This window comes from Rana temporaria, chromosome 8 (genome assembly GCF_905171775.1).
Source record: "Rana temporaria chromosome 8, aRanTem1.1, whole genome shotgun sequence".
In the NCBI taxonomy this organism is placed as follows: domain Eukaryota; kingdom Metazoa; phylum Chordata; class Amphibia; order Anura; family Ranidae; genus Rana; species Rana temporaria.
Window position 1 is genome coordinate 91,620,169 of NC_053496.1, and position 144,179 is coordinate 91,764,347.

A 144,179-nucleotide genomic window follows, 5' to 3' on the forward strand; every position below is an offset into this window, starting at 1 on the left:
TGTGTGTACAGTGGGACTTTAAAGTAAATATACCTCCAATCATTATAACCACAGAAACGTATAAAAAATATTACGGGGGGCGTGGCCAAGCCGGCAAGGAAGATGGACGCCTAAGTGCAGCTCTCCTGCCACCTCAGAGAAGCACACTGGAATTAGCGGCACTTAACAGCCTTAACGGTTTCCAAAAACCACCTCACAAGCCCAGCGCAACTACCCTCCACACATCCTGAGTAGCGCCAGACCGCAAACCGTCACCGCCCGAAACCGCCGGTAAACAGCGCTCCGGACCGGGGGAAACGCCTCAGGAAACACCGCGGCTTGGGCCTAGTCGCGGAGCGGAGGACGGCGGTCATACTGGACCTTGCTTAAACAGCTCCGGGCGGCTCCACAGACTCCCCCTAGCTCTCTTACGCCTCACCAGCACCCGGAACGGCAACAGAGGGACCCGAGGACGCCGCCACAGATTTTCTCTCCAGGTACCAGACACCTGAAAGGCCGCAAATCCGGCCAGCAGCCAGAGTCAGCGGCCATATTGGCCCTCACAGGGGTGACTTCTCCCACACAATACTTGCTCCTCCAGACTCCCCACCGTTCCCTCATCCAGTGGAACGGATACCTGGTAATTAAGGGGCCCTAGTAACTTTATCAGCACTCGGAACATACTGCAGATAGGGCTAGGGACTCATATAGGCCCTCAGGTCGGTGGCCATATTGATTCACCCACAGAGAACCCAATATTTACTATACCGCTCCCCCTCCCTGCTAATACTCAACACTTCTGCAGTCCATTGTCAGGATACCCACAACTTAACCATTCCTAACTGCCCCAAGGGAAAGAACTGCCTGTCATAAAAAGTAAAACTGCCTGACAGACTGGATAACATGGGGACTGCCTCCCGTGGTTCCTCAGGCTCTCGGTCCCGTTCCCCACGAGGACACACCGGGCCACAAAACCAAAATACTCCAGAAGTTTTTCGCACGCCCCGAGGAAACATGGCGCAGACACGCCGGGGCTCCCCTCAAGACCTAATACATAACACCGCACAGGACCAAGCGGATATAGTGCTTAGTGCATCAGATGCAGTGCCTCCACTGCCACCGGGTAGAGGCCAGGGTGATTTGGAGCCCACTACAGGTTCACACCTCAGTATTACAGATCTGAAAGCGGTGGCAGCAGATATCAAAGACACCCTATCGGCGGCCATTGCTGAGCTCCGCATTGACCTGCGCTCACTATCTGATAGGGTCACTCGCACCGAACAGACACTGGATGAACATGATACAGTTCTCCAGAAATCAACAAGAAAAATCGACGACCACACCCTCCAGCTGAGGGAAGTGAACCGTCAACTGGAAGATCTGGACAATAGGGCCGTCGCCGAAATTTGCGTGTGAGAGGGCTACCCGAATCAGTCGAAGGAGAACAAATCCAAAATGAAATTACTGCCCTGTTTAACTCCATACTAGAGAAACCTCGGCAGACAGCCATTAATTTCGAACGGATCCATCGCGCTCTTCGTCCCCGGGGAAAAGACACGGATCCCCCTAGAGATATAATTTGTTGCCTAATTGACTTTAAGCTAAAAGAAGAAATACTGCGCCGAGCAAGGGGTCAAAGGCTCTATTGCGGAGAGACCACAGTTCAATTGTATCAAGACCTCTCAGGAATAACTCTTCAACACAGACGTGACCTCAAGCCACTTCTGGAAGCCTTAATATCGAGAGGAATTAGATATAAGTGGAAATTCCCTTTCTGCCTAGCTGCATCCCACCAAGGCCGCAACGCCTCTTTAAGAGTGCCGGAAGATCTGCCCAAGTTTTGTGAAACGCTCGGCTTACCACCAATTTCTGTACCAGATTGGTATGCACCATACCGCCGCTCGGTAGGCAGATGGGGCAAACCGCCTGAAACACCTATGGAGACCCAAACGACAAATTTTCGAAGGAGAAGATCCCCGTCCACCCCAAGACATCCCCAAGGCTCACGTGGAGCAAGAAGGGACCAAGACCAGTTGACCCCCCCGGATGCCCGTAGGGCCAGGATCGACAACTGAGAATAAGTGAAGTAACGTTTCTCCCCAACACTTTCTGAGGTCAGAACACCCAACTTTTGGACCTTCGTCAACTGAAGAGACTAGTCAAGAGAGGTCTACGCGATACTCATCAGACGACACCCCAATCGAAGACACAAGCTTTCGATGGGAGTATAACAGACCTCTATTGGAATGGCTGTGCCACAAAGACTGCCTCAGAGACTTGACGTTCCATACAGATAAGTTTTAATAAGGTTACACACGGTTCATAGTATAGATAAAGGGTATTTAGTAGATGTATTTAACATTATACAGGGCAAACAATGTCTTCCCTTATGGGGGAGGAAGGACACCCCGAGTTGTTAACCTAACAGGGAGGAGGAAGGTCTGTCAGTCCTGAAAAGATATCAAGGTGGCTGGATATACATACCCATTTAGGTGTTGAGTAAGGGTACACATTATTTATGCCCCTCGGAAAGATGGACTCATTCTGAGAGACCCCTCAAAACAACATACCGAATCCCGGCTTGTTTGCAAAGTAATACTTAATTTTGTTGCACACAGTGCTACTCGAATTTATACTCGCAATCTCTGCCTTCTCTCAGCATGACTCTATTCTGGGGTGGCATGGACATGTCTGAATTTTTGTTATCTCCAATCGCAGATCAGGTTTCGAAACCATATTTAAGTATTTTAATATTTCAGTATTGTTTCATTCCATTGTCTTGGTATTGGTCAACCCCACAACGGTGGTGCACCTGTGCTTCTAGGCTCCCTTGGGAGGGTGGGAGCGGGGTGCTCACCGTACTAATCCGATTAATCTGTATATATAGGAAGTGGGTGAAGTACATTTCACCACTTAATCGGTTACTGTAAGTATAAGGGGTTGGAGACCCTCCATTAGACTTCTGTGTAACACTACGGTTCCCTCTGATACCTCTTGGGTTCCCCCCATCCTGCCCAGATCCTTCCTAGTGTTTTACCCCCCCCCCATCAAGGACCCTCTACAATACAAAATGACTACAACCTTGAACCCTTCATTTACGGATAGGACGGGAAGACCCTTAGATCGGATCAAATTGTACTCACTAAACACTCGCGGCCTGAATACCCCTGAAAAGCGATCACGCCTATTGTATACATTATGGAAGGAAAAAATTCACATTGCACTTCTACAAGAAACGCACTTCCGATCTGACGGAATTCCAAAACTTACCGATAAAAATTTCCCCTTGGTATATCACGCCCCTAACAATACAGCGAAATCTAAGGGAGTGTCGATCCTGATTTCACGGCGTTGTCCCTTTCAGGTCGAAGAAACTCTACGAGACCCAAATGGCAGGTTCATTTTTATCCGCGGATCTCTACACAACTTAACATACACAATCGCTAACATATACGCGCCAAACACGAAACAGGTAGCCTTTTTCCGTTCTGTAACATACCAATTGACGGCCTTCCAAAGAGGTACACTTATCTTAGGCGGAGACTTCAATGTCCCATTGCAGCCAATTCTAGATACGTCCAATGGATCTTCATGCATTAAATTTAATGCCCTAAGGACAATCAAATCTTGCCTAATCACATTGTCCCTTCACGACGCTTGGCGTACCCTATACCCCAATGTAAAAGACTTCACATATTACTCCCCCTTACACAAGAAGTACTCAAGGATTGACCATTTCTTTATATCACAGGCCGACCTTACAGCTCTGGTGGATGCAACCATAGACCCCATGCTATTATCCGACCACCACCCAATAACTATCACACTTTCAATCCCCTCTCATCGGGCTAGATCACCCATCTGGAGACTGGATGACTCCATCCTGTTAGACAAGTCCAACATTACGAGCATCTCGAAGGTCTTATCTGACTACTTCCGAGAAAACACAATAGAAGACTCCCCCTCTCCACTGGTGTGGGCTGCACACAAATGTGTGGTTCGAGGATCGTTTATCTCCATAATGGCTAAAAGGGCTAGAGCACGCAAAGCACGGATTGTTGAGTTGTCTGACAGGATCAAAGCCTTGGAACTTACACACAAACGTACGTTAGCATCCCAGGTACAAGAAGATTTAGTGAAAGCAAGAGAGGAACTTCTTGGGGAGATTAGGAAAAGGCTTATACGTAAATATACCCTAACTAACAAACTGTTCTACGAACATGGTAATAAAGTCGGGCAAACTTTTGGCCGCCGCCCTACAAAAGAAAAAAGCCTCTTATACCATTAATACTATTACAACAGCAACCGGTAATTCCATTGTAACCAATAATGAAATTGCTGAACAGTTCTTAAAATATCTATCTGGCCTATACAATCTACAACCACCAACACCATCACTTACAACCCGGGCCCGGATGGCTTACCGGTCAGCTATTACAAGGCCTTCACCGACCTACTACTACCAAACTTTTTAACAACTTTTAATGACGTCATTGACTCCCCATCCTACAACAAAGACCTCCTGGAGGCGCATATTTCTCTAATCCCCAAGCCAGGTAAAGATACCACCCACGTTCCCAACTATCGCCCAATCTCACTACTAAATGTGGACATTAAACTATACGCCAAAATAATAGCCAACCGTCTTATTCCACTGATCCCCAGTCTAATCTCAACAGAGCAGGTGGGGTTTGTCCCAGGTAGAGAAGCCAGGGACAGCACCACCAAAGCTCTCAACATACACCATTGGCTAACAACCTCTAATAAAGCCGGATTCTTTTTATCCCTAGATGCTGAGAAGGCATTCGATAGAGTGGCCTGGGATTACATGACAGCGGTGCTGTATAGAATTGGTTTACCGGTCCGTCTTGTCCAAATGATCCTGATGCTATACTCTGCTCCATCGGCGCGGATCAGAGTTAACGGCCACCTATCGGATGCCTTCTCCATAGCCAATGGAACTCGTCAGGGTTGCCCTCTTTCCCCCCTCATTTTCATCCTTTTAATGGAACCCCTCCTCAGAAGATTGCAGGCCAACGCCGCTATTAGGGGGATTGAGATCCGGGGGAAACAATATAAGATTGCCGCATATGCGGATGATGTTCTGATGTTCCTCTCTGACCCAATCACCTCGATTCCTAACCTCCTTTTAGATTTCAAATTATGTAACTCATTATCTAATCTCCAAATACATTTTGATAAATCAACAGCGCTAAACGTCACCCTGCCGACCACAACAATAGACTTATGTAAAAAAAATGTTCCCTTTAAATGGGAAACAGAACATATCACATACTTAATTATCAAAGTCCCGAAAAACCTAAATAAACTGTTCGAACTCAACTTTCTGCCTGCCTTGATGTCCATTAAGACAGACATGTCGGACTGGAATAAGGGCAAAATTTTGTGGTTTGGCAGGGCAGCAGTACTTAAAATGAATGTCCTCCCACGGATTTTGTACCTTCTTCAAGCAATCCCAATTAGGCTCCCACAGACCTTCTTTAACACATTTAAGAGGCACTGCAGAAATTTTCTTTGGGCAGGTAAAGCTCCGAGACTAAGCTGGGCCAAATTGATCCAACCAAAGTGCAGCGGCGGCATGGGCATCCCTGACATATCCACTTACCACAAAGCCTGCCTTCTCACGAGACTTGTTGACTGGCACCTCCATGGGTCTAACAAAGAGTGGGTCGAATTGGAAAATGCATACCTTAAATTTCCCATCTCCCATTTACCCTGGATAAAACCTGGTTCAATACCCAAAAACTGCATAGAACATCCATTAATCGGGCCCACGATATTAAATTTTAAAGCGGCATGTAAAACCCTCAAAATAAACCCCTCTCCTGGTCCATTGACGCCTCTATCGCTTAGCCCAGACTTTCCTCCGAACGTAACCTTTACTCACCCAGTACCGGATCCGACTCTTCAGACACTCCGAGCACACCATTTTTACCAAAGTGGCAAGTTTTTAGCATATCCGGACCTAGTCACCAAGCTTCCGCACATCTCCATTTCAGTTTTTAAATACCTTCAATTTAAACACTTCTTTAGCTCTACCCGGTCAAAATCGTCGTGGTGTAGAGATCTGTCACCCCTAGAGCAGATATGTGCTTCCAAGGTACCCATGCGCCATCTAATCTCGATTTTATACTCCTTGCTCTCCCAGGATAAAATTCTTATCACTAACACCCGAACTGCCTGGGATACCGACCTTACCCTACGCTTATCTGACGAGGACTGGAAACTTACCTGGGAATATACACATAAAGGCTCTATTAGTGTAACAGCACAAGAAAATAGATACAAAATATGCACTAGATGGTATCGGACACCTGACAAGCTTCATAAAATTTTCCCGACAGTGTCCTCAAATTGCTGGAGATGTGAGGGAGCAGAGGGCTCATTCCTACATATTTGGTGGGAGTGCCCCTCATTGACACAATTCTGGAAAACGGTACACGAGCGCATAGTCCAGGTCACCACCCTGCCAATAGCTTTCTCCCCGGAACAATTCTTACTACATCATTCTCCCATAACAAAATCAAAATATCAACATTCTCTGGCGCTCCATCTAGTGAACGCGGCCACACAGTGTATCCCTCTGTACTGGAGATCCAAAACCCCCCCGACAATTGATGACTGGCTGAAAAGGGTAAACAAAACAGAAGAAATGGAAAGATTAATACATCAAGCTAAAGATTCACATGAAAAATACAGACACACATGGGCAAATTGGTTGCATTACATAGATTCCCTTGCACAACTAGCGGTCCCCAGTCCTACAGATCCTTTATCGACACCGGGAAGGGGAGACGTCGGTTGACCAGAATTCTCACCCCCCTCTTAGCCATTGTTCCCCCCCCACCACTTCCCTATATTGTCCTCCCAAGAGCAGAAAGGAACCATTGAGTTAGGTACAAAGTAGCACTAGGCAAATGTGTGCTGATATTTTTGAGAAAGAAACCTTCTTACTAAGAGATATATTCCCCTACATGTCACCCACAGATTGTTCCCTTTACGGGGTGGGTGGGATGGGGGGAGCCACTTCTCACTTTCTGAAGTGTTATCTGATTGAGGATGTTTTGTCGTATTTTTACTGTTCTTTCATAAGGTTTATAGGTCAGTCACTTTAATTCCTACGTCTTCTTTTTTCTAAAACGTGTAACAATGTTTTCACTGCGGGGGTTCTATTCTGTTGTCCCTAAATTGAATAAGCTTGTTTATGACATATTACATATTCACCACTTTATGTACTGTTTTAATATGAACAATTCTGTATTGCATAAATACTCAATAAGATTAATACATCAAGCTAAAGATTCACATGAAAAATACAGACACACATGGGCAAATTGGTTGCATTACATAGATTCCCTTGCACAATTAGCGGTCCCCAGTCCTACAGATCCTTTAACGACACCGGGAAGGGGAGACGTCGGTTGACCGGAATTCTCACCCCTCTCTTAGCCATTGTTCCCCCCCCACCACTTCCCTATATTGTCCTCCCAAGAGCAGAAAGGAACCATTGAGTTAGGTACAAAGTAGCACTAGGCAAATGTGTGCTGATATTTTTGAGAAAGAAACCTTCTTACTAAGAGATATATTCCCCTACTTGTCACCCACAGATTGTTCCCTTTACGGGGTGGGTGGGATGGGGGGAGCCACTTCTCACTCTCTGAAGTGTTATCTGATTGAGGATGTTTTGTCTTATTTTTACTGTTCTTTCATAAGGTTTATAGGACAGTCACCTTAATTCCTACGCCTTCTTTTTTCTAAAACGTGTATCAATGTTTTCACTGCGGGGGTTCTATTCTGTTGTCCCTAAATTGAATAAGCTTGTTTATGACATATTACATATTCATATTCACCACTTTATGTACTGTTTTAATATGAACAATTCTGTATTGCATAAATACTCAATAAAAATTTTCCTTTAAAAAAAAAAAAAAATATTACAGTTTTATTTGCATATTTTAAAACATGTCACATAAGGATACACGATGTCTGATTAGACACCACTTTTACCACAACAGGTAGTGGAAAGACATGAATATAAAATACTCATAGACCATATACCGTAGGTCGATGTGTTTTGCAGAATGACGCGCTTTCTCAGGACCTTGGATCTCACACAGATAGAACAATCACTAAAAAAATATTAGAAAATACATGTCAGATTACTACAAATGTGACAGTAAATATCTTTCAAAACATCAGTGAGACATATCATACATACACAATAACATATACACAATAATTAAAAAAAACTATACCCATCCCCAAGGAAGAGAAACTCTTCATAATACTTTTATATACACAAAATCAATTATATTTAGTTTAGAGAAAAGAGGCAAAACTAATGGCATCATTAAGCCCTGGAAATGTCATGGCCCGGAGGTTAAAAATCTATCTAGCTTCTACTTGTAGGATTTTATTATCAAAATTATCCTTCCACCCCACTTTGGAAGATGTACCCTGGCCAGTGTCTGAAATTGCAAAGAGTCAGTTTTGTGTTTTTTTTATTTGGTATAAGTAGCAAAGTGTGTGGGAAAAGGCTTGTCTATGAGACCACATCGAGTGTCAAACATGTGGTCTTTGCTGTGTCTCCAAAAATGACACTAAGTTTTCACCACCTAATAGCACCCACAACCACATGTGAGTAAATAAATGACACCTACAGTGTCACAATTTACAAAATGTGTCGCTTTCAAAACTTTACCCCATTATATTAAATCAGGCACAGATATTACATAACAACAATAAGGGCAGGATCCACACTTAAAGATGCCAAATGGGAGTGTGCCACATGGATCTTTACCCCTATTTTTGGAGAAGTGACTGGCTACCAATGAGTCTCTAAGGGATTGGTTCCTTCTAAAAATAATCAGAGGCTCAGGATCAACAAATAAATTAATTATTGGATCGTCCTAAAGGAGATGCCAGTGAGTATTTAAAACAGGGGTCTCAAACTGGTGGCCCTCCAGCTGTTGTGAGACTACAAGTCCCATCTTGCCTCTGCCTGTGGGAGTCATGATTGTAACTGTCAGCCTTGCAATGCCTCATGGGACGTGTAGTTTCGCAACAGCTGGATGGCCACCAGTTTGAGATCCCTGGTTTAAAATCTTCCTGAGTTCCTTAATTGGATTGTTAAATTTTGTAATTGGGCAGATGCTTCCCTGGACTGGCCCTTTGTCACCCTGAAAAAGTTATAAATTCTGGGATTCATCTTTAATTCGTTGTATGATTTTTTTTTTTTGGTCACCATTATACGCTTATTGCTAGAGGTGAGAGACTAGTCGGAGGATTCTGCATTTATTCATTATTTTTCACTCCTGTATCCATCATCCCCATTGGAATACCCCAAAGGAATAAACTTTGGGACATCCACATATTCAGATAGCCATCCACTTCATAGGACTGTTTGTCTACACTCATTATAAGTGGACTCTTTTCATGCAATTTTATTGATGTTTTCATGCACAAGCACTTTACATATGGTTATTTATTGCTCACCCATTTATATTAATTTATCTGATAGTTATCCTTTGTGAACCATCTATTAGGGCGGTTTTTAGCCCTGTACACACGATCGGTTTGTCCGATGAAAACAGGCAGATGGCCTGTTTTCATCGGACAAACCGATCGTGTGTGGGCCCCATTGGTTTGTTTTCCATCAGTGAAAAAAATAGAACATGTTTTTAATTCTTCCTATGGATAAAAAAACAATAGAAAAAAACGATCGTCTGTGTGGAAGTCCATCGGTCAAAAATCCACGCATGCTCAGAATCAAGTCGACGCATGCTCGGAAGCATTGAACTTAATTTTTCTCAGCATGTCGTAGTGTTTTATGTCACCGCATTTTGTCACGGTCGGATTTTTGACTAATAGTGTGTAGGTAAGACTGATGAAAGTCAGCTTCATCGGATATCCGACGAAAAAATCCATCGGATTAGATTCCATCAGATATCTCATCGTGTGTACAAGGCTTCAGAGTGTTGTTTTCTTTAGCGCAAGATCACTTCTGTCTTTATTTCATATTTTGTGTACAGTGAACACTTTAAGATTTTGCAGCGTTGATATTTCATCTCACTCGCACTTTATTGACCCTCCTCCTTTACTCACAGTAGCGCAAAAGACATTTTCACTTATACAAATGAAAATTGTCAGGTGTTCTAATCCCTCTCCAATCCATCCAAACCTAAAAAAAAAAGAATGTTGGCTTTAGTTATACTTTGATATGACTAATGATAGATATTACTATAATTCCAGTCTGCATCCTACTCTCGTGGCTCATAGCACTCTTTCTGCCTCTACATAAAGCAAAGTAAGCTTGTGCTAAACCACACGTACTCTTGTGTAGAAATACAAAGGATATGTTATGTGCAAATAAAATGAAAGTTTAATTTTCACTTCTCCTATTCAAAAAGTTATTTGAAAGCTGAATCATTCTAACAAGAACATGCAAACTTTAATCTCCTCATTAAAATCAAATTTGTGTCAGGCAGCTGACATACAATCCAATAGTATACAGTGTATAACGCACTTGATCCTATTCAAAGCCTATTCATCTTCTGGGCAAGGATGGCTGGTGTTTTTTTTTTGGGGGGGGCAGCAAACAACCCCCCCCCCAGGCCTCCTGTTAAGCAGAACTAGCACAGCTGCCACCAACCCCCCCCCCACAGCGCAACACAGCATTAACACCCCCCCACACACCACCACCCACTGTCCTTACCCTGGATGCGGGTGGTGAGAGCAGCGTTTGGAGCAGATGCGGCCATCTTCCAGCTTTGCAGGTTCGGGGAAAAGCTGCTTTGGTGTCCTCTTCTGGGTCCAATAGGATCACATGATGTTTTAGCCAATCGGGAAACGGGTTTCATACCTGCTTCCCGATTGGCTGGAAGGAGGATCAGTGTTGCAACAGTGAATTTTCATTTGCTGTTGCAACACACCTGGGTGGGCTCCAAATGCATCCTCTGCGACCCGAGCCCACCCTATTTTGAAGCCTATTAGAGCCTCTAATCACTTGCTTCATAAAAAACCCTGGCCGCTGTAATTCATGTGCCAGGTGCCCTGAAAGGGGCCAGACACATGAATAGGGGGCAGCGGTGGTGGTTGTGGATACATTTATGTTATGCATGCATGAGTCTATCAACTGCATATAGACTAATGGACGGGTCACCACTACTTCTAATGGATGGACCACCACTGCTTCGGGGCACAATTGACATTAATACATACAAAAGAGTCAGTGCTCCTGATTTTCGCATTCTTCCTCCTGAAGAAAATAGCAGGTCTTACCCACTCAGTCAGTTTTGCATGCATACAAATATCTCAAAACCAAAGTTTACTTTTTGGAATCAATCTCAACGTAAAGTTGAAGGAAAGGAAATAATCAACTTTGATAAATGTGCAGACACACTGTGAGTTAAGTCCAACAAGGTGCATGCCACTTCATGGACTTATCGCTTTATTGTAGACCTGACAGGTTTATGACGCTTCCAGTGGATAGCTGGTTGTGAGACTGGCTTCTGTAGAAAAGACAGCTGTAAGAACAGGCAGAAAGTCAGCCGGTTCCCGCTGACACGGCCAATTACAGCTGATTTTCAGCCTGTGTGTACAACGCTTAACTCATAGTATGCCTTGATATTTATCAAAGTGTCTGGGTTCCTGGAATTTAGCTTTAATTCTACTCCTACTGTGCTCCTCTCTGTTATGCCGCATACACACGACACAACCATTTTTCACAATGTTTTTCTCTACGTGATTCCTCTCAAGCCTGCCTTGCATACACACGATCGTGATAAAAAATGCTTGAGAAAAGCGCGGTGATGTACAACACGTACGACGGCACTATAAAGGGGAAGTTACATTCGAATGGTGCCACCTTTTGGGCTGATAATGCTAATTTCCCGTCTCATAACTTGCTTCTGAGCATGCACATTTTCTTCCCTGTCGTTAAAGCATACACACGACCGTTTTTTTATGACAAGAAAAACTACGACATCAATTTTTAACGCCCATTTTTCTCATCGAGAAAAATGCTCTGGAGCCTACACACGATCGTTTTTAACGACCAATTAAAAAAATTGCATTTTTCTCGTCGTGAAAAACGGTCGTTTGTATGGGGCATAAGGCAAACTTGCTGTAGCACATGTTATATGACACCCCATGTTACAGTAAATTTGCCTAACAGACAAGACTCCAGTAAGAGGAGAGTTAGGTTGAGACTAATTCCAGAAAGTAAATTTGTATTTTAAATATTTGTATGCATTCAAGACTGAGTGGGTGAGACCTGCTATTATCTCCAGGAGGGAGAAATGGTGATTCAGGAGCACTGTTTCTTTTGTATATATTAATAGCAGATATAAGATATTTATAAAATTATCCTGGAAAGGCGTGCCATTTTAAAGTAAATTAAATGTTCACAAAAGCACAAAAATATAGGAAAACGTTACATTATATGTCAATATTAAATCTGAACTTCAGCCTTACCTTCGATTTTGCACAGTTGTAAGGAGTCCTCTTCTGTACTTAAATTGCTTACTCAGATTTTACTCCACGCTGTGAGCTAGAACAAGACGACTGATGTGCTTTCAAATCCAGTGAAGTCCTAGGTTCCAGCTTGTTAATAAACAATCTTTTTTCTTGGTAGAATTTAGGACTACCATCTAAATGATATGCAACCAATTGTAATCCATGGCTCATATGGTCCTATGATGAGAAATACATTGTTTATGTAAGGGTGCTACCATGTAGTAAGTTGGAAGCTTAAGTTGAGGGGCTATTGCGTCTTGCCCTGCCACCTTATGTATAATTTTTTTTTAGAAATGTTTGCCTCATCCCCAAACACAAGTTTCAGTAGGAGTAGAAAGAAGAATGAGGTGAGTAGATCAGCTAGTAGCATATTCAGAGCCATTGTAATAAAGGGGTAAATGGGCATCAGCCTAGGGTATGAGAGACACACTTGGGTCAACTGATTGCGCACAATGGCATGTACAGATTTTACATTTTTACAAAAAATTTGTTCACCAACTCTCTGTTATGTGATGGACTTTTGGAAGAAACATATTATTCTATCAAGGATGGATGGAAAAAGCTGAAAACCCCATATACATTTAAACAAACAACTTAATTGTATTTCAATTCTAATTATGCTGTAATGTTTTGAGATAAAATTAAGGGAAATTACATCATCATTAGGAGTGTAGAGATGTTATTTGTGTTATATGTGGTTTTCTGTATCTTGATTGTGGTTTCCGCACCAAGTGACTTCAGTGAGTTCATTGGGGTCTACAGGTGCGAAAAGAAGGAACTTTTCAAAGGTTTTCAAAACTGCAGAGAAACCCATAATTGCCAGGTCTGAACATTGTGTGGTATCCTATTCAATCAAATGAATTCAAATTGGTAATGTATTGATAGATGGTGTGGCCCAAGTATTCTGCTGGTTCATACCATTGAGAGAAAAAAATGTAAAAAGTCCTGCTTTTCTACACTCTATAAATTCACAGAGCACCAACTTCTAGAACCCCTATCCACAAAAAGCCTCTAAAAAGCATATGGTATTCCCTTCTAAATCTGATTTCTTACTTTTATGGCAATTGCTTCTGCAGCTCATACTCAGTCCAGAGGATAAAAACAGGGGCATTACAGCAATACATAATACTGCATGAGACATAGTTTGTTTTGGTGTCATTTATTTTGAATGGTGCCCTAACACACCTAGGCAGCACAATGCAGCAGAATAAACTTGTATTTTAATACCCTTTAAAACAGAGAGGTGAACCATCTGTATGTTGCGGTAAGTTGCATAGTAGAAAATTATGCATATCTGTTAATTGTGTGATGTGGTGCTTTGCGGTGCACTGGAAACCCATTCAAAATTATTGATTTGCCCTAACTTAAGACATGGCAGTATATTTATAAAAAATATGCATAGCTGTTCATCTATCAAAACTGTATATTTACGTAATTGTAAATTAAAGCTTTGCAAATGGAGGAAATGTATATATATCACAATTTGACCACTAGCTGGCGCTATCATAGGAAATATGAAAGAAAAAAGGTTCGGCACTTATGCTTAAAACTTCAAATTCAGTGTAATGCCACACTTTATATAAAGTTATATAGCATATAAAATCATAAAGCATGTAGAAAAAGTTCTGAAATGTGAAAAAAAGTGCTCTGTGCTCTCTTCCTTCCAGGAGTGGCTGATTGTGACACACCAATGCACTCACCGCCATTAATGTGACCCCTTGGTTAAGGAACCCTATTTCTGACATTAGTTGTTTACAAGGTAAAATTACTTGGAACCCCCAAACATTATATATATTATTTAGCAGAGATCCTAGAAAATAAAATGGAGATCATTGCAATACTTTATGTCACACTGTATTTGCGTAGCTGTCTTACAAACGCAATTTTTTGGGGAAAAAAATACATGTAAACATCCCTTGTAATAGAAAATAAAATGGAGATCATTGCAATACTTTATGTCACACTGTATTTGCGTAGCTGTCTTACAAACGCAATTTTTTGGGGAAAAAAATACATGTAAACATCCCTTGTAATAGAAAATAAAATGGAGATCATTGCAATACTTTATGTCACACTGTATTTGCGTAGCTGTCTTACAAACGCAATTTTTTGGGGAAAAAAAATACATGTAAACATCCCTTGTAATAGAAAATAAAATGGAGATCATTGCAATACTTTATGTCACGCTGTATTTGCGTAGCTGTCTTACAAACGCAATTTTTTTGGAAAAAAATACATGTAAACATCCCTTGTAATAGAAATAGAAATAAGCAAGACAGGGCCTCTTTAATGTAAGATCTGGGGTCATAAAGACCTCAGACCTCACATTTACACTTAAAAGCAATAAAAAAAACAAATACATTTAATTTTATGTTTCCACATAAAAAAATGGAGCCTTTAAACCCGGAAGGCAGAAGTGACGTTTGACGTCGCTCCAGTCCTCCAAGGACATAGAGTCCAGTGGGGGCCATCTTGCCCTCACTCGACTTCCTGCCCATCACTCTACCGGATCAGATCATTTCCGCCGCTGCTGATCTCTCCAGTAAGCGGCGGAAACTACCAGGAAGCGAGGGGGGGGGAGATGTCACCTCTCCCGCTGCCCATAAAAGTGATCCGGTGGCGAGTCCACCACTGGGACAACTTTTATGTGAAAGCTGCTGCCATAGCCCCGGTACTTAACGTCAAAGTAGCAACGTTGAGGAGGTGCGTGCTGACGTCACCGCACTGTCTCGTTGAGGAGGACGGGAGCTTTGTATCATAGCCGGCCAGCTATGGAATTTTTATGCAAGATTTTATCTTCTGTTTGTAAGTGTAACTTTTTTTACTTTATTAAAACCAGTTCAGACTTTACTATGCTATGGTCTGTCGTATCCTCTTTTTGGACTGATATGGTCTGTCGTATCCTCTTTTTGGACTGATATGGTCTGTCGTATCCTCTTTTTGGACTGATATGGTCTGTCGTATCCTCTTTTTGGACTGATATGAATCAATACCCTCGGGACATACGAAACATATAGTTTTCTGCCGGGAGTCTTTATCCATCTATCAACTAGTTCCATGCCTGTCTCCAGTTGAAGATTTCTTGTCTAAGAGATATCTGCATTGTTGGTTTGTCATCTGGTAAGGAGGCCCTCTGTGTGGTGGTGATGCACTCATTTGTGATTCATCCACTGGGTGTTTTTCTATGCATTGTTTGGTTTGTACACTGTAAGTGCAATGTCTATATTTTACATTCAATTGATTTGACAGTATCACGCTATGGTATGTGTATTTTTTCCTTTTTGGGTTGAATACTAATCACTATCTGTGAAGTCAACGATAACCTGTGCTAGGAAACCTCTAATAACTATACTGGAGTTTTGTGTCATCTTGCAAATTAAAGGCCTGGGCTGGGTTAAAGCCACCTGCTCATTTGACTTACTATCTGGTAAGCAGGTTTTGGTGCACTTCTCTATTAAATATTCACGGGGTGTATATCATACTTGTTTCCACCCGTGCAAATATTGGATTAATTACATATATATATTTGGACTGTAATTAGCGCAATTTCTCTTTTTCATTTTTATTTGTGCCATATCTCACATTAATTGCTGCTTTTGGACTGGTTCATCCATTTAATTTAATTGCAACTCATACTGATCTGCGCAGTTTTTTACCCTTTATAAATTGTAAGCCCTCGTACACACGGACTCACTGTCCGCTGAAATCGGTCCGCCGGACCGTTTTCAGCGGACATGTGCACCCGGAGATTTCTGTCTGATGGTTGTACACACCATCAGACAGAAATCCGCGCGTACACGATACAAGGTGACGTGGCCGCGCCGTCGCCGCGCCGATTACGCGGCGACGTGCGCGGCCCTGGAAGGTCAATGCTTCCACTCATGCATCAAATCACTTTGACGCATGCGAGGGATGGCGGCCGGGCGGACATGTACGGTGAGTCTGTACAGACGCTCGAACATGTCCGACAGAAAGGCTTCCAGCGGACATGTTTCTTAGCATGCTAAGAAACATTTGTCCGCTGGAAAACGGTCGGCTGGACAAATGTCCGCTGGAAACCTGTCCGGTCGGCCGTACACACGACCGAACATGTCTGCTGAAACTGGTCCGCGGACCAGTTTCATCAGACATGTTCGGTCGTGTGTACGGGGCCTTACATATACCCAGTGAATTTAACAGCCTCAGATGATAAACAGAGATGAAACAAATCCTCCTACCTAGGTTTTACTTGTATATCTGCTGTCTTCTCTTCCCTACACACCTTCAAAAAGGGAGATTGTGTTGCTGATTGGAGGAAAGGAACACTCCCCCTTCACACAGCAGAATAACTGTGTTCTGAATACACAAGCTTAATTCTAAACTCTCCTTCCCCCTCCTTCCCAACACAAATTTACCTCATGTGTCAGGAAAACTTCTCAGAAGAGACTCATATTGATAACAGAGGAACAAAGCACCAGAAAGAAACAGCACTCAGAGCTTTGGAGAGAGATAAGCAATCACTACATATATACTGTATGTGCTTTGCTCAGATTCCATGACTGAGGTTTACAACCACTTTAAGCAACAAAACAGGCATAGATCTGTCACTGATATCTATATACACAGTCCGTCTACATGTCCGGCCGGGCCTCCTCCTCACTGACAGCAGCTTGCGTATAGCCATTTCATGGAAATTCCAAATGCTAAACATGTAGATCCTTGTATATTCACATATACTTTACCACACTTGTAGACAGCCCCCGAACCACCGCTGTCTATGTGATCACTTGCTTGTCGGTCTTCCCGTGGTGCAATTTTAGCGACTGCAAGTGTACAGCAGCACAACTATCTTTCAGGCTCCCAGGTTCCCATCACCAGGGCATTGTGTAGATGGCATCACGTGAAATTAATGACGTCAACACGTTTCACTAGGTTGTTTTTGTGCACTTTTTTTACTTGTGTGATTTCCTCTAATGCTGGGGTTTAGTCTTTTTGTAATTTTGTAATTCTTTGATACATAATTTTTTAGGTATCTAAATAAATGTTTGTATAGACCCAACCACGACTTTATTCATTAATTACTTCATTAAAGTATCCACTGTTAACCCAGGTGACTTTATTACAGGGGTTCCTTCTATTATATTTGTCTTTTGATTATAGTGACAACACCTAACAGGTGAGTGGATGTTTGGGTTATAACCACTTTAACCAGGTAAGCCCCGGACCAATATGCAGCCTAAAGACCCAAGGTGTTTTTACAGTTCGGGACTGCGTCGCTTTAACAGACAATTGCGCGGTCGTGCGACGTGGCTCCCAAACAAAATTGGCGTCCTTTTTTCCCCACAAATAGAGCTTTCTTTTGGTGGTATTTGATCACATCTGCGTTTTTTAGTTTTTGCGCTATAAACAAAAATAGAGCGACAATTTTGAAAAAAATGCAATATTTTTTACTTTTTGCTGTAATAAATATCCCCCAAAAACATATATAAAAACATTTTTTTTCCTCAGTTTAGGCCGATACGTATTCTTCTACCTATTTTTAGTAAAAAAAATCGCAATAAGCGTTTATCGATTGGTTTGCGCAAAATTTATAGCGTTTACAAAATAGGGGATAGTTTTATTGCATTTTTATTAATTTTTTTTTTTTTACTACTAATGGCGGCGATCAGCAATTTTTTTCGTGACTGCGACATTATGGCGGACACTTCGGACAATTTTGACACATTTTTGGGACCATTGTCATTTTCACAGCAAAAAATGCATTTAAATTGCATTCTTTATTGTGAAAATGACAGTTGCAGTTTGGGAGTTAACCACAGGTGGCACTGTAGGAGTTAGGGTGCACCTAGTGTGTGTTTACAACTGTAGGGGGGTGTGGCTGTAGGAATGACATCATCGATTGTGTCTCCCTATAAAGGGGATGACACGATCGATGCGCCGCCATAGTGAAGCACGGGGAAGCCGTGTTTACATACGGCTCTCCCCGTTCTTCAGCTCCGGGGAGCGATCGCGACGGAGCGGCTATAAACAAATAGCCGCGCCGTGGTCCCGGATCGCTCCCCGAGCGGACCCGACCTCCGCATGTAGCGGGGGGGGGGGGGGTCCCGATCGGACCCCCCACCCGCTAATAGGCAAGGACGTACATGTACGCCCATGTGCCTGTACGTGCCATATTGTGGACGTATATGTACATGCGGGGGTCGGTAACTGGATAAGAAGATTCTTATGCCTTATGTATTTGTAAAGAATTCAGACTAATGAATTCAAGCATAGAGCCTGACAGGCCAGGAAGGGGGGGGCAGGCACCCCCCTCCTAACCATACTAGGCCACATGCCCTCAACATGGGGGGTAACCAAACACATTTTAGGAACACATTTAACCCTTTGATCGCCCCTGATGTTAACCCCTTCCCAGCTAGTGTCATTAGTACAGTGACAGTGTATATTTTTAGCATTGCTCGCTGTATTGGTGAGTGAGTGAGTAACTTGTATAGCGCAACAAATGCGAACTTAATCGCCTCAAGGTGTCACTGGCCCCTAAAAAAAGTGTTACTTAGTGTCCGATTTGTCAGCCACAATGTCACAGTCCTACTACAAGTCGCTGATCACCGCAATTACCAGTAAAAAAAAAACTATTACATAAGAATATTCCACAGTTTGTAGATGCTATAACTTTTGCTCAAAAAAAAAATCAATATATGCTTATTGGGATTTTTTTTAACAGAAATAAATAACAGAATATATTGACCTTAATTTATGAAGAAATGTGATTTTTTTTCAAATGTTATTGGATATGTTTTATAGCAGAAAATAAAAAATATTGTTTGTTTTTTCCAAAATTGTCTGTCTTTTTTTGTTTTTAGTGCAAAAAATAGAAACCAATCAAGTACCACCAAAAGAAAGCTTTGCTTGTGGGGGAAAAATTACATACATTTTATTTGGGTACAGCATCGCAGGACCGCGCAATTGTCATTTAAAGTAACGCAGTGTCAGATCGCAAAAAAATGACCTGGTCATGAAGGTGGGTAAACCTTCCGGAGCTGAAGTGGTTAAAAGAACCTTAATACAGATTACATCAGATTTTCATTGTTGACTCATCCTAATAATGTGGTTATGTCTTGTGAATATGCATACATTCAGAAATGCTTATTTTTGGTAAAATAGAGAAAGCAAAAAAAAAAATCTAAATCCAGCATATGTAATATTATTTACCGTAACTGTTTACTAATGTACTAAATAACTAATATTTCGATTACTGTTCAAAGACTATGCAAATGTATCTTTCCCAATACTTTAAGAGGAACTGACAAAACATCAGGATGTGAAGTCAGAACCTGTGTAAATGCAATTAGGGGAGGACACTGATGTAACTGAAGTTACAGTTAAAAGCTAGTGTACAAGCCAGTGTGTGCCAAGCCAGGAGCTACATTCAGTTCGCAGTGTGACACTGGCAGGATGCCTTCTTACACAGTCACTGTAACCACAGGCAGCCAATGGTTTGCTGGCACAGATGATTACATTTATATCACTCTTGTTGGATCAAAAGGCTGCAGTGAGAAGAACTTATTGGACAAACCTTTCTACAATGATTTTGAAAGAGGGGCGGTAAGATTATAAATGATTTTATTAACTTATCTCCTGTGCAGCAAAAAAAAAATGTCAAATGGTATATAGCATTGCATACTATTTAGATATTTCATACACGCTTATTGCAACACTTTCCCTTCAGCAATCAGTCTTGTTTTTACATAAAGTATTAAGGGAAATATAAACAGAGTGTGTATTTAGTTTGTAGCTGATTTTATCTTTTTATCTTACCTTTTATCTTTATTTATTATCTTCCTTTGTTTTTAATATGTTGTAGCATTTTCTATTCATATCTTATTCCATTCCATGTAACAGTTGCTACAATTTAAATATGCTACATTTGACAAATGAACTATTGCTACAGTAGTACAGTGGGTTGTAAGCATAATTCCTTTCCGGAAGCATGCTTGTAATCCAAAGCACTTGTATATCAAAGCAAATTTTTCCATAAGAAATAATGGAAACTCAAATGATTCGTTCCACAACCATTTAGTCATAAGTCCTTTAGTTTATAGTACATATAAAAAGATTATAGCAATCTGACCATGTTGTGTAACTATAAAATGTCCATTCACCATTGGAAGCCTCCACAAGAGGATTAGAAGCAAAATCCAGCAGGAGCTACAGAGTATTAAAGAGAAGAGAGGCGCCTCCAAGTGTAGCAATATGTTGCTAGATATTGTACCTTCATTAAATGTAACTATATTGCTACACTAATGCTGCGTACACACGATCAGGCTTTTGCCCGACCAAAAGCACATTGGAATTCCATTGGAGTAAAATAGAACATGTTCTATATTTAAACTCCGATGGAATTTATTGGAATTCTGATGGAATTTCTCCGATGGGGCATACACACGGTCGGAATTTCCTATCGAAAAAGTCAGTCAGACTTTTTCCATCGGAAATTCCGATCGTGTGTACACGGCATTAGAGTCTCTTTTATACTCAGTTGTGACATGACGCTACTTGTATATCAAGACAACGCTTGTATATCAAGTCAAATTATATGAATACATTTTGCTTGTCTTGCAAAACGTTCTCAAACCAAGTTACTCTCAAACCAAGGTTTTACTGTAGTAATAATATAATAATAATCATCATCATCTTCATGTTGGACAGACAGTCCAAAAATATTCTTTTTCTCAATGGCTAAACTGTATCACCAGGTGGATGTACACTGGAATATGCTGATTCTTAGATTTTAGAAGGATGGTTGACAGGGTTGCCAACCTCAAACAGAATTTTTTACTGACAAAACATGGACAATTTACTGGCGGAGCACATTTTTTCCTGGCAACCTGAGAAATTACTGAACTCCTATTGAAAACTAACACAATAAATATTTGAAAAGTATAAAGGTGATATGAAAACACTGACTATACCTATAACAAAGTAATTTGCTTGATTTACACTTGAAAAGTGAACACAGCATGAAATTATCAGCCACTGATATTTACTGGCAGTTGTAAAAAAATCACATATTTTTACAAACCGTCAGCAAATTTACTGGCAGTTGGCAACCCCGATGGTTGGTCATATAGGCACAATCTGATCATTCTGTCTGTCCAGAAACACTTTTGTTGTCAGTCATCTCTAAATCTGGCTTATCACTGGGCTGAGGAAAAAGGTTTGCAATTAAAATACTTCACTCCAAGAATGACCAGCTGGTTAAAGTTTACAGCTCATATAGACAGAAGGTTGTCATCTGATATTAGATTGAACTAAATTGGTCATATTGGATGCAGGGCTGGTGCAAGGATTTTTGACACCCTAGGCGAAACCTCATTTTTCCGCCCCACCCTTGGCTCCACTACTGACTCCACTCCCATTGCCCTGGCTATGTATACCCCACCTTTTTAACCACTTCCCGACGGACTATATACGGCCGCAGGGTGGTTCTACTTCTCTGGGGCGCCGTCATTTGACGTCCTCCCCTTTGCTTGTTTCCCGAGCACGCAGCGGGGGAACTTCTGTGCTGGCCGTGTCCCTTGGACACACCCAATCACAGATTGCCGTGAACGGCCAATCGGAGTGGCCGTTTGCTAGGCGATCTGTGCGGCCAATGAGAGATGATCTCATATATTTACATATGAGATCATTTCTCATTCCCGGCTCTCGCAGACAGCGGTGCTGTCAGGGAGAGAGGAGACTGATCTGTGTCTCTTGTACATAGAGACACAGATCGGTCACCCCCCCCAGTCACCCCCCTCCACCACAGTTAGAACACTATATAGGGTACACATTTAACCCCTTCCTCACCCCCTAGTGTTAACCCCTTCCCTGCCAGTCACATTTATACAGTAATTAGTGCATATTTATAGCACTGGTTGCAGTATAAATGTGAATGGTGCCAAAAGTGTCCGATGTGTCCGCCATAATGTCGCAGTCGCAATAAAAATCGCAGATCGCCGCCATTACTAGTAAAAAAAAATAATAAAAAATAATAATTCTGTCCCTTATTTTGTAGGCGCTATAACTTTTGCGATTTTTTTTTTTTTTTTTTTTTTTACTAAAAATATGTAGAATACGTATCGGCCTAGACTGAGGATAAAAAAAAAATTGAAAAAAAATTGAGCTATTTATTAAAGCAACAAGTAACACATTTTTTTTTTTTTCAAAATTGTCGCTCTATTTTTGTTTATAGCGCAAAAAATAAAAACCGCAGAGCTGATCAAATAGCACCAAAAGAAAGCTCTAATTTGTGGGGAAAAAAGGACGTCAATTTTGTTTGGGAGTCACGTTGCACGACCGCGCAATTGTCAGTTAAAGCGACGCAGTGCCGAATCGCAAAAAGTCCTCTGGGCAGGAAGGGGGTTTAAGTGCCCAGTAAGGAAGTGACTGCTACTATTTCGCATGCAACACTTTGGTAGACTAGCTAATTGTGGAAAGTCTCACCTGTGCCAATCAAATAGTCTGACCTGTGCCCATCAACTAGTCTGACCTGTGTCCATCAACTAGTCTCACCTGTGCCCATCAAATACAGTCTCACCTGTGCCCATCAAATACAGTCTCACCTGTGCCCATCAAATACAGCCTCACCTGTGCCCATTAATGCCGCTTCACCTGTGCCCAAACGCAGTCTCACCTGTGCCCATTAATGCCGCTTCACCTGTGCCCAAACGCAGTCTTACCTGTGCCCATTAATGCTGCTTCACCTGTGTCCAAACGCAGTCTCACCTGTGCCCATTAATGCCGCTTCATCTGTGCCCATCAAATAGTTTCACCTGTGCCCATCAAATACAGTCTCAGCTGTGCCCATCAATGCCCCTTCACCACTGCCAATCAATGCAGCCTCACGGGGGGGGGGGGGGGGCATTGGTACATACTTGGCACTTTGGCAGATCAGTCATCAGTGAATATAAATACATATAATACACACAAGAGATTTGCCAATTGCATTCCAATAACAATATATACACAATCTTGTGATTATCTAAGAAAGGCAACAGTTTTTACTGAATACACATCAGGTGATGGTCTTGCTCTCAGAAAACTTGTATCCCACGTGAGTGCTTGATGTCTGCCTGTTCCTTGCTCACACCAATCCTAAATTCTGCTGTATATGCCTGTACCTGCCTCTGTCCGTGCCTCTTCTAGGCTCCAGCAGGCCCCAAGCCTGGAGAGCCACTACCAGACGCCATGCTACAAGATTGTCCCAGGATTTACTCCCCTCCACTCCAGTGTGACACAGCCAGTCCAGGAGAGCGTCCTGGGGGGGAGAGGGGGGGTAGACTCTGGACACACACACATGTCAGAGCAGAGAGCAGAGAGGGGAGGGGGGGCTGGACACAGTACACTGTCAGAATGATCTCCGTTCTGAGTCAGAGGCTCAGAGTGCAGAGCGAAGAGCCGGCTGGGTGAATCCACTGCGAAAATGTCAGAGGTGGAGAGCGGCAGGGGAGGTGTTCTGCACAGTGGACACACACGATGTCAGAGTGGAGATCGGGAGTGGGGGGTGGGGGCGCTGCCCTGCTTCACACATGCCAGAGGCTCAGAGGAGTCAGAGCGGCTGCCTGGTGCATAGTATTATTGGAACTGCAAGCTCTGTCTACAGTGGCCGGGTGCTCTAGGCGGCAGTGCGCTCCAAGCGGCTGCCTAGTCCGCCTAGTGGTAGCGCCGGCCCTGATTGGATGGACATCACGTCTATGGCCAGCTTTATCTAGGACACTAAGTATTTTTCTGTAGTGGTAATTTCTGTTTGGAGGTACAATGATAATCTAATTATATAATTTTCTCCAAACTAAGTCTGTCAGAACAGTCAACTGCAGTCAAGCACAAATCACCAAAAATCATGCATAAGAGCAAGTGGCATGCCCTTGATCCACATTTTTATGAATTGGGTGCAGAGTTGCAATGAATGCTGCAAACCCACACTTACATATATGCAATAAATCCCTTGGGTAACATCAGGTAATCTCTCTAGTGAGATCTTTCAAGAAAAATTATCTGCTGTGATGCCTGTCAATTTAACCGGTTAAGACCTGGACCAATATGCAGTTTAAGGACCTTGCCCCTTTTTGCGATTTGGCACTGCGTCGCTTTAACTGACAATTGCGCGGTCGTGCGATGTGGCTCCCAAACAAAATTGGTGTCCTTTTTTTTCCCACAAATAGAGCTTTCTTTTGGTGGTATTTGATCACCTCTGCGGTTTTTATTTTTTGCGCTATAAGCAAAAATAGAGAGACAATTTTGAAAAAAATGCAATATTTTTTACTTTTTGCTATAATAAATATCCCCAAAAAAGATATAATTTTTTTTTCCTCAGTTTAGGCCGATACGTATTCTTCTACCTATTTTTGGTAAAAAAAAAAAACGCAAAAAGCGTTTATCGATTGGTTTGCGCAAAATTTATAGCGTTTACAAAATAGGGAATAGTTTTATGGCATTTTTTTTAATAATTTTTTTTTTACTACTAATGGCGGCGATCAGCGTTTTTTTTTCGTGACTGCGACATTATGACGGACACATCAGACACTTTTGACACATTTTTGGGACCATTGTCATTTTCACAGCGAAAAGTGCTATAAAAATGCACTGATTACTGTGGAAATGACAATGGCAGTGAAGGGGTTAACCACTAGGGGGCGCTGTAGGGGTTAAGTGTGACCTCATGTGTGTTTCTAACTGTAGGGGGCGGGGCTGGACATGGGAACAGACGATCACTGACATTGCCACAGAGAAGAACAGGGAATGTTTGTTTACACTCACCTCTCCCCGTTCTTCAGCTCCTGTGACCCGATCGCAGGACACCCGTGGTGATCAGGTCCACAGTCCCGCGGGCGCGGTCACGGAGCTTCGGACCGGGTCGCGAGTGCGCCGGCGAGCTTGCGACCTACGGCTGGGCTCTTAAAGGGGACGTATATATACGTCCATGTGCCCAACCGTGCCATTCTGCCAACGTATATCGTCATGCGGCGGTCCTTAAGTGGTTAAGCCCCACTTGCAGCTTCTGTAACCTAAGGTACTATTGCAGTAAGCTTCTGAGTACTTCAATTAAAACCACAGTCATTTTCTGATTGCTCTAACAGAACTGAACAAAGTTCTCAAAGGTGATAATAACTTTTAGCATGCAAGAAAGAGCCTAATAAGTGTTGAGTATTCATCTAACTTTGTGCATCTATCTTTGAAAGTCTGTGCACATCCATCGATATGGATCACATTTGTGACCTCTCATTTGTTTGTGTTCTTCTACTAGCATGTCTAGTTATAATTATCTTTCATGGCCACGCAATCTAAGTTTTTTCTTCTATTGTCTATTATTGAACTTCTGCACTAATAATAAAAGATATTAGACTCTGAGTTTATTAACCTTTATGAGTTCACTCATCCTGGGTACTTATGTATTTGTTTAATGTTATAAGCACCAGTTGCTGAAATGCATATAAATTACATCAAGATTAGGGATGAGCTTCGTATTCGAGTCAAACTCATGTTCGACTCGAACATCGTATGTTCGATCTTTCGTCGAAATACAAAAAAAATGGGTCGTTTGCGCCAAATTCGAGTTACGTTTCACAGACCATAATTCACTGCGGCATTGCTGGCTGATGATTGGCCAAGCATGCACTATGACCCGCATGCTTGGCCAATCACAGCTTGCAAAAAAAACTGAGAGCCATAGTTGGCTAAAGCCAGGGTGGCTTTGGCCAATTATGGCTCAGGGGGTTTAGTACACGCCCCACTCTATAAAAGGCCGCCTGCAGGTCGGCCTTGTGTAGTGTGTTGCGGTGGTTAAGAGAGGACAGAGAGAGTGTCATTTTTTGCAGGTAGATAGAGCAGGCAGGCAAGCTAGTCAGTTAATGTTACAGTGTGTAGAGGATATATATACATCCCAGGTGTTGTACATTTATTTATACACTGTATAGTTTAGCTAGATCAGTTCTTACTAATTTACTGGCAGGCAGGTGATTGTGCTAGCTGCAGTATTCTTACGTGGTTTATTGCCTGTGTCCTCTGTAGTTTGCACCTAAAGCTACTTGGTGTGTACTGGCCGTGTCCTCTGTAGTTTGCACCTAAAGCTACTTGGTGTGTACTGGCCGTGTGCTCTGTAGTTTGCACCTAAAGATTCAGGAGCAGTGATTTTAATGATGCTTAAATAAAAATAAAAAAACTATGAAAAATTCCTTTAAATATTGTACCTGCTGGGTGTCTATAGTATGCCTGTGAAAACGTCATTGAGAACCCGGCTCTTGCCCAAAGGGAACACGTATCAATGGAAATAAAACTTTTTTTCCATTGATACATGTTCCCTGGGGCAAGACCCGGGTTCTCAAAGATGTTTAGTATGAACCAAACCCTTTCTATAGAAAAAAAAGGGGGGGGGTAATACACTTGTGAAAAAGATCCTTGCTTAAGAGGATCAATATGGATATTAATCAGTACAATTATTAATCAAAATAAATCGGTATAGAAAAAAATGTGCAAAACCAGTCCATTACATAACATGTAAGGAAAAAAATATACTTGAAATATAAAAATTAAAAATAAATATAAGAATGAAAATAAAAGCAGTCCAAAATAGTGAAAGAAGCGATGAATCCAAAGTGTGACTTTAGACAGATCCACAGTACGGTGAATGATGACAGACGGGAAACCACCACCTACGGGTAACACTGACTCTTACCAGAAGGACAGTATAAACCAGCAATAAGGATAAAGCTTTTAATTCCTCAGCAGGAATGGGTTTGAGCATCCATCCACCCTCAGTTAGCGCCACAGCAATAAAAGCCAATAAGCAAACGATGCAGAGTTCCAGAGTATGCAAAAAGAATCAAAAGAAGCTCATAGCGTATCACTGTATAAACGATTTAATCAATAAAAGGAAGATTGCGCACTTACATCAATCTGTATAAATAGAAGCATAAAAACAGCCGGCCGGTCTGCATGGTGAAGCGTGTGCCCGAGACTTCTGGGTCCTCACATGTGCAACGCGGTGACGTCAGAGCGCCGCCTTCCGACGTTTCGTCTCAACAGGGACTTGTTCACGGGGTAAGGAGACGCTCCGAGTCACTGCATAATGTAACAAAAAGGGGAGGGGCTAACCTCGAGATGGAACCAATGCTAGCCACTCAGCCTCCATCTTAACTCCTGGAAACACGCAACAAATACTTATAGCAAGTCACCAAGGAGTAAGGGAAAAAAACAAAACAGAGAAAAAAACTTAATATTAAACTACACATCGCTGAACTGTCAGGCTTAGCTTATCTCGGCACGGCATCTTTGAAAGCAGCCGGCGAGAGTAAAGCCAGAAAGGGAACAAAGGAGACACAGCAAAACCTCGGTCCACCAGTAGTTATCGTACAGCGAAGCATTGATAAGTAAAACATTATGATCTTTAAACTTATCAAAAATAAAAAATATATAATTAAAAAAGGCTACAAAAAATGTGGCTGACTGGGCCCATCTCGGGTCATTAGCAATCATATACCAGCATTATAACAAAGACGTTTTTGACAATAACAATAATCACAAGAATTGAACCGGAAAACCTAATTTGTCAAAGAAGCATTGATAATACAATATTAACAGTATATAAAAAAAGCTCATGAATCTATCTCTGCTTCAACAAAGACAGAAATAAAAAAGGTGTAAAAGGATCTACCTAGACATATAAAATCAAATCAAATCTTATGTGACACAGACCCATTATGAATTATCTAAAAAGCAATTCAGGTCTACCTCAATGTTCAGCCCAAAGGGGGTGTAACATTTCATTTTATGTATCCAGGACATCTCGGTCCTAGAAATACTTTTTACCAAATCGCTCCCCCTCCAATGTGCAGTGAACTTATCGATCCCCAAAAAGACAGTATCTTTAGGGTTTCTGTCATGGGCAATCAAATAGTGCTTAGAGACCGAATGTTCTGTAAAGCCACTTTTTATGTTTTATATATGCTCATTCAACCGCACATGGAGGGGGCGTTTGGTCCTGCCCACGTACTGGAGCCCACAAGGACACATTAACATGTATATGACCCCCACTGTGGAACATGTTATAAACGGCTTGATCGTAAATCTCTTACGAGTGCAGCTAGAACTAAGATCGACAGTTCTTCTACCCGTGTGGACATTCAGACTACAACTCTGACATCTACCACACTTGTAGAATCCCGTCAAACCTGATAAAAACATGGAAGGAATCTTTGGAGGATTCAGTACATTGGGGGCCAATTTGTCCTTTAAAGAAGGAAGACCTCTAAAGACCACCTGTGGTCTATCTGGTAGTAATCCATTAAGGACAGTGTCGCTTTTCAAAATGTGCCAATGTTTGGACATGATATGTTTGATATTAGCATGTTGGCACGAAAAGTCTGTAATAAAAGGAGATCTAAATTTAGCAGAATTGTTACGGGGCTTGTCTTCAAGCAAGACCCCCCTATCTAGACAGGTGACTTGATCTAAAGAGCTGGACAGGTATTCCGGATCGTATCCCTTAGCAAGAAAACGTTTTGTCAAAATATCTGCTTGTTTGACAAAAGAGGCTTGTTTTGTGCAATTTCTCTTCAACCGAAGGTATTGACTCTTCGGTATAGAGTCAAGCCAAGGAGAGTGGTGACAGCTATCTTTTGAAATGTAAGCATTTCTATCGGTTGATTTGAAATGTGTGGCTGTCTCAAAACCATCCCCATCAACCGAGATGACCAGATCCAGAAAACTGATTTGTGTCTGGCTGGCCTCGTGACTCAAAAAAATCCCACGTTCATTCGTATACAGTATATCAATGAAGTGCGACAAGTCACTTTCGATACCATCCAATAGGAGGAGGATGTCGTCGATGTATCTGACCCACAGCAAAATCTGGGGCCTAGACTGAACACAGACGACATCCTCCTCCCATAGGGCCATGAATAGATTAGCGAGGCTGGGAGCATATTTAGCTCCCATAGCCACGCCGCGATTCTGTTGGTAAAATTTGCCGTTGTGCCAAAAAAAGTTATGAGTGGCCGCGAACTCTAACAGTTCCATAATGAAGGAAATTTGCATTTTGTCCAAACCACTATCCTTATTCAGATAGTAGGAAACTGCATGTAGGCCTAAATCATGTGGTATGATGGTGTACAGCGAGGTGACATCCGCTGTCACCAACCACACCCCCGGAGGGGGCTTTACCTTAGAGAGAGTGTTAATCACCTCTTTGGTATCCTTAATAAAGGACGGAATTTTCTTAACCAAAGGCTGAAGGAAAAAATCTATATACTTGCCCACCCGGGACGTGATGGAATCTATCCCACTTATAATGGGACGTCCTGGGGGGCAAGTCAGATTCTTATGCACCTTCGGCAAATAGTACATGATTGGAGTTCTAGGGGCCTTTGGAACCAAGAAGGTTTTTTTCTTTTTCATTTAGAATTTTCTCGCGAAAGCCTTTATTCACAATCCTTGACAGAGCCTTTTTATATTTGGCACCCGGATCCAATGGGAGAGGGATATAGGTCTCACTATCCCAAGAATCCGCTGCATTTCTTGCATATAGTCACTTTTATTAAGAACTACAATTCCTCCCCCCTTATCCGCCGGGCGGATTACGACATCTTTATTCTTACACAAAGACTCAATTCCCTCTTCTATTTTCTGTTTACAGTCACTTAATTTTGTGATTAAGTCAAATCGGGAAGTATTAATCCACAGACATAGATACAAGCACTATAACTTAGTTATTGCTGTGTTCTCCTTGATCATACTAGATAATAAGCTTTACATTTCTATAAGATTTATTATATTGTGTTTGTACAGATTGAGCATTTATACTCTATTTGAAAACACTTGTATGTATTATGCACTCTAAATATTGTTGTTCTCTCTGTAATCTTTATATACTAATTCATCTTAATAAATCCTACCACAGATGCTGACCTGCCACCATTATGGTCTCATGCCTTCATTACCATCTCCTGCCACAATTGCTGGCATGTGGCACACGTACCCCTAGTGCAGGTGATCAGACTCTATAGCTGGCTTGTTTTTTCACCTATGCAGCCCCCTTTCCCAACAAATAAGCAGGCCTACCAGTACTCGGTTGCCCCCAGGTCTTATACACAATGCTATAGTGCCTGGCTACCACGCCAGGCAGGTGTGAACCGAGCAGAGCAAACAGTTAATTGCGATTGGCAGATAGGCAGAGTGCTCAGGTTCAAGGCAGGCTGAGTTATGAGCATATTCAATATCCGATCTGAGGTTGTCAACTAGCAGGCGGTGCAGACAAACAGGATGCTTGGAGCAATGTTAAATTCTATCACAAGCATGAGACTGTAGGCTTTGCTGGCCTAAATCAGGTTTGGTCTCCACTCAGAGACTGGCAACATCAATCACCTTGCAGATGGACAGGCAGACAGACAAATCCAGGATGCTGGAATGAGGCCAGCATCTGTCAAGAAGCAGGATTGCTGCACTTTTCTAACAACCTGCCATCATTACCATGTCCAGCTACTGCTGTGGACCTGCCAGAATTAGCAGCTAACGTTTCAGCCGTTGCTCTGCAACTCTCAAATTTCAGATTTTTTATAATGCAGGGTCATTGCTGAATGTTTTCAGTTTTTTTTGTGCTGCTCTAGCAATGTCAGAGTGCAGGGGCATTTATGTGGTGCATCTCAATGTTTGTGGAGTATTATGCTGTTCTGGCAATTTCATGGTGCCATACCTAATGTTTACACAATAAGCAGGTTGGAAATAGCCAGTTAGGTGAGGTCCCAGACAGGATGGTAAGAGTTAATACTTTCAGGGTTCTTTGTGTTTGGCGGGTTTTCCTCTGGGCGTGCCCAACTGATCCTGTAATATAAAAGAGAGACAGTGGTCCGGTGCAGCAGTTCCCCTAGCAGAGAGACCCCAAGCACAGAGGGGGTTCTTCCTGAAGACACTAGCTGCTGGAGTATTCCACTGATGGACTCTGTGTTGTACATTGACTCAACCTTTCCAGGTATGCTGGGGCAGCACATAGTCTGGGTTTGGGTTAGGAAAGTAGAAAAAAAATTATGTCTCCACATGTTGGACTTTATAATGCCTTTTGTACTTTTTCAAGTAAAGTTTTGAACCCTTGTCCTCACCTGGTCTGAAGTTTACTAAAAGGGGTGTAATGTAAGTAAGTGACACCATCCCATGGTTCAGGTCACTTAGGTACTTTAGGGTATAAAGACACCAGTGCAAGATTGGTACAATGTGAAGACACAATCATTACCTAGGGTAACAGAAGGTTATCAAGTAGCCCATTGAAAGCATGGTGGAATGGCCTCCAGCAGTGAGGGAGATGTTGTTGGCACTCCTTCTGTCAACAGTTTGTCTCCCATAGCCATGGGAGCGGATCTGCGCCACAGAGGTTCCCACCTTGTACAGAGGTACAGAAACTCAAAAGTTAAGTGAAGTGCACGCACAGAGTCTGCGCCAGGTGCATGGCGGGGCCCGTTCTGCTACTGGGAGTGGAATACGCTGGACAGGTGGATGTGGAAAAAGCTCAGCATGTCCCTTCTAAATGCAAGTTACAAAGAAGGTGAACATTGTCATGGGGACCTCAGAGTTAACTGGAGAACTGGAGAGTTATGGTGCAAGTGTTTATGGTGTACATTCATCGCTAAGAGTAAAGGCCTGCCTTAAGGTCATGTATTCCACCATGGCAGCCTCAGTCTTGTAACAGGGCATTGATGGAAACAGCACAAGAGTAAAGGTACCCCATGTGTAGAGCAGAGTTACCATGATACAGGTGCATGTGCGGGAATCAAATAACGGTTTGATGCAGCGTGTTTTTCAAAGTAGTGCAAGCACTACTTTCTTGCATGGTCCAGTACATTTTTCAGACCATTTAAATGAATGGGCTGTCAAAACGCACTGCACGGGAATGCGATCCTGCGAGTGAATTGGCCCTAAATGTGATTTTTACCTTGAAACTTGTCTTAACTTTCTACAATAAACTGCAGGAGGGAAAAAGTGCTTAAAGACTGGAGTCTGGTTAATATTTTGCTGACTTGTTTTTAGTTAAAAAATACATTCTAATGTCAATGGTTTATTTCAAGCTAGCTGTTTTCCCTCCTGTTCACATTGTAGACAAATAATTGTTTTATTACTGTGTAGTAAGTCAGTACAATATTTAGCTTGTTTCATTGTAATTACTATGTCAGGATAAATAAATACCTAATGTTTCCCTGTTCAAATGCGGACTACTAGAAAGGCTTACATAATATGCAGCATGTCTCTGTAATATTTCTGCTTGTATCTCTGACATAATCCACTGTAATTTTTATATCTGGAATGGATCAAAAATGCCTCATATTTACAAGGAGAGGTATAGCTCTTCTCTCTTATGGATCACAGAAGTGCAATTCGTTTTTCAGCAGAGAGCGGGTTGAAGTCTGCTTTCTGCTGACGTCACAGGAATCAGTCCAGGCACTGGGTCATCCTGACAATGGAAGTCTGGATCCGCCAGGTGCCCGGACTGACACCCCACTCAGCCTCTCAGCGAACCACTAAGAGTCTGAGCCAGCTGCCCCCCCCACAGCTCATCACTCCAGTAAGCGAGGAGGAGGCAGAGCTGTCAGAACAGTGTGATCGGTGGTGTTCAATTGTTCAGTTCTCAGCAGGGCCGGTGCTAGACTATTTTGCGCCCTAGGCGAGACCAGCTACTTGCGCCCCCCCCCCCAAATTTTTTTTTAAATAAAACTTCTATACCGCTAAAATATAATTTCTATACCTATAGAAAGGGCGCAAAACAGTCTAGCACTGGCCCTGTCTATACCCCCCTGTGATGTTTGTTGACCCTCATTGAACTGCCGTACACAGCGAGCATAGTTGCCAACAATTCATTTTTTTTAGAGAGAGAACTGGGTGACAGCAGGGGACAGGGCGACAGCAGAGGACTGGGTGACAGTATGGCGGAGGACTGGGTGACAGCAGGGCTGAGGACTGGGTGACAGCAGGGCTGAGGACTGGGTGACAGCAGGGCTGAGGACTGGGTGACAGCAGGGCTGAGGACTGGGTGACAGCAGGGCTGAGGACTGGGTGACAGCAGGGCAGAGGACTGACAGTATGGCTGAGGACTGGGTGACAGCAGGGCTGAGGACTGGGTGACAGCAGGGCAGAGGACTGGGTGACAGCAGGGCAGAGGACTGGGTGACAGAAGGGCAGAGGACTGGGTGACAGAAGGGCAGAGGACTGGGTGACAGCAGGGCAGAGGACTGGGTGACAGAAGGGCAGAGGACTGGGTGACAGCAGGGCAGAGTACTGGGTGACAGCAGGGGACAGGGCGACAGCAGAGGCCTGGGTGACAGTATGGCGGAGGACTGGGTGACAGCAGGGCTGAGGACTGGGTGACAGCAGGGCTGAGGACTGGGTGACAGCAGGGCTGAGGACTGGGTGACAGCAGGGCAGAGGACTGGGTGACAGCAGGGCTGAGGACTGGGTGACAGCAGGGCTGAGGACTGGGTGACAGCAGGGCAGAGGACTGACAGTATGGCTGAGGACTGGGTGACAGCAGGGCTGAGGACTGGGTGACAGCAGGGCAGAGGACTGGGTGACAGCAGGGCAGAGGACTGGGTGACAGAAGGGCAGAGGACTGGGTGACAGAAGGGCAGAGGACTGGGTGACAGCAGGGCAGAGGACTGGGTGACAGAAGGGCAGAGGACTGGGTGACAGAAGGGCAGAGGACTGGGTGACAGCAGGGCAGAGTACTGGGTGACAGAAGGGCAGAGGACTGGGTGACAGCAGGGCAGAGTACTGGGTGACAGCAGGGCAGAGAACTGGGTGACAGTAGGGCAGAGGACTGGGTGACAGCAGGGCAGAGGACTGGGTGACAGCAGGGCAGAGTACTGGGTGACAGCAGGGCATAGGACTGGGTGACAGAAGGGCAGAGGACTGGGTGACAGCATGGCTGAGGACTGGGTGACAGAAGGGCAGAGGAGAGGACTGGGTGACAGCATGGCTGAGGACTGGGTGACAGCATGGCTTAGGACTGGGTGACAGCAGGGCTGAGGACTGGGTGACAGCAGGGCTGAGGACTGGGTGACAGCAGGGCTGAGGACTGGGTGACAGAAGGGCAGAGGACTGGGTGACAGAAGGGCAGAGGACTGGGTGACAGCAGGGCAGAGGACTGGGTGACAGAAGGGCAGAGGAGAGGACTGGGTGACAGCAGGGGACAGGGCGACAGCAGGGGACAGGGCGACAGCAGAGGGCTGGGTGACAGCATGGCTGAGGACTGGGTGACAGCAGGGCTGAGGACTGGGTGACAGTAGGGCAGAGGACTGGGTGACAGCATGGCTGAGGACTGGGTGACAGCATGGCTGAGGACTGGGTGACAGCAGGGCTGAGGACTGGGTGACAGAAGGGCAGAGGACTGGGTGACAGCATGGCTGAGGACTGGGTGACAGCAGGGCTGAGGACTGGGTGACAGTAGGGCAGAGGACTGGGTGACAGCATGGCTGAGGATTGGGTGACAGCAGGGCTGAGGACTGGGTGACAGTAGGGCAGAGGACTGGGTGACAGTAGGGCAGAGGACTGGGTGACAGTAGGGCAGAGGACTGGGTGACAGCAGGGCTGAGGACTGGGTGACAGCAGGGCACAGGACTGGGTGACAGCATGGCTGAGGACTGGGTGACAGCAGGGCTGAGGACTGGGTGACAGTAGGGCAGAGGACTGGGTGACAGCATGGCTGAGGATTGGGTGACAGCAGGGCTGAGGACTGGGTGACAGTAGGGCAGAGGACTGGGTGACAGTAGGGCAGAGGACTGGGTGACAGTAGGGCAGAGGACTGGGTGACAGCAGGGCTGAGGACTGGGTGACAGCATGGCTGAGGACTGGGTGACAGCATGGCTGAGGACTGGGTGACAGCAGGGCTGAGGACTGGGTGACAGAAGGGCAGAGGACTGGGTGACAGCATGGCTGAGGACTGGGTGACAGCAGGGCTGAGGACTGGGTGACAGTAGGGCAGAGGACTGGGTGACAGCATGGCTGAGGATTGGGTGACAGCAGGGCTGAGGACTGGGTGACAGTAGGGCAGAGGACTGGGTGACAGTAGGGCAGAGGACTGGGTGACAGTAGGGCAGAGGACTGGGTGACAGCAGGGCTGAGGACTGGGTGACAGCAGGGCACAGGACTGGGTGACAGTAGGGCAGAGGACTGGGTGACAGCATGGCTGAGGACTGGGTGACAGCAGGGCACAGGACTGGGTGACAGCATGGCTGAGGACTGGGTGACAGCATGGCTGAGGACTGGGTGACAGCATGGCTGAGGACTGGGTGACAGCAGGGCACAGGACTGGGTGACAGTAGGGCAGAGGACTGGGTGACAGCAGGGCTGAGGACTGGGTGACAGCAGGGCTGAGGACTGGGTGACAGCATGGCTGAGGACTGGGTGACAGCAGGGCACAGGACTGGGTGACAGCATGGCTGAGGACTGGGTGACAGCATGGCTGAGGACTGGGTGACAGCATGGCTGAGGACTGGGTGAAAACAAAACAGCATTTTTAGAACCTTTTTTTTTTTTTACCTGCTGCTCTGCCCAGAAAGACCTGCTATCATTCCTGAGGCCGCCCATTCCGCTCTCCGTCCCCCAGTGAAAGGCGGGATCATCTCTTGGCTGGCCACACCCCCTCACAAGTCCCGACCATGAAGGGGGCGGCCCAGCTCCTCGGCATCAGATCCCTGAACCGCCAAACAACTCTGCCGCTGTGGGAGCCGGGAGAGGGAGCTGTCAGTGTGCTGCACGTGGATGTGATAGTTTAATCCCCGCGCCTCTGCACTATCCCTGGCAGCAGACATTCCCTCTCCTCCGGAACTCCAGTATACACTCCCGAAGACACACCGCACAGGGACAGCAGCTCCAGAGGTTACATCCAGCGGTGATGAGTAGGTGACAGGCCAGGGCTGCGCCCTAGGCGGCAGTGCGCTCTAGGCGGCTGCTTAATCCGCCTAGTGGTAGCGCCGGCCCTGGTTCTCAGTGTTAGAGGCACCGGGGGACAGTTGCATCATCAGACCGATGCTGCTTCCACCTAGGTAAGTATAATTGGGGGGGAGAAAGAAATCCTTCACTTCTCTTTTATTTACACGATTGTCAAAAAAACAGGAAAATCTGTAAGAAAAGGGGTTATCAAATGTTTTCTTGGTTAAAATATTCTTTCATGTCAGCATTTTCCTTTTTTCTTTATACATGGACAAGATACAGATCAATTTGGTTCACTTCCACTTGAGAATCAACACCTTAAAAAAAAAAAAAAAATTTAAATTGAGCACACTATCTCAACTATAAAGGTACAGACATAGGCCCGGATTCACAGACATCGGCGCATATTTATGCCGCCGTAGCGTATCTCATATACGCTACGCCGACGTAGTGCAGAAAGGCAAGCACCGAATTCATAAAGCACTTGCCACCAAAACTGTGCTGGGTTTCTTAGGCGTAAGTCGTCGTAAGTGGAAGTGGGCGTGAGCCATGCAAATGAGGCGTGACCCCATGCAAATGATGGGCGGAGCACCATAAAGATACGAATACCGAACGGCGCATGCTCAGAATCACGGAACTACTCCCTAAGATACGCCGGATCACTGCCTACGACGTGAACGTAACCTACGCCTAGTCATATTCACGTACAACGTAAACGACAAAAGATACGACGGCATGTGTTCCCTGGTCCATACCTTTGCATGGGTTGCACCTCATATATGGGGAATAACTTTACGCCGGACATACGACTTACGCAAACCGTGTATATTATGCGCCGGGCGCAAGTTCGATCGTGAATCGACGTATTTCCCTCATTTGCATATTTGAATCGAAAATCAATGGGAGCACCACATGCGTCCAGCGTAAATATGCGCCCACGATACGTCGGCGTAGGCAAGTTACGTTGGTCGGAGGAAGTCTATTTTTAGGCGTATCTTGGTTTTTGGTTCGACGCATAGATACGACGGCGCACATTTGTATTAACGACGGCGTATCTGGAGATACTTCGGCGTAAGTGCTTTGTAAATCCGGGCCATAGATGACAGTCTCCAAGTCCAATCTAATGTGTATCAGGAAGCAGTGGATATTAATAGCTGAGACTTGCCAGGGTAAGCAATTGCCTGATAAGACAGAACTAGAGGTGCCACCTCTATGGCTGTAAGCATGCAGGAATAGACTCACACTGAATAACATTTCCATTCCATTCCTGCTACTTCTAGGTTTCTGCACACAAAAGCCCCAAAAAGTTTTAGAGTTTCCAAAAACCTATAACTTCCAGTGCTTAGATGCAAAATTATAAATGTTGCAAGTCTCTACTTCGCCCCTACAGAATCCAACCACATCAATTACTTAGGAAAGTCCAAATGAGGGAAACTTCATCATGATGTCACAGGGAACGTCATAGGTCTGTGTGTCGTGCCTTCATAGGCAATCTCCTACTGGTTTTCGCTTGGGGACTTTGTTGAACCCCTTTTCACAGCAGGGTTTATTTACTAAGGGAATAGAGCATGTTCACTTTGCATATCAGATGTTAGACATAATGAAAATGGTGAACCTAAGGCAAAATTCACTTAGCAAAGAACACTGAATCAGATTTTTGCCCACACATGATTAGTTAATTGAAATCAGCACAACTTCGCCTCATTCACCAAGCTAAATGAAAGCTTACGTTCCCAAGTAAACATGCTCTATTCCTTTAGTTAATCAACCCCACTGAGTGGATTTGTTCCCCAAGCAGAGAAAATCCATGCTTCATCGCAAACAAGCAACTTATGCAGATCAGCCCAATTTTCTACAACTTACAGTTCAAGCCCGCCAATTCCCTCATTACTACTATTAACTCTTCTGCAAATATGAATTACCTTTTTTTATTTCTAATTAGAAATTAAAAGTTTAATAGGTGAATGCCTATGGACTCTAATTTCACCTACCTCCAACATTTAACTTAGTACTTTTAAGTGAGGCTCATATTAAAAAATAACATTAAATACAGCATATTAAAATGGATGCTTTTTTTATACGTGTGCAAAAAAAGAGAAGTCAAACCCCAGACCCTCTTTCCTCTTTTTATGCACTTCTATAGTAATACCATGTGGTCAAAGAGGTTATATCTCTTACAGTGATATTACACAAACATATCCTGCATTAACAACATCTAATGAGACTAATCTAGTTGCAAAATCATCCAGCTTTATCTTTTAGTTCACTTCCCTTAGCCAAATTTAAATTTTGCTGTACACTTTGCTATCTGTCAATGTCGCAAAAAAAAAATTCGGAAAAAGAATCATTCGCATTTTTATATTATTCCTTTTAAACACAGTAATTATCTTGTTAATATTGATAGATTTATTGACAGAACACAATCATGTTGTGTTTATTACTTCTCTTTTTATTAACAAATAAATACAAAATAAAAATGGCAAGGTGGTTTTATAGGGCTAGGCTTGACAATATGTATGACAACAACAATTCATTACCTTATTTTATTACATCTAATACAGTTGGAATATCCTCCTACTTTACATGGTATCTGCATTTTAGAATCATAATACCAGCTAGGGGTCATCTATATTTACTTGTGCAATGAATACTGAAAAATGTTATCTATTTATTTGAAATTCTGATGGGAGAAAACCACTGTGTCTTCTAATAAAAGGAAGTTGACAGTCCATCAGAAAAATTGATAAAATGCACTCAGAAGCATACTTGTCAGAAACCATGAATCAGACCGAGACAGAAGTACAGTTAATCACACTTGTTTAATAATAAAAAATAAAAAGATAAACAGAGTAAGCATAGTCAAAACAAAGCCAGAATTCAGGAACCGGATTGGATAATCAGCCAAGCCAAATGTCAGAGAGCCAGAGATATATGTAGTAGAATAACAAGCGGGATCAGGAGCCAGAGGGGATGTCAGCCGAGCATAGTCTTCAACAGGAACGCAGGAGAAAGTCTCTGTGATGTTGACCAAGGCGAAGGCAGAAAGCAAGTGAACTGGAAGGCTTAAGTAGGCAGGACTGACAAGCCAGATCATCAACAGCTCAGAGAAGGAAGGGCTGAGCCCAGCCCTGACAATGCTGTTCTTACTTACATTTGTATAAGAATTTCTGATAAGAACTGTACATTTTCCCAGCTGTGTGGCAGAGCTGAAGATCTTATAGATGCATTAGAAGAAGTGACAGTCTTGTTAAAGTAAGCTGTTGGATTATCAGAAGTCATGTATGGGCCATGTTGTCAAAGCAAACCATCGCTGACCTCCTTCTGTACATTCTAAAGGCGTGGCCATTATATTGACCTTCTGACACTGACTTTGAGTCAGGACAAGGGCACAGGACAAGTATGCACATCAGGAACGTAAGAGTAAAGTCATCTGACAGAGAAATAAGAAAGCCAGCATAAACTCCATGCAATTGGCATTTGCAGATTAAGAAATCAGAAATTCCAGCCCCATATTTCTCTCAGAAAAAGTTTTCTTTATAGATTACTAACCTAAAAAATTGCATTTGATAAAAAAAGATAATATAGCAATAATAGCATACAATATGAATGGCTAGCATAGACAATGACATACATTTAGCTTTTAGATTCCATTTAAAGTGGAACTTTACCCATAAAAAAAATTTCTTCAGCAAGGAACATACATTCCACATTATTAATTATGATATCAAAATTTGTGTGTGCTATAAATTGCCTCCAGCATTGTTCATGTTTCTTTTTGCTGAAGCCTAGAGCCCCTGAGCAGCAGTAAATCTTGAGGCTGCCAGCAGATCAGCTTCTACAATTTTGGCACAGTGCTGAAAAATAGAGCGCAACTGAGCATGTGTAGAGCAGGGTGAGGCAGTGTATTACAGTATAGGCACTTATTTTAAATGTATTATATAGCTATACCTGCAAAAGGAGCCAGCCTAAAGTGATCTAGCAGGACTTAAAGTGTTACTAAACGCAGAACCCTGCATTCACTATATCTGGTCTCCCACAGAACATGGAAATGCAATTATATTAGTAAATATAAACTACTAAATGCCTTTTCTCAAAAGCAGTATATAACAGTCTTGTGACTTCTATAAAGCTTGTAGGAGGAGTTTTCACTCTACTCCTAATGTCCTATGAGGCTACAGTACCTCCGACCCTCTGTCTGGACAGTGCTGATTGGTCCTGGGCAAACACATGCAACCTCCCAGAAAAAAAAATCCTCTAGCAAAACACACAACTGAGCATGTGCAGAATGACTCCAAAGGCTCTGTCTTTTTAGGAGATGGTTAGGGGACAGTGGAAGAATGGGGTGATCAGAGGAGACAGGATCAAACAGCCTTTTTACATAATGCAGAAGATTAACCCCTTAAATTCCACAGTGATTATAACAAGCATGATTTACTACATCTACAGACTGATTTTACTGTTGTGGGTTTAGTAACACTTTAATTTTCTGACTAAAGTCCCACTTTAAATAGATTTGTTGTTAGTTCTACATGAGAGTTATTTCAGACTTCCATCAAAATTCATTTGCCATGTAACCAGAAAACATAGTGTGCCAGGCTTGTGATTTCTGGTGACAAGTATTGTATAATAATAATAGTAATAACAGTTGAAACAATATCATTTAGTAACATACTGTACATGGGTACATTGTTTTAGCCACTCTAACACGCTGCCATGTGATCAAGAAAGCAGCTTCTGCTGACAATACACTGATCTGCAAAGAGAAGAACAATGACAAATTCAGTAATACATTTCTTTTGTAAGAAAACTTCTTTGGTAAATTCTGAGGATAAATGTCTCCACGGTACCTACAGCTACAAAGGTATATATACTGTACGTACTTAAATGTGCTTGCCACTGGTTCACATGAAGCTTCAGTGAAGGTCGCCATGGTTTTACAACATCGCTGGTCAACTGTGCTGACAAATGGACTAGGTCACCACTACACCAGGCTACACTAGATTGCACATTTATGTTTTCTATTTAAAAAAATTAACTTTGCAAAAGTAAAAGCTGACCATTCATACTTTTAACAAACATCCTCTTTACAATTTTTTGTTCCTCAAAATACAGATACAAGAAGTATAATATGCTGCAGCTAAGTAAAATAGACAAAAAGGTAGAAGCAAGGTTGTTCTCTTTTCATCGAAAGAGTGTTGCGGGACAGATATACTGTTTTAAGGATGGTTTCACTTCCTGCCTAGGCTTCCTTCAAAAACTGTTTGTATTGACTTCTTTCCATCTGAGTTTAGTGGTTTATGTAACATAACAAGATAATCCATTGTCCAGGACAGGGGTGCCCAACCAGTGGCCCGGGGGCCACATGTGGCCCACGGAGCCCTCTGATGTGGCCCGCGACCTCCTCCTATAGGATGGAATAGAATAGAAAAATGTGTATATCCAAGAATTTGAATCCTGACAGATAAAGTCTGTGTTGGAGAGGGTAGCAGATCTTCACACACTTTAGGCAGCACTCAGGGAGACAAGCGATCTCTAATGGGAACAGAAAAACAAACAAGGCTCCTCTAAGTGCAGAAATATAAAACTTTTAATATCCCCTAAAGGGGTTAAAAACACTTACAAGATGGTGGATGAAACAGGCATGTTGCAGGTAGGTGTGTCCAGAAGATGTTCCAGTGGCAGGGCAGTCCCAGTCTGATGATAAAGCTTCCAGGGAAGTCCACAGGATAACAGCCAATTTGTGCTGTGAGTGTTTAGAGAACACAATGGTGATGGAGCCTGGGGATGATGTCAGAGGAAGCGAGACAAAAAACCAGCATGGAACACAACCAGGAAGAGGGCAGGAAGTGTGTCATAGAGTCTATGACACACTTCCTGCCCTCTTCCTGGTTGTGTTCCATGCTGGTTTTTTGTCCCGCTTCCTCTGTCTATGACACACTTCCTGCCCTCTTCCTGGTTGTGTTCCATGCTGGTTTTTTGTCCCGCTTCCTCTGACATCATCCCCAGGCTCCATCACCATTGTGTTCTCTAAACACTCACAGCACAAATTGGCTGTTATCCTGTGGACTTCCCTGGAAGCTTTATCATCAGACTGGGACTGCCCTGCCACTGGAACATCTTCTGGACACACTTACCTGCTACATGCCTGTTTCATCCACCATCTTGTAAGTGTTTTTAACCCCTTTAGGGGATATTAAAAGTTTTATATTTCTGCACTTAGAGGCGCCTTGTTTGTTTTTCTGATGGACTAAAATAGAATACTGTTATTAAAGGTAAGTTTATTACTAAAATCACAGGGGAGCTGCGGTGGCTCAACGCAATTGGCACTGCGCTGACAAGCCATTCACCTCTGCAGCTAGAGGTTCGGATCCCGGTCTCAGCTACATGTGAATTGAGTTTGGTGGTCTCAGCCCGGCTCCCGGTGGGTGTGCTATGCGAGGTAAACTTGCGCTTAGTACGCCCACCCCCCTCCCGCAAAAACCACCACACTTACACGCACTCGAAATTGGGTTAACATGCACGCACTTTGACCACGCAGTCTCTAAAAAGAGAGGCGAAGGACTAACGGGCTGGTTGAGCGGGCTAGATCCTCTCACTCCCTTATAGGGAGTCCCTCTGCCCCATTGGGCTTCAAAGCGGAGCAGGTAGGACGGGCTGTGTGGGAGGACCCCCTCACACACCCACCATTGCCACCCGGGGCATGGAGAAAGGTGGCAGATTGCCTCTGGGGGAGGCCTGCCTACTCCCAAATCCTGCAGTCTGGCTCCTCTCTCGAGTACATGCACAAGATACACTTAATAAAAAAAAAAAAAAAAATTACTAAAATCACAGTGTATATATGGGTATATCTGTTCTGCATTGGTTACTGGCTGCTTTCAAACTGATCTGCAGGTGCAGAGCAGTTTACCTGCGGGTTACCTGCACTGAGCCATAGACTTCTATTACCTTCGGGTTTGGTGTGCTTTCTGAAAGTGCACCACACCTACAGGATATAATAGAAGTCTATGGCAAAGTGCATCTAACCTGCAGGAAAGCCATAGGGGAACTGTGCTGCACCGCAGTGTGGGTAAACAACAGTGCATCAGTGTGAAAGCAGATTTAGGCCCCTTTCACACGGTCACTCCGACCTCTATTCACCTCTAAGGCGTGGCAGATGTGAATGGACTTGTGTCCGCTTACAAATGCCTACCTACAATCTGATCCGCTTAAAAAAAAGAGTAGAGTTGGCACTATAGAGTAGAGTGGGCTGCCATCCACCTGCTTTGCTCATTGTGGCCCGCCTTAAGTCGCTTAAGTGGTCCTCGCTCTTCAAAAGGTTGGACACTCCTGGTCTAGGAACTCAAAAGTAAACATGAGCTGATGCACATACTGTAAGGATTTAATTTTAATTGATATGAATAGCAGATTGTAGGTCAGCACCAACAAATTACAGTATGCAAGACACTTTTTCACAACGTAATGATTTTGGATGATCAGGTTCTTCAGTAAACAATGTATTTTCTTGTGCACAAAATGCATTACAACACCTTTTGTATGCACACAGGCTAAATGATGCCAGAAATAAAATACTGTGTAGATCATAACATATGGCACAATCCTTGTACCCAAAAAGCGTGAGTCTAACAGACACATCTAAACCTCAGTACAATCATTTGTAGTAAAAAAAAAAAGAAAACCTCTTTCATTACATGTGTTTTTCTGTGCACAGAACTTAATTAACATTGAATACTTAGAAAACAGTAACAGTTGTACAATATAGTAATAAAGGGTAACTTCACTTTTGGAGAAAATCATTCCCCCTCTGGGTGATCAATGTACATTGCAGGGACAATTTAAACTTTTTTTGCAGATTACTACCTTTTATTTTGAAGAAATAGCTGCTTGCCTGTGTCCATGTGCGGAGTGAATTTGTATGGGAGTGGTTTTATAATTATCAATCAGCTGCTGCACCTGTAGGGTTCTAATGAGGAAAGTTGCAGGGTCTGTATCCCTTCAGGTGTGAATTTCCTTCTTAAAGTATTGCATCAAAAATTACATTTTTGTTGCAGGTGATGCCCCAAATCTGATTTGTATCTTAGTGCAGACTTCTGGGAAAATAACTAAGCCAATCACACAAGCAAGAAATTACATTTCTGGGGGGTGTTCTGTACACTTTACAGAACACCTCCAGGTAGCCATATTCCATTGCATTTTACAGAAAATTACAGAGCTGCAGATTGAAAAGGAAATGTCATTTTTAATAAATAATAATAATATTACAATATGACTTGTGTCGCAATTGTATATGCTGTATTTTTTATTTTATTTTTTTCTTGCAATTTTTTTCCACCACAAACGTGGAGTTACCTGTTAGGAGTGCAAGAGTTGGAAGTATGTTATTTATAGCCCAGCATCCAGAGAGCAGGGATCAGGAGTGTGTAATGCACATAGTGCAGGGTTCAACAGTGTGTAGTGCAAAGAACATAGGAGTCAGGAGAGTGTAATGTACAGGTCAGGCGACAGAGTACATAAAAAAAACATTAAAATTATATATAAATTGACATAAATTGAATCATATGAAGGTAAATCAATCTTAATGTTTGTAGTGAACCAGTGACCAGTGAAATCACATACAATCCATCATGAAGTGATGTAGTCCATAAATAAATAAATTCCAAAAACTAGAATATTTAGGCTCTAAATCTCCAAGTGAAAAATAAATTTCACAGCATCCAGAAACGTGGGGATAGAAAAGAACCTCCACCTTGATATCACACTGCCTCTTACCAGCAGTAAATGATCTCTTATTACAGGATATCACAATCGCATTTAATACTGATAATCTCGACACAAATCTCCACCAGGGAAAACGTTATTGGAATGCTTGCATCGTTCAGTGTATCATTGCAAGATGTGCCATAAAAAAAAAGCAAAACTCGCATAGCGTAAAATCCTGGGTACATTTATTCAATCAAATAAAAATGCGCACTTACATCAAAATCCAACACTGTGAGCATAAAAGACAATAGAGACGGCCGGCTCCTCTACCTACCCGTATCTTCCGGGTCTGGCTTGTGATGCAGTGACGTCAAAACGTCGCTTACCCAACGTTTCGTCTTAATGGGGACGTGGTCAAGGGAGAGACAACCATTCCAATAACGTTTTCCCTGGAGGAGATTCGTGTGGAGATTATCAATATTACATGTGATTGTGATCTCCTGTAATAAGAGATCATTTACAGCTGGTAAGAGGCAGTGTGATATCAAGGTGGAGGTTCTTTTCTATCCCCACGTTTTTGGATGCTGTGAATATTTATTTTTCACTTGGAGATTTAGAGCCTGAATATTCTATTTTTTGGACTTTATTTATTTATGGACTATACCACTTCATGATGGATTGTATGTGATTTCACTGGTCACTGGTTCACTACACACATTAAGATTGATTTACCTTCATATGATTCAATTTATGTCAATTTATATACAAATGTAATAATTTATTGACACTTTACTTATAAAATCACCTTATCAGTACTTATTTACTTTTTCACTAGTGCAGCTTTTTTTCTTATTACTTATCTTGTTTAGTGTTGTATAACACATATAGTTGCCTGCTTGATACCAATTGAATGAGCGCAATAGTTTTTCCATCATTACCTACATAAAATAATCACCTCCCTACCCAAGCCACCAAAATGTTCCCCAGGACAAATAGCCTCACTTACTAGTACAGAGTTCCTCCCCCTAGTACAGATCTCCCACCCCCTACAAATTCCTTCCCTCAATACAGATCACCTACCCAGTACAGATCTCTCCCCCAGTACAAATCTTTCCTCGAATACAGATCGTCTTCCCCCAGTACAGATTCCTTCCCCCAATACAAATCTCCTGCCCCAATACAGATTCCTCCAATACATATCTCCACCCAGTACAGATCTCTCCCTCTGTCCAGTATAGATTTCCCCATTACAGATCTCCTGCCCTGTACAACTCTCCCCGAAACTCTTTCACTGTTTGCTCTGAACTGGTACTGTTTGTCTGTGAGATCTAACAGGCAGCAGGAGTGCAAGGTAAAGTACTTTGGGTGTGCTACTGCTTTCAGCGATAGCTCCTGCACCAAGGATGCTTTGGGGCAAGAGAGGGGGAGTTGGACACCCTTAATCCCCCCCTTATCTGTGCTCTTGCTGGTTTATGTGATTGTAATTATGTATGGGCAAATATATGCTAGTTTTAGAAAGCTTTCAGAAAATAATATACTTAGTTTTCAAAGTAGAACTCCAGCTAAAATGTTTCTTCTAGTTTTACAAAGGAAAGGGTTAGCAACATTGTCAGGAGATTTTATTCCATTGGTGCCTTCAACAGGCTGAAGTTCAACTTAAAAACATAAATTAGCATTATAAATGTTTTGCATTATTTTTTTTTATTTTTTTTTAGTTGCTTTTTACCGCATTGCCCACATAGGTACTTGGTTCTCTTCCCTTAAGAGACCTTTACGTTCCCTCTTATACGAAAGAGGGGGACACCACTTCCAGTTTCATAGAACTATTTATGTGTAATTTTCTAAGTTGCTGTGTCACTCCCCCCTTTCCCCCTGTCGCACCGTACCCCAATGCACCAAGTCTATTGGACAATGCAGACCCGTTTGCTCATTTAAAAGATTGTCAGTTGGTGTTTTATGGTTAGATTTTATCACATCCTGAGAGCACCTTAGCAGTATCTTAACGTGTCTTTACTTCCATATGAATGAATAGCAGCCAATTTACTTGAGTAAGACCAGACCTTTAACAACTTTTTACAGCGTTAACATCATTTTCACAACCTCCTTGTCTTTTCCCTCTGGAGATATTTTATACTTTACCTCCACGTATCTCACTTCCTCTGAGTACTTTTGGGGAGGAAAGAAAAAAAAAACTGAAAGGTAAGAGCCAACCTTATCTCCTGTGATGGTGGGTGTGTGGGTGTAGATTACCGTCCTTCCATGCGATCCAAGCCGATACAGACCTCCTGCTGCATGCTCCACTCCCCTCCTCTCCCATCCGTCTCCAGTTCTTTAACTGCTGTGAGCTCCGAAGCGGTCATACAGCATGTTGTGGTACGAGCTGTGCCGATCCATGCAGCGATCCGTTCCCACCGATACACCGCAGTGCTGCTCAAAAGATTGCCTCCAGAAGGCGGTGTGCAGTGTGCGGCATACGGCTGGGGGCTGTCGTCTCCGTTCTCATCTAGCGTGGTCCATCCTCATCCCCGGCAATCTCCCTGCTGTTTACTCCCCCCACCTGCGAGCGCGCTGCCTCCTCACGTGCACGTGCACGCCATCGGTCAATGTTTTGCATTATATAACTGACATCCTGTCCAGTACTTTGGCAGTGAAAACTCCTGCTTGTACTTTTGTGCTTCCTTTTTCTTAATTTGACTGATAACATGGTAATGATAAAACAAAGTTAGAATAATAAGGTCACATAAATGTTATTTATGTCATTCCCTCTACACCAATATAAATGTTTCATGTAGTTATAAAATTACACACCATTCCACTCGCTAACCCAGCTAACAGTATTTGCTCTTTCTCTCATGTCACAACTCACAATCAATCCGTAAATTGCAGCTGTGAAGCTATATGTAAAAGTCCACCTGATCAACTTGACTTTCCCTTCCTTCATCCTTTTTTCCGAACTAATCGAAAAGATAAGGATGATATCCAGGTAGGTGAAACATAGAGACATTTGAAGGTAAAAATATCTTTCAACAGCCTCTTTGCACAGAGGATAGCAAGACTAATAGTATAGGCCACCTTACGTTGTTAAGTGGTGAACAATATTACCTACTTATTCGACACATATAGCTCTATCTGTCTATCTGTCTAGCTGTCTGTCTATCTATCTGAGACATCTCTAATCTGTCTTTTTTTTTGTAAGAAAGTTTTCTATTAATCCGGTGAATGTTGTTACCTTTAGGTAGATTCCTATGATGTCACTGTATCAGAAGATCTCGGAGATATTCAGCTAATAAAAATCGAGAAACATAAATACTGGTATACAGATAACTGGTACTGTCGTCACATTACAGTAAAGACTCCAGCGGGAGACTACTTGGAGTTCCCTTGCTACAGGTGGCTCAGCAATGAAAAAGAACTGGATCTTCGTGAAGGAACAGGTTAGTATTAGCTGGGCTTTAGAATTCAGAATTTTATTAGAATAATATATTAAACAGAAACGCCAAGCCAAATCAATTTTAAGAAAAGTAAAAAAAAATATAATTTGCTCCACAATTACCAAGACAGTAGGCCCAGCAGAAAACATGCAGCTTGTGGAACTTGAATACAAAAGTTGTAAAGGACTCTAAATCTTTTCTTCAAACAGTGTGCATGTTTTAGTTATTTTCTTAGATTCACAGGTGAGATCACTAGTGTTGCTCTCAACGCAGCTTAATAATTAATTAATAAGTAGTACTATACCCTCCAACTTTTTTCCATTATTTTACTCTTATCGTCCCCATTCTTTGTTTTTAGTAGATTTTTGGGTTCCTCCCTGCCCCCAAGCCCAGACCGCTGTGTGGCAATTTCCCAAACTTCTGTCTAGGTAAGCCCAAACCCTGAGGACTAAGTGAGGGTAAGAGAGCTTGGACAAAGAAGACAGAGGAAGAGGGGGAACAGTGGGGTGCGTAGCTGCTCTAGGCTTAGGAGATAGTTGTGCCATTTTAAGACAGGGGTTTGAGAAGAGGCATTTTGATAGCAGTAGTGAACAACAACCATGGACCTGGGAGAAAATGTACACAGCAAACATGTTAAGTGCTGAGATCTGAAACACTTTACTGTGCAGTTTTAAGAACACTTTAATGCAGCTGTGTCACTATCTAGTCTCAGGAAGCCATGTCACCCTATAAAAAGGATCCCTAACAGACCACTTGCCTTCAAGATACTGCTGCTGATCCACCAATATGTTGTCCCTTTATTAGTAAAGCTCTTCAGTATTTCGACCCATGGGAAGTCTCAAGCCTCGTACACACGACCGAGTTTCTCGGCAAAAACCAGCAAGAAACTTGCTGGGAGATATTTTTCCTCGACAGCCTAACAAGGAATTTGACGAGGAAAACAATGTGTTTCGCCCGTCGAGTTCCTTGGTCGTGTGTACGAGGCTTCAGGGCTATTTTTACTTCCTCCTCAAGCTGCTGCCAAAACTGCATATGATTTTTTTTTTAATGATATAATTTAACAATGTTATTTACAAGAGAGTAACATTTCTAGGATGTCAATGTCCAACAACTGCTTTCAAGAAGATAAAATAACACTGAAATAAAAATTATTTGAGCTTCCCTAAATCCTCAATGCCCATATTAGCAACCTTCGCCAGGAGAATTAGTCATTTTGCTGATAGAATAAAAATTAGCCCTGCTCAGGTAGTGGCTGCAGGTTCGTATCTAGCTGCAGGTATTCTAAAGTTTTACAGTAGGCAGGGGCTGCATTGAAGTGTGTTTTCACTTCTGCAATCAAATTGGGATAACACCTACTTAAAGCGGGAGTTCACCCGAAATTTTTTTTTTTAACATTAGATTGATGCTCATTTTGTCAAGGGGAATCAGGTGTTTTTTTTTAAATCGAAGCAGTACTTACCGTTTTAGAGATAGATCTTCTCCGCCGCTTCCGGGTATGGTCTTCGGGACTGGGCGTTCCTATTTGATAGACAGGCTTCCGACAGGCTTGCGACGGTCGCATACATCGCGTCACGATGAGCCGAAAGAAGCCGAACGTCGGTGCGGCTCTATACGCCGCCTGCGCACCGACGTTCGGCTACTTTCGGAAAATCGTGACGCGATGTATGCGACCGTCAGATGCCTGTCGGAAGTCTGTCAATCAAATAGGAACACCCAGTCCCGCAGCCCATACCCGGAAGCCGCGGAGAAGATCGCTCTCTAAAACGGTAAGTACTGCTTCGATTTTAAAAAAAAACACCCGATTCATCTTGACAAAATGAGCATCAATCTAATGTTAAAAATTAACATTTCGGATGAACCTCCACTTTAATGCTAAGAACGATGCTGGAGAGGTAATGTTTACCATAATTAACTCTTTATTTTTACATCAAGTTTCAATTTAGTTTTAATCATAGTTTTTTGACTAAAATGCCATTTTAGTCGTATTTTAGTCAATTTAATTGATTTAGTTTTAGTCGTATTTTAGTCGACTAAAATCTCCAGTGCATTTTAGTAAATTAAAATCAAATGGGTTTAGTTAAATTGTAATGCAATTATATTATATACTCCTGAAGCAAAAATCTCTAGTGAATTTTAGTAAATTAAAATCAAATGGGTTTAGTTCAATTGTAATGCAATTATATTATGAACTCCTGAAGCAAAAATCTAATAACATATTATTATTTATGCTACTAGGATTCGAACATGCACTACAGACACAGATTTAGCCGTTGTGATATATAACATCTTGAATATATTACCAACATTAAATATTAAGAGCTTTTTTCTTAATCTTTTTTTTTTTTTCAGCTGCTTAGTAGATGCCCCCTACTTATTCTTATGTGGTAGTGTAGTGATAATTTTGACGTCAAATTTCGATTTAGTTTTAGTCACAGTCTTTTAACTAAAAAGTCATTTTAGTCAGCTGTTAGTCTGAATTGTTTTAGTCATATTTTAATTGACTAAAATAGTGTTAATTTCTTTGACTAAAATATTTTGCCGGCTTGGGTTCTGCTTTGTATGTTAATACACATTGTTCTCAAGTTGTCCCTCTTTATTGCACTTTCAAATTGTTGAAAGTAGGCTGCAGTCTGCCTAAAGGCCTGTTCCAAAGCAAAAACTAGAACGGTAAGTATTTTAGGTACACTGTGTGAATAGGAACACAGAAACAACATATAGAGGGTTTCCCAAATTTGACTGCAAAAATGGAACTGCACCGAAGACTGCTGGTGCAACAAACCCAAACCATTAAACTTACACAAAAAAAGCAACATACCATGAACAATTAGCAGATGGATGACCACTCATCCATTCCAAATAACATGACACACAATTAAACAAGTGTTGACATGTTTCACGCCAATGGGCCCTTAATCATAACCAACTTGACGTTCCACTCGTTAACAAAAATCCTAATATCATTTTGACAATTCTGAATTGTGATATTTTCTTGGACAATCTAAAATGTTACAGTGTGGGCAACTTCTGAACTCATCTCTAGCCAAACCCACCCTACTGCCAGCTTCTTACCCTAGCTGAAGGCCAAGAATGATCAAGCCCTCAGCTCACTGGAGTACAATAAGAGCACAGGTTATGAGTTTGACTAGAGATGAGTTTGAAGAAAGCCCAAATTCAACTCAAGCAGTCTAGGCAGCCCATTGGCTAACAGATGCATCATGGGAGATTACTGCCACCAGGCTCCCATCCCTTATTTTCAGCTCTCCTGGCTAAAATCAAACAACATTTCATAAACCTCAGTATCCACTGGCATTCTTCAGTCTAGTTTTTACCCTGATGTTTGCGCTAATGAAATGCATTTATACGCCACAAGAAAGGGGTTGTCTCCATTTATAAATAAAAAAGCAGAAAGTTATGCTTTCAGGCACCACTTATCTGCATACTTTCCTCTCCTGTAGGTGCCAATCCTTCCTGCACCAAAAGACATCAGCAAATGTTTGAGATATATATAATAGATTGCAGTCAGGATCCTTAGACCTATTACTATGCTATTTATATTTATTTTACTACTGAATCTTAATTTCTAATTCTAAACGAGCACGAAAAAGCTAGAAACAGAAAATTTTGAGTGTAAATATTCTAAAAACTTTGAGCCAGATCCACAAAAGGGATACGACGGCGTTGGCTTGTTGCGGGTTAATTTGGAGCATGCGCACTGGGATACCCCCACGGGTGGCGCATGTGCCGTTAAAAAAAAAAAGGCATTTACGTGGGGTCAAGACGTATTGACATAAAACACGCCCACAACTTAGTGATTTGAATTGTGCGCCCTTACGCCGACACATTTACACTACGCCGCCGTAACTTACGGCGCAAATTTTTTGTGGATATGGAAAATACGCTGTAAGTTACGGCGGCGTAGTGTATCTGAGATACGCTACGCCGGACATAAGAATGCGCCGCGCTATGTGGATCTGGCCCATCCTGTCTAGTGGATTTCCAGTGACACAAGGAACACACCTTGCATAGATCCACAGGTCCTGACAGCAAACTCTAATAACATTATTTGCATTTTTTTTATTTTTTGTAAATACAGAAAAAAATACTATATTTCCCATGTAATCCTTTTCAGTCCACTAAAACTAACAACTAAAATGTATACCATTTTTCCCCAACAGCAAAACTGGTCGCACATGATGTGACACAGATCCACAAAAAACACAGGAGGAAAGAACTGGAAGACAGGCAGAAACAATACAGGTAGTTGTTAAATATTTTACTTTTCCATTAAAATAGAAAGGTGAGGCTGAAACAACTTAAAGGGAATGTCAGCTCATACCATGGAGGAAGGCATACAAAAATGCACAGTTATGATATGATTTTCTTGTAATTAGTTCAGTTGTAGATTGAGAAATCAGAGGAAAATGTGCACAATAAAGGATGTCTTGTTAAAGCCTAAGTACAAATTTCGGGTGCTATAATAAACAAGTTGAACAAGAGAGCTAAAGTCATAATTCTTGGCCGTATTAAGTGGCACTCACCATGTTTATGAGCATTACCAACATTTCTCAAAGATACAATTGGAGAAAATACCACACTCACCCGCTCTCCACTTCAGTGTTGGGCCTCTGTTTCAGCTCGTGGCCACTGGTGCCTTCACCAATCAGAGCCTGGCTGCTGCCTGGCTGCTTCCTAAAAGTGCTAACGCATGAGTTGAGACTGCCTCCTATGCTCCTGCCTCCTGTACACCCTAGTGCCTTAGTATCTCTTGTTATCTCCAGTGCCCATTGTGGTCCCTCTGCACCTCTGTGACTCCTAATGTCTCACACTTTCTTGTTTTTAAATATCCCTGTGTATTCCAAGCTCTCCAGTGGGCCTGGCTCCAAGCATGCTCTGTGAACCCTGTGCACCTCTTTGAATTATTCAGTATCATTTGACCCTTGTTTCTTGCTTTCTCCCTTTATTTCTGCATGCCAAGCACCCCAGTACTTTTAGGGACCTTTTCCAGTGTACTCGTGATTCCACCACCCCATTGCTCCCATAGCCTTTAACTTGTGTTCCTGAATTTCCAGCACTTCTGTGTTTTCCCGATCCCAGCATTTCCCTGCTCCTGGAGACGCTCACTCCTGTGTTCTTGTGCTTCCTGATCAGTAGCTGCCCGTTCAAGTGAATCAGAGGGCTGCAACCTGTGCTACTATTAGCAGGGTGATCTGGTGAATAGGTTTGTTAGACAGGGCCAATTCAGTTGTTTTGCAGTCTGGTCAGTAGGTGTGCTAGGAAATCTTCTGTTTGTGTGTAATGTGCATTGCCCTTCCATGTACACCGTGCTACAAAGGCCAGTTATAGATTGGGGGGGTTTGCCACTTTTTTTTTACAGTTGGACAAATTGGGTGCAGGGACATACCCAATCTACCTATCCTTATATGTGCTTCTACTATGTAAGCTCCGAAAATTTAGAGTTAGGACCACAGTATAGATAGAGGTCCCTTGGTGTGGGCACGATGGATTATGCATATATTTGCAAATGTGTGCAAACAAAACCCTCTGTTTATAACATAAACTCTTAGACAGGGCCAATTCAGTTGTTTTGCAGGCTGGCCGGTAAGTGTGCTGGGAAATCTTTTGTTTGTATGCAATGTTCTGGTGAATAATAAGTAATGTAAAGTTAACAAATATCCTTGAAGCTATAATAATAGTCCTGCTGGTAAAATGGTAACATGGTGTACAATCACATTTACTCTCAGATTGCCTCTGGCTTTTCTCCTCACACATGCACATTATGTCTTAGAGCATGTCTCTGTGCAATGTCACCAGACATAGTTGGATTTTACCCTTGCCCATTACGTTTGGAGGGTGTTCCTGGGGTGTGTCGGTGCATTAGTTTTTTCCTTGGGTTCATTCCCATAGCTCCCGGTATAGACCTGCTTCGCAGATCCTGACTTGCCACACTGCTTATTTAGAACAATTTATACATACTTTTATACATACTCTATGCGTTTTCTCCTGATGAGTGGCAACTGGCCACAAAACGCGTTGAGCCTATTCAATGTCATCATGTTCCCAACACATAGCTTGACCTCAACTGTCATTCATCTGGATCCTATAACCCATTTTTATTTCATTACCAAAACAAGCATTTGGTGTTTAATACCAGCTTTCATTGGACACTATGCGATTTCAGATGCACGCATGTATACATATATGAATTCTTCTTTTTTTGTATGTCATCATTTTGCATATAGATTTCAATGCTAATGTTCTATTATATATCACATGTTATGAGGAATGCTTTGTTTTTATGCCATTTAATCAATTTGCATAATTTCTCCCACCACGTGTCTTGTGCCTCACTCAAAGTCCCAAAAAAAACTTTCCTTTTATTTTCGATTTAGGGATGGAGGTGCATGTAATCATGCACGTTATTTAAAGCCCCATTACGTCTTGCTTTCTATTATAACATAGTAGTGAAGCACAAGGTGAGGGGGCTACATCAGGCAACTGATGTGTATCAGATATATATGAACACAGCCAAGACGTCTAAAGGCACCATCATTTACATAACAGTGTCATCTTTGATTCAGCATCCAAATATCTGATGCAAGATCCATTTAATTTTAAGAAATGTAAAGTTCACAAATATCTTTGAAGCTATAATAATAGTCCTACTGGTAAAATGGTAGCATGATGTAAAATCACAGATTGCCATGGGTTTCTTTGTCAGCAATTTTCTTTCAAGCTAGAAGCATAACGATACTCAGGTGCCATTTATTAAAGGACAGTGGAGCAGAGCAGCCTATGGTGGGGAGTGCAGTTCCGAAGAAGTTCTTTCTATGTAATAAAACAGAGGGAAGGCCATATTGCTGCTTTTAAATTGACCTATTAATGTGTTGTTTTTGTGTAAGTTTTAACAGCTTTAATTTTTGCAGTAATAATATTCACGTGAAACCAAAAGGGTGAAGCTTTTGAGACAAGTCATGCTCCCTTTTTTTTAGTGTTGGATAGAGTAGGGAAGGGTTAAAACACTTATAAAGTTGAAGAGACTTGGCGACACAATATTAAAGGGGTTGTAAACCCTCATGGTTGTTCACCTTAATGCATTCTATGCATTAAAGGGGTTGTAAAGGTTCCCGTTTTTTCACCTTAATGCATCCTATGCATTAAGGTGAAAAAACATTCAATGCTTACTGGCCCACCAGCCCACATGTTAACTTACCTGAGCCCTTAAAACCCGCGTTGAGAACTTGCTGGATTTCGGTCTTCTTGGCTCTTCATTGGATAGATTGATAGCAGCGCAGCCATTGGCTCATGCTGCTGTCAATCAAATCCAATGACACAGGCTCCGGGGGGGCAGGGCCGAGTCTGGCATTCGTGTCTATGGACACAAATGCTGGACTCAGGTGGGCGCTCGCAAGGTAACCCCTTTGGGAAAGCATTTCCGAGGGGGGTTAGCTGATGTGGGGAGGAGCCAAGACAGCCGCCGAGGGACACCAGAAGACGAGAATCGGGGGCCACTCTGTGCAAAAAGAGCTGCACAGTGGAGGTGCTGAAGCTCCCCCAGCCCCCCGTTTTACTTGCCTGGATGCTGTCATCCTCTGTCCGACAATGAGCACACCATCTCTAGCTCCAGCCATTGGCTCCTGCTGCTATTAATCAAATCTAATGACGCGGCATCGGGGGGCGGGGCCGAGTCTTTGTGAATGGACACAGATGACTCGAGAGTGCAGCCGCAGGGGGGTCCATCAAGGAGAGCGCTTCTCCAACGTGGATACCCGATGCGGGGAGGAGCCACCAGCACCGCTGAGGAACCCCAGAAGAGGAGGTTCAGGGCCACTCTGTGCAAAACAAACTGCACATTGGAGGTAAGTATGACATGTTTGTTGTTTAAAAAAAATAAGCTTTATAATCCCTTTAAGTGAGAGAAATTCTCCCTAAAGTGTTAATAATTCCCTTATGACAGCTGAAGCATTGCCCCAATTGGATGATTTCCCCTTGCTCTCATGACAACTCTAAAATGTAATGTTTTGCCTGTACATACACGTTAACAGTCACTGTATCAAAGCATACAATTATTTGCAGTGAGAAAAAAACAATAGCTTTATTTATAGCAAAATATATACCATTATAATGGTAATAGAAAAAAAAAAACATAGCTGATGACAAAAATTAGGAAAAGTAATAGAAAAAAAAACAACCCATAGCTGATGCCAATGCCTTTTTTTTATACAGGTGGAAGGAATGGCATCCTGGTTTTCCACTGAGTATTGATGCTCACTCTCATAGTGACTTGCCTTGCGATATTCAATTTGATAGTGAAAAGGGCGTTGATTTCATCTTGAACTACACCAAAGCGTAAGTAGAAAATAATAACTGTAAAGGCATGTGGCTCAAAAAGCTAAAAGGAAACAATATTGGTTTTTGTTTTTTCACAGTTTGCAAGTTTATAAACTGGCCATGTATGCTATTATATTGTTTGCATAAAATGTTTCTTTTGCAAAGAAAAATTTCATGCAGAGTATGTCTATGACACAGTCCTTGCAGAAAATACTGGGCTTTTTGATAAGAAACCTAAGATAAAAAACCATGCCGCGTAATGTGCATTAAAAAAAACACTTTTAGTCTCTATTGAAAGGCCATGCAACTGGGTGACAATGCAGAAAAACGTGCCTAATAAGAAACCTTTGTGGCAGGATTGTCAGTTATTACTTTAACCACTTCCCTACCGAGTCATAGTAAAATGACGTCGGCAGGAACCTTTCGTCCTTCAGAGTGGACGTCATATGACGTCCTTGCATTCCCGGCCGCAAGGGGACGCGTGCGTCCCGTTGGCGGCGCGTGCGCCCCGCCGCATTGCTCGGGACCCGGTACGCGTGCCCGGCGGCCGCGATGTCCGCAATCACGGCAGGACCATGGATCTGTGTGTGTAAACACACAGATCCATGTCCTGTCAGCGGTGAGGAGACCGATGTGTGTTCCCAGTACAGAGGAACACACATCGATCTCCTCCCCTTGTGAGTCCCCTCCCCCTACAGTTAGAACACACTTTAGGGAACATATTTAACCCCTTCAGTGCCCCCTAGTGTTAACCCCCTCCCTGCCAGTCACATTTACACAGTAATCAGTGCAGTTTTATAGCACTAATCGCTGTGTAAATGTGAATGGTCCCAATAATGTGTCAAAAGTGTCTGATATGTCCGCCGCAATGTCACGGTCACAATAAAAATCGCAGATCGCCGCCATTACTAGTAAAAATAAAAATGCCATAATTCTATTCCCTATTTTGTAGACGCTAGAACTTTTGCGCAAAACGATCAAATACGCTTATTGCGATTTTTTTTTACCAAAAATATGTAGAAGAATACGTATGAGGAAAAAAAAATATGATATTTATTAAATTAAAAAGTAAAAGATATTGGGCCAAATCGTCAAAAGAGATACGACGGAGTAACTGCTGTTACTCCGTTGTATCCCTGGTCCTAACTATGGAACTGATCCACAGAATCAGTTTCCCATAGTTAGGACGAAGATCCGACATGTGTAATTGAAATACACTGTCGGATCTTAGGATGCAGTACCGCATCCGCCGCTGGGGGCATTTCGCGTCGAAATGCCGCCTCGGGTATGCAAATTAGGACTTACGGAGATCCACGAAGCTTTTCAGCTTCGTTTTTTCTCCGTAAGTTTTATTTTGCTAACGCAAAATTAGGGCTGCTTTTACAAGGTGTAAACTGTTTACACCTTGTAAAAACAGACCTTTCTTGCTCGCGACGCAATTTTTTTAAAATGTATTTTTTTCTTTTGGCGCCGTATCTTTTTTTTTACCCGACGCAACTTTATTGTCCCGTCGCAATCCACAAAGCCCGACGTAACGTAATTTCGCGTTATGCACGTCGGGAAAATGACGTCACGAGTATGCGCAGTACGGCCGGCGCGGGAGCGCGCCTCATTTAAATGGTAATCGCCCCCTGGAGAAGAGGAACGCCTTGCGCCGGCCCGATTTAAGTTACACCGCTCAAAATTTCTAGGTAAGTGCTTTGTGGATCGGGCACTTAGTTAGAGATTTTGCGGCGGTGTAACTTAAATGGAAAAAGATACGTTGCGCCAGTTTTTTGAGGATTAGGCCCATTGTGTTTTTTTCAAATGTCGCTCTTCTTTTGTTTGAAGCGCAAAAAATAAAAACCGCAGAGGTGATAAAATACCACCAAACAAAGCTCTATTTGTGGGAAAAAAAGCGCGTCAATTTTGTTTGGGAGCCATGTCGCACGACCACGCAATTGTCATTCAAAGTGCAACAGCGCTGAAAACTAAAAATTGGTCTGGACAGGAAGGGGGTGAAAATGCCCTGTATGGAAGTGGTTAAAAAAAGCTGCATATTTGAATTTATTTTCGAAACATTAGCATGTTAAGGCTTATGTGAGAGTTTGTTATTAGTTTTACATATCCTTTAGCCTCTACAGTTGCGCAGTAATAAGTTCTTCTGATAATCAAAAATAATTATTGTTATTGCACTGTCTTTGCAACCTATAGAGTACCTCATTGTCACCATTTGCTGCTAATTCCCTTTTATAGACTCAAATTACCTCTAAGCGGGTGGCTGCGTGTGCAGGAATTGCAGCGATTCCTGCACCGGCAATCAACCGCAGTGAAAATGCGCTGCTGTTAGAAAACAATCGAGAAAATGCCCTTTTGCTGCCAGTGTTTTCTTTGGGCACAGCAGCTCATTTATATGAATGGACTGCTGTGACTGCATTTCCGGCAGAAAAAAATTCCTTTTTTTTTTATAGTTTTGTTTAATATAAAATGTATGTATTCTTTTCTTAGGATGGAGAACCTGTTTGTGAACAGCTTCATGCACATGTTCCAGTCTTCATGGAATGACTTTGCAGATTTTGAAAAGATCTTTGTCAGAATTAGCAATACAATATCAGGTACACTCCAGGACATTAAAAGGTTTTCAAGGTTTTAATGTGTTGTGTTTGGGATTCAGTTTTTCTATATATATGGACAGTGGCATATGGTGCCAATAATGGCCGATCTAGACAACTTGAAGACTTAAAGGGGTTGTAAAGGTTTGTTTTTTATTTTCTAAATAGGTTCCTTTAAAGCGGAGGTTCACCCAAATAACATCCATATCAGACCAACTTCTTTATACTTCTAACATGTACAGTTCGCATTTTTTATTTTTTTCAGGCTGTACATACCTTATAATCTATATTTGCAATCTGGCTTCCGGGTACTTCTCCCCGCAGGAGTAGGCGTTTCTATGCTGAGGAGGAATGTCATCTGGGAGGTCACCCAGATGATTGACGTCCTTATAGAAAAAGTTCCCCCCGGCGGATAAGGCGCGTCACGAGTCACGGCGTTTCCGAAAGAAGCCGAACATGCAGAGCTGCGAGTCGGCTCTATACGGCGCCTGCGCAGTCAGCTCTACACGGCTCCTAGTCGGTGCGCAGGCACCGTGTAGAGCCGACTCGCAGCTCTGTATGTTCATGTTCTTTCGGAAACGCCTTGACTCGTGACGCGCCTACGCAATACGGGGGGCGGGGCCTTATCCGCCGGGGGAACTTTTTCTGAAAGGACGTCAATCATCTGGGCGACCTCCCAGATGAGATTCCTCCTCAGCATAGAAACGCCTACTCCTGCGGGGAGAAGTACCCGGAAGCCAGATTGCAAATATAGATTATAAGGTACGTACAGCCAAAAAAAAAAAATGCTGACTGTACATGCTAGAAGTATAAAGAAGTTGGTCTGATATAGATGTTATTTTGGTGAACCTCCGCTTTAAGCAAGTGCATTGTTGGTTCACTTACCCTGTCCTTCAATTTCCCTTCGAAATGTTTTTTTCTTTGTCTGAATTTCTCACTTCCTGTTCCTCCTCAGTAAGCTTGCCCCCATCATCAGCATCTCCCCACAGGGATGTAGTTCCAAGGGAGGGGGCAAGCACGCTGACTAACCCCCAGCCAGAACGGCTCAGATGATGGGGGCAAGCTTACTGAGGAGGAACAGGAAGTGAGAAGTTCAGACAAAGAAAAAAAAAATTAGAGGAGAAATCGAAGGAAACGGTAAGTGAACCAACAATGCACTAACTTAAAGGAGCCTATTTAAAAAAGAAAAAATGAATCTTTACAACCCCTTTAAGTGAAGACAGATACTTTAGTACAGCTCAGTATCTATGTTTTGTACTTAATTTATTCAGCAATACTCTGTTTACTGACCTATTTATCTGTGAGACAAAATAGAGATTTCCACTTTGCAGACTTTAAAGCTGATTTCACACCTATGTGTCAGTGTTTTAACACCACATATATTTGGAGGTCATCCCATTGAGCCTCCAATGAGGTAAACAATGCACCTGACTCTTCAACAAACTATTATTTTTTGTGGTATTGCACTATTTATATAAAATCTTTGTAATACACATTTATTAGAGGGTGCAACCATGACACTGGAGTTACAAATCATTATAGGTTTTCTAAACAAATAGAAGCAGCAGAAGCTGTTTGATTTCAAATTGTCTCTCTAAATAAATCTCTAAATAGCCCCATATGAAAAGAATAAATGGTGGGGAAGGGGGATAAATGAGCCCTCCTACTCAATCCCTTTTTTGGAAACTCGGGCTTAAGCTAATGCATTTGAAGCAGCAGGATTTTTCAGCAGGATAATTAAGAATAGATTGGATTGTGCAATATTTTATGTTTACCTGTATATCCAGGAAAAAAGTAATAAGGACTTTACTGAGATGATACTGGCATATCATACAAATTATACACCATTTTATTGAAATAAGGGGGAACTAATGCGCAAAACCAACCTAACCAAGATACGAATAGAACAAATAAATATGCAGCAGCCACTACTAATAGTGCTCACACACTGACAGTAAATGACAAAATGGGGGATGTAATGGCGCTTACAACAACAAATAATATATAAAGTATCAGAAAAAATATATATAAGCTCCGCCTCCAGGCAATGATTAAGAGTGTATCACTCTGAACCGGAATACCATCCAACAAAAATATCCATAATGTGGGAGATATTAAGAGTGAGAAAATAATGAAATAAGTGTGACCAACGTGCCACTACCAGCACAACAGTCTCATTTGAATAGCAAACTTCAAAATCTGTGCATACAACATTTCTTTCAAAATAAAATCCATATAATGTTTCATCCACAAATCGTGCAATGTGTAAATATATACATAAATAGATAAATATCCAGTGACTGATTGTCCACAGACTATAAAAAATGTGAATAATTCCAATTAAAAACAACAATCCAAAGAAGTGCTAGAAGTGAACAAATGTGTAAAAAATGTAAATATAGTCCACACAGGGATCCCTAGGAAAATAGTGCCACAAAGGGTCCCAATAAAAAATTAAAATTCCATGTCCAGTGCACAAACCGTGCAGAAGTGAGAAAGACTAGATTCTAGTGACTAATAAATAAGAGTTTCTAAAGTGCATCTGTGCTCAAGTTGCTGTAACATGCAGCGTAAAGTGATTGCAGTCAGCCCGATTCTCCACGGTGACCAGGGATGTGAGTGCTAGCCCCTTACCTCTGTGCTCAAGCCCTCCAACGTTGGAGGGCTGTTGGTGATGTCACCCGCTTGCGGCCGCAGAGCGGGAGACACAGGAATACGCACACGCCACTTTACATGCTGTTCTTACAGCACTGCTTGTAAGTGTTTACTTTTTTTCATTAAATACTGTCAATAATCGTACACTATGGAGGCATTCTTGTGCTTTATTCTGAGAAACATCGCGCTGAGCCTGTGATTTCTGTGGAGCTGATCGATCTGCCGTTTGTGGGAGTTACTGGGAAAGATTCACATAGGCTATATATTAGCCTCCCTGAGGTAAGGGGCTAGCACTCACATCCCTGGTCACCGTGGAGAATCGGGCTGACTGCAATCACTTTACGCTGCATGTTACAGCAACTTGAGCACAGATGCACTTTAGAAACTCTTATTTATTAGTCACTAGAATCTAGTCTTTCTCACTTCTGCACGGTTTGTGCACTGGACATGGAATTTTAATTTTTTATTGGGACCCTTTGTGGCACTATTTTCCTAGGGATCCCTGTGTGGACTATATTTACATTTTTTACACATTTGTTCACTTCTAGCACTTCTTTGGATTGTTGTTTTTAATTGGAATTATTCACATTTTTTATAGTCTGTGGACAATCAGTCACTGGATATTTATCTATTTATGTATATATTTACACATTGCACGATTTGTGGATGAAACATTATATGGATTTTATTTTGAAAGAAATGTTGTATGCACAGATTTTGAAGTTTGCTATTCAAATGAGACTGTTGTGCTGGTAGTGGCACGTTGGTCACACTTATTTCATTATTTTCTCACTCTTAATATCTCCCACATTATGGATATTTTTGTTGGATGGTATTCCGGTTCAGAGTGATACACTCTTAATCATTGCCTGGAGGCGGAGCTTATATATATTTTTTCTGATACTTTATATATTATTTGTTGTTGTAAGCGCCATTACATCCCCCATTTTGTCACACCATTTTATTGTTACCGTACTTATAAAATATCTGGACCATTCATATCCTAAAAACCAAAGTTTCCATGATTAACAATGGATGTTAATCTAATATGTTAAATTTAAAATCTTGATTTCATATATGGTTCGGATTTGTCTCTCTGTCCCAGTGTCCACCCCATGAAATTACCCCGTCCTTTTCTGACGCTTCTACCCGACCTCAGTTGTTTTGATGCATATTGTTATTATCATTATCTCCAGTTCGGATCCTCAGAAGAAGCATTTTGATAAATGCATTGACTTAGGGGAATCTACTAGCATAGAGAGATATTGTTATTCATAGAAATTATGGCCCGGATTCACGTAGGAGAGCGCATCTTTGTGCGGGCGTAACGTATCCTATTTACGTTATGCCTCTGCAACTTTGACAGGCAAGTGCAGTATTCTCAAAGCAAAGTTGCGGCGGCGTAGCGTAAATAGGGCAGCGTAAGCCCGCCTAATTCAAATATGGAAGATGTGGGCGTGTATTATGTAAATGTATTGTGACCCCACGTAAATGATGCTTTCTCCGAACGGCGCATGCGCCGTCCGTGAAAGTATCCCAGTGCACATTCTCTAAATTAACCCGCAAAAAGCCAATGCTTTCGACGTGAACGTAAATGACGCCCAGCCCTATTCGCGAACGACTTACGCAAACCCCGTAAAACGTAAAAAATTCAACGCTGTTTCTACGTCCATACCTAACATTGGTACGCCTCATAGAGCAGGGGTAACTCTACGCCGGAAAAAGCCTAACGTAAACGGCGTATCTGTACTGCGTCAGCCGGGCGTATGTTCGTGAATAGGCGTATCTAGCTGATTTACATATTTCTAGGCGTAAATTAGCGTACACGCCCCTAGCGGCCAGTGTAAATATGCAGTTAAGGGACTTACGCTGGTCGTATATTAGAGAAATTTTGGCGTATCTGATTCTTTGAATCAGGCGCCAAGATACGACGCCTCAGACTCAGAGATACGACTGCGTATCTGGAGATACGCCATCGTATCTCCTACGTGAATCCGGGCCTATCATTTTTAGGATATAAATGATCTTATGTTCCATTTACCATGTGTACCAGTAAAGTCCTGTCCACAATTATTATAATTTTTTTGGATATATAGTGATATTTTTGATGTGGTACCGTGGTAGTGGCCTTTATATGCTACTTTCATATTTACCTGACTAAAAAGTAAAAAAAAATATTTGTTCTGAACATAATAAATAAAGAAAATGAACTTTGGTGATATGTTAGGTTAAGGGCAAGGGTAGATGTTATTTTGTTAATTTTTTCATTACTTGACCAATAAAGATTTTTCCTAGTTGACACAGTAAGTTGAAACTATTTTTGTAATGCATTGTATATGAGGAGGTTTGAGCTAAAATCAGGTTTTTAATTTCAGTTATTGTGCTATGTTTTACACTGATAAGCTCCCAACTCATTCACATCATATGTTTTTAAACCTTCCTTAAAAGGGATATTTTGCATTTGATATCTAGGGTAGTATCTTGAGGGTCTTTTAAATCTTAGGCCTCGTACACACGACCGGTTTTCTCTGCAAAAAACAGCAAGAAAACTGCTGGCAGAACTTTATTGCCGAGAAAACCGTTTGTGTGTAGGAGGCTTTCTCGATGAGAAAAATAGAGAACCTGTGCTTTATTTTCTCGTCGAGATTCTTGTCGGCCTGTTTCCTGACGAGAAACCCGAGAGTGTGTATACTTACCTGTCGCCGTGGAAACCCGCGCATTCTCGAAATGACTTTGACGCATGCGCGGTAGCTTCCAAGGCATAGGTAGGGGGAAGCAAGATGGCGGCGTCGGCATCGAATGTGACGAGTGCATGCTCGTCGTAGGCAATGACATCACCGCGTTCTTGCCTTTCAAGTGAACCGCGGTTATTTTGAAATTTCAGTGTGTACACTCAGGCGGCAAGAGATTCTTGCCAAGAATCTCATCGGGAAAAAATATGTTTTTTCCTGACGAGATTCTTGCCCGTGTGTACGAGGCCTAAGGCCTCATACCCACGATACGTTAACCAGAGGACAACGGTCTGATGGACCGTTTTCATCGGTCAAAACCGATCGTGTGTGGCCCCATAGGTTATTTAACCATCGGTTTAAAAAAAGCCAACTTGCTTTAAATTTAAGTGATGGATTCCTAACCGATTTTGAAAAAAACAATCTTTATTAGGCACAACCATCGGTTAAAAATCCACTCATGCTCAGAATCAAGTCAACGCATGCTTGGAAGCTTTAAACTTCATTTTTTTCAGCACGTCGTTGTGTTTTACGCCACCGCGTTCTGACACAATAGTTTTTTTAACCGATGGTGTATAGGCGCGATGGACCATCAGTCAGCTTCATCGGTGAACTGATGAAAACGGTCCATCAGTCCGTTCTCATCGGATGGACCGATCATGTGTACGAGGCTTTAGAGTATAGGTTACTTTTTTTTCAAAGTCCAATAGCTAATACACTATAAGTCTATATTTGTGTACACTGTATATATGATATAAATGTAAATTCCGTTTCTATTATTTTGAAGAATATGTCATGCAGCATTGGCGGGAAGACTTCATGTTTGGATACCAGTTTCTTAACGGCTGCAATCCAGTTATGATAAGAAAATGCACAGAAATACCAGAAAATTTTCCTGTAACACATGAACTGGTAGAATTAAGTCTGGAACGGAAACTTACACTTGAACAGGAAATTGAGGTATGTATCCTGTAACTATAAAAGATACATGGCTGAGTACTGGTGGTGTGAAATCAAAATATCAAATCCTTACTCTTTTCCACATGTATTTCAGCTTGGAAATATCTTCATAGTTGATTACAAACTTCTTGATGGCATCTCTGCTAACAAAACAGATCCCTGCACCATTCAATATATTGCTGCACCCATCTGTTTGTTGTACAAAAATCTTGAGAACAAGATTATGCCAATTGCTATTCAGGTATTCCTATATATTTTAAGAGTTTTACATGTTTGTAGGCAAAGATATTATTATTGTTAAATAACTACAGTACATAAAACTGAAAGTTTCAGTATGTGGTTGGCTACAGCAACGTTTCTCAACCAGTGTGCCGTGGCACACTGGTGTGCCGTGAAGAGTCCCCAGGTGTGCCGCGGCAAAATTACCCCAAATATTGTAGCACTACTGCTGGGCATTTGTCTTTACATCGGTGCCGGGGCCGCTGTGTAAATCTCACTTCCCGGCACTCGGGAAGCTGTGCGGGCATCCCGACCGCGTCTTGCCAACCAAATACGTCATCTGTTGCTATGGGAGGGTCGGACGCACGCACTGCTTCTGTGACGTGAGAGCCGCGGGTACTGTCCTGAACTCTGCCTGGCGCGATTTTCCCTGAGGGGGAAGAAGAAAGAGTAGAGCCACCGTGACACTGCTCCCCTGCCCGCAGACATGGCCACCCGCTCAGAGAGGGAGAAGGCCCTGAAGCTGAATGAGCAGCACCAGGCCATCCTGTCTCGTATGCTGAGGGAGGAGGACAACAAGTACTGCGCTGACTGCGAGGCCAAGGGTAAGGTGGTGAGGGGGGGCTCTGCTATGAATAACCAGCTGTCAAGTCACTGACACCTCCATTCATGGCTACAGCACTCTGGATCTGATTGGTTGTTGTGCAGCTCTGACAGTTCTTCTTTCAGTGTATGTGTGCATGTGTACACATGTCTGTAAGTGCGTGTATGACAAAAGTAGTTCTGATGGTACAGGAATAGGGGGGTCAGGATTAAAAGTAACATACATACAGACAGATGCGCACGCACACGAACAGACACACGTACAAATACACACACTGTGTATGTGTTTGTACATGTGTCTGTTTGTGTGTGTGCGCATCTGTCTGTATGTATGTTACTTTTAATCCTGACCCCCCTATTCCTGTACCATCAGAACTACTTTTGTAGGGCTTGTTCGAGATAGCAGCAAGGACTGCTGCTCCTCTGAAAAGCAATTTGTGTTCATATTGCTTTTCAGGGGCATTTGTCAGCCAGTGAAGAGGCATATCTTGCCTCCTCACCACCTGTTTTAAGCCCGTAAATGCAATGCACACAGTTGCAGGGTAGTTGCAGTGCAGCCCCAATCACCCTGGGTATACCTCCAGCTGCAGCCACAGCATGTTTACACCCCAGCTGTTGCCTCTGCAGCTAAAGGGGCAAAAGTTGGGGGTGGTAAAAACAGCTCAACTATGTGGTTTTACTGCCCCACCAGCCTGACATGTGAACAAGCTCTTGGTTCTGGGTGGATGCGTGCTGCGTGTAGGGCAGCCCATTCATTTCCCTACCCGCAGTAATGCGGGGAAAGAAGTCCCTGACCCTTTTTTTTAAATTGTGCCACAACAAAAGCAACCCATGTTTGCCAATGGATCGGGCACCATTAAGAATTAATGGCACCCCTAAAGAGCAGAGCATTTGTCTGTGTGTCAAGAACGAGCGCGATTTTGCGCGTGTTCCGCAACACATAGCGACGTGAACCAAGTCTTGGACAGGGGTGCCTCAAGACTGAAAATATTTTTCAAGGGTGCCCCGACTGGAAAAAGGTTGAGAAACACTGGGCTACAGTATGAACAGAGCAACATGATTGGCATTGTAATGCCTATACTCCAATATACAGTGCTTTGAAAAAGTATTCATATCCCTTGAAATGTTCCACATTTTGTCACGTTACAACCAAAAACATAAATGTATTTTATTGGGATTTTATGTGATAGACCAGCATAAAGTGGAAGGAAAATTCTACCAGCTTTGCACATCTAGAGAGTGAAATTTTGTACGTTCTTTGCAAAATAGCTCAAGGTCTGTCAGATTGGATGGAGAGCACCTGTGCACAGCAACTTTCAAGTCTTGCCACAGACTCTAAAATATAATTTTTGAAAAATTGGACCTTGACTGGGCAATTCTAACACATGAATATGTTTTGATCTAAACCAGGGGTCTCCAAACTTTCTAAGCAAAGGGCCAGTTTACTGTCCTTCAGGCTTTAGGGGGGCCGGACTGGGTACCAGTGAGAGAGAAAAATGCCTCTGCATCAGTGCACCATTGGTTTTAATAAGAGAAATAGTAAACCATTCTTGATATCAATGAGGAGAATAGTACTTCATTGATGGTGTCAGTGGTAGTAGATGGAATCATTAGTGTCAGCTGGTGGAATATTGCCCCAAGGGCCAGATAAAGGCAAGCAAAGGGCCACATCCAGCCCCCAGGTCGCAGTTTGGAGACCACTGATCTAAACCATTCCATTGTAGTTCTGGTTGTATGTTTAGGGTCACTGTCCTGCTGGAAGGTGAACCTCCGCCCTGGTCCCAAGTCTTTTGCAGACTCAAACAGGTTTTCTTCTTTAATTGCCCTGTATTTGGCTCTATTCATCTCCCCATCAACTCTGACCAGCTTCCCTGTCCCTGCTGAAGAATAACATCCCCACAGCATGATGCTTCCACCATCATGTTTCACGGTGGGGATAGTGTGTTCAGCGTGATGTGCAGTGCTAGTTTTCCACCACACATATCGTTTTGCTTTTAGGCCAAAAAGTTCAATTTTGGTCTCATCTGGCCAGAGCACCTTCTTCCACACATGTTTGCTGTGTCCCCCACATTGCTTCTCTCAAACTACAAATGGGACTTCTTAGGGCTTTCTTTCAACAATGGCTTCCTTCTTAACACTCTTCCATAAAGGCCAGATTTGTGGAGTTCACAACTAATAGTTGTCTTGTGGACAGATACTCCCACCTGAGCTGTGGATCTCTGCAGCTCCTGAGTTACCATGGGCCCCTTGGTTGCTTCTCTGACAAATGTACTCCTTGCCCGGCCTGTCAGTTTATGTGGATGGCCATGTCTTGGTAGGTTTGCAGTTGTGCTATACTCTTTCCATTTTAGGATAATGGATTGAATAGTGCTCCGTGAGATGTTTAAAGCTTGGGATATTTTTTTATTACCTAACACTGCTTTAAACTTCTCCGCAACTTTATCCCTAACCTGTCTGGTGTGTTTCTTGGCCTTCATGATGCTGTTTGTTCACTAAGGTTCTCTAACAAACCTCTGAGGGCTTCACAAAACAGCTGTATTTATATTAGGATTAAATTATTCACAGGTGGACTCTAGTTACTAATTAGGTGACTTCTGAATGCAATTGGTTCCACTAGATTTTAGTTAGGGGTATCAGAGTAAAAGGGGCTGAATACAAATGCACGGCCACACTTTCAGACAATTATTTGTAAAAAGAAAATTGAAAACCATTTATCATTTTTTTTACACTTCACAATTATGTGGCACTTTATGTTGGTCTATCACATAAAATCTCAATAAAATACATTTACGCTTTTGGTTGTACAGTAACCTGACAAAATGTGGACAATTTCAAGGGGTATGAATACTTTTTCAAGGCACTGTATATGTAAAAAAATATTAACTGTTAACTGTTTTGCTTGGATGAATACATAAATAAAATGCTGCTCCAATCTCACTTTGGCACTGTTTATATGGTTAAGTGCCTAGACATTTGGTCCTGGGTCATTGTTGAGGCAAGGTCCAATGCTAACATTGGTATATTTCAAATTAGAGGGCATGTATAGTCATTTCAGTTTACTTTCTGTCCTATAGGAAGATAGAAGAAATCTCACAAATCTCACAAAGTGATGAAAGAAGGAATTCCTCTCTATAGACATTTGTTCCTGGAACGGGAGTTACCATTGGAAGATATACCCTTACCTTTTGTTTTGGGTACAACTAAAATTGATGTGACAATGGTCACCAGTATAAATAGAGGGTTGACCCTAATGAGGATACAGACAAAAGTAAAAACAACTTGACAGAGGGTCTAACCTTTCCCTAGTCTCAAAAAAAAAAAAAAAATGTTGCCCACAGATACACTTTGAAGCCTCGTACACACGACCGAGGAACTCGACGGGCGAAACACATCGTTTTCCTCATCGAGTTCCTTGTTAGGCTGTCGAGGAACTCGACCAGGCAAGTTTCTCCATTCCCATCAAGGAAAAAGAAGACATGCTCTCTTTTTGGCTCGAAGGGATCCTCGACAGTTTCCTCGTCGAAAAATGTACACACGACCGGTTTCCTTGGCAAAAAAAAAATCCAAACAAGTTTCTTGCTGGTTTTTGTGTGTACGAGGCCTAAGGACCTTGCCTCAACAAAGCATGCGTCGACTTGATTCTGAGCATGCGTGGGTTTTGAACCGATGCTTTTGCGTACTAACCATCGGTTTTGACCTATCGGTCAGCCGTACACACGGTCGGTTTGAGCCGATGAAACTGAACTTCAGTCCGTTTTCATCGGTTTGGACCGACCGTGTGTACGCGGCCTTAGTCTGCTGTTAATGAAAAGAATCCATTGGAAACTAAGGTAATCAAATTAACCATACACCATTGGGTACATTTATAGCAGGGATGTAAATCTTGGGAACAGAACCATACAGACTAAAGGAAAAATAATGTGTGATGACATGAGGATAGGTATCAGCCTGGGAAGGATCATTTCACTACTCCTTTATTATATTATCCTAAAATACTTTTATTCTGTGCGAACAGATACAAGAATTATGCAAAATAAAGTTTATTTTAAATACATGTATTAGCCCTACTAATAAACAAATCTGAAGCATAGTGAAAGTAATGTTCAGGTAATCTACAGTACATTTATCAGAATATATTAACAATCCAAGTGTTTTATGCTCTACAGCTAAACCAAACGCCTGGACCTGAAAATCCAATCTTTTTGCCATCAGATGCAGAGCATGATTGGCTGTTAGCCAAGATATGGGTCAGGTCATCAGATTTCCATATCCATCAAACAGTATCCCACCTCCTGAGGTCTCATCTCCTTACAGAAGTTTTTGCTATTGCTATGTATCGGCAGCTACCAGCTGTTCACCCTGTTTTTAAGGTAACATAGTTCAAATTACTCCTGTATATACTTTTTTAATGTGTGTATATGTATACACAATATGTAAGACCTAAGCTGCAATTTCTTACCACTGTGATTCGACCAATTTCTGCCAACGCATCATTTGTAACTCATTTACTATGATGTTTTGAAGAAAAGGTGATTGCTGATAAGGATAAATTTGGACAGCTAAAGGAGTCATTGGGCAAGCATGTCCACTACCAAGGTCCTTCTAAATGACTAGTTCAATGTAAACTACTCAACCAAAAATTTCAAGATGTATATTGGCGTATTTGGGCAGTGCAGTATAGTGCAGCTGTCAAGTCTTTGCTTGCAATGGTTGGAGCACAGATGGGACGCATTTGCCTATTCATTACGTTGCTGCACTTCGATGGTGGGTTCATGGTTGGAATAGGTGCAAATCACCACCCCAACATTATGTCATAACATTTATGACCAGCCACCAAAACCTGTTGAGGCATGGACTCCATTAGACCTCTAAAGGTATGTTGTGGTATCTGGCAGCAAGCCATCAGTAGCAGATCCTTAAAGCCCTGTAAGTTGCAAGGCGGAACATCCATGGATCAACACCTCAAACTCGTGTTCCTCAAACCATTCTCAAATTCATCATACCAGACCACCGTCTTCCATTGCTCTGTGGGCCAGTTCTGATGCTCATATGCCCATTGTAGGCTCTTTAAGCTGTGGACACATGTCAGCATGGACGTCCTGACTGGTCAGTCGTTACGTAGCCCCAAACACAACAAACTGCAATACACTATATGTTGTGACACCTTTCTATTAGAGCCAGCATTATTTTTTTCAGCAATCTGAGCTATAGTAGCTCTTCTACCTGATCCGACTACACAGGCCAGCCTTTGCTCACCACGTGTATCAGTGAGCCTTGGCTGCCCATGACCCTGTCACTGGTTTGTAGGTTTACCTTCTATGGACCACTTTTGGAAGGTTCTGACCACTGAAGACCAGGAACATCCCACAAGAGCTGCAGTTTTTAAGTTGCTCTAACCCAATATCTAGCCATTACAATTTGGTCCTTGTCAAAATTGGTCAAATCCTTAAAGGGGTGTTCCAGCCCTTTTTTAAGTTTATTAAAAGTCAGCAGCTACAACAAGTGTAGCTGCTGGCTTTTAATAAACAGACACTTACCTGCTCCGCGGTTCCAGCGACGCGCCGGCCGGGGCTCCGCTCCTCGCCCCCCCTCTCTTTATTCCTAGTGTGGGCACCCGGCAGTGACAGCTTTCAGCTTCACGGCCGGGCACCCACTGCGCATGCGCGAGCGGCGCTGCGCGTCCGATTGAACAGGCGCTCGCCTACAGGGAGGGGCTTCAATAAGGCGATTAAGCTATTCGCCTTACCAGCCCCTCGGCAGAAGGAGGAAGTGGGACAGGAAGTCCTACTCCTCCTGAAGCCCCCACTCCCCCCCCCCCAAAAAAAATTACATGCCAAATGTGGCATGTAAGGGGGCAAGGAGTGGATTAAGCGGAAGTTCCATTTTTAGGTGGAACTCCGCTTTAAGCTTGCCCATTTTTTCTTCTTTCATCACATCAAATTCAGGGACAGCATATTCATTTGCTGCCTAATATACCCCATCCACTTTCAGGTGTCACTGCAACAATATAATCAATATTATTCTTTTTACCTCTCATAATGTAATGGCTTATTGGTGTATATCCCAGTAAGAGATGACATTCTTCCATTCGTTTACAATCATTTTCCACTAAAGACCCAATCTTATGGCTCAATGTGATGTTCTGACAAGGATAAGGCAATTTAGGGGTTCCCTTAAGATATAATAGAGCACACTTTTTGTTTTTGAAGTACAAGATGTTGCTTACAGGGCATTTACGTCTTGTTGGAAGGTATTAGGTACTCTGCTTCACCATGTTGGGTACTTTGTGTTGCTGCTTTGTTGTACAATGGACATTTTTTTTTTTGTTTGTGCCCTGTACACACAATCGGATATCTGATGAAATCTGATGGATTTTTTCGTCGGATATCCGATGAAGCTGACTTTCATCAGTCTTGCCTACACACCATCGGTCAAAAATCTGACCGTGTCCAAACGCGGTGATGTAAAACACTACGACGTGCTGAGAAAAATGAAGTTCAATGCTTCCAAGCATGCATTGACTTGATTCTGAGCATGCATGGATTTTTGACCGATGGCCTTCCATACAGACGATCGTTTTTTTCTATTGTTTTTTTATCCACAGGAAAAATTTAAAACATGTTCTATTTTTTTCACCGATGGAAAACAAACCGATGGGGGCCACACACGATCGGTTTGACCGATGAAAACAGTCCATCCATCTGTTTTCATTGGAACAAACCGATCGTGTGTACAGGGCTTTAGATAGCTATGGCTAGGTAATTTTTCTTCGTAACCCTCTGTTACTGTCCAGGGTTTTTCTACAAAGTCACAATCTTCATGTTTTTTAGTTTTGTAAGAAATTCAAAAGAATGGTTTATTCTGTTAAAATACAAACACAGCAGCTAGAACTTAGCTAGAACAATAGCCAATGATCCACTTTCACTAGATAAATGCATGAAACACAATATGATCATAATATGGGGCAATGTCAGCTGGCAGCAAGACAAATGCAAAATGGTTTTATTCCAAGGAACCTGTGGTTATATAAATGTGTACTTTGTGTTTATTGCAAATGTGGTTTCCAGGCAACGTTAAATGTATTCATGTTCAGCAAGGTAGATTTACATACTGAGCTCTTATTTTATTCTCAGGCTATTGCTAAATCTAGTGTTTTCTAATAAACATTAGCTTCTAGATAGTATACTTTCAGGAGATCACATATTTTGTAAAAGAGACCCCAGAGAGAAAATGTAACTCTTCAGTTTAATTGGATTTTTATTCTGGAAATATAAAGACTCAATATGCAGAGGCGGCTCTAGGCTTTGTGAAGTCTTAGGCAAAACTTGACATGGGGCCCCACTCACGCCCATGATGGGAAAAATAATTCAAGGACAAGACCCTCTTCCCCACAACCCTGGCCGGTGGTTGTGGAGGTCTGCGGGCAGGGGGCTTATCGGAATCTGGAAGCCCCCCAGATCCTGCTCTTTAATAACTAAGGGGCGGGGGCCACCCGGTGATTTCACCTGGTGAACCCGCCCCCATTTGACATCATTGACTGAGGGTATGCTGGGTCATTGACGTCACAAGGGGTGGTGTCACCGATATTCACTGGTTGTTAGGGACGCTGGCGGCCCCCCGCTTCTGAGTCAGGGCTCATAACGCTGCCGGAGCACAGCAGCGTTAAGGTCCCCTGTCCCTCAAAACTGGGGTAATGCATTGGGTAAGTTAGGCGGCAGCGAGGCCCCTGTGAGTGTGAGGCCTTAGGCGACCGCCTAATTTGCCTAATTAAAGAGCCGCCTCTGTCAATATGTTTGGTCATTGCATTACATGCAGTGATGTGCAATTCTCACTCAGCCTTGATTGCGAAGCTGCTGGGTCTATTGATCCTGACTTAAAGTGATTGCAAATGCATTTTTTTACTTACCTGCTCTGTGCAATGGTTTAGCACAGAGCATGTCAGGGCTGGGCTCTCAGCCCTTCCTTCTCTGTGCTCAGGTTGCTTAGGTGTCCGTAAATTGCCAGAACTCATCGTTCCACAGTGGCTCACCTGTTGATCATCTCCTACTCGTCAGTCAAGCCCACAGCCAGCCCCTCATGGCTATTTAAACTGCCTTGTTAATTTCATCAATTGCTTTTGCCTTGATCAAACAAATCTAGAGACTCTCTGCTGTGTTCCTGTTGAAGACTTGCCTGGCTGACGTCCCTTCTGGTTCCTCTGACTACGCTGATCTCTGGTTCCTCGATTTCCTGGCTTGTTCTGACTATCCGATTTCCTGGCTATGTTTTGACTATGTTTACCAGTTGTACCATTTTTACCATTTTATTAAAACGTGTGGTTTTTACTGCATTTTCTGTCTTCATCTGTTTCATGGTTCCTGTCAGAGCAGCCCCGATCCTCTTCTTCTCAGGTCCTCCGTTGGAGCTCCTGGCTCCCCCATCCCCCGCCAAATGTGCCCCAAAGAAATCTGCTTGCTATGGGGGCACTTGTGTAAGTCCATAGACACGCGGAGCACAGATTGGCCCTGCCCTCAGCTACCTCCTCACTGTGATGACAACAGTGGGAGCCAATTGCATTCTAAAGCAGAGAATACAGAAAAACAGAATGGTGCATAATGTTATGCAATGGTTAAGATTTACTAAAGGCAAATAGACTGTGCACTAATTTTCCCCAGATAGTAAATGTGCAAGCAAAATTGTATTTTTTTATTTTACCAGATTGGGTTTTCTTTTCAGAGTAAAACTTTACCACATTTAGCATTATTATTACATTGCATTCCTGATTTATTGCACTAAAACTTCTAATAATAAAATACCATATCTCATTTTTGAAAAATGAAAAAAGTATACAGTGTTCTGTAACAAACAATTTAAATGTTTTTTTTTTATGTGGTAACAAATATCACAATATCTTGTTTTTCATCATTCTCTCTCTCTTTGTTTGCTTGTGTAAAGGCTAAGAATAAATTGGCACATAATTCCAATGCTGTATTACCTGTATATTTCAGCTGCTGATACCTCACGTGAGATTCACTATAGCAATCAACACAAAGGCACGGGAACAGCTCATTTGTGAATGTGGTCTGTTTGACAAGGTAAGGATGCTTTTTCATCCTATTCACTAAGCTTGTTAACTCAAAAGTAATAAAATACCTCCATTATTATGGTTGCAAGAAAAAATCCTTAATATTATATTTAACCTTCAATTGTTAAGCACTTTCAGCAGCTAATTTAATCACTTAATGAATATGCAGCTTCTTCATCTTTTAATCTTCGCCAGTGTGTTCCAGATTAAGTTGGTGCCATGACTGCTGCCCCAGGTTTCCTGTTTCTGGGTGGCTCCTTTCTCTTGCAGCATCCTATGGAGCCACCCTTGCATGCAGGGACCAGGGTTGAATCTCCCTACACAGTTCATCAATAAAAACTCTCAGGCCCCGTACACAGGTCCGAGAAACTCGACGGGCAAAACACATCGTTTTGCTCGTCGAGTTCCTTGTGAAGCCGCCGAGGATCTCGCGAGCCAACTTTTCCCATTGACTAACGAGGAAATAGAGAACATGTTCTCTTTTTGGCCCGACGAGATCCTCGTCGGTTTCCTCGTAGAAAAGTGTACACACGACCGGTTTTCTCGGCAGAATAAGTCTCCCATCGAGTTTCTGGCTGAATTCTGCCGAGAAAACCGGTCGTGTGTACGGGGCCTGAGATGGATGTTGGTCATTTCCAAGACCTCTGCTGTGCTACACACTGGGCTGCAGAAAAATGCCGGCGCCAAGGAGTTAGAATCCATGCCACCCATTGCACACTTGATTGACATGAGTGAATATGAATTTATCTGAATGTGATGTTCTTTATTTATATTTATTGTTGTTTAGTAAACTAATGCATATTGATTTGCACCTTATTAGAGTTTATTTGTTTGGTGACACATAATATTTGACACATTTGTAAGTTAGTTTTAATATTTTAGCACAGCATATTTAATACACAATATGTATTGGTAAGTGATCTCATGTTTATTTAGACCAAGATCAGAAGGTCACGTCATACTGAGGGCTCTACTGTCATAAATGTCCCCCCTGTCTGTCAGCCGGTAATGTGATCTGAGGCGAACATGCCCATTCTCTGTGCCGTGGCGATGTGACTCCTGTGCGCATGCGAGGGTGTCACGTCACCTGCAGCTTGGCCATTAAAGCAACTGAAGACAGGCAACCTAGAAGAAAGACTGGGCAAAGATGGTAGCTGCTGGAGACCAGCAAGAGTCTTGACAGCGCAGCACTGCAGGGCTCTGTCTGCAGGTAAGTCTGTCATAATGTACTAGTATGCAGTGCACACTAGTACATTATGACCTAAACCTGCACAGGGGACCATTTTTTTAAATATTGAACAATACTTTACTATCGCTTCAAGCAGACACATCCTGGAAATCTTCAGATGATGACTTCAGAAGGTGATGACTGGGCCTCTGGTGTGTTGGTATATCTTTAAAGAGGAAAGGAATGCCTCCAGAGGAGCCTGCTCTTTCTTTGTGCATTGCTATATACTCTGCGTCCTACAGTTGGGAGACTTAGATAGGCTGGAGTTAGGGACCACACTCATTAGAGGTGCCTTGATGTGGCAGCGTGGCTTCCACAAATATTTGCAAAGTATGTAACAAAAACCTCTGTCTGAGTAGTGGAAATTGATTGATTCGTTTTTTTTTACAGACTAGCTCAAAAATGCCTGAGGACCCCTTTGTATTGTTCTAGTAGGGAAATTTCCCTGTCCAGAAAATGGAAAACATATTCAAAACTAAAAAAAGAATCTGTTGGAATTTAGGCATTACAAATCATAGTCAAAATACAATCAGAAAGATACAAAGAACCTCCTTTTAGGGTCCACGCTGACAGGTTGGAGAAAAATATTTTTTTCCATGAATTCCATGGCCCCTTCACTACTCATATTTTCTTATATCACAGGCCAATGCTACAGGAGGTGGTGGACATGTCGAGCTGTTACTGCGAGCCATGAAGCAATTCACGTATGATTCTCTTTGTTTGCCACATGCAATAAAGATGAGAGGAATGGAAAGCAAGGAAGAAATCCCATATTATTTCTACAGAGATGATGGAATGAAGGTCTGGGAGGCCACATTAAAGTAAGAAAACTCAAACCTCTTATCACTTTTTAGCAGGTTCTTTTTTAACTGCTAGAATCTATAGCTTAAAAAATTATTTTACTTGAAACAAATGTGTACTGAAAGCAAAACACAATTTACAAGTTGACCTCTAACATCAGACTCTGTTTCAGATGTGTTCTATTAGCACAAATTAATTTACCAACAATGCAGACTATCCTAAAAATGCTAAACAATCTACTTAAATATCCATTCCATCAATCAGATCTATTGCTCTGCTATTAGCACAGATTACAGTTCAATAAAAACCGGCTGACCGGATTGGATGTAAGCGGGTGTAAACGGACACAAGTCAGTTTACACCCGCCGCTCCATAAAGGAGAATGGAGGGTAGGATCGTATCTGCCTAAAAAAAGGACAGACGGACCCGATTGGACTGCTAGTGTGAAAGGGGCTGAACTGCTGCTAAATGTATCATTTGCCACCAGAAGATTGATTCTGCCAAACACCAATTTAGTTTTGCAATTTGCTGAGCCTCCAATTTTGGTCCGAACCTAGCAGCTCATCCTTACTAATGCATTTGTAGTAGAAAACATGCTGGAAAATACAAAGAGAGCCACTGGCAAAGATAGTCAGATAAAATATAAAAACATAATTTTTGCCACGCTAATAATAATATTCAACAATTAAAGCGGTGTTCCGGCCGAAATTTTACTTTTTAGATAAAAATACCCCTATATTACTCATACTTAGTGTAGACTACTAAAGGTATTGTGTAAACTAAGGCTCGTTTTCTATATGTGCAGTGTTGTTTTCTGACCTTAAGAAGTCCCAGCATGCTGCAGCCATCTGAAGCCGCAGTGTATTACTTCCTGGATTCTGTGTATGCTGACGATCTCACGCATGCACAGTACGTACGGCGCGAGCAGTATAATAGCTTGTAGGTTGGGTTTCCGTAGCAACAGTGGAATCCTATGGAAACCTATTGCCTATTGCCTCCTGGGATTGATGACACACATCTCCCCAGAGACATTGCAAAGCCAGAAACTATGTGCGGGGCTGAGGCCACTAAGGCGGAAGTGAAAAAAAAAAAAAGCTATAATAAAGTAAGTAATCCCCCAAAAAAATTTACATGGACCCAGCGGACCACAGACTAGGCTGTTAGCCATGATAAAAGCCACCCAGAGGACCAGCAGTTGGGCTCCCTGGATTTTGTGTAATTTATCTGAGACACAAGGGACTGCATCCAGCCTAAGCCACACACATGGACGGACGGCCAGCCCTTTAGACCAGCCAGGTAGAGGAGCACACCTAGGTCCTGCGCATAGGGGGGAAAAAGAAGAACGCAGAGACTGTAGGTGGGCTCAAATGTATATTAAGTTAAGTCCTGGAGGCATGGGGGAGTGGATATTATATCCAGCTGTGCTGACATGGAGCTGTCAGGAAAAGACACATCTAGTTCAACCAATGAAAGGGGAAAAAAAAGAAAAAAAATCATACACTCTCATATACACAATCCTATACCCACAGTTGATCCAAAAACCCCAGCAAAGCATGATCCAATTTGCTCCAGCAGGGGAAAAAAATCCTTCTTGATCCCTCGAGAGGCAATATGATATTCCCTGGATCAACTTTACCTATAAATGTTAGTATAGTACCCAGTAATAATATGTACATTTAGGAAAGAATCCAGGCCTTTTTTAAAGCAATCTACTGAGCTGGCCAAAACCAGCACTTGAGGGCGTATATTCCACATTTTCACAGCTCTTACTGTGAAGCAACCTTTCCGTAACTTGAGATGAAATATCTTTTCCACCAGACAGAAAGAGTGCCCCTTGTGCTCTGTGATGACCTTAAAGTAAATAACTCAACACCAAGTTCACTATATTGACCACTTATGTATTTATACATGTTGATCATATCACCCCTTAATCTCCTCTTCTCAAGAGAGATTCAATTAAGTTCCTCTAATATTTCCTCTATGACTTAGTGGTTATATGCAAGCTGGAGGCTTCATTGAAATTAAACTCATAGAGTTATTGGCAGGTTAACCAATGCTTGCTGACACTCAGGGCCAATCCTAGGCAGGGTGCACAGGGTGCTTTGCACCCAGGCGCCTGCAGAGGTGGGGGTGCCGAAGTGCCAGAGTTCTCCCCTCCCTCCTTCTTTTCTTGTTTGTGTTCGTCCAGAACTAGTGCTCTGAGCATAGGTGTGTGTCCGTCCAGAACTGATGTGTGAGCATAGGGCAGCCTGTCCAGCCTGGCAGTGCTCGGGGGAGGGGCCACTCCTCTTCCGGACACAAGGGTTCTAGTTTTCAGTGGCTGCTGAGTGCTGATGTGCAGGAATAAATTCCTCACACTGGGAGTCTTGGATCCCGCACTGTCTCCACCAACTCCAGTTGGAATGCCTCGCCCTCCCACCATCTCTAGCTCGGGCTGCACAGAGAGAGAACCGAGGTGAGTCACAGTGTTCAGTGTGCTGTGTGCTGGGGGATGGCAACCCCAGCATCCCTTTACACGTGCCCTGGGCTGCCCATGCTCTAGATGTTTTATGGCATGATAGATTGCATAGGATACACAGTCCCCTCCCATTCCTGCGCCTAAGTAGTCCTACAGATGTGATGTATAATGAGATGTACCAAGAGCCCTTTCACACTGACAGTGCTGGGGCGTCGGCCAAATAAAGGGTTCAAAGGCGCCAGTGCCGAAGCGCTTTGCAGGCACTGCCCATTGATTTCAATGGGCAGGGGCGCTTTAGGAGTGGTTTATACACCGCTCCTAAAGCGACTCAAAGAAGCTACTTGCAGGATTTTTTTGGATGTCCTGCCAGCGCACCGCCCCAGTGTGAAAGCACTCAGGCTCTCACACTGGAATTGCAGAATAGGATTTTTCAGGAGCTATTTTTAATGCTAAAGAGCCTGACAAAATGCCTCCAGTGTGAAAGGGGTCTAATGGACCATCTCCTGTACTATGTCTGCAGTCTCTGATTGTCTCCTGTACTATGTCTGCGATCTCTGACCATCTCCTATATCATGTCTGCAGTCTCTGACTGTCTCCTGTACTATGTCTGCAGTCTCTGACCATCTCCTTTACTATGTCTGCAGTCTCTGACCATCTCCTGTACTATATCTGCAGTCTCTGACCATCTCCTGTACTGTGTCTGCAGTCTCTGACCGTCTCCTGTATCATGTCTGCAGTCTCTGACCATCTCCTGTATTATGTCTGTAGTATGTCTGGGGGCTCTTTCTAACAGACTCTCTAACAGAAGCCCTCTTTGTGTCCATCAGAGAGGCCCCCCTCCAGGTCCCAATAAAGTACTCTTTACTGCTTCTCTTCCTGTATTTTGTTTATTGTTAAGAGATCATGTAAGAATCTCAGGTTAATGAAGACTTTGTGGGAGAGCATCTCTGTGGTTAAGTCATTGCCATAAAAAGATTTATAAAGGGGAGAAGTTAGTAAAATGGCCACACCCATGTGGGGGCGCCAAAAATATTTCTGCACCCAGGCGCCTGTGTCCCTAAAATCGGCCTTGTTGACACTATTACATTTAGCATGAGTATGTACAGTAGGTATGTAGGGTTAAAGAGTTTTCAGCTGATCACTGTTAATTTATTTGAACTTCTGCATTTTAGTAGTGCTATTGCTGTTCTTTCTGTTTCTATTACATCTAGTCTTTACATCCCTCGAGTAAGTGCACGCAACCTTATTTGTAACACATTCACACCAGATGCTGTTATTTTCCACAGCTTTTTTGCATCACCTAACTATTGTAACAACTGGGTTTTAGAAGATTGAAAGTTGTTAAAGTGGCGTTCCACCCATTTTTGTGTTTATTAAAAGTGAGCAGCTGCAAAAAGTGTTGCTGCATACTTTTAATAAACACACATTTACCTGTCCCACAGTCCAGCGATGCGGCCGCCCGAACCCTCACTCCTCTCTCTCTCAGCACCAAAATTACTACTGTGGGCACCCGGTTGTGACAGCTTGCGGCTTCACAGTCAGGTGCGCACTGCACATGCGCATCCTGAATGACTGGACAATCTTCTGGGACCTGTGACGTGTCCAAGAAGATTTCTGGGAGGGAAGTGGAGAAGAGGAGTCACCTAGGCAGACCGGAGCAGAAGTAGGAGCTGGGTACCTGTTAAAACTAGGTACCCGCTCCCCCCCTCCCCATTAAACAAATCATGTGGCATATCAGGGGTTCAGGTTTCCTTAAAGCAGAAGTTCCATTTTTGGGTGGAACTCCGTTTTAACACTGCCATAGTAGGTAGAATGAGGCAAGCCAACTTGTGATTTTTTTTACTATGCAATGTCAAGTCCTGCTAGCCATAACAATTTGGCTTACAACAGTTTAAAGTGTATTTCCAGTTTTGCAGCCAGATTGGGATAACATTTACTTTATATTTGTTATGTGTTCTTTATTTGTTGTGAACTAGATTTAAACACTGCCTGTATTAACAAAGAGTTAATAATCTCAGGGCTTGGATTCTGCATTGTGTGCTAATGGGAAGTAACTCAGCTGGTCACTACTTTGTCCCTCCACACATTTAAATTGGTTAGTTTAGCAGAAGATAGTGGCCAGGACTGACACCAATCAGTGCACAAAAACAGAAAATTGTATCCTACTTACCGTAATTTTCTTTTCCTGGTGCTTATCCATGGCAGCGTACATGGGATATTATCCCCGCCTACTTCCGCCCACAAGACCAGTGCATAGCTATAAACTTAAAGTTAAAACCCACGCAACAGCCCATTCCCTGTACATCGCTAGGAACAAACTGGGTGAACTCAGTATGTTGCATTTCGAGAGGCATCAGGAAATTAAAATTACGGTAGGTATGATACAATTTTCTGTTTTGCTGGTGCCTCGATGGCAGCATATATGTGATAGATCAATATTTAGTTACCAGGGTGGGAAACATCAGCAAATCCTATCATAAGAAAGTGAGTAAGCTACTGGCATCCTGCCAAAGACAGGTGTAGTGAGGACTACTAAGTCCATCAGTATTGCTGAAAGAATCGGCCAAAATAGAACTTGATTGGCTCTCCTGCCTGTCATGTTGGCTGACATCTCTGCATTAGGTGCCCTAGTGCCCACTATGTTCAGTGCCATGGATGCACCAGGAAAATGCTTAATGCCCTGTACACACGATCATTTCATCCGATGAAAACGGACTGATAGATTTTTTCATCAGATACCCGATAAAGCTGACTTTCATCAGTCGTGCCTACACACCATCAGTTAAAAAAACGATCGTGTCAGAACGCGGTGACGTAAAACACAACGACGTGCTGAGAAAAATTAAGTTCAATGCTTTCAAGCATGCGTCGACTTTATTCTAAGCATGCGTCGACTTTATTCTAAGAATGCGTGGATTTTTAACCGATGGACGTGCCCACAGACGATCGTTTTTTTCTATCGGTTAGTTAACCATCAGATAATTTTAAAACAAGTTCCTAGTTTTTTAACCAATGGATAAAAAAACGATGGGGCCCACACACGGTCGGTTAGTCTGATGAGAACGGTCCATCAGACCGTTTTCATCAGACAAACCGATCGTGTGTACGCGGCATTAGTGTTGACAGCCTACAACAGGACTTAGGATCTGAGAGCAGGTCAACAGGTATTTTTCTGTACTTGCAGGGCAGCAAAGGGATAAACTACATGGACATGTGCAGATTTACTGCATATGCTTTTTTTTTGATCAATGCTTAAAAAAATTCCCATAGGTATACTCATTCTAGCACCTGTATGAACTATTCTTGAACATAGGAATGTAGAAGGGTTTCTCAAAAGCCTGCTTTCAGATATTAGGTGGCATAATATAGTACTACAAAAAGTGATCAAGTAAAACATATACCGTATATACTCGAGTATAAGCTGAGTTTTTCAGCACATTTTTTTGTGCTGAAAACTTATACTCGAGTCACCTTTTTGCACCTGATCTCCCGGACCTTGGGGACCGGGTACTGTCCCCTGGACCCCAAACTTGGCACACATATGGCCCCACTCTTCCTCTACATGTGAGCAAAGTTTGTTGTCCGGGGGACCTACAGCCGGGGGAAACAGATTTTTCAAAATCGGGCACCCCTTCCATAGACTCCCATGTTAAACGGTCATTTTTTCCAGTAACTTTGGGGACCCGGCACACCCGGCATGTAGCCCCAGTTCTCCTCTACAAGTGTGCAAAGTTTGCTGTCTGGGGGACCTACGGCCGGGGAGCACCGATTTTTCAAAGCCGGGCACCCCTTCTATATACTCCCATGTTAAACGCAAGTCTAGTCATGGGCACAGCGAGGCATGGGATCTTGAGAAGAAGACATCAGAATTACTACTTAACTGTATACATACAATGTATATTAAAACGATATTTTCTATTAGGGTTATATGAAAAATGTGTAATTTAATAAGAAAACATGACTTGCTATTTTCCTACAGCTTTGCAAAAGATGTGGTGGATATATACTATGACAGTGATACGACTGTATGTGAAGACAGTGAACTGCAAGCATTTGTGAAGGATGTTTACGTCTATGGACTGCGGGACAACGAGGCTTCTGGTAAATTTTCACTATTAGAGCGTGTGTACATCCCATACAACTATGCTTGAAAGGTCATATACTATGTCAAGGTTATACTATGTCAAGTTATCTACATAACTTTGGGCTTCCCCCAGCCCCTCACCCCCTCTTGCCCCAATCACCTCCTTGAGCATTATTTGCTTTTTTTTTTTTACTTACAATTTCATATGACATTGTTTTGACAGTATAGAAAAAGTATTGATGCGATTTCACACGGATACATTTTAATAAAAATGTTAGATCATTAACATATTTATGGCATGTTTAAACTTAAAATACCATTAGAAATGTGCAATATAATGTTCCAATAAAATATGTATAATAAGTATGCATTCTAAATAGAATTGTTGGTTATGTTTGTTGCAGGTTTTCCAAAAACGCTGAAGACTAAGGAAAAGTTGGTTGAGTATCTTACACTTGTCATCTTCATTGCATCTGGACAGCATGCTGCAGTTAATTTTGGCCAGGTACGTGGTGATTAAAGGATAACGCTACATTTTTTGTTACATGTTACACCCATATTTAGATCTGTGTTTGCCACACATTTGTATGTAAGATTCTATGCATTTTTATTGCACTAAAAAATGGCAGAGAACTAACTCACTTATTGTCTATTTTTGCACCTTTTGGAATTATATACAGTATGTGTGCACCTTTACAGTACCAGAACACTGGAATAGACCACAACATTTGGATATGTATCGTTCCTGTCTATGCTTGCCGAATCACGTATTTGTGGTCATGTAGACCCCGCTGACAGCATGGTGCAACGACACATACACATTTTCTTTGGCTTATGAAGGGTGCTTCAGGAGAAGGTGGGGTGGAAATAGGAGACTTCTGATGAGGTTCAAGCCTTCACTTGACCTTACTCAGCTTGGCCTCATTTCCCTCTTTCTCACCAGAGGCTGCAGATGTTGCAGGGGATGCAGCTAGAGAATCTTATGAAGGGGGATTGTGAATAACAAAGAGGAGGAGGAGTTCGGACCTTTGCTTCTGACTAGTATAATTTAAACTATTTTTTTAAGAAGTAATGCATTTTCATTGCTGCCCTCAAAGCTGTATGAAACGACCCCTTCCCAGCTGTACATTCTTTTTTTATTTTATTTTTTACATTTGGTATATTTCCCTCATGGCAGGGCCAATTTTTTCTATGTCTTTTATTTTTATTTTTATAGCAGTCTGCCTATTAACCCTAAAAATGGCAAAAAATTAACAACATGGATTCACCTCTAGATTCACCTCAAGATTGCTGAACTTTGAACAAGACTAACATAACCCTTGGAAAATCCAACCCATGAAGATTTGCCTATCACTAACTAGGATATATATTATATAGTGCACATGTCTCTAGTGGGTGACTGTTTATCAAATACCCATAACTTGTAACTACTTATTTTCAATGGATAGCTGTTGTCAGGTCACCCGTAGTCAGGTGACAAGTGCACCCCGTTGGGGTCAGGGATGCACCTAAGGATAGTGAACCCTATGGCCGACCGCTGCTATCAGGGACGAAGCGTGAACCTAAGATCACCCAGGGCGCGGAGTCTAAGACCCAGTTTTGTATTCACCAGAGCCTTTGATGGTAAGGATGGTCTTCGCCGCAACTGGGTCCAGGTCGCGTCCCCGAGATTCCCTAGGTCACACTCCGCAGGGAGAAAGGGAAAGCAGCCAGCAGGACAAACAGTGGTGATGGGCAGGCCGAGGCCAGGGCAACAGGCAGACAAGGATAACCGTGGGACAGGCAAATAGTCAGGGGCACAGGCAGACAAGGATAACCGTGGGACAGGGGCACAGGCAAACAGCAGAAGTCAGGAACAAGCCAAAACGGTACACGGAAAGATGATCGTAGCACTCTGCAAACAGGAACTAGCAAACTACACTGCAGACAGGAACTAAGCATAGGAACACTGTTGAACAGCACTGCAGACCTGTAGAGCAACGGTTAATATAGACTTTCTGGAATTGGCCTTGGTGGGGCCATACAGGAAGAGGAAGTGATAAAAAGGGGAACCAGAGCAGGGTCAGGCCTTTAATGAACACATGGAGATCAGGTAAGCAGACAGACTTTGTTGCATATCCATGACAGCTGTCTATTAAATAGAAAACGATACATCAGGCTAGAGTAGGTGAACAGAGTAAATCCACTTAATGTGAACAATGGTAGAAGTTTAAAACATTTACAAATAGCAATCCAAAGAGTTAGTGGTGAACCAATGGCTGAAATGTGACATAAAATACGATGTTGATTTGGATAATCAATATTTAACACTTTGCTTTCTGCAGTATGACTGGTGCTCTTGGATTCCAAATTCTCCTCCAACAATGCGCTGCCCCCCACCTACTCAAAAAGGAGAGGTTACAATAGAGTATATTATTGAAAGCTTACCAGACAGAGGACGGTCATGCTGGCATCTTGGAGCTGTATGGGCACTGAGTCAGTTCCAGGATAATGAGGTGAGAAAATTGTTATCTACCTTTTAAAAATGTACACAAGAAGATGCACGTATCGTGCCTTTAAATTTAACCACTTAAGAAAAGTCAAGCAGCTTTAATGGTTAGAATTGTAGACAATGGAAACAGGGAAAGCTGTACTAAGGAATTATGGAAGCCGTACTGCTGAGCTACCCTGCTGAAAATACTTTGCATGCCTTGCATTTTGGTCCTGTGGCTTCAGTATTTTGAGACTCACTGACCTTAAACAAGAATGAAGATTACCAGATCTGACTTAATTTTGACTTCCCTGATATATATGGTTGTTCTGGGTCAGTGTATCACAAAGTTTCATTGTCAGTAAAAAAAAAAAACTACTAGTGTTGCTTGGCTGTTTCCAGTGGTGGCTGGTGATCAATATTTTTAGGGGGTGGCAAACAGACATCCCCCCATCACTCACATCGTCGCTGCCTAAACCACCACCACCACCCGCAGGAGACGATCGGTAGTCCGCAAACCGTCACCACCCCAAACCCCCCCCCCCCGCGGAAGACAGTTGGGAAGCCGCAATTTTCCCCTCCCCCACCCCCCCCCCCCTGCAGTAGACAGTCTGAAGGCCGCTATCACAAGTGGGAGACAGTTGGGGGAGGACACGATAGGAGGCCTTACCATGATGAGGCAGATGGGAAATGAGCCAGCAGCCAAGATGCAGCAAAGGAAGAGCTGGGGAAGGGTCGGCTTCTCCTCCAGGGGGAACAAGAAGTGGCCGGGGCGAACAGCAAGTGGTTACTGAAAATCACTGGCCAATTGGGTCTCAGGAGCTGCTTCCCTGATTGGAGGAGACTCGGGAAGACAATAGGGAATATTGATTCGCTATTGTCACACAAGTGGGTGTCACACAAGTGGAGCCCACTCTTTTTGAAGCCAATTAGAGCCAAATAGAGGCAAGGGGCAAAATGTATTCCTACATATTTTTTTACCTTAATGCAAGGAATACATTATGGTAAAAAAAAATTAGGCTTTATAGCCACTTTAATAAAAAAATAAAAAAATGAACAAATATTGGTAGAAAGAGTCCAGTAGATTGCCCAATATAGTTGGCTCAATGCCATTAAAAAATAGCTTTATCCAGATCTTTAGTAATCAGTTTCCCCAACAGCAAGAGAAGGAACGTTTAAATATACCACATATCTCCCTGGATTAATGGAAAGTGACAGCATGATCAGTCTATTTTAAAAGTCAACAACTGCAGTATTTGTAGCTGCTGACTTTTGAAAAAAAAAAAACTTGGCGGACCTCAGCTTTAAGACAATTAGGTTCTTTACTTTGAAGCAAAATTGTACTTTGCAAGGAAATGTTCACTAGTGCTTTGCTTAAATACCCAATCACATGCGAGGAAAAATAAAATAAGCAGTGTTTTTGCTTGTACGTGATTGGATAATGGAAGTCGGCAGAAATTGACTTCATTCACTAAGCCAGCCTTTTTCAACCAGGGTGCCCAGAGGTTTCTTCAGGGGTACCTTGGCAAAATGCCTAAAAATTGTGCCAAATTTGTTTACAAGCCAGCGGGTGGATGAAACCTGCCTTTTAGTAACACAAAGGCCCAGGTTTTCATTGTACACCATTATAACCTTCAAGCTGCCAACCTCCTAGCGACCAATGGCATCATCAGTTGATAAGGAGGATGTCAGTTGCCTGCATATCATCCTTGTTTGAGGCTCCCCTGCCTCTATCCATCAGCTTTGTGGTCTCATTAGCTAAGTGATTGAGAAAAACTGAGGGAGAAGAGAAACATTGGAATACTAGTCAGCACTAGTATTTACTTCGGAAGAATAAATCACCTCTGGGTGTCCTAAGTGTATTGATGTTGCTGCATTATGTAAAACTATTTTCAATAATATTTACATTTTAGAATGGGGTGCCTCAAGACTATCCAACATTTTGGGGGTGCCCTACGAGATTGTCCAAAATTTTAAAGGGTTGCCTTGACTGAAAAAAGGTTGAGGAACACTGCACTAAGCTAAGGCCTCAGGAGTTTTCTGGAACATGTCAAATACTCAGATGTACAGATGGGGATTATACCAATAAAGTACAGACTATGTAGACAAACCTATTATGGCTGAAAATCTCATTGCCTTTTGTATGTCCAGATTTTCCTAGGATTCTACCCCGATGAGCATTTTGTTGAGAAACCAGCAAAAAAAGCAATGGCCAAATTCAGGAAAAACCTTGAAGACATCACTAGTTTCATCCAAGACCGAAATAAGAACAAGAAATTGCCATATTATTATCTGTCTCCAGACAGGATCCCTAATAGTGTTGCTGTTTAAATGCATTTCATTTAACGCATTAAAGGAGAACTCCAATCAGTTAACCAGTAAAGTTACATAATATCAAGCTGCATGTACATGACTTCACTTTCTTTGGTTGTTGGGTGTTGTGAAGAATTTTGCGAATCCCTTTGTGTCAGCTGAGATCATCGTCTACTAAACAAAGGAAATGAGTGGGGAAAGGAAGCAGTGTTATACATGACCGTTACACATTGTCTTAAGCATGCAGACAGTGTACTGTGTTACACAGCCCTTACTTCCTGTTAGAGGCTGAACCATAAGAGCCGGTTCACACTGGGGCGGCACGACTTTGGGGGCAATTCGGCCAGGCGTTTTGAAGACGACTTCAGAGGCGACTTGCAAAATGACTTCTGTATAGAAGTCAATGCAAGTCACCCCGAGTCGCCCCCAAAGTCGTACAAGAACCGTTTTCTAAGTCGGAGCAACTTGCGTCGCTCCTATTAGAACGGTTCTATTGAATAGAATGGGACGCGACTTGTCAGGCGGCTGAGTCGCCTGACGAGTCGCCCCAGTGTGAACCGGCTCTTACTGGAACATTATTTTTAGTTTCAATCGGTAAAAAGAAAACAAACCCCAAAAAAAAACAAATAAACTGGTAAATAGATTCTCACTTCACAAATGTAATACTGACTTTGTACTGTGCCTGGAGTTCCCCTTTAAGTTTAAGGGTAAATGTATAGGCTCATAATAGTCTTGAATAAACCTGTTTGGCTTGTCTTACTCATTAATGTCAATAGTGGACTGGAAGTATCAAACAGCCCTGAAGCATCAGATCACAATCTGTTGAAGTCCTAATATTCATAATAATAGAGTACTTTTACAATAATATGAATGTATTGGGAATAGAGGTCTATGATAAGCTTTGCTATTTTATTACACCTGGAATTTTTGGTGCTGGAAAGCACACAGAAGATCACAGTACATAAATAATATGTAAATATAATGTATTAGTGTTTCTGTCAAATTTTTGGATTACCAATTTAAGCTTGCTTAGTGTTTGTGTCTCATTGTGCATTTATCACTCATTTGAAATATATCAGTTCTATTATAATATAGTATTAAAGCAGCCAACAACAATGTAATTGCTAAAAGTAATAGTGTTGTTGGCAGGATAATAAGTAAATCACCCCTCATGTGCATCCTGTGCAACTTTGAATCCTCTAACCTGGACTTGTATATGACACTAGCAGTGAAAGAATGGTGGTACTAAGGTGGGTCACCTCACCAATGATGGCCTATGCAAAGGGAATGGGTCACAGAAGTAAATAAGCTTACTGAGTGTAGGTGGGGTGCAGTTTAACACACCCAGTCCAAGTGTGATGAAAGAACTTGTATGGAAATAATGAAAACACAGTTCACAAATAACCCAGTGGGAAGGCCACCCAGCCAAGAACACTCACAGGTCCAACAGCATGTAGAGAACAGGATTCAGCCAAACTGACTGCGCCTGTTGAGAGAGGCAGAATGCAGCCTTGCCATCTTGTGCCCACGCAGAAAGATGTCCAGAGGAGCTGCAAGCCCTATGATTTCCCTCCTTATGAGGAACCTTTCTCTGCCACTAGTTCTGTCCCTACCAAACGGGGTGCCTGTCCCTACTCTACCCACTCACAAAATACGTGTCAAACCTGGGAGCCAGGGCTTTACAAAAGCTCTGCCTGACCCAAGATGGCTGTTAGAGTCACATGGGGTGGCAACATCCAATGGGATAGCTTGCCCCTGGAAACCATAGAGGAATCATGTTTCTCTTGACTTCCTGTACAACTGTAGTGTTTCTGCGGAATAGTGCCACTTGCAGTGGAGAAAGTAGAAGGCACCTGCCTACATGCATACAAAAAAATTACATATGAACAGAGAGGTGTACTGCCAATATTTCCCCTTATATTGGGATATAATGTGGCACAGAGCTGCATCTGGGGTTGAAAACCAAGCTGGTGCTTCATGATGGGTACACTCCTGAGTCTATAACCCTAGAGTATGGATTCACCAAGCTGGCTTTAGCGAGGGGGTCAGAAACAAAATTTTGTACCGTTGAAAAACTCCCAGTACTAGGAAACCTGCTAAGATATAGGCTTCAAAACTTTAATGTGCCAATTCATTATTGTATGATTTGTGTGTCTTCAGGCATAGTCATTTCTTACCCTTTCTTGCTTATTGTCTGTATTATATGTAAATAAATACCCATGCGCTACTCAAAATGCACCAAACCTTTAAATTACTGTGTTAGAAGCTGCTAAACACCCCTGTGCAATCACCAATCACAGCATAGAAGCATTCAAGAAATAACAGGGTAGCTCTTCTAATAAAACGTATTGCATAGTGAAATAATTATTGCATGATTCATAAAATAATAAAGTGCTCACAAAATGTTTATAAATAAATTACAATTTTGTCAATAAAAAAAGTGCCTGTGTGCTTATTTTTTAGATACTGTATATGCTTGATTACACCATATACCAAAAAGTGTCTCTATGCTGTAGACCCCTTTCACACTTATACGACTTGTCCCACGATTTGTGATGGAAAAGTAGCATGACAAGTCGTTTCCCATGACTTCCAATAACAACCATTCATATTAGTTCGATTTCAAGTTGTTCCGTCTTCAAAGTTGTCCCTGCACTACTTTGGTCCGCATTTGATGCCACTTACACAGGCAAATCGCGGCAAAATCGCGGTAAAATCGCCCGCCTTTGAAATCGCTGTAGTGTGAAAGGGGCCTAAAGCAGAGTTTCACCCAAAAGCTTTAGGGACTCCTAACCCTCTGGCATGCCATCTTCTGGGACACTTTACAGGTCCCAGAATATTGCTCAGTCATTTAGAACACACAGCGCTACTCGCGCATGCGCAGTGCACACCCAGCTGTGAAGCCGAAAGCTGTCACAGCGGCGTGCCCACACTAGTGATGCCGGGGAGAGGTGGAGAGAAAACTGCAGGTTCAGGCAGCTGCAGACAGATAAATGTGTGTTTATATTAAAGTCAGCAGCTACACTTTTTGTAGCTGCTGGCTTTTAATAAACACAGAAGCCGCTGGAACTCTGCTTCAAAGTGATTGTAAACAATCACCTTGTAAAACATCCCATTTAGTTTAAAATAGAAATGAAAGGCAAAACATTTGTGTATAGATACTAAAAAAAAAAATATAAACACCTTTTTTTGCCTTTTTTATAAGTGATCACATTCCCTCTGTTCTCAGCAGCATAAGAGCTGGGGGAGGAGGAGCAGCAGCACACTGAGCATCCCAGTGAATGGCTGTGCAGCGGGGATAGGGGTCAGGACCATTCTTATCATTGGAGGAGAGTACACTGAGTTCCCAGCATAGCTAGAGAACTGACCACGGTGTGCTCTCCTGCTTAGTGTGGTACATTTTTAATAGGGAAGCAGATGGACTGGCAGGAACACCAGGGATTTCACACAAATGAAGCTATACAAAGAGAACAGGATACTTTCTCATGCAAGTAAATGGTACAGCAGGCACATATCAGAAATATGAAGTGTTGAGGTAACAAACGCTTTAAATCAGTGTCCAAAATCAGTCCTTATAGAAGAAAAACTTTTCCTATGGATCACAGATCTGCACTCCTGTGACCCGTTTTCACGAGTTTCTGAAAGTAGCCAAACGTCGGTGCGCAGGCGCCGTACAGAGCCGCACCGACGTTCGGCAACTCGTGACGCGCTGTATGCGACCGTCGGAAGGCTGTCAATCAAATAGGAACGCCCAGTCCTGAAGACCATACCCGGAAGCGGCGGAGAACATCTCTCTCTAAAACGGTAAGTACTGCATTGATTTAAAAAAAAAAAACACCCGATTCTGCTTCCCGTAATTAGCCTCAATCTAATTTTAAACAATTTTTTTCGGGTGAACCCCCGCTTTAAGAAGGGTACTGCAAAGGTCTTTAAAATATTTATACTGTATTTGGAAATCCAAACATAAAGAAAATACTCAGGCTGCCTTTGATAGTGGCCTGCTAAATGCATTAAGATATGACCTTGCTGCCATCTGGTGGTGATGGGCAAAACATAAATACAATAGGCATGTAAAAAACAAATCACTGGGCATATGTATCTACTTTTTTCTGAAGCCTTTTTGTGTCAAATTAACTCACTTTTTTTTTTACAACAGAAGTGGTAGCTTTAAAAAGTGCTTCTCTCTGCACTTAAAGGAAATCGGTACTGAGATGTTATAGAGGCTGCTGCCATTGGAATGAAAATGCTAACAGTGTGGCTGTCAGGGTGATCTAATGGCTTCAGTACTTTCAGGCCTTGTACTCACGGCAGGACATGTCCGATGAAAACGGTCTGCAGACCGTTTCCATCGGACATGTCTGGCCGGGGACTGCCCGGGGACTTCTGTTCGATGGCTATACACACCATCGAACAGAAGCCCGCGCGTAAACATTACGCGGGGCGTGTCCGCGGTGTCGCCGCGTCGATGACGCGGTGTCACCGCGACAATGACGCGGCGACGTGGGCGGGCCGCCTTAAATATGCTTCCACGCATGCGTCGAAGTCATTCGACGCATGCGAGGGATGCGGGCGGCAGGACATGTACGGTAGGTCTGTACAGACGACCGTACATGTCCGGGCGGACAGGTTTCCAGCGGACTGTTTTAAAACAAGTCCGGGAAACAGTTGTCCGCTGGAAACCTGTCCGATCCGTCCCAAAATGGTCCGCTCGGGCCAACACACGGCCAAACATGTCTGCTGAAACTGGTCTGCGGACCAGTTTCAGCAGACATGTTTGGTCGTGAGTACGGGGCCTCAGAGTCACTATCAAAACCAAGTATGCAGATCAGGCATTATGATTTCACTCTGAACTAACTTACCTATCATGCTTTTTCCAATAACTCAAGTACTAAAGCCAAGGCTAGCCAGAAAAATAGCAGCTTCCAAAGGAAGGCAGCAATAACAGCTTCTATATTGCTCTTAGTACAGTTTTTTTTCAAAACCTGTCTGTTTAAAAAAAAAAAGTATTATAGCTTCAGTCATTAGAAAATTTTTCTCTGTCCTAGCCCATAACAAGAAAATGAGCCCCCATTGAGGAAAAGGAAGATGTGGTTGGTTTATTCTACTGACCTAATCCCCCCAGCAGAATCTCGCATAATGCCGATAGTCAGCAAGAAAGGGATATACATAAGGGGGCAGATTCACGTAGATCGTCGCAAAATTGTGCGGGCGTAACGTATCTCATTTACGTTACGCCTCCGCAACTTACATGGGCAAGTGCTGTATTCTCAAAGCACTTGCTCCGTAAGTTGCGGCGGCGTAGCGTAAATCACCAGGCGGAATTCCCAGTGTGCATTGCTCCAAATGAAAGTCGCATGTACGTGATTGGTTTCGACGTGAACGTAAATGACATCCAGCCCCATTCACGGAAAAACTTACGCAAACGACGTAACTTTTTAAAATTTCGACGCGGGAACGACGGCCATACTTAACATTGGCTGCGCCTCATATAGCAGGGGCAACTATACGCCAGGAAAAGCCTAACGTAAACGTCGTAACTTTACTGCGTCGGCCGCGTGTACGTTCGGGAATTTGCGTATCTAGCTAATTTGCATACTCAGCGCGGATTTCGATGGAAGCGCCACTTAGCAGGCCAAAAAAAAATTCATTTAAGATCCGACGGCGTAAGAGACTTACGCCTGTCGGATCTAATGGATATCTATGCGTAACTGATTCTAATGCCCCGTACATACCATCACTTTATGTGATGAAAAAAAACGTCGTTATTAAAAACGTCACTTTAATTGACCGTGTGTGGGGGAAAACGTCGTTTTATGTCTTCTAAAAAACGACCAAAAAAAATGTAAGCATGCTTCAATTTTATGTGTCGTTTTTAAAACGTCAACTTTTACTTCACAGAAATTGACCGTGTGTAGTAATAAACGTCGTTTAAAACGACGTTTTTTCACCCGCGCATGCCCAGAAGCTACTTATGAAGCGAGCTTCAATGGAAAAAGTGGTGAGAACGTAACCTCACTTTGCTAGAACATTGTGAGAAAAACGATGGTGTGTAGGCAACTTCGTCTTTGAAAATTGAAGTTTCAAAAACGTAATTTTTTACTTCACAGAAAATGTCGTTTTTTTTCATCACATAAAGTGATGGTGTGTACGGGGCATAAGAATCAGTCGCATAGATACGACGGCTCAACGCAGAGATATGACGGCGTATCTGGAGATACGCCGTCGTATCTCGGTTGAGAATCTAGGCCAAGATCTCTAACTAAAAAAAACATTTCTACTCACCTAGGTGGATGCAGTATTGATCTGATGCTTCATCTGTCCCCTGCCAGCTCTGAAGTGAGAACTGAGTGATCAAACACTGCTGATTGCCCAGTTCTCCGCTCTGAGCAAAGAGACAGTGACTGTCAGTCACCGGCTCTGCTCTGCCCCTCAAGTGCTCAATAAGGGACTGGGATGTGGCGGGGCAGGAGGGGGCTGGCTCTCAGGGGATTATTGAGAGGCTGAGCCAGGTGCAGGTCCAGGCATATGGGTGGATCCTGACCATTCGTGTGTCTGGAACAGCTGAGTGATAACAGACTAGCCCAGTGTCGACCGAAACAAGGTAACTTTAGCTATATTTCTCCTTTAAAAGATTGTTAAATTTCTTGCGTAAAAAGTAGTATATTGTTTTTAGCTGTGTTCCTGCAAAGGGGATCTATGCCTTCCCCTACTCCCACACAGTACACAAACACTGGCTAGGCACACATTTAACCCTTGATCGCCACTGCACTGATGTTAACCCCTTCCCAGTCAGTGTCATTAGTACAACAGTGCATAGTTTTTTAGCACTGATCACTGTAATGTCACTGGTCCCCAAAAAGTGTCAAAAGTGTCAGTGTCCAAATTGTCTGCCGCAATATCACAGCCCCTCAATAAGTCGCTGATCACCGCCATTACTAGTAAAAAAAAATAATAATAAAAATATCCCATAGTTTGTAGACAATTTAACTTTTGCAAAAACCAATCAATATACACTTATTGGGATTTTTTTACCAAAAATATCTAGCTGAATACATATTGGCCTATATTTATGAAGAGGTTTGATTTTTTTTATTTATCTATTGGATATGTTTTATAGCAGAAAGGAAAAAAAATAATTTTTATTTTAAATTGTCGGTCTTCGTTTATAGTGCAGAAAATAAAAAAACGCAGTGGTGATCAAATACCTCCAGAAAAAAGCTCTATTTGTGGGGAAAAATGAATACATTTTATTTGGGTGCAGCGTCACACAACCGCGCAATTGTCAGGTAAAATGACGCAGAGCCGTATTACAAAAAATTGCCTGGCCATGAAGGGGGGGGGGGGGGGTGACGGTAAATCTTTCAGAGGTTAAGTGGTTAAGCTTTACGTCATGTATAGGTTCTCCCTAACCCCTCACATTAGAGGTATTATATATAACAGAACTGCATTGGCTTAGGCCCAGGATACCCAATCAGGGACAGACCACGCACACACAATTCTTAACTATAATTTTTTTTGTATATTGCACACTGGTTAACGGTAATGAATAAAGACAGTTATTTTTTGTCACAAGTGATTGCAAAGGCTGAAGTCTTTTTTATCTTAATTAATTCTATGCATTAAGGTAAAATAACTTCTGTGCAGAGGATCCCCCCAGCCCCCTTATATTTACCTTAACCCGCTTTGGATTGCGCAATGTGCACAGCAGCAGCAGGGGCTCTCTCCCTTCTCACTGGGCAGATTGAAAGTAGTGGGAGCCATTGGCTCCTGCTCCTGTTAATCAAAATCTGTGATGAGGGGGGTGGAGCCAAGCCTCCCTGTCAATAGTGTAGCGCCCTGCTACTTTCATAGCTGGTGCTGCCTTAAATTTAGAGGGTGGTCAGAGATTTCTTTGCCTCTGAGCGTGTTATTTTTTTGTCAAATTTGGGCCTCTGTTCCAGCCATGGCTGTACTGTGAGTGACCACTATTGCTGTCTGGGGTGTTGGTGCCGCCCCAGGCCAAGGGTGGCAGCAGTCGAGTCAGGGCATATTGGGTGTTATTCCTCAGCAGCCAATCAGTGGGGGTTGATTGCCTCGCTGTGCATGCTGGGGGAGAGTACTTAAGGGACAGACGTCATTGGTCTGTCATCCCACCACCCCCCGTGTGTGGCCCTCATGGCCGGGTGTGCGTGTTCAAGTGTTCCTGACTCCGGGACCATGTTGGTCCGGGGTTGTGATCTACCGTGTAGGCCTGGTAGTCAGACTGGGTCTACAGTTGCAGATTGGTCCTGTGCTGTCCGTCCTGAGGGAGGAAGCCGCCCGATGAAGAACCTGTCTGGGGGACTACCGAGCACAAGGCTGGTATCTCAGGAGAGGCCTTGAACTTCATCGAAGGACGAACGCTTGCTGAGAGGCTAAATGATGGTCGTCTGTCAGTTCTGAATTCACTAAAGTTTACTCGAGAGGGAGATCTGGGTGCTTAATCCTGAGTTAAGAAGGATTCTGGACCGAATACGTCTCCACCTTTGGGAAGGTCTGTGGCAGAGACTTTGCTAAAGTTTCCGTGTGACACTCTGGCTGCTAGGCTGGTGAGAGAGGCCTATTCAGGTGCACAATACCCACTCTGGCTAGAGTGGCGATGAAAGTTTTATCGCTGGAAGCAGGATTGTTTCTGAACAAAGTTATACACCTGAACCTACTACTTACTATCCCTTCTACCTCTTCAACTACTACTACTTTTATTATTTTACCCCGTTGGGTAATAAAGCACAGAAAAAGACACCTAAAGTGTGGACATTGCAGTTCTTCTCAGCTCATCGTACACCCTAAATGGCGAAGGAATAGAGGTAACATGCCACCCAAAACAAACCAGCAGCTTCTTCAGGGGTAGTGCTACAATAGACGCAGACATGACGGCTGGGGAGCTAGCCCAAATGAGTGCCTCCCTAAAAGACCGATTTCTATAGAGGCACTCACTGAAGAGGTGGAGCAAGGAGCACTAGGGTGGGGCCTGAGAAGAGGAGGATCAGAGCTGCTCTGTGCAATACAGTTGCAGGTAAAAAAACATATCAAAGGTTTAATAACATTTTAACACTTGCTGTTCTTTCATACATTTCCTTCTCTCCTACTATGCACCCTGTGTTTTAAAACAAAAAATCTCAATATTCATCAGTAAGCTATATATTTACCTGGACTTCACTATCAGTCTCCGCTACAGACTTCAGATCACTGTTAATGATCACCATTGCTGAAGTCTGCCAAGTAAGTAATCAATAGACTGCGAGGGCAGCAACACACTTGTACTCCATTGAAATCTACAAGTACCTCTGCCATGATGGCTTATAGTCTTTCCTAACACAGTCTATGCCTGGAAGTGGGTGCAAATACCTGTCTTAGTACGATATCTGCACCCCCTCCCCCCTGAAAGGTGCCACATGTGACACCGGAGGGGGGAGGGTTTCCGAAAATCGAAAGTTCCATTTTTGGGTGGAACTCCACTTTAAGGTATAAGGAAAGGCAAACGTTTTTTTTTTTTTTTTTTTTGTAAAGAGTGAAGAGGGATTAGAACATGTGTCAAGTTTTTTTTTCGATCTCCCAGTTAGCTAGATTTTCTCTTTGTCCTGTTTACCGTTATCACCAACCGTGAAAGTAAAAGAAAATCCCACATTTTGGGTTGTCCCCAGAACAGGAAAAGAGGGGAAATATTTCAATGAAGATAGCAGTTCTGGTGACCCTGGTGACAACCAGGGGGTCCTTTACTTTGGAGGAATATTCTCCCACTTCCTGTTTTGGCTATAGGAAAGGGAGTGATGGGAAATTCCCCCAATGGGACACAGACAGCAAGAATAAATCTTACAGGGGTTATAAACCGCCCTTACTCTATCCAAAAAACTTGCCTTTAGTTCTACATTAAATAGCTTTCTTTGATTGCACAGTATACTGTGAGCTTCTCACAGTCTGCATTGGAAGCTGTAGTAAGTCAGATAGAGCCGCCTCATTTCTTAGCTGGGGAATGCAAAGCATTGTCTAGTCCTTTCTTCTTCAGCCTGACTGTCCCTGGCTGTTCTTTTCATTCCTTAGATTTCACTTCCTTCAATTATTGGAGGCTCAGCGTCATACGTGGGTGTTACCCAGAGTGATCGGCATGAAAATGCGGACTGCCTAGGAAGGCCCACTCCTCCAACAAAATATTTCGATATTTCCATAACTCCTCCAAAGAGTCAGTCCAATGCTTGCATTAGAACTGAGATGTCTTGAGAGAAGTACTGAGGGAGGGTGCTGGGAAGTTTTCAGGATGTTATGTACAACCTCCTGCCAGATCCAATCAAACCAATCTCAGCCTCAAAGTAGTTTAAAGTCCAATGTCCCTGCCATAGCTACTGTATACATGGGCATCCATACATTACTGCCAAGTTATATAGAAACCTATCAATCTACCAGAGTGTTTCTGTGCCACTACCAACCCATGTCACTTTACACATTGTTTGACTACTCACAGAGAAAGTAGATGCTGTACTTAGGTCTGCGAAGCTCCTTGACCAAATATTCTAAGTTTTCCTGTATGGTAAAAAGAAAAATATTGGATCTTGAAAGCGTCATGCACAGGTTTCGTTTAATCACTTAAGGACCCCTTCACGCCGATATACATCGGCAGAATGGCACGGCTTGGCACAAGCACGTACCTGTATGTGTCTCTTTAAGGCCCAGCCATGTTGTTGCGAGCACGACGCGACGCACTCGCGACCCAGTCCGAAGCTCAATCGCCGCAGATGTCCCGCGATCGGTCACCGGAGCTGAAGAACGGGGAGAGGTGTGTGTAGACACAGCTTCCCTGTTCTTCATTGTGGCAATGTCAGTCATCGTCTGTTCTCTGATATAGGGAAAGACGATCAGTGACGTCACACGTCCAGCCCCACCCCCCTACAGTTAGAATCACATATGAGGTCACACTTAACCCCTTCAGCGCCCCTTTAACTCCTAAACTGCAATTGTAATTTTCACAGTAATCAGTGCATTTTTATAGCACTTTTTGCTGTGAAAATGACAATGGTCCCAAAAATGTGTCAAAAATGTCTAATGTGTCCGCCATAATGTCGCAGTCACGAAAAAAAATCGATGATCATCGCCATTAGTAGTAAAAAAAAATTATTAATAAAAAGCCATAAAACTATTCCCTATTTTGTAAACGCTATAAATTTTGCGCAAACCAATCGATAAACGCTTATTGCGATTTTTATTTACCAGAAATAGGTAGAAGAAGCCTAAACTGAGGAAAAAAATGTTTTTATATCTTTTTTGGGGATATTTATTATAGCAAAAAGTAAAAAATATAGATTTTTTTTCAAAATTGTTGCTCTATTTTTGTTTATAGCGCAAAAAATAAAAACCGCAGAGGTCAACAAATACCACCAAAAGAAAGCTCTATTTGTGGGGGAAAAAAAGATGCCAATTTTGTTTGGGAGCCACGTCGCACGACCACGCAATTGTCAGTTAAAGCGACGAAGTGCCGAATCGCAAAAAGGGGCAAGGTCCTTAACCTGCATAATGGTCCGGGTCTTAAGTGGTTAAAGGGTAGCTCCACCTTTGTGGCAAAAAATAGCAAATAAAAAAAATAATATAGCATATACAATTGCTACGCAAGTTGTATTGTAATTGAAGGTTATGACCTTTCCTTTTCAATCTACCGCGCTGTCATTTTCTGCAAAATGCAATATGGCGACCTGGAGGTGTTCTCTACACAGATTTCCTGCTTGTGTGATTGGTTCACTGATTTTCCCAGAAGTCTGCACTAAAATAATGTCCTTTTTGTGGAGATACTCCCAAAGGTTAATCATGTCTAAAGGGACGCAGACACTGCCACTTTCCTCATTAGATCTCTTCAAGTGCTGCATCTGTTGATAACAATAAAATCACTCCCCTTCACATTCACTCTCGCGCATGGACACAGACAAACAAACAGCTGTTTCTTCAGAATAACAAAAAGTAGGAATCTGCTATAAAGTTCATTAACATCTGTGCAATGTACACAGATCACCCAGAGGGGAATGTTTTTTTCTCAATAAAATTGGAGTTACTCTTGAAGGCCTAAATCCAAGATGAGCAGCCCCCCCCAACCTCTTTGTAGCCCCCCTTTATTCTCGTTTTTCAATAAAGAAATAAATGTTTATTGGCTCAATTGACACAAAGTTACCAGAAAATGGGAAAAATGTTCAGCATGTAATGCAGTGCAAGCTTAAGGCCTCGTACACACGACCGAACATGTCCGCTGAAACTGGTCCGCGGACCAGTTTCCGCGGACATGTCCGACCGTGTGTACGGCCTAGGGGACCGGTTTCCTGGCCTAGCGGACAGGTTTCCAGCGGACAAAAGTTTCTTAGCATGCTAAGAAACTTGTCCGCTGGAACCATGTCCGTCGGACATGTCCGATGGTTAGTACGACTCATCGGACATGATGTATAACCAGCGGCCGAAATCCCGCGCATGCGTCAAATTGATTCGACGCATGCGTGGAAGCATTGAACTTCCGTGTCAGAGAACGTCGGTGTCTTCTACGTCACCGCGTTCTCTGTCCGCTGGGATTTTGGTCTGATGGTGTGTACACACATCAGACCAAAAGCTCCCAGCAGACATGTCCGATGAAAACGGTCCGATGAAAACGGTGCTCGTGTGTTTTTTTTGGTGCCTTAACTTTACACAGCAATCGTATTGCTGTATAAAGTATGGCCGTCGTTCCCGCGTCGAAATTTAAAAAATAACGTTGTTTGCGTAAGCCGTCCGGGAATACGGAATTACGCCACGCGCGTCGCCGTTCGAAAAAATTACGTCACTTTGCGCAAAGCACGGCGGGAGTTCGGAAACGGAGCATGCGCGGTAGGTCCGGCGCGGGAGCACGCCTAATTTAAATGGCACACGCCCATTTAAATTGGCCCGCCTTGCACCGGAGGCCGCCAGGGTAGGTTTTCATCGCAAGTGCTTGGTGAATCAGGCACTTGCGATGAAAAATTGCGGTGGTGTAACGTATCTACGATACGTTACGCCGCCGCTCATCTACGTGAATCTGGCCCATAGTTCTGCTAATGGAGAAAGCAAAACTAATGGCATTCCTATTAAATTGCCAGTAGATGGCAGCATAGAGTGAAAAGCCTGAATGACAGAAAGCACATTCTAATGGGACCATTGCTATTAAGCAAGGGGAAGAAAAAAGACTGACCTTTGTTTCTGGTGGGAACACAATAGCAGTTGCTACCCAGTTTGTCAGGCTGGAGGTCATGTGTTTGTGTCATTGCAGGTAAGAGGGAGCATATTTAAGGCTATAAACAGGGTGAAAGTGATTTATTTACATCCTTGTGATCAGTAAAGGCTGCTGTGTGATTAATTAACATATCAGCACAATTGTTTATAATTTTTCTATGAGGACATTATTCCTGTATATGTGAATGTTATTATTATAGATATAGATGTGTATTATTATGTATGAAAACAATAGCATTTGATACCCAGTCTATCAGTATGAAGGTCATGTGTTTGTGTCATTGCAGAAACTTTTTAATAAAAACACTTCTGGTTTCACCCGGCCCGCTACCTTCGCACATTGGAATTATTGACCATACTTTTAGCATATGTGCAACACAAGTAACCCAATATTTCAGTTTTTAAAAGACATTTTCTATGCACACTTTTTTATAAGCCGTCTTTGCAGCAGTCATAAATGACATCCTGGGGTCCTCTTCCTCCTGGGGCAGTGGTGGGCACTTCTCAATGATACAGAAAAAGGAGCTCACTGAAGGGGCACATTTTTCTCTATTGTTCTCCTATGAGCCCAGGTCAGCTTAATGATGCTCGCCCAGGGGGCGTATCCTTTATGCCATTGGCTCACAGAAAGTGGATGTGTGGAGTTCTACATTATCCCCCCATTTAAACTTCAGCCTCTGATTAATCTCCTCTTTACCCTACTTTAATTTGATTTTAAAGTTCACCTGTCAATTCTGAGGTTTAGCGTGTTAATTCCTTGGCTGTCTTACTGAAACTTCAGAGTCCCTTTTACTACATAGACCAGTGATGGGAACCTTGGCACCCCAGATGTTTTAGAACTACATTTCCCATGATGCTCAACTACACTGCAGAGTGCATGAGCATAATAGGAAATATAGTTCCAAAACATCTGGGGTTCCAAGGTTCGCCATCACTGACATAGGCTGTCATGATGGGGATAGGAGGAAAAAGATAAAGGGGTTATGTTAGTGACATAGAACAGCTCCCTATTAAGGGTGAGCTCTGGCGTGTTCGCAAAGTACACGTGCAGAGCCGGCCGGGAAGTGTGCTAATCACAGCCAGGGAGACATTGTCCAGATGCTCGGCAACAGGGATCGTGAAATGTCTCCCTGGCTGCGATTAGCGCAGCGCCGTGCACACTTCCTGGTGGGCTCTGCACGTGTACCATGCGAACACGCCAGAGCTCATCCTTACTTCCTATGCTGAGAGAAAAATAAAACATTTCAAGGTCAATTAAGTTATGAGTATTGCTGAGCCGATATTGAGTCAGTGCCACTTTATGGAAACCTACTGTAAGCCATTGCAGTCCAAGAAGAAAAAGACATGGCCTGACCACATAGAAAGCGTAAACCAGAGGTCTCCATGCTTTCTAAACAAAGGGCCCATTTATAGTCCTTCAGACTTTAGTGCTGGTGAGTTTTCTCCAATATTAATTTAATTATTTTTCTCTGTTTTAGTTAGGCCTGTTAGAGAATTACAGACAGCCAGTGATGGTTTAGATTTCCAGCTAATATATCCTGTTGCGCAGTAGTGTATTTAGGTTTTGTGCTGCCCTAGACCTGACTAAACTCGTGCATCCCCTAATTTAAATATGACCTATCCCTTTCTGTCAAGGCCACACCCCTTGCTGTGTAAGACGATCCCTGACATTTTTAAGTAGGGACGCTAGTTTTGAGGGCCTGGGGGGGCAAGAATTCCCTTTAATTTGCATAGATTTCCTTTCACCTCCTGTTTGGCTATGGGGCAGGACGTTTTTACAGCCACTTTTCTGAGCGTTTTTTACAACTTAAAAACGCTTGTCCATGTTATTCTATGGCTTCATGCCCACATAGGCGTTTTTGAGCTGTAAAAAAAAACCCAGGGCGTTCTGTGGCGCCGATGCCAGAGCTGTAAAAACACCAGACGTTAAACGCTCAAACGCTCAAAAATGCAAAAACGCTACCGCTGCGTTTTTGAGCTCCAGCGTTTTATCAGCAAAAATGTCATTGGTCACTGTAGCCTCTGTAAACACAGGAAATTCCTGTCTGTACATTTTAATTACCCAGGAGTGCTTTGCACAGCCGTGTGCTTGTGGGTATAGCAGAGAGAACTAAGATGACAATGGCAAGTTCTGTATCCCAAATTTCTCTAATCACAGCTGTTCAAGCACATCCTGAACTGTGGGATGTGGCACATGCTCTTCATGGAGATCATATTAGGAAGGTAAAGGCATGTGGATAATCCACAACTTGTGGCAGGTGACGTGGCAAGTGGACAATCCACAACTTGTGGCAGGTGACATGGCCAGTTGACGTGGCAGGTGACGTGGCCAGTGGACAATCCACAACTTGTGGCAGGTGATGTGGCCAGTTGACGTGGCAGGTGACATGGCAAGTGGACAATCCACAACTTGTGGCAGGTGACGTGGCCAGTTGACGTGGCAGGTGACGTGGCCAGTTGACGTGGCAGGTGACGTGGCCAGTGGACAATCCACAACTTGTGGCAGGTAACGTGGCCAGTTGACGTGGCAGGTGACGTGGACAGTGGACAATCCACAACATGTGGCAGGTGACGTGGCAGGTGATGTGGCCAGTTGATGTGGCCAGGTGACATGGCAAGGGGACAATCCACAACTTGTGGCCAGGTGACATGGCAGGTGACGTGGCCAGGTGATGTGGCCAGTGGACAATCCACAACACGTGGCAGGTGACGTGGCCAGGTGACGTGGCAGGTGACGTGGCCAGGTGACGTGGCCAGGTGACGTGGCCAGGTGACATGGCAAGTGGACAATCCACAACTTGTGGCCAGGTGACATGGCAGGTGACGTGGCCAGGTGACGTGGCCAGTGGACAATCCACAACTTGTGGCAGGTGGCGTGGCCAGGTGACTTGGCAGATGACGTGGCAAGTGGACAATCCGCAGCTTGTGGCAGGTGATGTGGCAAGTGACACGCTAAATACAAGTACATTGCTGCTACTTACTCTGGTCTCACAAAATGGCAGAAATGGTTAAATTATACTGTTTTTTGAGCTTAGGGAGGGTCTTATGATATTTCACTGAAATTTGGGAGTGTATATAGCCTAGAGATGTGTTTTTCTTCAAAAAACGCTGCCTAACGCTAGCGCTAAAAAACGCACAAAAACGCTAATGCAAAACGCGGTAAAAATCTGTTTTTTAACGCTAATTTTTCCAGGAGTCCTACCTAGCTTTACAGCTCGTTTTTAAAAACGTCCATGGAAATGAAGCCTTAGATTTACTGTCTTTGCTTTCCTCAACCAAGGAATTTATTTATAAGTCTAGCGGAAAAGATAAGTCAGAGGAAGATAGAAGTAGGCCTGTTACCAAATCTTTCAACAATTGGTTACAGGCCTTCTGCATATTTGCGAGTGTAATATGTGAAAAACAGCCAGAGGAGAATCGGGGTCTGTTTTCAACACTTAGACATAGTGTTGGAAGCGTACAAAAATGTTGGGGGCGCAGCTTGGTTTGCATACGACGAAGATATCGATCCACCCTTCCTTGCACTGGAGAACAAAAGACAATGACCAATGGCTGAATCATTTTTCTTCCCCAGCGACAGCAAATGCCAGACAAGTGGCACTCTCAAGTCAATCAACACACACATCAGGATATAGGAAAGGGGGGTGTGTTTTAACTTTAATGACATACAATGGAAGTGGCCAGACACATGCAAATACAAGCATGAGTGTGCCTTTTACGCTGGAACACACTCTATTTCAAAATGCTTTGGAACGCTATCGGCTGCAAACCAGCAAGCAGGTAGGGATTTCCTTCCTAAAAGTGAAGTCTCCAGTGAGGCTTCACTCAATGATCCCTCGGCTCCTATTTATTGGGTTTTATGTTACAACTTTTGCCTTTAAATTGGGGTATTATACACTGCAATCTTAAATAACCAGTGGGATTGGACAGTATGGTTGAGGGGAAAACAATGAATGATATTTGGTAGGGTAGAGTATAAGGCCATTTTAGGGATCCTCCATTCTAAGATTTTAGGATTTCCCCATTGGAAATTGTTCCTAAAAAAGAGCTGAATACATTCATCATTTATCATATCCATCAGGTGGCTTCCTAAATGACCAGATGCAGGAGGAGTTATCGTCCGTGGCATACGCATCTTACGAAAACGCATTGGTTGTTTTAAAAGGTTTGTATCCTGGAGCTTTACTAGCTAAAGCTAACATATAAGCCACATTAAGGCTGCTACCAATTAATTCATTGGGTTTTTTCTTTAATGGCTATTTTGAACAATGTCTGCCTATGGGCTGTTCATTATCTTGCTTTTATTTTGAGACCTTCTCTTCCATTTTAGAATGGGTGGTTTCCCAAGTTGTGGGTGTTCCCTTATTTATTATTTAGATGATTTCCTTTTTTTAGGCCCTGCAAATTCTCATACATTACAGAAAAAAAAAAAAAAATAACTGTGTCAACCCAAAGATAATCTATATTTAACCACATCTCTTAAAACAGTAAATAATGTTCATAAATAGCCCATCAATGACTAATCAAAAAAAAACCAACAATCTAGTGCATATCAAGTGAGCTAAAATAATAAAGTACCGTATTTATCTTCATATAGCGCGCACCGGCGTATAGCGCGCACCCCCAACCTAGAAGGGAAATTTCAGGGAAAAAAAAAGAATATACTTAGTTTGAATGCCCCTCGTCGGTGTCTTGCCCGGCGTCCATCGGCGGCCTTGTCCGGTCCGGCGTCTGTCTGTGGCCTCGGTGGTGTCCTCCCCGCTGTTTTTGAGCCGATCCTGGCTTCCCGCGCTGTGTTTGAACGCCGCCGCTGACATATATAGAGCGCAGTACACTCGGGCACGCTCGGCCACGCTTGGCTCCTCTCGTAAAAAAGGCTAGGAGGCGGCACAGGGGTGACCGTGAGCGGAGCCGAGCCTAACCGAGTGTACCCGAGTGTACTGCGCTCTGTATATGTCTGCCGCGGCGTTCAAACACAGCGCGGGAAGCGGGTATCGACGTATATCGCGCACCCACGATTTCCCCCTTATTTTAAGGGGAAAAAAGTGCGTGTATACGCCGATAAATACGGTACACATCATTTTCCTTATGTATTTGTGGCATACGGTCCAAACCTTGACATGGTGCGAGTTGGGGCAGGAAGTGACGTTGGCGTTACCCAAAAGCCTCTACGCGTTTTGCATCCAATCGTTTCTTCAGAAAGCTTTCATTGAAGAATAATCTGGTTCATTCCCATCAACATAGGAAAAGGTTGACATATGTAGGTGCACAGACTGTGCCCATAGCAGTGCCTTTTTTTGCTGATTAATTTTATCATTAAACAAAGAAATTATGCTCTAAGATGTACTGTAAGAGTTCAAGGATCATTTCTGTATGTGCTTTTGAAGACTACTGGCATCTAAGAAGGATTTACAGGCTGCTAGACTCAAATTGTGATTAATATTACTGTATAAAGCTTCGACATTTAAACTTGCTAGCCACATGTCTTCCTCACGAATTATGTCTGTGAGCCTATTTACAAAATCTCATGTATCTTCGATATACGAAGGTAACTCACAGACAAATGGTCTCATTATGAAATCGACATATTTTACCAGCGCCTTCTGTCAGGTTACAGTTTCCTGATACAATTTGTTGGCCTAGGGCAGTGATGGCGAACGCGTGGCACGCGTGCCGCTCCCGGCACGGCAAGCCGTTTCGGTGGGCACGCCACACGCCATGAAAAATTGATAAACACACACTAAAATCAATTCGTCCCCACCGCACCGCAAACTACAACTCCCACAGTTCTCTACTGCTATTGATGACATGTCCGTGTGGGAGTGACAAAGAAGAAACTCCCTGGGTGACGTTCGTGCGTGCGTGTGCACGCACGCTGATCCAATCAAAGAAGCTGTCTCATCCACACCGCATCCACCATCAAACAAATCAGCGGTGATGTGACTGGGAGCACACGCGGCTGGAATCAGAGGAGCCTTTCGGCGGGAATGAGCTGCTGGAGCAAGGTCAGACACTGGGAGACAGGAGTTAATGTGGTTATCTTGTTAGTCCTAAGCCTGCCCCACTCTCAGATATCAGGTGCTAGCTCAAACAATCAATTGTGCAAAAAGAACAGCCTCATTGGTGTCATTGGGAAATATTGTGCCCCATCATTGGTGTTATGCAGCCTCATTATTGGTTTCATTAGGAAACCTTGTGCCCCATCATTGTTGTCATCATTGTGCCTCATTATTGGTGTCCTTAGGGAACATTGTGCCTCATTATTGGTGTCATTGGGAAACATTGTGCCCCATTTTTTGTCATCATTGGTGTCATTGTGCCTCATTATTGGTTTCATTAGGAAACCTTGTGCCCCATCATTGTTGTCATCATTGGTGTCATTGTGCCTCATTATTGGTGTCCTTAGGTAACATTGTGCCTCATTATTGGTGTCATTGTGCCTCATTATTGGTGTCATTGCATGTGTCAAGTAGGTGAGTGTAATGGTCAGGTAGGTGAGTGTAATGGTCAGGTAAGTGAGTGTAATGGTCAGGTAGGTGAGTGTAATGGTCAGGTAGGTAAGTGTAATGGTCAGGTAAGTGAGTGTAATGGTCAGGTAAGTGAGTGTAATGGTCAGGTAGGTGAGTGTAATGGTCAGGTAAGTGAGTGTAATGGTCAGATAAGTGAGTGTAATGGTCAGGTAGGTGAGTGTAATGGTCAGGTAGGTGAGTGTAATGGTCAGGTAAGTGAGTGTAATGGTCTGGTAGGTGAGTGTAATGGTCTGGTAGGTGAGTGTAATGGTCAGGTAAGTGAGTGTAATGGTCAGGTAGGTGAGTGTAATGGTCAGGTAGGTGAGTGTAATGGTCAGGTAGGTGAGTGTAATGGTCAGGTAGGTGAGTGTAATGGTCAGGTAGGTGAGTGTAATGGTCAGGTAGGTGAGTGTAATGGTCAGGTAAGTGAGTGTAATGGTCAGGTAGGTGAGTGTAATGGTCAGGTAGGTGAGTGTAATGGTCAGGTAGGTGAGTGTAATGGTCAGGTAGGTGAGTGTAATGGTCAGGTAGGTGAGTGTAATGGTCAGGTAGGTGAGTGTAATGGTCAGGTAAGTGAGTGTAATGGTCAGGTAAGTGAGTGTAATGGTCAGTGTATGTTGCACAATGCATTCTGAGCACAATGCATTCCTGATCCCTGCAGTCTGAGCGAATCTGGCAGAATCGTACATTTCTAGTCCCTTAGGGCTCATTTAGATCAGTCCCATCCTCTGTACAGAGACGCTGGCAGGTTTAATTCTGTGTTGGCACTTTGCACGAAATAAATTGCTCTTGTGTCGCGGTTTGGGCACTCGGGCTCAAAAAGGTTCGCCATCACTGGCCTAGGGGTTGTTGCTGAGGTTTATGCACCTTAGGCAGTGCGTAAAATGTTTCAGTAGTGGGGTGATTATTTTAAATAAATGAATATTCATCCCTGGAGTATCATTTCTTCTCTATTCCTTTTTGCAGCATTGTTTACAATTCATGTAGATATTCCTAAGTAGGGTCTTTAGACAAGATCTCATAACTATCCTCTTGACTCAGGATATTGTAACGCATTTTCAGATAATATACTCTCGCCATTGGGATGATATTCCCCTCTTTATTGACTGGTTTTATTACCAATGACTGTTTGGTACATAACTCCTACCCCCTCTTTTCTCCCACAGGGTCAGTAGATCTTTCTCAACCAACTTAAAAAAGTTGGCTTAGATTCCCCTGTGGAAAGGGGGGAGTGTGGTTGCTTTTTAATTTGTATGGGGAGAAGGGTCCTATCACCTCTCTATTTCCACCCTCATTTTCATTCTCTAGAGATTTAAGCAACCTCAAGTGAGCATGTGCAGAACGGGGTGCATTCCTGACTTTTAAATAGGATAGGCATTTATTTTTTTATAGCCTGAAGAGATCTAGCAGGACTTATTTTCTGACTTAAGTTCCATTTTAAATCTGAGCAGTTTTCAATGGGGTTGATTCACTATCTCATAGCAAAAGGGTCCTTAGTTGGGTAAGCTGTAAATTTGTGCATGAAATAGACAAGAAAATATTACACAGCAGGCAAGTAAAAATATGAAACATTTATTTTGTTTCAGGTACACATTACAATAATAACTGTAATTACAGTAGGAGGCATTTCCATTTAGCTGTTATACAATGCAGAAATGGACCTTAGAAGTCTAATTAGTTTTCAGCTTTCATAAATGTACCCTGTTTGGTTTCATGACCTGAAAACAATTTTTGTGATGCCCATTTAAAGAAAAGAATATGATGCCAATACAAAGATTCTACCCTTTTCTGCACAGTGAGAATCAAATGTTATTATTCAGCTTTCCTTCCCAGATTGACTATATGAATGGTGCAGCAGGGGTGCTGTTTTTTTTTTCTAGCCAGCAGTATATTGATATTTGTGACTAAGCGCTGTTTATGCTCCATGGTGAAGTGAATCATTACATACACAATGAAATGCATTAGAGAACAATAAGGGAAATAGATACAGCCACTCACTGTAGTTAGCTGGAGATTTAAAATCCATTCATCTCCAGTCTTACAGCATACAAACAATGTTTTCAGCATCATCCAAGATTTGAGTGTAGCTAAAGTGCAGGACACCGTAAAAGCTGCCAATCCAACCTGTGATAAAAACAGATCCATTATATTTCATTTTCTATTTGTTATTCATAAAGGGGACGCTTTAAAAAAAAGCTGTATCAAATACTTCATATTATAGTCAGTCTACAGGATTATATACAATAATTCTAATGATCAGATGTGTCATACCAACCAAAGCGGTTATTTAAGTGCTTTTGGTTTCTAGGTTGGAAAAATTATCATGTATATCTATAGCATCCCCTAGCTCTGTTGCTAGAGTGGTAGTATTTTTGTTAGTGTAGGTAAATTGTCAGGCTTAGCTGGCAGCCAAGCCTGTGTTGTTTGTTTTATCTGGGTTAGTGGAGTGACTCAGGGAGGGCTGGATGACTCACAGGCAGCATCTCTAAGACTTCCCTCCTACTTCTAAAAACTGGTAGAAGATTCTAGAAGAATGGGAGTGGAGGTGAGGAGGAGCTGCCTTGAGTATTCTGAGGGCCCTCACCAATCCCCAACAGATGGGTTGGCAGGGGACAGGTCCCTTCAAATACTAAGGGTCAGCCAAGCTGGGGTCTGGTATGGATATTAAGGGGAACCCAACGTCAAATAAAAAATGACATGGGGTTCCCCCCAAATATCCATCTCCAGACCCTTCAGGTCTGGTATGGATTTTAAGGGGAACTCCACCCCAAATGTGAAAAAAAATGGCGTGGAGTTCCCCCCAAAAATCAACACCAGACCCTTTATCCCAGAATGCAACCTGACAGGCCACAAGAAAAGAGGGGGGACGAGAGAGCGCCCCCCCCTCCTGAACCATACCAGGCCACATGCCCTTAACATTGGGAGGATGCTTTGGGGGTCTGTGACCCCTCAAAGCACCATGTCCCCATGTTGATGGGGACAAGAGTCTCATCCCCACAACCCTTGCCCGGTGGTTGTGGGGGTCTGCGGGCAGGGGCCTTATCGGAATCTGGAAGACCCCTTAAAAAAAGGGGACCCCCAGATTCCGGCCCCCCCTATGTGAATTGGTAATGGGGTACATTGTACCTCTATCATTTCACAAAGTAAGTGTAAATAATTGTAAAAAAAAAACACAGACCCTGTTGGGAAAGTCCTTTTTATTATAAAAAAATTCCAGTGGTGGTAATCCACTCTCGGTCTCCGCTCCAACGCTGTCGGTATCCTGTGACGGGTGATCTCCTCTCCAGGGGCCAGCGATGAGACGGTCTCCTCTTCGTCCAGGATGCAGCGATGAGATGTCCATCCAGCGCACGCATCACCTGTCTCCACCGGAGACAGCCCGGTGAATGACGCGGCTTCAGCAGTGACAGCTCTTATGTAGGTGAGGGCAGGGCCACCCGTCACGTGACCCCGTCCCCCTCTAAAGCAAGGGAAATCCCAGGCTTTCCCAGTGACGTGCGGGTGACCCTGCCCCCTCTTATGTAACGCAGGTTTGCCATTACATCAGTGTCTGTGTTTTTTTTTGTTTTTTTTTACAATTATTTCCATTTTTTGTGAAATGGTAGAGGTACAATGTACCCCATTACCAATTCACATAGGGGGGCGGGATCTGGGGGTCCCCGTTGTTAAAGGGGTCTTCCAGATTCCGATAAGCCCCCTGCCTACAGACTCCCACAACCATCGGGCAAGGGTTGTGGGAATGAGGCCCTTGTCCCCATCAACATGGGGACATGGTGCTTTGAGGGGTCACAGACTCCCAAAGCATCCTCCCAATGTTGAGGGCATGTGGCCTGGTACGGTTCAGGGGGGCATGCTCTCTCGTCCCCCCTCTTTTCCTGCGGCCTGCAAGGTTGCATGCTTGGATAAAGGGTCTGGTGTGGATTTTTTTAAATTTGGGGTAGAGTTCCCCTTAAAATCCATACCAGACCTGAAGGGCCTGGTAATTGAGTTTGGGGGGACCCCCACGCATTTTTTTTATGAATGACTTTTCTCTGTATTGCCAGGAGCCGTCAATTCATTATAGCCGCGAGTGATTTTAAATGACATTTTTTTTCCTTCAGAAATGACACTTTGTGCAGGGACAGTTCTAAGCACGGGAAACAATCGCTACTTCACAGGCATACTATACACCCCCCCCCCCCAGGTACGAAATTTAAAGGAATAATTCACTTTTATTGTTTCACTTTAAGCATTATTAAAATCACTGCTCCCGAAAAAACTTTAGTTTTTAAAATAAATTTTGCATTGATACATGTCCCCTGGGGCAGGACCCAGGTCTCCAAACACTTTTTATAACAATAACTTGCATATTAGCCTTTAAAATTGGCACTTTAGATTTCTCCCATAGACTTTTACACAGTGTTCCGCAGCTTTTCGAATTCGCTGCAAACACCCCAAATTGTTTGCTGTTCGCCGAATAGGTGAACAGGCAATGTTCCAGTCGAACATGAGTTTGACTCGAAAATGAAGCTCATTTATTGTTTCACCAGTAGCACAACTTTTTTTCCTCTTTTTTTTACATTAAATTGGTCTGCATGGCTGTCGTCCCAGAAGGAAGATGATGCACAAGAAAGCCCACTAACAGTTTGCTGAAGACAAGCAGACTAAGGACATGGATTACTGGAACCATGTCCTAAGGTTTGATTACCAAGATAAACTTATGGGAGTGTCATGGTCTGGGGCTGCATGAGTGCTGCTGGCACTGGGGAGCTACAGTTCATTGGGGGGAACCATGAATGCCAACTGTACTGTGACATACTGAAGCAGAGCATGATCCCCTCCCTTTGGAGACTGGGCCTCAGGCCAGCATTTTAACATGATAAAGACCTGAAACGCACCTCCAAGACAACCACTGCCTTGCTAAAGAAGCTGAGGGTAAAGATGATGGACTGGCCAAGCATGTCCCCACACCTAAACCCTATTGAACATCTGTGGGGACCCTCAAAATGAAGGTGGAGGAACGCAAGGTCTCTAACATCCACCAGCTCTGTGATGTCGTCATGGAGTGGAAGAGGACTCCAGTGGCAACCTGTGAAGCTCTGGTGAACTCTATGACCAATAGGGTTAAGGCAGTGCTGGAAAATAATGGTGGCCACGCAAAATATTGACACTTTGGGCCCAATTTGGACAATTTCACTTTTGTTGCCAGTGGTTTAGACATTGATGGCTGTGTGTTGCGTTATTTTGAACGAACAGCAAATTTACACTGTTATACAAACTGTGCATTCCCTACTTTACATTGTAGAAAAGTGTAATTTCCTCAGTGTTATCACATGAAAAGATATAATAAAATATTTACAAAAATGTGAGGGGTGTACTCTTTTTTTGTGAGATACTGTATATACAGTGGAATTCCAACTAGAGGATACACTGGAGGGGTTTTAAGGAATCCACTGGTTAATGCAATATGATACCACGCTAAAGGGGGATCCCAGGCCGGCCTATTCAACCTTCATATCCTAATTAGAGACCAGATAGAATAAAAGTAGGATAGGGCCCTTCAACCAATAGCAACGGCAATGTCCAGAACATAGGCCTGCAATGGTCTTCACTGGCAGATAGAGCGCATTGAATTATATCCAAAATATGGCACAGTGAGGTGATGGCAAGCAGGAAAGCTTAAACAGACTAGTGATATTTCTTATAGTAATTTGGGATATGGATGTCTATGTACAGTGTCTTATGCAATGCAGTAAAGTGTTTCCATGGGCAAGTTATCTGTACACAGTGTTCAAGCAAGATAACCAGGTAAGGATTGTGAACAATGGGCATCTGCCCTCTCACGAACCCCAGAACCAAATAGGAGCCTCCTAAACAGGATGAGATGAACATTGATTACCCACCAGCTGCAAGACACTGGCTGTCGTCAGATCCGTCTGAAGAAGTGGTGTCCCAGAGATGTCTCGCAAACAGCAAGCAGAGTTGGGCTCTCCAGGGCTGGGCTGGAGTCACTCGGTCACAGCGTGGTAGGCCACAGCCCTCTCTCTTAACAGCAGAGAGGTGCTCACTTGGTGAGGCCCAGGAAGAAGAGATTGCGGGGTGATCTGCTGGCCCTTTTGTAGTTCCTTGTGTTGCCCAGAGACCTCTGGGATGTGTAGTCCAGGGGTAATATCACAACATCAGAATGGCTGATGAAAAGACTACTAGTCCCACAATCCTCCCAGCTTGACTCACAGAGATGTCAGTAAATGAAACCCGGGACTAGACTGACACTGGAATAGATGAAGAATAACGGGGTGGTCTGCGAAGCAAGGTAACTGTAGTCCACTGTCGACTACATCTACTTTTAAATAGCCCACACTGTCATGCCCCAGGTAGACACTTAATTTACCATGTTCTGTGTGTAGATATGAACTTGCACAGTGAGCCTTCAAACCCTGCTATAGTGCTAGCATGCTGAGTACACTTGGAATACATGCAATTCTTTAAGGACTTACTGTGCTAGTAATGATGAGGGTTTTTCTTTTCTACATTACAAAACCAATTATCTCTCTGCCACCCCTTTTACAAGAACTATGGATCCCTATCAGACTTTAAGGTAAATCTTCAGAAATCAGAGGCCATAACCATTTAGTTAACCATACATAAAAGACACTGCACCCTACTTTTCCCATTCACTGGACAGCTCAATCCCTCAGATATTTGGTTACCCAATTATCGGCTGAGTGTAATTTGATATTTTAAATTAAGCTTCCTCACAATCATGCAGACTATCTAGAAAGATCTTGGTAGGTCAGGTGCCCTTGCACTGCTGGCAGGGCCGATCCTAGGCAGGGTGCAAAGGGTGCTTAGCACCCAGGTGCCTGCAGAGGTGGGGGCGCCGAAGTGGCAGAGTTCTCCCCTCCCTCCTTCTTTCCTTGTTTGTGTCCTTCCAGAACTGGTGTTCTGAGCATAGGTGTCCGTCCAGAACTGATGTGTCTCTGACCATCACCTGTACTATGTCTGTAGTCTCCGACCATATCCTTTACTATGTCTGCAGTCTCTGACCATCTCCTGTACTGTGTCTGCAGTCTCTGATCATCTACTGTACTGTGTCTGCCGTCTCTGATCATCTCCTGTATTATGTCTGCAGTCTCTGACTGTCTCCTGTACTATGTCTGCAGTCTCCGACCATCTCCTGTATCATGTCTGTAGTATGCCTGGGGGCTCTTTCTAACAGACTCTCTAACAGAAGCCCTCTCTGTGTCCTTCAGAGAGCCCCCCCTCCAGGTCCCAATAAAGTACTCTGCTTCTCTTCCTGTATTTTGTTTATTGTTAAGAGATCATGTAAGGATCGCAGGGTAATGAAGACTTTGTGGGGGAGCATCTGTGGTTGAGTCATTGCCATAGAAACATTTGTAAAGGGGAGGAGTTAGTAAAATGACCACGCCTATGTGGGGGTGCCAGAAATATTTCTGCACCCAGGCTCCTGTGACCCTAGTTTTGGCCCTGTCTGCTGGTACGGGAGGTCCAACTCCCTTAAAATTAACATTATGCCTCGATTGATTCACCTACTTCAAACACTACCATCCACATCACTTGTGCTTTCTCCTGTTCTCTGAGAGCACAACTCATTCGATTTGTTTGACAAGACAAGGCCCATGCATTAGCAGGGATATTCTGAAAAGGTCAAAGGTTAGAGGTAGGGTAAGTTTACCAGACCCAGCAAATTATTACACTGCAACACACATGGCTGGTTTAATAAACTGGTGCAGGCATGGTAAGTTTGTTCACCTGTACGTTTAGTAGGATTAGCATGGGCAGTATGGTCTATTCCCAACACCTTGCAGAAACACCCACTAATTGGCCCCACGTTACAGGATATGGACAGATACTTTTCTATTGGTGGTCTCCGGAACTTTTACCTCTCCAATAGCCCCAGTCCTGGGCAATCTCAATTTTCTCCCGGATTACACTGATGAGAATTTTTGTTTTAATCTTTTTTATTAAATAGTTTTCTACAAAACAAAAGAGGAAAGACCTCAACAGGCTCTTATTCCCTGTACACACGACCGGTTTTCCTGACATGCCAAAACCCAAAGTTTTTCCCGATGTGATTCCTCTCAAGCCTGCCTTGCATACACACGTTCAGTCATTGTTTCTACAAGGTAAACCAAAAGACATAAACACTAGGTTAGCTTAAATTGTCCTAATCTTATCACAATATACAGTAGGCCTTTATACACAGTGTGAAGTGCTGCTACTAATGATGCCCAGCTCTGCCCTATTGTTGTGTACCAATGACTCACCTGCAGATCCTGTGTTTACATGTAAATAACCGGCATTCATATGTAAAAGTAATGAGAGCATTCATATGTAAATCAAGGAACCATTCATATGTATATCATGCCCCTCTGCAGTGAAGAGATGATACACTGTAATAACCTCTGGCAACCAATCACAATCACTGCCTGATCTGATACACAGTAAACTTTTTTTAAGTCTCGCTGATATATATTGCATGTCTCAGAGCAGATGGATAGCAAAATTGCATGGGGGGCCCTAAGATTTTTTTTGTCAAGGGTCCAATCAACAGTAAAAGACGGCCCTGCCTTTATATCATGACTCAGTATATAGGCCACTGATGGCCCCAGTTTCATTTTTACCTTTTGTTTCAGTCGTTCGGCACCTCCGTTCGTCCTTACTCCACGCACCCAACGGAGTCACGTCGTTTTCATTATATACCCTGCGCATGCGCCCATGACGGTCTCTTTCCTCTATTCCACGCCCCTTCTCGTTCAGCGCACAGTGGGAGATGACGACATGGTGGTGACACAGGTTCGTGGTATAACCTGTACCGACGAGGAAAGGCCAGATGCAGGAACGTCCCGATCCAGGCCCAAACGATACAAGGCGACTAATATGTCAATTGATGAGATGGTGGACATACTGCGGAGGAAAGATTATGATGGCGATCATGGGCCATACAACACCCCTAATCCTGAGGAAGTCAAAAATAATGGACAAAGTGGCGAGGAGTCTTGACCAGAAATTTGGGGTCACAAGATCCAAGGAGCAGCTCCGTAAAAGGTGGTCTGACCTTAAACTGAGGGAGCCGGAGCAGTATAGGAAGATTAAGAAAATTCTGGTCAAAAGTAAGTATTTTTAATGTGTTATTCCAAATGTTATTATTATTCTTGCATGTTTTTCTCCATGTGCTTGGATTGCCTGGTTGTACTTTTGAAAATGGCAACTTTCAGGTTAGTGGCCAAAGTTTATTATCGTTCGTATTAAACATCGTTCGTCAAAGATAAGATGCTTTACGCTGGTCCAGGTAAACCACATGTGGTCATGCCTATTTGTCGTAAAACAACGTTTATAAACATTGTTGTCTAGATGATGTGTTTGTTAGTAGAATGTGAAATGCAAACTGATTCAGTGTAAAGGAGAGGACACTCAGCAGCTGGTTACACATCTGTACTCGGGAACACCTGTGTGGCCCACCAGAACAACCTTTTTAGGGTGTCGCACACAGGTGCTACCGTGGATACTTTGGGGTGCCTCCATGTGTGTCACTTTGATAAAAAACGTCAGTATTCCAGCTTTGTTAAAATCCCCAAATCTTGTGTTCATTTTGGGACTGTGCCAAAACAGACAATTGTACCCCACTTTCAAGCAATGTTTTCAATTTCTGCCCTCCAATATCTGTGTGCTGAGTATACATTTTGTTTAATTTTCTTAGGGGATAGAAGACTGGGAGGACACCTATCGGAGGAGGCTAGGAAGCACAGACCACATAAAGAACCCCAACCTCAGCATGTGGAGGAAGCAGAGGTGGAGATTATCACCACAACAGTGTCTGTCACCACATCTTCAGGTAAAGAGATGTAGGCCTGCATATTTATAATACCGTTTTTATTTCTTTTTAGGGGATGAACATGGTGGTGTTGCAGAAAAGACTACTCCTTTCTCAAGTGCTAGTGCACAAATCTTGATACAAGAAATAATGGAATGCTAGTGACTTTGACATTATGAGGAATAGGATGAATGTGAGTAAACAAAAATTTAAAAACATCATTGACATTTTGGGGCGAATAGTAGACTTACTTTTTTGTTATGCGCCAAAATGTTGCACTTGATATTCCACAAGCCAAAATTCGAAGATGCACACAGTGTGTCAACATGTGCTAGCTGCCATCACAGGATATCTATGTCCGTGTTTTGTGGGTGCAACCCCTTCTCGCTACTCAAGTAGGTGAGAGGAAGGGTTTGCACCCCCAAAACACGTCCATTGATCCCCCATGATGGCAGATAGCACATGTTGACATTTGGCATTGGATCAGGATATAAATACCCATTTTGCCACACAAACTATGTGCATCTTCAAATTTTGGCTTGTTCAGGGGTGACATCACCTCATTTCATGTGTTTCTCAGGTTGAACTTCCATTGTTTTTAGATATTTGCTTGTTGAAACCATGCCTGGCTAGGCAAACCAAAAAAAATGGTTATATTTTTCTAAAATACATTTTATAACGCACAGTGTAAAAAACATTTTAGACTCAACAATGTGTGGCTTCTTCTTTCTATGCTCAATATCAGTTTGTACATTTAAAAGTGCTTGTTTACTGTGACAATTGTGATTATTTACTAAAATAGAGAAATCCACTTGGCACTACAAGTGCACTAGGAGAACCTGGGAGACAGATAAAAGAAACACAAACAATAATGACCAAACAAGTTTTTCAAAGAGCAAATTTATGGTTTATTTTTTGGTTAAAAAATCAAAGAATGTCTGGCATAGCGATGGTCCCCCTACCTGTGAAGTACTCCACATATTTATCTCGTACTTCACGGGTGCTTTGGGGGCCAAGCCAGTACGGCCAATGTCCAGGCCGGTCATTGATTGTTATTGAGAAAGTCCGGCCTCAGCCAACATTTGTGATATAAGATGAAGAATGTCTGCGCAAAAAGTTGTGAAGTATGCAGCAGGTGAACACAATGTGATTCAGTTTGTATTCCGCCATGTGGATGGCTGTCAGGAACAGGCGGAACAGGCTGGCCATTATCCCAAAGGCATTCTGGCCAGCCGGTAATTAAAAACCCTCCTCTCTGGGGTGAGGGTCCTCTGGGAGAACGGCCGCATCAGGTGTGGTCTCAGCCCAAAAGCTTCATCTGCAGTAAAAACGAAGTCCCTCGACATTATCTGCATCAGATGGCAGTGCCAGGCCACCAGTCTGCAGACGTTGGGCAAATTCCATCTGTGCGAATACTCCGCCATCGGACATCCAGCTATTCTTCCCCACGTCCACATGCATAAATTCGTACAGTGCCGACACCACCGCCATTAACACAATACAATTAAAACCTTTGTAGTTAAAATAGTATGACCCCGAACGGGGTGGTGGCACTATGCAACGTGTTTCTTATTGATTGCCCCCTCCGCAGTTAGGAAAGTCCCACCGCTCTGCAAAATGGGATGCCACAGTCTGCCATTCCTGTGGCGATGAAGGAAACTGTGGAGTCAAACAAGAAAAACAAATTAGTACTTTTGCACATAAACATTGCAATCAGATTACAAAATACATTCTTGTCCAATATCAGTATAACATTTATTTGAATGAGTATTTAAAGCCAAAAATATAAGGCCTACTTATCAGATTCCTCACCCCCTCTGATGGCCCATTGTAAAAAGTTAAGGGGGGATTCTAGCTGAGTTTGGGCCCTCCAAAAAAAAGCCTCTAGCACTTTGCCTAAAGTGAATGAGACACAATACATTTGGACACATTTTAGGGGGGGGGGGGGCGAACTACAGTGGAGCAGACAAAATACATTGTTAACAGACTAGGCTAGGTGTGTTTGGGCCAAGGATGGCATGCTGGAGAGGTTAGTGAAGTGAAATATGCATGTAGGCCAAAAAAGGGGAAATTCCCAGCATATTACAATCATGGTAATTGGGGAAGGATGAAAGAAATACAATACATTAGCATACATTAAATACATAGAATGTGATGTTAAATGAGAACTTGATTTTAATATAGTCCTTCTGCATGGCTTGTATGATGGCAGAACACGTCTCGGGGATTATGATCCCAAGAGCCTGGCAAGAACTTGAGGTCCTGCAAGCTTCTCCCAGTCGCCAGGTACCACAAAGTGGCAATGAGCCTCTGCTCGGCAATGATGGCTTGGCACATCAGTGTCCTACCTCGTGATATAGGGGGACACCAAATCCAACAGACGGTGAAAAACGGGGTCCATCATACAGAGAAAATTCCTGAAGTAATCAGGGTTATTCTCCAGGATTTCCCGCAGCAGAGGCATATGAGAGAATTGGTCCCGCTGGAGAAGCCAATTCTTGGCCCATGAACTCCTCCTCACGGACTTGGCCTGGGTTACAGTATGAACTGCAGCACCAAGCCCATACGCAGCACGAACTCGAGAATGAGAACGTACTTCCAACATGGCTTAAAAACTGGTCGGCTGGTCAGAACGAACTTCAAACAGAACGCACCGAGGAACAGCAAGGCCTATAAAGAACTACCTGAAAACGAGCGGATAGGAACGCACTGCAAAACAGATACAACCTGACTACACGCACTGAAAGACAGATACAAACCCACAAGCACAAACTGAACACCAGAAAACGATCTGAAAAGCACGGAGACTGAAAAGCGCCAATCGGCTCTTTTACTAACATGCAGTAACACGAAATCGGCAAAAGCAGCCCAAAGGGTGTCGCCATGGGATTTGAACTTCCCCGTCGTACGTGTTGTACATCACCGCGTTTGGACAAGATTGGGTTTTTGACCGATGGTGTGTAGGCAAGACTGATGAAAGTCAGCTTCATCGGATATCTGATGAAAAAATCCATCGGATTAGATTCCATCACATATCCGATTGTGTGTACAGGGCTTCAGATATGCCTTTGCTGTCCTTATCTGTGGCATTTTTTTTTAATGTTAAAATCATATACCAAAAATGTCCACTGTAAGCTTATCATCAAAACACATAAAAGCTAAATTCTTACTCATACAAGTGTGTATAGTCTTATCAGATGCCATAGAAATACATTCATAGGGTATCTGTTAGTACAACAGAACAAACATAAAAAAAACTGAATTATCTATCTGACAAGTTAGCCATGACATTTTGTGCTTGGTTGAGCAATCTCGACATAATTAAGCCTTCATTGTAAGCTCCTAGAAATAATTAGCCTAGAGTCATGTTTAAAACCACAGATTTGTTTCCGTAGGTGTTTGCAGCTGACATTTGTATCTGTCACTTTGCACTGTCAGTTAACTATATTTGTATGCAAGCATCTGTGCTCAGAGCATCAACAGGCAATAATCTAGAGACTGTGAGACTGCTGATACTGTTAGTGCTGGCTGAGCTTGTATATCCTGTTCATAATTAGCTTTGCTGTTGTTCACACTCCTGACTTCTACAGGAAATATATATTTTTTGTATTATATTTTAAGCTTTTCCTCATCCACCTTATGGCAAGGGCACAACAGATACAGATAACGTCCCTGGCATCACTCTCTATGAGCGGCCCAATTGAATAAACGGTTCTGATTCTTATGCCGCATACACACGTTCATTTTTCTTCATTTAAAAAACGAAGTTTTAAAAAAATGTAATTTAAAACGATCGTGTGTGGGCTCCACATATTTTTTCGGGTTCTGAAAAACGACAACATTTTTTTTGAACATGCTGCATTTTTTAACGACGTTTTAAACTATGTCGTTTTTCGGGTTGTTAAAAATGCCCGTGTGTGGGCTTAAACGACATGAAAAACCTGCGCATGCTCAGAAGCAAGTTACCAGACGGGAGCGCTCGTTCTGGTAAAACTACTGTTCGTAATGGAGTAAGCACATTCATCACGCTATAACAGACAGAATAGCACAAATCGTCTTTTACTAACACAAAATCAGCTAAAGCAGCCCAAAGGGTGGTGCCATCCGAATGGAACTTCCCCTTTTATAGTGCCGTCGTATGTGTTGTAAGTGACAACGCTTTGCTAGAGCATTTTTTTTTAACGATCGTGTGTGGGCAACGTCGTTTTAATGATGAAGTTGGAAAAAACGTTGTATTTTCTAGAGGCTGAAAAACGTAGTTTTTTACAAGCCAAAAAATTATCGCATTAAAGATTAGTATTTTTGGAGAGTGAAGCATCAACAAACACAATATTTACATCCCGTGGTGCGTATCTCATTACCTGTAGGCTGCTGCTTCTGGGAAAAATCATCCCCTCAGTCCTTCACAGGAGCCAGATATTGCCCTGAGTGCAATGGTGTCCCTAGGGGGGCCATAGGGGGCCCTGACCCCCCCAACATTATGCTGTGCCCCACCATGTGCCCTCCAATGTGTATTTTGCTTGGGCTGCTGCTGGAGTAACACAGTGTCTCCTGAGAGGGAGAGCGTCCCCAGTCAGCTTCTGCAGGGGATTCCTCCCCCCTCCCTCTGCTCACTCACACTGCATAATGCGAGCGCTCACACAACCACAGCCGCCCGATCTTCTCCTTCCCCTGCATCCTCATTGGCATGGAGAAGAGCAAGTTGCAGGAAGGACTCCAGGAGCACTGTGGGGGGGGGGGGTGGAGGTGCTCCCAAGCCTTCATCTCAATTACTGAAAAAAGACTGATTTCTCCCATCCTTAGGACAGAACAACCAACCTGTAAATTCCGAGAGTGGTGACTGCAAGCTGAGCCGAGTGTCAGTCTATGATACTCTTTCACAGCCCAGTGAGTCCAGCCACCCCCTCACTCTCCTCACATACGAGCAGGGAGGAATACAATTCCTCCTTCTCCTTCCAGTCCCGTCCACACTATCCCGGCATGCTGTATCTGAAGATGTGAATGATGCCTGAGATTCTAGCCTGGACAGTGGGTAAGTGTGTGCACTGCAGACTGCAGTACACTCTAATCACTGAACTGCAACATCTCCATCCCTTCTCTTCCCCCATCTGTCTCCCTCCCCCTCACCTGTTCTTTCAAGACATTCACAATTTACTTTCACTCTCAGTTAGGCTGGTAATATACGGTGCAAATTTCTTTCCTGCATCCACAGATTGCAGGAAAATAAACTTGCATGATTCCCCCATCAACACAGACAGTGCTGACAGGGGAATATCCCTCCTGCCAGCAATTGTATTCTCCCGACAAACAGGGATGCAATCCAGGTGATGGTCCTAGTCAAATCCTAGTGTTAAATATCAGTGATTTTATTGATCAAAGCCCACACTTTACAGGCATAGAGCCCACATGACTGCTGAACATACAGTTGATTATATATGTATGTGGTTGCGCTCTTGATTCTAATAAATACTGTGTTTATTAGATCTGACTGGGAGCATCACCTGGCCAGACCAGCGCTGTCAATAGCAGGGACAGGACAGCTGGGGAACCCCACAGTGGCAGAACACCAGGGCCCGGTGGCAAGACAACCTTTGCAACCCTGATAGTTCAACCACTGCTTTGGACACTTATATTTTCTTGGTTTGCTGGTGACATATATCTCTTGTTTTCTGCCACCCTGGGGGGCCCCAGTATAGTAGGAAGGGAGCTCGCTGCAGAACATGTAAAAGGGCCCGTTGTGGGATCGTAGTAAAGGCCCCCAGGATATTATATATTATATATATATATATAATATATATATTTATGGTCGAAGCCCTATGTCCGATACGGATATGAACAAGATAGATAGACTTAACATAAGACTTGCCACATGAAATAGACCTGAAGTGTGCCCTGATCTGATGGACGACGGTATGCCTAAAGAAGGGGGCAAAAACATTCTGGTAGGGGTGTATTTTTATTGGTTTTAGCTTTATTCATTGAGCAAGTTTGGTGAACGCTTGTGCCATTTCCAACTGAGGATTGGGGGATGTGCTGGGCGAAGCAGGCAGACTTCCACCCATCAAGTCTCTTAATTATCATGATCTGGGATCCCACGCCGGGATGTGGCCGAGGCCTCTCCAACATGATAAGAGCGACTGGAGCACTGACTGGGGTTGAGGTGTAGGTAGCGTGGAAGAGTGAGTGAATGTGAAGGTGACAGGACCCAAATTGACCTAACCGCCCCCCCCCTTTAGAGTTGGATGTCTACCTGATCGCTGGGTTTTGGATAGTGCCAGGTGGAGGATGAAGTGGTCGTGATAGCGAGCCAAGTGAGGTCTACGTAGAACTTGGCCGGCAAGGTAGCTGCGGGTGAACTCGCTAGGCCACAAGAACCTGTGGTAGGCCGAGTAGATGGCTGCTTGAATGACCAGGCTGGTTAGAAAGCCAAATGGGGAACTAGCCAAGATAGTGGACATTAACTGGTGCTGTGGGGATAATTGTATGGGCCTGCGTAGGAAGGACATAACTTGTACTTGCCTTTACTAATAATATCGGCCGTGGCCTGGTTGTCGTGGTGAAGGCCACGGTTTGTCCTGTCCAGATATGACCCAAGAGCTGAGCGGCTGCCACAATCGGGAATTGTTCGAACACAGAGGAAGTCCGGGTAAACCCTGGGATTAAGAGTGTCTCTGGAGGCCATGGTCCTGCAAACCAATAGTGGCCAAAAATTGCAGCGAAGCCTGTGGAGGCTGCGGCATCTGTCACTACCTGCAGTGATGGGGGCGATGTTAATGGTATAACGTTGATACTGTTTCACGTAGTAAGGAATTCCTCCCATATTGACAGGTCCGCTACTGTCGCGGTGTCTAAGTTAAGGATCTGATCGGGGTCCTGTGTCTGGGAGAGGAAGACCAGGAGGCATGATACAAAAGATCGACCCTGGGGATTGATCCTAACTGCAAATTGAGCATCCCCAGGAGAGATTGAAGCTGCTTCTTAGTACACCCCTTGTGCGGGTGAAGTCTTGGAGAACTGACCTGATGCGGGTCAACTTAAAGGAACGATAGGCGTAGTGAAAGCTAGTTGCTACTGGAGATGAGTGACCGATTTGAGCCACAATTGCAATTAAGCAGCTTTATTAGAAAGGTGAAAACAACGTTTAGCGGAAATTTTGAGTATGTAGGAATGACCATGCGCAACATTGTACATACAGATTGGGTGAGATGCAAATGTTTATGCTTGACAACAAACATAAGGCCCGGGATCTGAATCGCAAGTACCACTGTATCCGCATCGTTGATGCGAATAGTTCGAGGTGCAAGCATCGGTGGGGTTTGTTTGTGAAGGATCTGAAACTTGGGCCAGTGCTGCAACTGTACTCGGATCGGTTGGTAAAGTTTGTTTTGCCGAGGATCGGCTGTGGATGTAAGGTGACGGGGGGGCTTGTGTGCCGGATCCGAGTCGTTGCACCGATGATATGCCTAGACTCAGATCGGCTGATGGTGTTAGTGGTTGAAGGGGTTAGTGGTTGCTGAGGATCCGAATCATAGGGCTGACGTTGCTACTAGATTCAGATCGGCTGTTGGTAAATGATTGTTTTTTTTTTTTTTTGGGATATGCTGAGACGAATCGTTGCATGAGGATGCGACCGGATTAGAATCGGAACATTATACATGACAGTTAATGTTTTGCAATGACAGAGGCATGAATCGGTGTGCCGCACGTGCGACTGACAACGACCAGACTCTGGAGCACGTACTGAAATGAGGCCAAACAACTGGAGCACACCAGGACGAATCGGTGCATCACGGATGCGACTAGATTCAAATCGGAGTGCGGTATGTGACAGTTTAATGAAATTATTGCTATGACAGAGGTGCGGATTGGTAGGGCCGCGGTTGCGACTGAGAATGAACCGGACTCTGACGCATGTACTGAAATGAGGCCGAAAAGCAACTGGGGCACGCCAAGACGAATTGGTGCATGTGAATGCGATTGGAGCATGTGAGAATGTGCGTGGTTTCAAATTAGATGCGTTTCGGTGAAATTGGGTGACAGAAATTCCCATGACAGAGGCACAAATCGCTGTGCTGCGGATGCGACTGAAATAAGGCCAACAACAACTAGGGCACGCTTGCGACTTTTGCTCTGCTGATCGTAAGGGGGAACTCCATGCCAAATTTTAAATTAAAAAAACGGCATGTGTTCCCCCTCCAAGAGCATACCAGGCCCTTGGGTCTGGTACAGATTTAAAGGGGAACCCCTACGCCGATAAAACGGCATGGGGGGTCCCCTAAAATTCACACCAGACCCTTATCCGAGCACGCAGCCTGGCTGGTCAGGAAGGGGGGTGGGGACGAGCATACCCCCCCTCCTTAACCGTACCAGGCCGCATGCCCTCAACATTGGGAGGCGGGGGGGTGAGTGATTCGGGGGTCTTCTTCCGACTCTCCGCTCTCTTCTCTGCGCTCTCCGGTGCTTTCTGCCGGGCCCCTCCACAGCTCTTATACTAACGGTGGGCCCAGTCTTCTCCGCCGTTGTCTTCCCTCTTTCTCCTGTCCCGATGTTGACTCAACAAGCTCTCCTGCTGTAATGCCACGTGAGAGGTGCGCAACCATTTATATAGTCATGGGGCGTGGTCACCGGGTGATTCAGACAGCAAAAGCCATGCCTTTCCTGTTCCACGGCACTGACTGCTGTGTGTGGGAGCACGTGTGCGGAGGCGCGCATGTACAAATCAGGGACAGGTGGGAGGTATGCAATATCTGCCAACTATAATGGAAGCACTGACGGGAATATTTTAAAAGAAGCAGATAACTGTAGGTAATTGGATATACCTACAGTATATCCTCTAGCTTGAAGTGCTCTCTTTAGGTGCAGTGACCCATAACAAAGAATTTGAATTTAGGCTCCTAAAGACAGAACAGTTCAAGATTCTGGCTGGTTGCTATGGTTTACCATAATTTAGAATTAGTCTTCGGAATAAGAACTCTTTATTAAATAAAGCCAAAAACGTGCAACAGCACCCTCAGCCAAAGATTTTATCCTGAAAAATGTTTGAAGTGGTTGCTAATATAAGGAAATCCATAATGTTGCAGTTGTCTTAGGAAAAAAGAGTATTTTTTCAATGAGGACCCTTGTCTAAAGGTGACCATACATAGATTGAAATTGGCCAGTTCAGCAGGGACTAGATAAATTTCGATTTATGTTAGCGACTGTGGTTGAACAGAAGTCGATATACTGATCTCTTTAAAGCCGAGCCGGCTCCAGCCGCAATCCCTGGTGGTTATGGCAAAGGCTAATGTAAATACTAGTGTTGGTTAGGATATACAGTGCCTTGCGAAAGTATTCGGCCCCCTTGAACTTTTCGACCTTTTGCCACATTTCAGGCTTCAAACATAAAGATATAAAACTGTAATTTTTTTTTGAAGAATCAACAAGAAGTGGGACACAATCATGAAGTGGAACGAAATTTATTTGATATTTCAAACTTTTTAAAATAAAAAACTGAAAAATTGGCCATGCAAAATTATTCAGCCCCTTTACTTTCAGTGCAGCAAACTCTCTCCAAAAGTTCAGTGAGGATCTCTGAATGATCCATTGTTGACCTAAATGACTAATGATGATAAATAGAATCCACCTGTGTGTAATCAAGTCTCCGTATAAATGCACCTGCACTGTGATAGTCTCAGAGGTCCGTTTAAACCGCAGAGAGCATCATGAAGAACAAGTAACACACCAGGCAGGTCTGAGATACTGTTGTGGAGAAGTTTAAAGCCGGATTTGGATACAAAAAGATTTCCCAAGCTTAAAACATCCCAAGGAGCACTGTGCAAGCAATAATATTGAAATGGAAGGAGTATCAGACCACTGCAAATCTATGAAGACCTGGCCGTCCCTCTAAACTTTTAGCTCATACAAGGAGAAGACTGATCAGAGATGCAGCCAAGAGGCCCATGATCACTCTGGATGAACTGCAGAGATCTACAGCTGAGGTGGGAGACTCTGTCCATAGGACAACAATCAATCGTATACTGCACAAATCTGGCCTTTATGGAAGAGTGGCAAGAAGAAAGCCATTTCTTAAAGATATCCATAAAAAGTGTTGTTTAAGGTTTGCCATAAGCCACCTGGGAGACACACCAAACATGTAGAAGAAGGTGCTCTGGTCAGATGAAACCAAAATCAAACTTTTTGGCAACAATGCAAAATGTTATGTTTGGCGTAAAAGCAACACAACTCATCACCCTGAACACACCATCCCCACTGTCAAACATGGTGGTGGCAGCATCATGGTTTGGGCCTGCTTTTCTTCAGCAGGGACAGGGAAGATGGTTAAAATTGATGGGAAGATGAATGGAGCCAAACACAGGACCATTCTGGAAGAAAACCTGATGGAGTCTGCAAAAGACCTGAGACTGGGACGGAGATTTGTCTTCCAACAAGACAATGATCCAAAACATAAAGCAAAATCTACAATGGAATGGTTCACAAATAAACATATCCAGGTGTTAGAATGGCCAAGTCAAAGTCCAGACCTGAATCCAATCGAGAATCTGTGGAAAGAACTGAAAACTGCTGTTCACAAACGCTCTCCATCCAACCTCACTGAGCTCGAGCTGTTTTGCAAGGAGGAATGGGCAAAAATTTCAGTCTCTCGATGTGCAAAACTGATAGAGACATACCCCAAGCGACTTACAGCTGTAATCGCAGCAAAAGGTGGCGCTACAAAGTATTAACTTAAGGGGGCTCAATAATTTAGCACGCCCAATTTTTCAGTTTTTTATTTTAAAAAAAAGTTTGAAATGTCCAATAAATTTCGTTCCACTTCATAATTGTGTCCCACTTGTTTATTCTTCAAAAAAAATTACAGTTTTATATCTTTATGTTTGAAGCCTGAAATGTGGCAAAAGGTTGCAAAGGTCAAGGGGGCCGAATACTTTCGCAAGGCACTGTATGTACATAAAGAGATACGTGTACATACTAATGTCGGTAATGGCACAGCCTAATGTAAGTGCATGATTTAATATTTAAATTCACTTAATTAGATTTTACACAATGGAGTTTTTTGCTTTTCCTTCCTCTAATGCCGCGTACAGACGGTCGTTTTTTGTGATGAAAAAAAACGACGTTTTAAATCGTGAAATAAAACGACGTTTTTGAAACATCATTTTCAAAAACGATGTTGCCTACACACCATCGTTTTTTCACAATGCTCTAGCAAAGCGAGGTTACGTTTCACCACTTTTTTCCATTGAAGCTCACTTCATAACTAGCTTCTGGGCATGCGCGGGTGTAAAAACGTCGTTTTAAACGTCGTTTTTTGCTACACACGGTAAATTTCTGTGAAACAAAAACGACGTTTTGAAAAACGACACAAAAAATTCGAGCATGTTCGAATTTTTTTTTGGTCGTTTTTTTGAAGACATAAAACGACGTTTTGCCCACACACGATCATTTTAAATGACGTTTTTCAAAACGTCGTTTTTTTTCATCACAAAAAACGACCGTCTGTACGCGGCATAAGGGTATAATGGCGTGACGAGAATTGACAAATGGTAGCGCTGGGATAGTGAAAGCCCTCAAAACATCAGTGGTTTGAAAGTGTCGCCGCTCTGCCACATGAAAAAGTTTTATGCTTTTGTTTGTACACAAGCATTAAGTTCTGGTGAGTTATTTGAGGAGCCAGGTGGAGGTGATCACTGGAGGTGTTTGTTAAAAGGAGGATATAATCTTGTATAATTTTGTATGCTATTAAAATGTTTGAAAAGTACACACTGGTGTATAGAAGTTTTTTTGTGTTTTATGGGATGGTGAAGGACTATATTTATGTATTGGAAATTTTAATTTTAATTTATTTTTGCTGCACAATGGTATTTATGCTCAGGTCACTTTGTTATATTGATGAGATTTATGAGAGTTTTTTAAAAATAATTTGACATCACACATTTTTGGGGTTTTACTTTACTTTATTTCTTTATAAGCATTTATTGAGACACAGTGTTAAGAACATCAATTAATATCCCACACGCTTTTTAAATGAGAGCGCTGACTTTTATACTGCTGTCCATTTTTTCTGTAACTCGAGGCTCTAACACCATATTGATAGCAGATTCACCATAGAAAGTGAAAATAGAGAGGTTTTTTTTTTTCTGTGGAGCAGATTTATTTAACTATATTGACATTATTTATCAAAGTGTATATAAGGCAAAAACCTTTCTTTTACACCCTCTAGCAAATGGTTTAGTTTTCAAGCAGACAGCGGGTTTTTATTTTCTGCAGCAGTGTTGGAGATTTGGAGTTGATGATATCTGTGTTCCTAAAAAAACAAAAGAGTTAAGATATGCAGAGAAATATCTGTCCTGGGGCTTTTATTGCTGACTTCTTTTGAAAATGCTGTCAGGCTGTCATACTGATCTGATGGCTTTCATTTTTCGAGAAACTGTCCTGCAATAAGTATGCACATCACAAGTTCTGCCTTCATTCTACTTTCTAACCTGTACTTGTTCCTGGTTATTAGTGAGTCAAAAAATTCTGAAGCCACAGTAAGCCTAGCAACTAGGATTTTTAGATAGAGGTCAGCTATCTTTAACACATCCGATCCCACCCAACCCTTAAAGCAGAACTCCGGGCAAAAACTTTTTTTTCCATGTTCTCATTGCTGATCTCCTACCTTCACCAACTATGTCAGCCATGTTCTTCTGAGCTCTGTAATTCCTCTGCATTAGCCTGCTGAACTTGCTGAAAAACGTTATTGCTTGGTGATTTCCTGTTTGTAAGACCGCTGGCTGCTATCCCTCCAGTAACCTCAGCCAGCAGTCTGACACGCCCCCTTCTAGCCCTTTGAAAGCGAGCAGGGAGTTCTATTTCCTGTAGTGGGCGGAGGGGTCTCCCCTTGGTCTGTGCCGCCCATAGAGGTGATGTCCTCTTCCTCTACTCCCTCCACCTCCTCCCTGCTAGCACCGCCCCCGTCCTCCCGCCTCCACCACCCACCCGCCATCTGTCTCCAGTGCGGGGAGAGTTACAGATCATCAGGATGACAGAGCGCATCTTGGTCTGATAGGTCTGTATGTGAGAACACCGATCGTAGTATAGCCTCGCCTCCCTGTACATTGAAACAGTGCGGTCTGCACTGTCTATCACAATTCTGATGCAGGGAGGCGGGGCAGTACCACAAGCTGTGTTCTCACATACAGACCTATCAGCCCAAGATGCCCACTGTCATCCTGATGATCTGTAACTCTCCCCACTCTACACTGATAGGCACTAATAATGCACTGTTGTCACCGCACTGATAAGGCACTGGTGCCACTGCACCGATAATGAACTGGTGTCACCGTACTGATAAGGCACTGGTGTCACCGCACTAATGGGCACTGATATGGTACTGCTGTCAATGCACTGATCATCTGCACTGGTGACACTGCACTGATGGGCACTGGTGGTCCCTGACATTTGGGTCTGGTTGTGGTCCTTGACACCAGGGCTCGACAATATCCGGGCGCCCGGTCGCAATTGCGACAAGAAATTGTGACCTGGCGCCCGCCGGTAATTGAGTCCGCGGCCTACAAGGCCACAAAGCCACGGACTCAATTGCCGCCCGTCGCGGGCCCGTCGCGATCGCGAGGTGGGGGCGCACAAAGGCTCAGGATCCTGTGTCTCCGTGCACCTCCACCTCCCCGCCGCATGATCGCGGCGGGCCCACGACGGCCGGTAATTGAGGCCGCGGCTTTGCAGCCTTGTGAAGGCCCAAGCTTACTTCTGTGACCTGGCGCCATCTGGTGGTGGCCGTTGGCTTAACAAGTAAAACAGCAGTTCTTAAAGTGTTTTTTCACTGCCATCTCCTTCCCTCTAATTAGAACCCCCAAACATTATATATATATATATATATATATATATATATATATAGAGAATAAAATGGCGATTGTTGCAATACTTTTTCTCACACCGTACTTGCGCAGCAGTCTTACAAGCGCACTTTTTTGGGGAAAAAATGCACTTCTTTTAATCAAAAAATAAGACAACAGTAAAGTTATCCCAATTTTTCTTATATTGTGAAAGATAATGTTACGCTGAGTAAATTGATACCCAACATGTCACGCTTCAAAATTGCGTCCGCTTGTGGAATGCCGTCAAATTTTTACCCTTTAAAATCTCCATAGGCGACGTTTAAAAAATTCTACAGGTTGCATGTTTTGAGTTACAGAGGAGGTCTAGGGCTTTGATTATTGCTCTCGCTCTAACGGTCGCGGCGATACCTCACATGTGTGGTTTGAATACCGTTTACATATACGGGCGCTACTCAGGTATGCGTTCGCTTCTGCGCGCAAGCTTGGCGGGACGGGGTACGTTTTCTGGCTCCTAACTTTTTTAGCTGGCTCCTAGATTCCAAGCAAATTTTTCAAACCCTGCTTGACACGTTGCACTGGTTTGCATTTATAAGGCTGTAACCTATCATACCGTGTGTTATGTATGGCTTGCTGGCTGCAGAATGAGCGGTGTGATTTATAGGGTTGTCCAGATACCGATACCAGTATCGGTATCGGGACCGATACCGAGTATTTGCAGGAGTACTCGCGCAAATACCCCCGATACCTAAATAGAATACTTCCCCCCCCTTTCCCCCCCCGCCGCTGCCGCCGCATCAAGGGACATGGCTAGAGGGACATTGCTGCATATGTGAGGGACATGGCTAGAGGGACATTGCTGCATATGTGAGGGACATGGCTGCATATGTGAGGGACATGGCTGCATATGTGAGGGACATGGCTAGAGGGACATTGCTGCATATGTGAGGGACATGGCTAGAGGGACATTGCTGCATATGTGAGGGACATGGCTAGAGGGACATGGCTGCATATGTGAGGGACATGGCTAGAGGGACATGGCTGCATATGTGAGGGACATGGCTGCATATGTGAGGGACATGGCTAGAGGGACATGGCTGCATATGTGAGGGACATGGCTAGAGGGACATGGCTGCATATGTGGGGGACATGGCTGCATATGGGGGGGACATGGCTGCATTTGGGGACACATTTAAAAAAAGTATCGGTATTCGGTATCGGCGACTACTTGAAAAAAAGTATCGGTACTTGTACTCGGTCCTAAAAAAGTGGTATCGGGACAACCCTAGTGATTTATGTTGAAGTGGATGAGTTCCCAGGCTGATTACAGTTAGAGAGAGAAGAGGATATGATGCAATTTTCTAACACCTCCTACCTGCCAGAAAAGATGATGCATTTTTTTAAACTCAGAGCTGACTTCCTGAAAATGAAATCGCACATCTCTCTTAAACTGTAAGATTTCAAAAATGTAATAACTGTTTAGTGCTGTGTGTGTGTGTGTGTGTGTGTGTGTGTGTGTGTGTGTGCGTAGGGGGGGGGGGGTGTACTAATGGGGTCTTTTTGAAAATCCAGGTTTTTCTTTAAGGCCTTATTCACACTATGGTGCAGAGACGTTAGTTTTTCTGAACGCGTTCTGCAAGGGCACCAAAAAAAACAACTGTTCTTTTGCGCCCTGTTCACACCACAGATTTTTTTTCTGTCCAGTAATATGCAACGTGTATCAAAATGGTGTTTTTAGGGGAAAAGGGTAAGGGGAAGGTGCAAGTTGTGTCACTTATTGAATAGGTGTCTTTAATTAAGTACACCTATGGGAGGTCATCCGTCAATGGGCAGTGCTGGTACTGTAACCTTATTGGGCTTAAAATAAATTAAAGAAATAGAGAAGTGGGGGGGTGGGGAGTAGTCTAAGGGAAGACTGTAGAATCTAGATAAGAGGGTTACTATTAGTAGCAGTAATTGACCAAAAAACTTGATTTAGAAATGTATCAAAGTGAAATTTATTTAGCACAGGTTTGTGCAAATTGACAAATAATCAGATAAAAAATCTAATTAGTGTTTGAAAGTTCCTGAACACATAAAACAAGACTTACAAGACTCACTGGACTACAAATAACGGCGCCCGTCTACGCGCGCTGAAGGTTCACACATCAGTGACATGCATCATAGAATGGTTGCAATTTTTTGATGCCCCGATCATAGATCATGGGGACTATATTTTAGATGGTTATGTGTGGGGAACAGTAGATCTCACCACATGTAGAGTACTATAGTATCTAATTGATGCATTACCTGGTGGGTGAACCTGTGACTAGGGAGATGGGGGGAGGGAGGAGGTGTGGAGTATGTTGTGTGTTGTCAGAGCTCAAAATAATTTTAGAATGTTTTTCAGAAAAAAATATATATATATTGAATATATATACAGATTTAGTGGAAGTCCAGAAATAATGTAGATCCAAAATTTGATGAGTTCGATACTAAGTAGCTATTGAAAGTTCTGACTGTATTAGTATCATGCAAAAAAATAATAGCGATACTTTGTTGGTATAGTTAATTTGAATAGTGTCAATATTGATTGATCAATCAAGAAATTTCCATAGATGTTGCTAGAAGTTATTGTTGGACTCAATTTAAAAGTTAATTTCAAGTAATTCTATAGTATTTGTAATATGATTTTATGACAACAATGGATCATGCTACCGGCACCATGAGGGACTGCTGACCATAGCCTGTATTAGGATTCCAGTATGATAAAGTTGCTTGCTATATATTTTTTCATTTGTTACCTTGACTTAAATACAGTTGCATCTTTGATCATCCGATCTAGTATAGGTAAAATTACCGACCTGTATTTTTTGTGTGTTCGTCTTGTTGGTAACGGCGTCTATGGCTGTGTAGTAGCAAGTTTATCAGCTGTGTTCAGTTGGTCCGTGTGGTCACTTTGGACCTTGATGGACTGGTTGCCGTGATTCTCCCAGCTGTTTTTTTCCCCCTTCTTCCGCCCCCCCTCCTTTTAGTCAAGGGAGGCTGCACGAGGAGCGCTGGGTAGCGTGTAAGTCTTGGTGCAGACTTACGGACAGTCTTACTGTCACTGAGCGCCTCCTCTACTCCACGGCTTGTAGGCTGTAGTTCAATGGAGCAGTTCCTTCGATCTCCCTTCGGTCAGCTGAGCGCCGGTGTAGACGTAGCGGGCGTCGGGTTGTGAGGGACATGGCTAGAGGGACATGGCTGCATATGTGAGGGACATGGCTGCATATGTGAGGGACATGGCTAGAGGGACATGGCTGCATATGTGAGGGACATGGCTAGAGGGACATGGCTGCATATGTGGGGGACATGGCTGCATATGGGGGGGACATGGCTGCATTTGGGGACACATTTAAAAAAAGTATCGGTATTCGGTATCGGCGAATTGAAAAAAAGTATCGGTACTTGTACTCGGTCCTAAAAAAGTGGTATCGGGACAACCCTAGTGATTTATGTTGAAGTGGATGAGTTCCCAGGCTGATTACAGTTAGAGAGAGAAGAGGATATGATGCAATTTTCTAACACCTCCTACCTGCCAGAAAAGATGATGCATTTTTTTAAACTCAGAGCTGACTTCCTGAAAATGAAATCGCACATCTCTCTTAAACTGTAAGATTTCAAAAATGTAATAACTGTTTAGTGCTGTGTGTGTGTGTGTGTGTGTGTGTGCGTAGGGGGGGGGGTGTACTAATGGGGTCTTTTTGAAAATCCAGGTTTTTCTTTAAGGCCTTATTCACACTATGGTGCAGAGACGTTAGTTTTTCTGAACGCGTTCTGCAAGGGCACCAAAAAAAACAACTGTTCTTTTGCGCCCTGTTCACACCACAGATTTTTTTTCTGTCCAGTAATATGCAACGTGTATGCAGTTTTCTGCATGAGGAAAAAACTGAAATGACATCAGCATTGGTGTTAACAGGGCACATAATTGACGCACATGAAAACTGATGTGGACATGCATGAAAACTGATGTCAACTAATGTGCAAGTAGAATCTGCACGGTTTTCTCTTCAGTTCTCATCCGTTTTCATGCATGTATGGTGTGAACAAGCCCTTAAGTACTCAACCTGTGGCCCTCCAGCTGTTGCAGAACTACAAGTCCCATGTGGCATTGTAAGGCTGAAGTTACAAGCATGAACCCCATAAGGCAGAGGTATGATGAGAGTTCCGCAACAGCTGGGGGGCCACAGACTGAGCACTCAAGCATAAATAATGCCATCAATTTAACTGTTTCCAAAAAAGGTTACATTCAAGAATGATAACTGTCACAGGTGCTTGTTATTTCAACTGAACTGTCAGTTGAAGCTATCAAATGGCTGGTGTTACGTGTTTCCACATCATTCATGGCAACTGCAGCTCAAACAGAGACTAAGATGGCAGCTTCCTAAAGAGAGGAAGGTTTAGTTCTGCTTCAACTATCAGTTTTGGACTAAACATGTTTCCAGTTTAAATCCTACCACTGCAGTAGTATTCCACACCGTGACCATTATCAGCCAAACAAGGGATGATTGATCATCATAATTATTGATACTTTTATTAACACATTTTTTTTTTTACTTTGTGTGTGTTCAGCAAATTGTGACCTGATGTTCTTCTACCAGGTGATTGAGCTCCTTGTGGAAATGCACACATTAAAAGTCTTCCAACTGTATTGTGTGGACACAGATGTATCTGGGTGGGATCAAATCTTTATGGTAACTCAAAGTCAAGGAAGAAGGCTCAAGTGGTAGAATTTACGTGATCTTGGGAGGGGAGGGAAGGGAGCAATTATGTCATATGCGTTGCACATTCCTTCCTAGGCTATAGCTTCATTATATGTCTACCACATACCTCTCAACTTTCTGAGATGGGAATGAGGAACACCTATTAGCAAAAGTATGTAGGCTTGGATACACCCTCTGCCATGCTCCCCTTAAGGCCGGGTTCACATTTGTCCGACAAACGCTCCGACATTGGGAGCTCATGAGGCATGACGTGTGAAAATCAATGTTTCCCTATGAGAGCTGTCTTAACTGGTCTGACACAAGTCGGTCTGACTTTGAAAATGCTTCCTGTACTACTTTGGTCCGACTTTGATCCTACTTCAGCCCATTGAATATCATTGAAGTCGGCTCAAAGTAGGAGCCTTGTCCTAACCATCCGACTTTTGACATCCGACATGTGATTACAGAAGCAGTAAAAGGAATTTATCTCACACTGGGATTGTTTTGATTGGTCAAAGAACAAGTCAGACTATCACAAAGTCGGATCAAAGTAGTATCCTGTTCATGAAAGTCGGATGGATGTAGGACCAATGTCGCTAAGCAAAGTAGGATGAAAGTCGTGTAGTATAGTGTGAACCCAGCCTTAAGGAGAATTGCATGAAAAAAATTATTGGTTAAACCTCAAAGTGCTTTTTTAGCTCTACTATTCCTTTATGTTGGCTTTTGGAATTTAGAAATGCAGCAATTTATAAAATAGGTGAACGCTTTAGCACTGTAAAACACTTTGATAGGTAGTGCATTTTAAATACAACTATATAGATGGGACCAAAATGAGGGACAAATGAGGCGGATAGAGGGACATTGTTCCAAATTAGGGACAGTCCCTCGAAATCAGGGACAGTTGGGGGCTATGCTACCATCTGACTTTGAGTTCAGTGGACTGAGGCTGGGTTCACACTTATGTGAAATCCAATTCGCATTACAGATGACCAGCTCTCAATAGAGCCGATTCACACACCTCCGAGGCGGCTGCGGAGTGAATTGCACAGTCTGGTGCGTCTTTGGTTCAGTTTCAGGTGCAAATTCAGGCAAAAATGTGGGCCTGATTCATCCCTGAAAAGAAGAACAGGGACGCACCGGACCCCTGGTATCAGCGCATCCGAATCAAGTGTGAACCCAGCCGGAAAGTGAGAACAGAAGGAGGAGTTGGGATTCTTGTCTGACAAAATATCCTGTCCCCATTACTGGTAATTTACTTTATAAGTGGAAAATGAACTTGTTGAATACAGTATGAAGTAATACTCTTCATTAGAAGCTCATACAATCACACACATGTACAGTGGCTGATATATTATGCAGAAAACCCCAAGCAGCATTCTGCAATACATTCTTTCACTTATGCAGAGTCCTAACACAGGTGGAGACACCCTTTTAATATATAGTAACCCATACAGATCCTTGTGCTCACATTTGCTTTTGAATGCCACAGATTTCCATGCAAATGAATAACATACACCAGGTAAATACATATTAACGTGAGCATGTGTCATATCAAAGTAAATGTCAAAGAAGATAAATTAAACTTTGCAGACCTTTAAGCACCCTGAAATGAAAAGGAAGACCCAAAAACATAAAACTAATAAAACCAGCGACCTTATTATCATAGCCCGTGACCACAGCTTTTATTGAAAAGCATCTACCTATTCTATAATTAAAAGGCTAATATTACTGCTGTGAGATGTTATCCTTAAAGCCCAACTCAGGGAAAAGTAAGAATTCTTCCTTGCAGCTGGGTTGCAACAGCACTGCAAGAATCGAATGTTCATTTATTTCTAGGACATGGGAAAGATAGTTTTACTTATACTCAATTATCTGCTTTCCCAGCAGATGGTGCTCCAGTATGCTCTGCCATGTTCCTTGGTATGCTTATGTTCAGTGCAGGGCTGTGGGTTCTGCATTGGTCTTGATGACATCAGAGAGCATTTGACCACTGATGTGCAGGGGAGAAGAAGCTGCGGGGGAAAGAGCTTCTTTCTGAGATTTGGTGTTTACAAGTTAAAAACTATTTTTTTTGCTAGAATATTACTTAGAACCCCCAAACATTATATATATTTTTTCTAACACCCCAGAGAATAAAATGGCGGTCATTGCAAAACTTTCTGTCGCACCGTATTTGCGCAGCGGTCATACAAGGGCACTTTTTGGGGAAAAAATACACTTTTTAAATAAAAAAATAAGACGACAGTAAATCTAGCCCAATTTTTTTTACTTTCACACATAATTTTACGTTTTTGCTTTGTGCTACCTTCTTATCCATGATGATATAGCAGATGTGGTAACGCACATAGTCAGAATAGCACCAGTTGCACAGCTCCCGATGTACACAGGAAGATGTCTTTTGGCACACTGACTTATGAAGTTTGGTGCTACTTGTGACTGTGCATGTAGCCTTGTGCTTTTATCTGTTGGTGCGTTACAAAACTATTCTCAAAACTTTTTGATACCACCTCGTATGGTACCCCAACAATTCATATTCCTGTATGTTGTACCGTGTACTTTATGTTAAAAAAAATATCCTGCCTTTGTATTTCTTTCTTTGTGTGAAATACCTGGCATTCCTGCCTGTCCCCCTGCTTTCCTATTTCCACCTGACCATGCTAGGCATACAAAAGCACACTCTTCCAAGCATGGTCAGTTTTTTGGCTGTGCTTTGATGTCCTCCAATGAACAGGCTTGTGCCGACATGCCTCCTCACAACTGTAAAGATCAGTTTACTGCTATTTCTCTCCCTCTGCTGACACACCACCTGCAGGGTCCACCTCCCGTTCTCCTTATGCAGAAAAAAAAAATATTTTTATAATATGTTTTAGGGCCCTTTCATACGTGCGGACCGTATGTCCGCATTTTCATCCATCCGTTGCGGTTGATAACGGGACATACATTGGTCCCTATGTGATTGCGGGTGTCAGCGGATGACCATCTGCTGACACCCGTAATCGTCCGCCTCCGCAAAGATCCGATTTTTCGGACGGAAGAAAATCCTATTTTTCTTCTGTCTGGTGGATCGGATCAGATGAACACGGACATACGGTCCGTGTTCATCCGATCCCCCATAGGGGAGAGCGGAGGAAAGACAGGGCGGTCCCTGCACAGTGTGCGGGGTCCGCCCTGTCAGCCGACGGCTCAGCGGGGATTTTACGGAGGATCCCCGCTGAGCAAAGCGGACACACGGAGGTGGATCATTACTGATCCGCCCGTGTGAAAGGGCCCTTATATCTATACACAAATATTTTGCCCTGCAATTCTATTTTAAATGGAATAGGCTGTTTTACAAGGTGAGGGTTCACAATACTTTAAGCTGCTTATTTGCTGTTCTAGTTCTAAGAAAAAGGTACTGTGATGCTGTGGGCGTGACGGAAATGCTATTGAGGGTATAAATGTGGCTGTACGTTCATGTGAGGTCTCCCTTGAGCTTGAGTTTTAGGATAGCCAGGGAGAGTGAAGCCACGAGCAGTGGCAAGATGAGCGTTTTTCTACATATGTTTGTAAGTAGTTAACTATGCTTTGTTGGATAATGCATTCGGCCAGTGTGTGTCCTCTGTGTTTACGCATCTTATAAAAAAAAAAAAAAAAGGGGGGGGGGGTTTCTGACATTTAAATATGGAGCGCCCACTTCCATTTGTTTCTATAACATCTTTTTACTGGGAAGGGTTAATGCAAAATAATGGATTGTATCTGTTGGAAATTGTGCCCGTACAGTGATGCATTTGTTATTCCAACATTGCTCAGTAGGGTTGTGATCAGGGCCCTGTGCAGACCATTCTATTTTCTCCAAAATCTTTTTTTGAGCTGTCTTTGTGCACAAGGGCACAGTCATATAGAAATCCCCGTATCCGGGGTATGGTATTGGATTTTCAAGGTGCTCATTGAATCATTAAATTTAGAATAACTTTGTCCATACAAGAAAAAATTGAAAAAAAATCATATATTGTAAAAATAGCGTGCAGGCGCACGATGATGGCGTGGGAGATGTTTAGACAAGGACACTCCATCTCCCATGCCATCATCGTGCGCCCGCAGTCACGTGATTGACGCCGTGACGTCACACCTAAATGCCTGTCTATCGCACACAGGGAATATAAAGAATCTGGTGTTTTGTGTGTCCACAAGGGTCAGCTTGGGGAGCCAACTTGGAGACACAGCGTTTAAGAGGTAAAATGCCACACGGCATGGATAAGACCACCTGTATTTGTAATGCCTATGGACTTTTTGGAATGTGTGAGCCTGGTTCAAGCCTATCCATATTTATTATTATTATTATTATTATTAATATATTTTTTATAGTTCCCTTTCTCTTGAGGACTTTATGGACTCGCTTCTATTGTAGAAACCTGCATATGAACTTCAAGGTAATAAGGGCATGAGTTTAAAAGTATAGCCAGGGCCGCTGATAGGCCAGTACAGCCGGCCCTGGCGTACCGGGCCCGGCGTTCAGGGGGGGCCCGGGCAGCCTCATAGACAGAAGTAAAAAAAATGTTTCTTCTAAATTACACCCTTGCTTAGCCACTGCTGCTAGCTTAGGGGGCGGGGGTATTGTGGCTATTTTTCTGGCCCCTCCTCTCTGATTATGTGGTGGTGGGAGACTGGAAGTGGAGGGACTTTTTTTTCTGTTTCGGGCGCATGTGCAGTGAATTCCGCGCCCCGCTCTGCCGCTTACAGTTCCGGGTGCCAGCCTGCTGCTGTCCATTTCCTTCCCTGGCGGAGTGATCTTGCTCCCCTTAGCAAGATGGCGAGAGAGAGGCTGTGAGGTGCGCGGCGGAGGTATCAGGCAGCTGACAAATTGCCGAAGCAGAGGGGAAGCTGGAATTCGTGGCTGCTGCAGCACGGGAGTGCCTGGAGGTGGGTTAGAAGGGGGAGCAGAAGGGGGAGCATGTTTGTCTGCACCTGGCACTTTGGAAAATTGCACAAGTCATTCAAAATTGGACTTGGAGATAAAAGGACACAGACTCATATATAAATTAGATTTGCTTATTATTTTATGTATTATTTTATACTAATTTCACAGGTAATTGGAACACTTTTGTTAATGGATATATGATTTTTATCATTTTGATGATGTATCTAGTATAATAATGTTAATATTGTGGGGATTCATTAGGCAAAAAAAAACATATACACAGGCAATTTAAAAGCATCAGCTTATCGAGGATTCGTTCACATAGGATTTAATTGTGTTGGCTATTTCACCTAAGAGTGGTTATTGGTATTATAAGAATATATCACCATCTATAACACACAGGCATTGTGTTATAGATGCTGATGATCTTAAAGAGGAAGTAAACCCTATTATTTTTATTTATTTTTTTAAAACACCCTGCAAGGCATAGCATACTAGCTCATTATTAAGTACTTACCTGAGATCGAAGCCCCTGCAGTGGTGCTCGTTCTTCTCCTCCGTCGCCGCCATCTCTGCACGATTCACTTCTGCATATCATGGCTCCAGCGCTGTGACTGGCCGGAGCCACAATGACGTCACTCCCTCTCATGCGCGCTGGTGCCGCCACTAACGGCATGATCGCAGCTAGTAACGGCACGCTCACTGCGCCTGCGCGCCGTTGTCTATGGCACATGCACCGTAGACATTGGTGTCTTTCTTTTGCAGATCAGACACAGCCTGCTCTGCTTTAAGGGTAGCTGGTGTAAACACATCGACTATCCATTTATAACCAACTGCCCTCCAATCCGATCTGCTAGACAGCGGGTTACAAATCCCTTTCCGTTTTGTTTAGAGAATCAGATTGGAGGTAGGTGGGTGTAAATTAACATAAGTCCATATAGATCCATCGCTCTATAGTAATGAATGGAAGGTCAGATTAGGTCCGCCTATAAAATGGACAGGCGGGCCCTATCAGACCCGTTGTGTGAACCCACCCCCAAACTGCTTGCGCCCACCCTTTGGCAGGGTGGCACGGACAGGCTAGATCACATACATGTACATCCAGCCTGTTCCTACACTTTATTTCAAGGTGCGGTGTAGGGAGGGGGCGGGGCAATGGATAGGGTTGAGGGTGGGGCTGAAGGGGGGGGCCCCGTCAGGTAGGCTGTACGGGGCCCCATGATTTCTATCAGCGGCCCTGAGTATAGCAGTTACTAATCTGTGACTGATTTTTCTTCTTTTTTTTCTTTTGCTTTTTTATATGTCGTATTTTTTAAGCAGACCTTAAAACACACCAATGTGAGTGTCACCTCTTTTACTGCATTTAACACCATCTGAGTATGCTGTGCACTTCAGGCCCCCAAGAGCTCTAGCTTTATGCTTCATGTACATGTAAGTGTTATAAATCCTTACATTCATAAGAACAATATAAGGTACACTATCTGATTGTAACTTATATAGCTTAATAATTTATAGGTCGTAACAATAAAAGCATAAATAGATATTATATATTTATTAATATTTATTAAGTTTATACAATTATACTTTTTTCCTTTTTTATATGTACAATTGAAGTTAAAACTATGTTTTTCCTGTTAGGATCTTTTTCTGTGTAACACATGTGGGACGTGCATGTTGAGGTTGCCCCGATACACTACAACCAGTGTCCCCCGCCCTTACGGAAGGGGCACACTGTAGCTCTAGGACAGGCATGTCCAAAGTCCAGCCCAGGGGCCAATTGCTGCCCCGTTCCAGTTTAATGTGGCCCCCCCTGGTAATTTGGATATATACTGTATTTATCAGCGCTGCCTCAGAGGGGACAGGGAGAGGGGGAACGAGTGCTGTCAAATTACATACAGGAGAATCTCCTGTTTACTCAGCGACATCTGTAATAGGAAGTCCCATCTCCTGGGCTGCCATTGGACGACTCCTCTGTCTATCATAGGAGGTGGGAGAAATGATATTAAAGAGGCTGCTGTGTAAACAGGAGATTCTCCTGTATGTAATCTGTTGGTGCTCATCCCGCCCCCCCCTCCCTCCGAGGCTGCAGATGGACATCGATCAG

The 144,179-nt window shown here is 43.1% G+C and overlaps 1 protein-coding gene across 1 annotated transcript; it reads left to right on the forward strand.

Moving 5' to 3' along the window:
* The first annotated feature begins 19,894 nt into the window (after window positions 1–19,894).
* Window positions 19,895–89,415, forward strand: ALOX5 (arachidonate 5-lipoxygenase). Its single transcript, XM_040362269.1, has 14 exons — window positions 19,895–20,100; window positions 48,374–48,572; window positions 52,745–52,826; window positions 56,793–56,915; window positions 59,385–59,491; window positions 65,660–65,832; window positions 65,927–66,073; window positions 70,821–71,024; window positions 75,642–75,728; window positions 77,589–77,767; window positions 84,185–84,306; window positions 84,694–84,794; window positions 86,614–86,784; window positions 88,911–89,415. The coding sequence occupies exons 1-14, from the start codon at window positions 19,951–19,953 to the stop codon at window positions 89,088–89,090; spliced, it is 2,025 nt and encodes a 674-aa protein (XP_040218203.1). The 5' UTR covers window positions 19,895–19,950; the 3' UTR covers window positions 89,091–89,415.
* Window positions 89,416–144,179: the final 54,764 nt, after the last annotated feature.

What these genes read in the sequence shown, in the direction of transcription:
- ALOX5 (XM_040362269.1), top strand. Translation starts at nt 19,951, where the DNA reads ATGCCTTCTTACACAGTCACTGTAACCACAGGCAGCCAATGGTTTGCT. An exon ending in ATGATTTTGAAAGAGGGGCG is followed by an intron (nt 20,101 to 48,373) that starts GTAAGATTATAA and finishes TGTTACCTTTAG; the next exon opens with GTAGATTCCTATGATGTCAC. An exon ending in GTCTGGGAGGCCACATTAAA is followed by an intron (nt 77,768 to 84,184) that starts GTAAGAAAACTC and finishes ATTTTCCTACAG; the next exon opens with CTTTGCAAAAGATGTGGTGG.